The sequence below is a fragment of the Adiantum capillus-veneris genome, chromosome 19 (genome assembly GCF_014529385.1).
Source record: "Adiantum capillus-veneris isolate H3 chromosome 19, ASM1452938v2, whole genome shotgun sequence".
Classification (NCBI taxonomy): domain Eukaryota; kingdom Viridiplantae; phylum Streptophyta; class Polypodiopsida; order Polypodiales; family Pteridaceae; genus Adiantum; species Adiantum capillus-veneris.
This window is the reverse complement of record NC_140949.1, coordinates 24,268,968-24,399,895: the sequence shown is the minus strand read 5'-3', so window position 1 is coordinate 24,399,895 and position 130,928 is coordinate 24,268,968. Positions and strand designations below refer to the sequence as shown.

The window sequence follows — 130,928 nt, the reverse complement described above, 5'->3', positions numbered from 1 at the left end:
TTTTGGGTGCATGTATGCAAGTGATAAAGAGAGAAAGAGAACCCTGAAAGCATGTCATCGCACACATCTTACTTTCTCTGCGAGAATCATCTTCTTGATCCTCCACAAGGAAGACAAGTGCTTTGGGAGTATCCTGAGCAAGTAACTTGGAGTTTTATGCCCCTTCCAAAATCAATAGAGCTGACATAATCTCCATTAGAACCAAGTTACTTTTGTCCACTTTTATGCTAATTTTCTTTCTTAATCATGGCATAGACTCTCTTGATTATGTAGCTCATGCTCTCTTATCTTTCATATATTTATTTTATTGTGATTCATGCTCCACTAGATGAATAAAGAGGTACTCAACCATTTTGATTGAGAGGGATGGTTGGTACCCAATATGGTGTCTTGTGTTTTGATTCTTGTTTATGTTCTCTTTCTATGTCGTGATTATCCAATCAATTGTTTTGCTGAACTTATTTTGATTTAATGAATTGAAGTTGTGTTAAAAGTTCTGGGAAGTTATCAGGAAGACAGTATGACCAAGCTTTCTGAGGGGTTCAAGGAGTAGAGGTATAGGTGTTGTGAAAAGCAACAACAAGATTGCCCTTGTTGTGGAATTTCTTTAAACCTTGCACCTTGGAAATGTGCAAGAATGCTTGGAATCCTACCAAGCCATGGATGTGTTTTGCAAAGTATCGATGAAATTGCACCCTCCATGCAATGCAAAATGATTGTGGCCTTACCTCAAATACCTTTACTCTAGCCTCTCAATTTCAATCTCTCTCTCTCTCTCTCTCTCTCTCTCTCTCTCTCTCTCTCTCTCTCTCTCTCTAGGTGGGCAAGACAAATCTGCCATTTGATGCCACTTAACCTCACCACTTGGATATCAATATTTTCCCCTTGGATAGTTGTCAGTATGAGATTTGCATTTTCTTTCTCTGAAGGTTGTGTATGTTTATTACACTCCTTTGCAAGATATAAAACTTTAGGTTTTACTTTTTCATTTGTATCCCCATTCTCTCCATTCCCACATCTAATCTTTTAAAGCCTTGTGTGTATCCTGGTCATGTGTGGCAAATGGTTGTGCATGATCTTTGCCATAAAATCTCTTGATGGTGAATGTTTGTAGAATTTGATGGCATTATCATCATCATCTGCTCATAGGAACATTAATGATGTCATGGATGGATTAGAGTGGTTTTGTCAATCCTAATTTTTGGTAAATTGCTAAGTACGCATTTATAGGGACTTTCTTGCAACAATGATGCCAATGGTCATTAACCATGTCTCAATAGGGGAAGGTAGAGATGAGTTCCTAATGATTGGAAAAATGACTCTCTTTGAATTTGATTGTCTTAAAGCTGGGAAGAAAATCCTATTACATTGTTTAGCATGTGCTTAAAAATTTGAACAAAAAGAATACTATCTACACTAACGTTATTAATATCTCCCTTTGGACTGGATACTCTTTTTGAGAGAGAGAGAGAGAGAGAGAGAGAGAGAGAGAGAGAGAGAGAGAGAGAGAGAGAGAGAGAGAATCAATAAAGAAATCAAGCAAGGATCAAAGTATGCTTTGAATTGTCTTTGCAGGGCAATGAAAATTGAGACAAGGACAATTGTAGTTGCAATTGAATGAGTTTATTGTAGATTGATTGGTGGGGTGGACAATGGGGACTCTTAAACACAACTATTCGACATCTATTCCTTTTAAAGGATGGTTTTGTGCTTTCCAAGACTGTGCATGTGTGCCCATGTGCATGTTGTCACTCAAATATCTAACTATAAACCATCGTTTATGATAGAGAAGTCAGTCAGACCGATCAATCGATCTAGACCACTATAATCATACTATAAATCCAAGGCTGACAACTATAGGCCCAAGTCCCCCATGTTGTTTTGGGAATACAAATATATGACCTCTTTCCATCACCTTGAAAAACATCTAGGAAAACTATTTTACAAGCTTCTATTTAGAATGTCTCTTGCAATCCTTGAAAAGCGTAGGAATAACAAATTTCTTGCACTATAATAGTGCATGCAACTAGGTAGAAATAGGTTTAATGAGTTATCTTTTGGAATGATTGAACTCTTTCACGTTTTGTAGAGAATGCGATAGATTTTTTGCATGTTTTGGTCGACTTGCATGAGATATCTCTTTACCACAATAGGTGGACTATGCCTACACTCGGATGTTACCATATTTTCTTTGCTCGCCATGAAGATTCCAATCAAATTCTTGCCACCATCTTTGGTTTAGAGCAGCCTCTAAATGAAATGCCTAGTTTAATGGTTGTCACAAACAATATCAAGTGAGAATGTTTACCCAAGTTGAAACACCTCAATGACTGTACCAAGATTTGAAGAATCTTGGGCCTTACAAGCTTCTATTCAAAATGTCTCTCTCAATACTTAGTGTAGGCGAAACAAATTTCTTGCACTATAATAATGTATGCAACTAGGTAGAATTGGTTAGTTGAGCTGTCTTTTGAAATTGAAATCTCTTTCATGTTCCGTAGACAATGTGGTAGACTTTCACATGTGTTGGTTGGCTTGTATGAGATATATTTGTACCATAATATGTGGTCTATGTATAGCTTGGATGTTACCCTATTTCCTTTGCTCACCATGAAGATTCTAGTCAAATTCTTGCCACCATCTCTAGCTTTCAGCGGTCTCTAAATGCAGTGGTGAGTATTATAGGTCGTCGCAAACAATATCGAGTAAGAGTGTTTACTCAAGTTAAAACACCTTAATGAGTGTACCAAGGTTTGAAGACGTTTGGGCCTTGGACATTCACTACACGCGTGAACCAATGTTGTATCAAGAAGACTTTGATTATTAATTATAAATTATTTGAGTGGAGTGTTTTCGAAGAAAAAGTGAGTATCGATGGTCTCTCTCGTACTAGTTTTGAGAGAGAGAGAGAGAGAGAGAGAGAGTGACAGAGATGTTTTACAAGGTGAAAGTTCACTTTGGAACTTTAAAACAATCAATTGAAAGGGAAGTCAAGCCATGCAATGCTCTTAAATGAAAGGAGTGACAAGGAATCCATTGACAAATAAAAAGAAAAGAAAAATTCAATTGTTAGCATGAGAAGGCAAGCCAAAAAAGAACCCACCAATTTGTGCTCAATCTTACAATGTCTTGGATGTAACACCTCTCTCCATGTCCTTCCTCTTTATGGCTCTGTGTCTCTCCCTCCTCCCTCCCTCTCGCTCTCGCTCCCTCTCTCTCTCTCTCTCTCTCTCTCTCTCTCTCAAACTCCATATGTTTGCTTTTTGGCTAAGAGAAGGCCATAGGGGTTTGGTGGAGCAAAAGGTGTAAAATTTCTTCTATTGTGAACACAGGTCCTCTTTGGTTTAAAATAAAGGTTTTGTAAAGATTAAGTTCCTTTTATATTGTGAATGTGTCTTTACATCATTTTGCCTTTGGTCTGGCTTTTAAAGCTAACTTGACTTTTTTTTATTGTCTTTGTATCGTTTGTAAATGGGTCCCTTCTTCAAGGACAAGGATTTCCTTTTAATATCTATTCGCTCCACTTTCAGACTTTACTAGATGGAATCTTCACAAATGCGCCCCGTTCAAGCTTAAGCTTCAATAAAATCCTCATATTGTTTTGTTATTGTATTGATCGACCTCGCCCCTATGCAATGAGATAGAATGCATTGGCCTTAGCTGGTTCGATGCATGTAGCTTAGGCAACATGCATCTTAGGCAACACCGTCTCTATTTATCCATCTCCATCTCTCTCCTTAGTAATATCTCTCTCTCTCTCTATATATATATATATATTAATTTATTTATTCATTTATCTTTACATGTACCTATCATAGGTAGCATCATGTCTATCAATCCATCTCCATCTCTCTCCTCTTTCTTAGGTAACATCTCTCTCTCTCTCTCTCTCTCTCTCTCTCTCTCTCTCTCCCCCTTTCTCTTTTTCTCCTTTCTAACCCCCTTTGTTTATGCCCCTCTCTCTCTCTCTCTCTCTCTCTCTCTCTCTCTCTCTCTCTCTCCCCCCGCCCCGACCCCCCTTCTCTATCTATATATATATTTGTGCATGTAGATATGTTTATCCCTTCTCTCTCTTTTGCTTTCCCTCCCTCTATCTTTGCATGTATTTATCTTAGATAGCATCGTCTCCATTTATCCATCTCCATCCCTCTCCCTAATTCTTTCAAGTTACGTCTCTCTCTCTCTCTCTCTCTCACCTTTGTGCATTAAATCTCTCTCTCTCTCTCTCTCTCTCTCTCTCTCTCTCTCCTCTACACCCTAGATCTCTCATCTTTGTGCATTAAAGGGGGGTGAATATGAGCACATGACACATTGCATCCCTTTAAAGATGTTCATATTCTATCATGTAATGCATTTTGAACTAAACTAGTACATTTTGTTCAAGAGGTCACACACGACATTATGTTTGATAGATTTTTGTACAATCTCAATGTAATAATTAGCTAAGAAGTATTGCCAACAACCCTGCTTGGTCCATGGCTTTGGATGCATATTTGGAACTATTTCAAGGATGAGAGAGAGAGAGAATTTGTAGGTGCAAAAGACTCGAGATCGTACTCAAGACGTCGCTCAAACCAGAGAATAGATTGCACCAATCCAAGGCACCACGGGTAGCTTGATGCCATACATGCGAAGGCGTTCATATAAAAAAAACAAAGTTTCTACTCACTCCTTCTCTGCATGCCACTTGTCTCCTCTTTTTGACTCGCGCACCCTCTGTTTGGACTGCCTTGTGGTCGCTTGGTCAAATGCCACTTGCCATATTCTACCCTTAAGCTTCCCCCTTTCCCATTCACTCACATTTGTTTTGATGGGCATCTCTTGAGATTCTCATTAAAAGAAACCGCGTCCATACCTTTCTTTTTAACTTTTTGGTTTAAAATGTACTTCTTTAGTTGTAAATTATTCTTTCATTTCAAATGAAATTCATAAAGCATCTTTTTAGATACCCTTAAATAGAACCGATGCATAGTAGCACTTCACGTTTTGTTAGCATTCACCTTATTACTTTAGTCCAACTCACTTTAAGGTGATATTGAGATCCCTCATTTTTGGATCCACGGTTGTGAGGCGGCCTCCTCTCTTTGAGAGGGACACATTCTCCTGTCTTCAATAGAGGCAATTGTGGATGCTCGCCAATGTTGGGGTGAGACCACTTTGGTGGTGTATGCACAATCAATTCGGTTGATGGGCTCTTCTCAATCTATCCCTACCACAAGTCCATGAGCTACAACACTTTCTTGATGCAATGCATGCCAAAGGATGATGAAGGGCTTGGGGTTGCATGGGTTGCGCATTCCATTGAGGTCTCCGGCGGTTGGTGACTATGTCTCCAATTGTGTCTTTTGGTAATTTCCATTTCTTGGTACAAGTTGTTTGCTTTTGCCTATTGTGGGTTGTGGCTAGGACCCATGCTTCAATGTCTTTTTTTGGTGCCGAAGCCGTCTGTATGGTGGGTAATGTCAACTAATATCTAATTCTCCTAAATGATTTTCTCATGTTAAACTGATCATTTAATATGGGGAAGTGCCAGGGGAAAGAAAGCTAGAATATTAGTTAAGATGGCAGACTAGCCACAATAGGGATCCAAAGGAAGGAAAATAGGGATCCAAAGGGGGGGCCATCTACAAAAGAGCAACGTGCAACAATGGGCTTTAAATACCCTAAGGTTTAGCCCTTTAAGACTTCCAAAATGCTAAGGTTCCAAAATTCAATGGTTGTGTCCAATGGTCAAGTTTAGTGGAATTGGATACGGGTGTGTACAAAAAAGTCTTCATGACTCCTACATAGGAGGGGGCGAGCCGTGTAAGTAGGGGATGGGAGAGAAAAAACACACACACACACACACACACACACACACACACACACACACTCTCACAGGCTCTCTTTACACAAAGGCAATGAGGGACACATGTTAGCTCCCTAGCCTAGATGCCCACAAGGTGCACTCAAATCCTATTGGATGGCCATGGAGGTGGACTAATGAGAATTAGGCTAGAGTAAATTTAGTTTAATTCATTTAAAAACACTTAATAAAAGAACCAATAAGAATTAAGCTCTCTAGAAGACTATTGGACAATCTCCCAAGGGGTCCAATGAGCATTCAACAGCCCAATGGCTTGCCTGATTCCTATTGACCAGAAGACAAAGGGATTCAATGAGAGTTTAGTTGCATTAATTAATTACCTAAAGCTCTCACAAAAGGGGAAAGGGGGACACATGTCACAAGACTATCACTTACGCTTCTTCAATTCTATTGGCTAAGCCAGGAGGGTCCAATGGGAAGACAACAAGAGGAATTAGCAAGAGGGGTCGACCAAGAGAGAGAGGGGACTGATTTTCAAAGGCATTATTGCACACACACTCACACTAGCTCATGTGTGAAGCAAGAAGAATATCTCTCTCTCTCTCTCCTTCTCAAGCTTTAATGGAAAGCTTATCATCTACTCCAAGCTTGGAGAAGGGAGGCCTACACCAACAACTCTTGGATTTGTGATGAAAATCCAACCAAGAGCCAAGCTTCAATGCATGCTCACCTCCTCTACCATGGTAGTTACTAAGCTATGCTATGCTAATATGAGTGACTATGTGAGGAGATATACATCTTTCGCGTAAGACTACTCCTTCTTCCTCTCAATCTACTCTCATACCCCGCTAGCTCTCACCATCTTCGAAGGTGTGTGAGGTCTTGGGTCTGAGACCGTGAGGGAATTGATGTTGTGTTTTATAAGTGTTTTGCTTAGTGCTTGAAGCTTCCATCTTCATTGCACTAGCTAGTTATTGAAGGAACACAAAGAATTGTATTGTAAAATGTCTCTCTTGACGGGGGAAACCTATAATACAAATCCTTTTGGAGGGGGGACCGGCTCCATGTAAATCCGGTCCTCAAGTGTTGTCAATAGCTTAGTTTCTCTCTCTTTTGAAGTATTGTTTATGCCTATCTAACTAGGTGTTATGCTTTTTGTTGCTCTCTTCACCCAAGCACTCTTGTTATGCTCATTAGGAATCTATTCTAATGAAATGCTCACTATGTTCATGTTATTTTCCTCTACACACAAGTTACTAGGCCATTAAATGTTACAGGTAATATGAGAGGTGGCCCGCCATGGCGTCTTCCCCATGCAAGGGCTCTACTTCTGTTGGTCCTCTCCTTGGGTGGCTTGTGTCCTATGATCTTCTCTTGCTTTTCCCGATGTCTCAGGCATTCACGGATGGGGTGGCAAACCATCCTATATGGTGGTAGATGTAGTCTCCCTAATCTATCTATGTCCGTCTTGATTGGGTGCCTCCTATGTTCGCCATGCTTCATTGGGTTTGGATAGGGTGGCTCCCTTTGCATCCGATTTTAGTTGATCCGTGGATAGGGTGGCTCCCTTTGTAGCCGAGATATAGGTGACTGTGGTGCCATGGCTTGACCTTTGTAATTCTTTTTGATGGTTAATATGTATAACTCGCTTATTGTGAGTATTCTATAAAAAAAAGGTGATATTGAGATGATCTTAAGTTTCACCAAGAGCATTTTTTCCCTTTTGAGGAAGAGAGTGCTTCTAAATAGCATGAAAAACATTCATTTCTTGTTGCATCTATCCCCAATGAGAATTATACTTGCTAGGATGGATAATAAAATGAAGGACTATCGGCAGTTAAAGAGGCCCTAGCGAAGCATGAAGAAAGTTCATAAGTCATTTTGATAATCTAAGCTTAATATTTTGACCCTTTTATCTATGTGGAAAATGATGAGTTTTTTTACTTTTGGCTCTAAATTTGTCTATATGGACTAGCAAAATAAATATATCCTATTGAGAACACTTAGTTCTTAGTAGGCCTACATGAATCTTCACCATGTTGTGATTAACTCTTAGATTGGAAATTTGTCTATATGGACTAGCAAAATAAATATCCTATTTAGAACACTTTGTTCTTAGTAGGCCTACATGAATCTTCACCATGTTGTGATTAACTCTTAGATTGGAAATTTCATCAAAGTTAAAATGTGGACTTAATCTTTGTGTTTCTATGTCAGCGTGTATGCGTGTTTCTTGCATCTCCCTACTTGTCCACAAAATGTCATCCGACGTGATGGAGTGGGAAAGAACAGTCGATCTGAATCACTAGTTACTAAATTTAAAGTGCAATGCATTTAAATTTAGTAGATTGAGACTTGGACTACGCCTAAGACCTATACATTGCTCGTTCTCTAGAGTGACAAGGGCCTTATTCCAAAGAGTGACGAGGGCTATATTACAAAGAGTCCTAAAGAAGTAAAGTGAAAGTGAAAATTCTTTCAATGAAAGGAGAGAGAAAGCTAGTGTAGAAGCTGAGATAGAGATAGAGATGAATCACAAAGTTAAGAAAAGAAAGATGGAACCTATCTCACACACACCTCTCACACACTTTTTCCATGGTGCTACACCTTTAAAGAAAATGTAGTATTGAGAAAACTTAGAGAATTTGCATGAGAAAAGAAGTAATGTGAAGACAAGCCCTTCTAGGCCTAAATGGCCAATTTCAAAACTCATGACCCACTTAATAGGGTATGTGGACCACTAATGGGGTGCAGTTCATCGCTCGGTCGGAACATAAGTTACACTAGGACTAGTTTGAGTCCAACGAAAAGTGGGTGGTTTCGTGGTCAATGTAGCTGAGATAAAATCATGTCCGTAGGATGCAAGTTTGAATCGTGTTGTCAATATTGTTTAAAACTGGACCGTGACACTTGTGCTACAGGCACCAACTTTTGATACATGCGATTGGGAAGAATCCCGACGATCTCAATGTGCGATTGGTTATGTGCACCAAGGGTTTTGCTGTGGGTCGAGCTTGTTGATAGCTACAAATTGCGCCAAGGTTTTTGTTGCAGGAAAATTGCACCAGTCAACAGCTTAAAGGTTTTAAAATTGGGGGTTTTACCCTATTACTAGAATATTTGGCAAATATTTAAAATTCACACATTTGGGTGTAGAAACTATACTAGGTTCATAGGGACATACTGGTTCATCTTTTATTATATTCATTACCTCCTGCGATTCCTTCCTTTAAGTCTCGAGGCAAAGCTAGGACTGATCTGAGATTCTGAGATCTGTATAATCTCTAGTAAAAGGTGGGTGACGGATTTGAGCTCGCTACATCTGAACAAACGCCTCTTCTGCAGCTCTAGTAGCCAACTCTACATCTAGTCAATGTCGCCAACTCTATGTTGCCTCAAGCGACCCACAAATTAAACAAAAAGAATTGCTTATTTCCTCTGCGCCCCAACAGTCGCACTCACATCTCCCAATGGTCGCCTCGCATCTCCACCCTTTCCTGTTTCCACTCTCTCTCTCCCCCCTCCTAACGCTGCAGTTGGGACCTCCATGCTCCAATCTCGCTTTTTTGCGCCCTCATTTGCCAAGATTCCCCACAATTTTCTTTTCCAAAAACCTTGGGCACATACTACTAGTTGGTAGATGCCCTTGGGTTATCGACTAGAGTTCAAAACCTCTCTCCCTCCCTCCACAAGCTGCGAAATGAGGCATAGCCTACAAGGCTTTCCTCTGTTGCGTGTTTGAGTTGGTGTATGGCAGTGCTCATCAGCGTTCGCCAAACAGAATATGGAAGTTAGTGTAGGGTTCAAGGTGACATGATAGCTTGCCTTCTGTTGAGAGAGACAATGCGCGAGCTATGATGTGGGCGAGATTATAATAGCAGAGAACTTTATAAGCAATGTGTGCGCACACTGCGTGCGTGCGTGTGTGTGTGTGTGAGAGTGAGAGAGAGAGAAGAAGAAGAAGAAAAGAGCGAGCCGGCCCGTAAGCTGTAGTACGTGTGTGAGAGGGAGAAATGGAGGAGAGAGAAGAACGTGTCTTCTTTTGACGCTTTCCCTCTCGTAACGTCCTAATGTCTCTTTCCGTCTCTCTCTTAATAAACAGCAGCAATTCATGACACGCTAACACTTGTTTCACAAAGATCGATCGAACAAGAACCAGAAAAGAGGCAAGCAAGGCATCGTGGATTTCTGGTCGGTCTTGTTCTTCTTGCTGCTGACACGGCTCGTTTCTCCGCATTTCTTTGCTCGTTGGCGATGGCGATGAAGCAGACAATTGACATTAACTGCTAACGCTTGCTGTCGCGCTTACTACTTTTAGTAGAGAAAAGGCTGCTGTTCCCTGAGCTGCTCCCGCGTTTATGTGGCTCACGGGTGCGTGGCAGCGTGTCTCGGCCAGTGGGCCACACACACACACACACGAAGCTGGCTCTGGCGTTCCTCCAAATGCCCTTCCGAAATTGAACACCTTTGCTTGCCCTTCACTTCGACACATACTAGAACACATAATACTAGCTGCATAGGCTGCCAGCTCTCTCTCTCTCTCTCTCTCTCTCTCTCTCTCTTTATCTATCTTTCTCTCTCTCTCACACACACACGCACGCACGGGATTTGTACTCGTGCTCTCTCTGTCGCTTTCTCCTGGAGAAATCTTCCTGTATAGTGCTCTTACGTTCCTCTCTCTCTCTCCCCCCAGTCGCGCCTCTTACGTTCTGCTCTCTCTCTCTCTCTCTCTCTCTCTCTCTCTCATTACACTCACACAGTGCCTTTCGACCAACTCAACGACAGTTTAGAAGCTAGCTGAAGCTCAGGTCAGGATCACCTATCTTCAACGATTGCCCGTGGGGGTTCCAATGACCGTCGATCACGTGCAAGCTGAAGATGATTTCTTGTCCAAGGTCAGTCCCCTTCTGATTTATCCTTTGCATATCTCGTTTTTTGTTTAAAATGAACCATTTCTGCACAATCAGTCTCAGGCTTTGCTTACACATCAAGATAAGGGTTCTCACCTCAGCTCTAGACATTGAGTGCGAGTATATAAACCATTGCCCTGCAAACAGTGTGTGTGCATGTAGCTTCAGAAGCTTCACAGGACAACGTTTACTATTGACAGGGTGCAGATCTTAGACCTATGCAATTTGATCCTAGGCAATTATGTAAATATGGACTTTTAGGCATTTCATCGAGTCGGCCTTTGAACAGAGTGCAAGTGCGAAGACATTGCTCCTCCAGCCAAGCGTCAAGGCATCAAGCTGGTGCTAAAACTCAGTATTTTTACGCTTTCTATGAGGGCAGCTAAAATCTGAGAATGCCTTTGATTGTGGATAAACTTCTATAGTGGTTGACACACAACATTAACAGTTTTTTGTCAACCTAGCTCGTAGCAGTTTACATGCAGACATTGTCAGATCTTAGGCAACTCTACTGGATTAGGGATGTGCATCTCATTTCTGTTGTTCTCTGGCAAGCTCAAGAGTGCGGTGCCTCAGGTTGTTCAAAGGATGATGCCATTTCTGTAAATAGTTGCTAAGGGCTGCTTTGATTCAGTGAACTCTTTGATTGGATTCTGCATTGCTCATTTGGCAGCTTGTGGAAATTAACAAATGCTTCATTTCTTTGCTTGGTGGTCACTCGGGAAGTCTGTTGCTCATGTAGAGCAACATGTGGCCCTCCTTTCCTGGAGCGTGTGGGATTGACAAATGCTTGATCAATTGACTTTGCGTCTAATCACTCAGAGATTGGGTGGATCAGGGAATCAAGGGGCCCTATCAATGGCTTATCTACAACAATGTGTGCCATCCTTTCCATGCACCAGGTTGGGCATATGGCAACTGGGTTCTAGAGTACGTTTGTGTTTTGCTGCCATTTCCTCTCTCTCTAGTGAAGAGTTACTATGGATGGCGTTTAGTATGGGGGAAGGAGGCATGTGGTAGACATTTTCTTAACTGTTCTGATTGTATGACCGTATCCATTTGTGCACCCTTTGTGCACTTGGAAATCAACCTAGATTGTATTTATGAGAAATGATCCATCCTTCTCCCAATGGAGCTTGAATGACTGCGAATAGTGTGCCCCGTTTGTGGCAGTCGAGGGCTGGTTTGAGGGCAAAATCGCAAGGGAGGCTAGGGAGGTGAGGCCCATGTGCATGCAACAAAGAAGTATAGTGGATTATATTTTAGCTCTAAGATTACGCAGATTGGTGACCTTGAGACATCACCTTAACTGATGCAGTGGCTATTGATCTTTCATATTTGTCCTTTACAGTGGACTATTCTTACACTTTGGAGAATACACACAATACACAAATTTTCCCGATAACCACCCGAGAGACAGATTGGGTGTACATGGCGGAGGTTGGAGTAGATGTAATACTGTTAACATAGTCACAATCGTGACATTCCCTCCCATTTAAAATGAGAGCCCGTGTCAAAGAAATGACTTCTGATCTCGATAGAACTTTGGAAAAGCATTGAATCTTCGAAAATCTTCAATCTTTGAGTTATCAGAAGTCTCTGTGTTGAACTTTCGCTTCTTGTGAATTTTTTTTGCTTTTACTGCTAAATCCCATGTCATTGCATTGTTCAAATTCTTTTGAGAAGAATCTGGTTTAATCAGGTTGACTGCAACAAGAGATTGATCTTCAAAATCCTTCATGCGACGTAAGTTTTATAATTTAAGATCTTCCCATAACTGTGAAATATTTGGTGAAGAGAAAATCTTCTCAAAGAACTCTATAGATTGGGTAACTTCAACTTTAGTAATCACTGGAGAGGATTTTGGCTTTAGAGTGTAATCATGTCCAATAACAAATGCCAAAATTCTTCAGAATCATCTTTAGAAACTGCCACTTCATGACTTGCAATTGGCATATCATCATCTAGCAAAGAATCAAAGAAAGCATAGTCATCTTCAGACTTGGAATTTGCAACTATGTCCTTATCTCTGTTTGGTAACGAAGTGTCACTTGGAAAACTTCTTGCTTGAAATCGTCTTTGTCTTCGTTAATTGATTCAACAGAAGTTAATGAATTCAAAAATTCATCAATTAGAATCTCTCCATGTGCATCGAAGATCATATTTGCTTCATTTCCTCTGTATCATGTCGTTTGACTAGTAAACGCGAGGCTTGAATCACTCGTTCCGCACGATAAAGCCCGTGTAAAATTAGTTCAGGTCCATCTTTGAACAAATTGATAGTATGTCCTCAAAAGCTATTTGCTGGATCATATTGGAATAACCAATGTTGACTAACAATCATGTCGTAGTAAGATAAAGGCATGACCTCAAAATCCAATTGATCTGCATAATTTTGAATATCGAACTGTAACTGTTGAATTGTCTGATCACAAGTCAAAATTGATCCATCTGCTAATTCCACATCATATAAGTGAGATGTCTTCTGAGTTGGTAAGCCAAGCTGTGAGTGCTGACAAAATTATTCGAGCATTCGTTGTCCACCAAAATATTGATGGAGCAACCATTGATAGTTCCAAGAAGACTCAAAACCTGATTTGAGAGAGGCTCCTAAATTGAAGAACCACAGTGAGCGTGCTTCATAAGGATAGTCGTATCCTTTGAGACACGAATCGTATTGACCACTGATTTTCCTTTATTCTTAGCAGAATCTGGTTGTTTAGAATTTAATGGTGTTTCCGCGTTGGAATTTCTTTTCAAATTAGATGGATTTGGTCTCTTTGGACATTGATACCATCTATGGTCACCATCACAAATTGTACATAAGTCATCCTTCTTTGAAGTCGAAGATGCATTTGAGAAAGAGCCTTGCTGACTATTGGAATGCAGATCTTGAGAAAGATCACGTCCTTTACCACGATCAAGTGGAGGAACATTTAAAGAAGATCTGCTTTGAGATTGTCCATCTTGAGAATAGAACCTTGAAGTCGAATAAGGTGTTGTGGCTTGCTGTCTGAACTGAGACTGATGTTGTTGACTTTGGCTATAGCTGTCTTTGCGATCGCATTCTGAAAAGCGAGCGCTATTTGAAGATCTGTCACCAAAAGAGAAAATTCCGTGTAGGGCACCGTTTATCGCCTAGACGCTCCACATAGGCAATTGCAGCATCCAAGGTGGTAGGGTTGTATTTGTGCACATCGTCCTTCAGGTTGGGTTCGAGTCCGTCAATAAATGTGTGAAGTTTATCGGAGGGACTAAGGGTCTCTATCTCCAGAGTTAGCCTTTGGAACTCTGAGATGTATGCGACCAAGGAACCTGTCTGGCTCAGGCGGCGAAGAGAGGACCGAGCATGAAAATCCGCATTAGCAGGTTCGAACGCCTTGTGAATAGCACGGCGGAATTTATCCCAAGAAGGTGTGTTTATCATCAGCAACCCGTCATTGCCACCAAAGCAGAGAACTAGCAAGTGCAACTTTTTTACTCTCGACTAAGTCCGTGTTGGACAAGTAAACCTCCATTTTGAATAGCCATTGGTCCAGCACGTGCTTGTCGCGGCGACAGTGTACGGTTCCGGAAGTTTAATATCAAGCTGCTTCTTCTGTGCAACATTAAAAATTTTGTAAAGTGATTGAAGTTCGCGATTGTCTACCTCTTTAGTTGGATCTGGTTCGTTTGGCTCGTTTACTGAAGCTTCGGAAGAAGGTGAGGAAGATGCTGCATATGTAATCCGAGAAGCAGCAGGACGACTTTGAGAAGTGTTTTGCGTCTGCATCTGATCCAAACGAGTGTGAAGTGATGCGAGACTTGTGGAGAGTGTGGCCATCTGCTCCTTGATAAGAGTAAGGGCATCGTTAGATTGACCACCTCCGTCTTGAGAATTCGGCATGTTTACTTCGCAAAGTGAACTCGAATAGGTGAAGGTTCTGGGTCGGGAACAGGTTCTGGGATGTGTGTTCCGAGAGCGGAAACTACGTTCGGAATGGGTTCCGGCTCTGATAAATTGCTCTGGTAAATCGTGTGTAGGGGAATTCTCCGGCAAGAACTGGAACAGGTATTGCTCTGGAACTGGAATGCCCTTGGAAACTAAAGCGCCCTCTGGAATGTTAGATTTACACAACTCTGCTGCTTCACAGGTCTAGGGCATACTTGTACGGTTAGTATGTCTCTGTGCTGGCCACCCATAGTCTAGGTTGCTCCTGGTCTGGTTGCCCGAGTCTGGGGTCGGCCGCCCACATATATTTCCATATATGATTTTTCTGTTGGGTCGTGGGGATTTTTATTAGGCCTTGCCCTACCTCCCTTGGGCACCTATTTATAGGGGCAGGGGGGTACCCTCTTCCACATCTCATCTCACTGAGATCACATCTGTTGTACTGAGGTTCACTTGCTCTGGTAGTCAGTGGGGGGACCGATCGCCCCTCTTCACCATACCTGCGTTTATGTCTACTCTCTCTCTCCTCTCCTCTCTCACGCTTCCGCACACGCACACTCACATGGTATCAGTCAGCCAGTTCACATGGTATCAGCAGCTTCAGGCTCTACCTATTCTGAGGTGCTACATCGCATCAGGTTCATCTCCCAAGGGCGGTATCAGCCAGCATTTTTGCAACTGGAGCCAAATTTACCAGCGCTTTTACATCAGCCAGGCAAGCGCAAAAACAAGAGCCATTTCTGTCGCGGAGGACCTCACCTTAACCTGCGTTTTTTGCAAGAAACATCAGATTTGCTGATTTCCCTGAATGCGCTACACTTTTGGGACAGTTTCGTCGCCGGAAATGTCCCTCCTACATTTGCGTTTTTGACCTTTATCTGCGTTTTTGGGTTTTCAGCCCATTTTTGGCGGTTTTATTGGTCACTTTGTGTCGTTGACACCTTCCACAAGTTGCTGGGCACCTAGGGTACCCATCAAGCCTTTGTGTTTTCAGCAAACAAAAGGTTTTTGGTGCCAACAAGTGTAGCAAAAGTGGACTGCAAATTGACCTACGTTTTTGCAGCACGAGGGCAGCGCTCAGCTTCTGAACACCGGATCTCGCCACCACCTACCCAGCTTGGCATCCGATGCCTTGCTGGCGAAGTTCCTCTTCAAATCTACAGATTTCAGCCATTACCCCTTGCTGTTTTCTCTGTTTTCAGCCCATCTGGGGTAGTGACAGTGACGCACCACCCTTCCCATACTCCTCTGCACCGCTTTGGACCATGCCGGGAGCGTATGAGCACGCTGAAAATCGCTGGACCAGCGTTTTCATCACCTCGCAGTTGCGTTTTTGGGTGGACAGCAAACACGTGGTTGGAGTTTTTTTACAGAGGATTAAGTTACCTCCTGCCAGGACAACAGTCGGTGGTGGCCTGTGCGGTCTCTCAGTGAGTGCTGCAGTACACGGTATCTTCGACATCGGCTTGATCATCTACGGGCGTACGATCCTTGGGAGATCCATTCATTCCAGCCATCATTCGGGGGTTGCGCACTCCAAAGGCAGTTGTGTCTTGTGGTTTGCTATGGACACACCTATGCACTCATCAGAGGAGTTCACATGAGACACTTACCACTTGACCTCGACACGTCAGATCACTTGCTTACACAAGAGCATCTACATGGACTTAGGGAGAGGATCGTGAATCTCTTCTTGGATAAGTTCATTGCTTGGATCTACAGACTGGAGTAGGACTTCAGTGCTTTGGACTCTCTTGGAGAGTTTACCCGCGAGATGCGGGAGATCAGGCATTATGCGACTACATTCGGAGTCACCTGGAGCTTGGCTTGGATGGTAGTGTAGTTGCTCTTCTACACTCCTGATCATTTGGATTGCTACCTTTAGAGTTGCTTACACTCACCCTCAGTAACCTTACACCAGACTTATCCTTACAACAGACTTATCCCCCGACCTGGGCAGTAGGCCACTCCAAAATCATTCACCATTGAGAGCCACACCGAGATGCGGTTTGGTGGCGTTGTTGGCCCGGTTTCTATTTTGGTTGACATCGGAGGATTGGAGGCAAGAGATATAGGCAAGATGGCGCAGACTAGTTGGTCTGGCCTTTCCTCTTCTCAGAGGATCTTCATAGCACTGACTATGTTGGCCCGGATTCTGTTTTGGTTGACACCGGAGGATTGGAGGCAAGAGATACAGGCAAGATGGCGCAGACAAATTGGTCTGGCCTTTCCTCTTCTCAGAGGATCTTCATAGCGTTGTTGGCCCGGATTCTGTTTTGGTTGACACCGGAGGATTGGAGGCAAGAGATACAGGCAAGATGGAGCAAACAAATTGGTCTTGCCTTTCCTCGTCTCAGAGGATCTTCATAGCGCTGACTGCTCAATCTAGCTTCCCTGATTCTACAGGATGATTACAGTGCAAACATCTTGGTCTGACCACACCTCTTCTTAGAGGCCCTTCAGAGCGAAGACTGTTGAGTCTGGCTTTCCCCTCATCTTGGATTACCCTACCTACTGATAGGACACCATCCGATGGTGGTCCGTGCGGTCTATCGGTGACTGTTGCAGCTTACGATAGCTTCTACAGTGTAGACTGCTTAGTCTTGCTTTCCTTGATCCGGAGGAGTTTACAGCGCAGATTACTACATCTGGCCTTCATGAAGCTTTACATAGCTTAGCCACCTGGCCACATTGGGTTGTAGGTTCATGCATTGACAGGCTTCCGGTTATTCTCATGACGATTCCTGGGCTTCTCCATTTTCTCCGGACGGTTTGACTACAGACACCACAGATCCTATTGGGCAGGACACTTGCAGGTCTATTGGCACTTCTTTCACGGCAAGGAGTTGTTTTCACACTCAGTTCGGGACCTTCATGCAATACCTTCACACTGCATCGGCGGAGTACAGCAGTATGCTACACTGCTTGTGACTGCACTTTATTACGAAGATTTCTTGGCGGTTGGGACACCCCAGACTCATGGAGTATTGTCCTTCAATGGACATTTCTGCAGACATCTTGATCATTTGCCTATCCTTCAGTGGACATTGCAGCAGACATCTTGATCCGATGTTGAGAGGGGGTGTTAGATTTACACCACTCTGTTGCTTCTCAGGTCTAGGGCATACTTCTACGGCTAGTATGTCTCCCGGCTGGCCACCCTTAGTCTAGGTTGCTCCTGGTCCGGCTGCCCGAGTTTGGGGCCGGCCGCCCATTTTTGTCGAGTGCCCACATATATTTCCATATATCATTTTTCTGTTGGGTGGTGGGGATTTTTATCAGGCCTTGCCCTACCTCCCCTTGGGCACCTATTTATAGGGCCAAGGGGGTACCCACTTCCACATCTCATCTCACAGAGATCACATCTGTTGTACTAAGGTTCTCTTGCTCTGGTAGTCAGTGGGGGGTTGATCGCCCCCTCTTCACCATATCTTGCATTTGTGTCTCTCTCTCTCTCTCTCTCTCTCTCTCTCTCTCTCTCTCTCTCTCTCTCTCTCTCTCTCTCTCGTCTCCTCTCTCATGCTTCCGCACACGCGCACTCTCACATGGAACTGGTTCTCGCTCCGGTGAAAAAATGATAATTTCGGGTTCGGGAGTGTTCGGAATCAGGGGTACACAATAGGGGCCTGCCAGCGCTCAAAGCAAAGGAGAGAGAGAGAGACAACGTTTGAATTCTAAAATCGTTGGCTGTCCATCTTGTTTTGGTTTTTAACGTAAGTTGAATGAGAAAGGGTGCTTTCACATGGCCCTTTAATTAATCTGAGTGGCCGGCCAAGTTGGGCACCCACTTTGGGGTGTTAATAAAAAAAAGGCTTGCGCTGCTGGCTAAAGTTAATAGCGTGAAAAATGCTTACGAAGAGCAGCCAGCGCACGCATGAAGGCAACGTTTGGTGAAAAAGCGCAAGGCTGAAGGCTTGTCGAAGAGGCACGTATGCCCGCATGTCATGTGCCAAGGGGTGCGAGATTGCATCGCGAAGAGGCCAAGGGGTGCGAGCATTGGGAAGAGGTGGCAGCTTGCCGGTGTGGTACCCTTTCACATGAAGGGGTGCGACCATGGGTTCGAAGGGGGTACTACCCGAGGAAAGGGCACTCGGAGAGGCTCCAGCAGAAGTTGTCTCGAAAGTCACCGGGTACGCCACACACCCCCCTGTGGTGTTGTCCGTTATTTATGTAATTGAAACAAAAAGATTCATGTTACCTTATGCGCGCATATGCGTGTGTGTACCACCTTTCTTCTGCTGCAATACAACTTTGGGAGAGGGTAGAGTGTAGCGGCAAAGGTGATAGGCCCACAACCTTGGGGTCCCCGGAAAAAGTTTGCTCTGATACCACTGTAAGGATTCTAGGTACTAATCCCATAGTCACAAGGGGACGCATTCCGGGACGGGGAACGGGGAACGGGGGACGGGTCTCAAATGGATTTTTAGTGTAAAAAAGAGGGCGGGACGGCAAAAGGGGACGGAAAAGTGGGGACGGGAAGCTCGAAAAAGGGAGTCCCCTGTGACTATGACTAATCCTCAATTAAGTACTTCAAACTCATGATTAAGACTTAAGAAACTTGAACTGTACTAAAAAACAAGACTTAGAAGACTCTCTGTTGATTGATTGATTGAATGTGTGATATAAGGGCTCCTTATATAGGACGAAGAGACATAAATGAAAAGACATGTCTCCTGGTGAAGAGACATGACTTTAGACGTAAAGACGCATCCTTTCGGCGAAGAGCTACAACCATTGGGTGAAGAGTCGCACCCGTAGAGCAAATGGGTGCAACCAGTCGTCGAAGGAGTGTGGCTTTTGGCGAAGAGACACGTCTCTTGAGCGAAGGATCGTGACCATCCAAGCGTAGGGGTTCTCCTTGGCATGGCACTTTGCGTATCTGCAACTAGGAGTAGATGTAATACTGTTAACATGGTCACAATCGTGACATAACCACACGTGTAGGAGCTCACGGTGGAGAGGAAAGGAAGCGCTAGCAGAGAGAGGAGAGATTCAGGGCAAAACGTCGAGAGGGAGAGAGATTGATGGTGCCAAAAAACGCTAGAGAGAGGACACGCAGACAACACTTCAGAATGAAAACTCTAGAGAGAGAGAGTGATGCCCAAAGTGCTGGCTACTGCCATACTCAACATATGCCAAAAGTACAAGGGGGGAAATGCCTATATAGGGCAGCTGTGGAAGATAAGGCAACTGTAGGCTGTTTCTTGCTGCTTCATGAAACTGCTCTTGAGCCAAAAGAAAAGCTATAACCTGTAGTTGACCGTCGTTCATCTGGATCTCCACCCCAATCTGAATCCATCTTTCCTCGTAGAATGATTTGGGAGTCTGTACCTCCAGCCGCATAGTGAATGCCGAATGACTTGGTCGCCTTTTCGATGGTCGAGACTTTCACCCACATAAGTGAAGACCAGGCAGCCATGAGATGGTTGGGCCGATCGTCTTTGAAATCTGACTAGTAACAGGGTGGCTAGGCTCAGTTAAAGTCATTTAGGCCCCTCGACGAGACTTCATAAGTTGATGGGTACTACGAATTCTAACCAAATGGGCAAAGTGGACACTTGGCAGTCTGTGAACACTCTGCATGACACCTAAGTAAGAGGACACCCAAATCGAGTAGAAGCAAGGGAGGGCTGTTCTTGAGCTTCATTAAGTGACTATAGTGTGTGTGTGAGTAGTGGTTGCACGTTTACAACTTTAATGGAAAGCTTGCCTTCTCCTCTGTCTTATGTAGCACGATGATTCCGCTCTCGTGCACCTCTCCCCCCTTTTGAATATAGAATCATATTGCCCAGCTCAAGGGCTTTTCATCTGTGTGTACAGTAGTGGGGAAATCATGCTCGATTGCTGAGGCAAGAGCTTCTTGCACAGGTACTAGATTAGCTACGTGCTAATCCCAAGCAAGTACACGTTGATTTAGAGAGATTTCTCTCGAGAAATCTCGGCTAAATCAAAGGGCAAGTAGCCCTATAGGTGTAGGAACTCAAGGGCTATCTCTTCTCTGGCGGGAGCAATTGTAGAGGGAGGACCTTCGGACCTTGTACCTTGTGAAGCATTTATAAGAAAGTACTGAAAGGGATGCCAATCTTTGGGGCCAATGGAAGTGGAATTCCGCCGTTTCGTGTCGACTCCTCTCTCTCTCTCTCTCTATTCAAATTTAGTTCAATTGTTTGCAGTTTTCTCATGTTTTCTATTGTAGATCTCTCGCTTGGAGTGTCCAAGCCTATCACATTACATGTGGAAGGACAATGTGTCATATTCGAGGAAGATATTGTTGCTTGTTTCACGAGGGTTTTGGGCCACTACTACGAGTTATGGTGTTTAGGGACCGGTGTAACCGGCTAGCCACTGGCAAGGCGGTAAAAATCACTAATTAGAAACGAAATAGCAAACACTCGAACTTGAAAGAGAGAAAATTGAACATAGAGTGGCAGAGTTTGGTGCTTGGGGACCAGTGTAACCAGTGTAAACGACTCGTCATGGTGTTTGGGGAACCGACGGTAAATCCACTGTAACAATCATTGAATAGAAACGAAATAGCAAACACCCCACACAGAGCTACATAGTTTTATCCTAGAAGTATTGGCCCTAGAGTCTTGCATTCCTCTTGGTACTTCTTTTACATTACAGTCTGGGAGTCACTCTGTAGATGTGCAACCATGCACTCATAAAAAGAACTGACCCCCAAGGCTTACATTGATAGGCATCTGTAAGGGGATGGGCACCACATGCCAATTGAAAAGAAACTAAGACAAACGCTCAGCACTTAAACAACTAAACAAAAAGATAGAGAGAATCCACACGAGACACGGAGTGCCGGAGTTCAACTCTTAGACTGCAATGGCCCCAAATGATGGTGCCCCTTTGGGTATTGCTTTAAAATACTTCAACAGGGTACAACTTTGTTGCTTTGCTTTGCTTCTCCACACTGTAGAATGCGAGAGAGTGAGCCCACAACACATACTCAAAGGCCCTTGGCCTAGACCAAAGTGAAAAGCAACAGTTTTAAAAGCATATGGTCCAAAAGCAAGCACCCATTCGACTGTCCATACAATGCTGCCATGTCATCACGCGGAACGTCTGTACAGTTGCCACGTCATTAGTTTTTACGCAAGTTGGGTAGTGTGCGCTTGCTTTATTTTGAAGGGTTTAGGCCCCTTGGCAGGTTCCATAAATTGTTGGGAGTTAGGATTTTTAATCCCAACCCAATTTATTATTTGAGCCACTCAACGATGATCTGCAAGTTGGTAAATCCTTCTTCTTCTGCTTCTGCTACTGAAATCTGCAGGTCGGCTAGATTAGGCTGAAGGAGGCCTGACATATCAGTTGTTTGTGACATCCCCCCTTCTTGAAAGGAGAGTAATCGTTCGCGATTATATCTGCAAAACAACTCAAGTTAGATGAAAAATATCCGAGTGTCAATCCCGAGGGGCACTCTAATTTCTCATTCCATGTCGGAGCTTTTGATATTTTGGTTTAGAAAAATGAGTCATCACACCCAATCTGTGTTGATCTTTAGGTGGGTGTTTAAATGCATTGAAGTAACATACCGAGGCAATCTCACCCAATTAGGAATATCGACACATCATGATGCAACACAGATGCTTACATATGCATGTTACAAGACATGAAACAAATAGCGCCGCTCCTTCCAAACAGACTGTCTTAGCCTAAAAAGGTCCAGGCCATTAGCTTAGAGGAGTGATACAATCAAATGCTCCCCAGAGCGCATCCTGCGTTGCTTGGAGGCTTTATATACAACTAAACGCTCTCTAGACCATCGATTTGCGTCGTCGCGAGGTTTTTCGTCTTACAATTAAACGCTCCCTAGAGCATCGGTCTGCGTTGTTCAGAGGTTCCACATTAACCATGAACACTCTCCCTAGGAAAGCCCTAGACGAAGATATTCAAAAGGTAGTATAAAAATCAAAGCATTCTCAAATTGGCACCAAAACAAGTTCAAAACACATCAATTCTATTTTCAAACTAATTCTAGATAGTATCTTCAAACAAAATTTCTCAAGCAACATTTCAAGCAAAGGCTTCTTCTCGTTGTTGCAAAAGAGTAGATGACTAGCTCTGTGCTCCCAAATGCTTCCAAATGCATGTTCCTCGCTCCTATCACCACTTATTTGCACACAAAGAACAAGAGCTTCCAAAGACTAATTTTACACATGCTCAATTTTTTGCTGAAAACCAAAATTGCTGCAAAAACCCTAATTTCTCAAAATTGGCGGAATCAAAATCCGCTTGCGTTAAGGTGTAGGGCTCATCGAGAGGATCAACTTTGACTTCTGCAGCATATCCAATTTCTCAATTGTTGAAGAGAATTTTAGAGGCCTTTGCAACACAGAAAAGCATCAAAAAGCGAGTTATCTAGGGTAAAAACGAACTTTTGTTTCTTCGTCTTCTCCTCCTCTTGTCGTTTCTTCTTCATCCCACTCCATAGCTTCCATATGTAGGTTTGCACATGACCGGTTTCCCTCTTGAAAAATATTTTTTTTTTTGTAGAATGATGAAGCAACATATTGCTTTGTTTGGTCTTGAGGGACCTGTATGCTTTCTGAAAGCACATGCCTGAAGCTCTAATACCACTGTAACAGGACGGACACCATGTGCCAGCTGTAAAGAACAGATTGACACAAACATTTAGCACTTGAAACATTTGAATAGAAAGGCAAAGAGAATCCACACGAGACACGGAGTGGCGGATTTCCACTCCCAGACTGCTATGGCCCAAACGATGGTGCCCCTTTCAGTGTTTCTTTATATTGCTTCAACAGGCTACAAGTCTGGCTCTGCTATGCTTCTCTTCGCTGTAGAATGCCAAAGAGTGAGCCCAAAACACATATTTAAAGGCCCTTGGCCTGCACAAAAGCTGTTTACATGAATAGTAGCAATTCTAAAAGCATTTGGTCCAAAAGCAAGCGCCTAGTGGGATGTCCGTATAGGGCTGCCACATCATCAACAGCTAACGCAATTCGCGGAACGTCCGTATAGTTGCCACATCATTAGTTTTTACTCAAGTTGGGTAGTGTGTGCGTGTTTGCTTTATTTTTAAGGGTTTAGGCTCCTCGGTTGGCTCCATAAGTTATTGGGATCCTAACCCAATTTATTATTTGGGCCACTCGACGATGATTTGCAAGTTGGTAAATCCTGCTTCTTCTTCCACTTCTACTAGGGTTTAGGCCCCTCGGCCTGGATGTGCAAGTTGTCTAGGGTTAGGCTCAGAGAGTCCTAACCCTCTCCTTTGGGTCTTCAGTGGCCCGACATGGCAACACGTTGTGACACAGAATCCCCAAAAGCAACTCATACAAAAGCAAGCACCCAAAAGCTCTCCTAAAAAGAAGTCCTCCAAAAGCATATCTGCTAAAAACATGATGCTCCAAAAGCTGCAAAGTCATCTGCTTTAGTTATTGCACACAAATCTACCTGTCAGCCATGTTACGACTTGCCCGTCAATTGCAGCTCGATTCCCAGGTCCTTAAGAGTTGGCCCCCTCTCTCTCTCTCTCTCTCTCTCTCTCTCTCTCTCTCTCTCTCTGTGTTTGTTCCAACTTCCCTGTAGGTTGATGGTCATGCCACGCCATCATTCTGTGACTTAACTCCCACCTTAAAAGAAGAGTAATCTTCCTTGATTATGCCTTCAAAACGGATTGTGGATAATACACCAGCTTAGTAGACATTGATTGTGTGCATACATACATTTGACAACTCAAACTATGCACTAGCTCAAAGACACTGGTCATTGAACAATCACAATCAGATTCACATTATTATTTCATGGAGAGCTCATATAACCGGCCTATACAACGTAGAGGGCAGTACTATTTCAATTACCTGTTAACTTTACACAGAGCACTGAGAAGGGAAGAGAACACAATTGCGTCCAGCGACTAGAATGTCACTGCGCACACGAGACCGACACCCTGTAGGCCCCAAAGACTGGCGCCCCTTTCGGTATTTCTTTATTCAAATTAAGGTAGACGATCCGACCACTTAGCACAAGCTTTCACAAAGCTGTCCAAACCTGGCGAGGGCTGAAAACGCAGGTTTTCGACCGGATTTCGACAACATAATGGCGCAAAAACCCCTGTAGGTCAAAAACACCTTTCTAGGACGGATTCCCTCGATATCTCGAAGCTTTCTGGTGAGCTGTCACAGAAATTCAGCGGGCTGTAATTCTCTGTTTTTCATTGCCGGGAGCCCGAAAGCCTGTACACGCATCCCAAGGCTCTCACGAGGCTCCCCCGATGTTCCCTTGCAGTTTAGGTGCGAAACCCTAAACCTGCAGAAAAACACAGCAGGCTGTAATTCCCTGTTTCGGATCGTTTTTAGCAGAGCGAACACGCCTACGCATGTCCCGAGGGCTCCCGCACGCAATGGGACAGTTCCCCTGTGAATTGGACGAGTTTTCACGCGAGAAAACTCTCCAAACTCGCAATCTTTCGTGATGGAACTGTGCGTACCTGTGGGGGATTAGCAATTAGCTAATCCGGTTCCTGTTCAGAAGGCTCTTGCCTTGGCAAACGCCCATAAACCCCCAGAACTGTACATAGGTCAAATGAGAAGCCCACTAGTGGGGCATAACATAGTGTACGTAGGGGAGAAAGAGAGCAGTATGTAGCGTGCGGGGCATCACTCCCGTCACCATACTGTGCATAGAGGGCAAGGTAAGCATTCCATAGCTTCTGTACCTGCTACAATCCACCTGAGGCTGAAAATGGCGCCCCCTTTGTTGATATGCAGCTCGTTTTTGCCTCCCAGAGTGGCAGAATCGCTCACAGGCTGACACGTGGCCCAGTTTCCGAGTTTGGGCTTTCCCTGCTAAAAATATCTCAACTGGTGCGTCAGTTGACTTGGCAGCAGAGCAATAAAATGTTCCCCTTGTCATTCCAGAGCTAATGACGCGAACACATTTTCCGGTCAAAAATAGCAGTTTCCTAAATTTTAGGAGATGCTTCCATGGCGTCCCTATCGGTCTCCTGACCATCATTGAAGACTACCATTTGAACAACATCTACAATGTGGGTTAATTTACTGGCCCCTTTCAACTTATAAAGTTGTAGTGACTTGACGAGTGGCCCAAATTCCAGTTTGGCGCACACGAGCTTCCATACTCATCAGAATTCAGTGCTATCTGGCCCGAGTAGTCCCTGTCTGACGGACCTAGATCCCCGATGTGAGAAACCCATTTGGCTGCAGCCGTTTCACACTGGCCATGCAATGTCCACTTGCACCTTTTCAAGGGTTTTGGGACAAACAAGTAAAAATAAAATAAATATATCTAATACTTATTTACGGAAGGCGACAGGAAAAATACACCTCCTGGTGACACACCCCACCCTTGAAATACTGCAAGCGACCTCGCTTGCATGCCAATAATACATGCAGATATCTCCTGATATCACATATATTCTATGATGGGAAATCCAAGATATACATGCTTCCGGAAATGTAGCGTTGGACGATTAAACAATCCCACCAACTTGGCTACGACATATATATGAAGCATAGAAGCCTTCTAGTGTATTCTGAAGCACAAACTTCTTTAGCTAAATTCTGTATGGAAAGAGTAGATACAATTGCTTAACTACTCTCTTGAGCATCATGAACCATGCTCTTGCGTTGCTCCAAAAAGTCTGCATCAAGTCACTGTGGGTTCCATCTGAAAGGCCTCAAGATACAATTGCAATAGCTGAGGTGAATCAACCAATTCAGAGTCTTCCATCCATTTGGCATCTAACGATGGATAGTTTTTGAACTTCACCAAATAGCGTCTTGCAACTTTTCCTCTAACCTTTCTTTCTTTATGTGCCAATATCTGTTCAGGAACAAGGATTTCATCCAATTCTTCCACTTCGGGTTGTTCCTCATCAAGCATATTCTCTGGCACATCACCAACAAAGGGCCTTAGAAGGCCGACATGAAAAGCATTATGTATTTTCCAGCCTTCTGGTAGCTTTAACCTGTAAGCTACATCGCTGATCTTTTTTGAAATCTGAAAAGAACCATAATATCGCATACTGAGCTTAGGAAACAAGCGTTCCTTGCCTTTCCTTTTCCTTAACCTGGCCTTTTCAAAGCGCAAAAGTACCCAATCACCAAGTGAAAATACAAGTTCACGACGGTGACGATCAGCAGCTTTCTTTTGCTTAGCCCGAGTCTTCTCAAGAGCAATCTTTATCTTCCTGTATGTTTCATCCATATCTTGCACATACTTGTCTGCTTCAAATATCTTGTCCTTAGTCTGCAAAATGGGTGGGACTTTCTTTCCTCCTTCCACTATCTCAAATGGTGGCTTACCTGTTGATGTATGCACAGTGTTATTGTAAGCATATTCAACCAATGGGAGATGGTGTTCCCAAGTTGCCTTGTGCTCTGAGACATAACATTTGAGTAGGTCCAAGACAGTAGAATTTGCCTCTTCTGACTGTCCATCCGCTTGCGGATGAAACGAAGAAGAGAACTTGAGCGTAGTGCCCATGTTCTCAAACAATGCCTTCCAGAAAAGACTCGTGATACGTGGATCCCTGTCACTGACAATTGACTGAGGCATCCCATGATATTTAAAGATATTGCTCATGAATATCTTGACCATGTGTTCTGGCTTTATCTTCTTCCTAACAGGAATGAAATGGGCTTGCTTACTGAACCTACAAATGATAGTCCAAATCCCATCATTTCCTGTTTGCGTCCTTGGAAGATCAAAGATAAAGTCCATTGCTATACTTTCCCATGGCCTATCAGGGATCGGCAATGGCTGCAACAATCCCGGTTGCTTTTGTCTGTCAAATTTGACTTTTTGGCATACTAAGCATGATCTTACAAATGTGTCAACATCTTGACGCAAAGCTGGCCAATAGAAGAATGCCTCAACCCCTTTCATTGTCGCATCAATTCCACGATGCCCTGCATAAGGTGGAGCATGACTTTCCATCAAAATCTTTGGCCGTAACTGTTTAGTAACGCATAACTTTCCATGCATCATGAGAAAGTCATTCTTAAGCATATAGTGCTCATGATGTTGCCCATCAACAAGCTGGTCATAGATCCTTGCAAAATCTGATTCTTCAGCATATTGTGTCTTCATTTCGTCTAGTTCACAATGGTACGGACTTGACATTGCTGAAATTTGGGGCTTTCGGGACAACGCATCAGCCACCACGTTCTTTTTCCCTTGCACATGCACAATCTGAAAATGGAACATTGACAAGATGTTTGCCCATCGCATGTGCTTCTCAGACAACTACGTCTGTGTAAGAAAATATCGCAAGGTTTGATGATCCGTTTGGACAACAAAATCAGCCCCTAGCAAATAGTGTTTCCAACTAGTGAGAGCATGAATTACTGCCAGCAATTCTTTCTCATAGACTTGCAAGTTCCTTTCAGTCTTCAAAAGAATTCTGCTCTCATATGCGACTACTCGGCCATTCTGCATTAAAACTGCACCAAGACTATGGCCACACGCATCACATTGAACCACAAAAGGTTTAGAAAGATCTGGCAAAATAATTACCGGATCTGAAGTCAGCTTCTCTTTCAAGTGTTTGAACGCTAAAATTTCCTTGGCTGTCCGATTGAAAGTAACTCCTTTTCCTTGCAGTGCATGGAGTGGAGAAGCAATCTCAGCAAAATTTCGGATGAACCTCCTGTAATAGGAACATAAGCCTAGAAAGCTTCGAATGTCATGTACGGACTTCAAGTCTGGCCATGACCTAATTGCTTCCACTTTAGCGGGATCCATGCGTACCCCATCCTTTGAAACAATGTGCCCAAGGAAGTGAATCTCTTGCAAAAAGAACCCACTTTTCTTCGCATTAATGAGTAGCCTATTCTTGCGTAGCTCATTGAAAACTGCGGTCAAGTGATCCCTATGCTCCTCTTCAGACTTTGAGTAGATAATCATGTCATCAAAGAAGGTACCCACGAAGTTTCTATGTGGTCTAAAAATTCTGTCCATCATTCTATTAAATGTGGCAGGAGCATTTGTGAGACCAAATGGCATGACAAGAAACTCATAGAGACCAAATGTTGTCCTGAACGCAGTCTTATGGACATCTTCTGGTCTAATGCGTATCTGATGATACCCGCTCTTTAGGTCTATTCTTGTAAACAATGACGCTCCCTCAAGCCGATCAAGAATGTCATCTATCCTCGGTATGGGGAACCTGTTCTTGATGGTATTCTTATTCAAGGCGCAATAGTCAATGCACATGCGCCATGAACCATCCTTCTTCTGCACTAAGAGTACAGGCGAACAAAAAGGGGATGAACTGGGCTGAATCAGCCCCTTCTCTAAAAGCTCGTTGACCTGACCCATAATCTCTTTCTGCTGGGCTGCACTAACCCTGTATGGTGGTCTATTCGGTGGACTAGAACCTGACACAAGATCTATAGTATGATCCTCAGGTCTCTCAGGAGGTAACTCCCCTGGCAAAGAGTCCGAAAAACAATCACTGAAACCACTCAAAAAAGTTGACCTGTCTTTATCTAAGGTAGACAAATTAGATACAACTTGAGGTACTTCTTTTGCAAAGATCAAGTACGCAGAAAGATGATTCTTTATTGCAGATGAAATAGCAGAAGCAGAAACAACTGGAACAGACTCGCCTTTAAGCTTTACATCAAGGACATGAGTCTTTCCTCTATGTACAAGGGTAATCTTTTTGTTGTAAGTATCCACCATAGCATGCAACCTGTAACACCATGGGATACCCAGTAACACATCACAGCCCTCAAACGGCATAATATGAAATTCTTCCGCATCCACATAGCTCTGAATGTGCAGACGAAGCTTTCCCAGAATGGGAGTAACAGGCTCTGAATGTCATGGGCATGCCAAACCTGCTTCGCCTGTCATACCCATCTCCTCTGCACGAATGCCCAACTTTGATGCCAATTCTGGTGATATGAAATTTGCATGGGCTCCTGGATCAAAGAAAACCAGCACTGTCTGGTCTCTAACTTTGCCCCAAGCTCTGCACAGCTCCGTGGCATCTGTGTTTGGCTGATCTCCAACCAAATCTGGAACAAGTCCTGCACTCGGCTTTGGCTTCTTCCCTTTATGGTCTGACTTGTCATCCTTATCCTGTGACTTCTTCTGTGGGCACTCATTTGCAAAGTGTCCTTCCTGTTCACAAATGTAGCATTTCTTGGCCTCCCTAAGAGCTTTCCGTTCTTCAAAAGTTTTGCTAGAAAAATGCCTCTTTTGTCCTTGTCCTCGTCCCGAAGAAGACTTAGACTGCTTCTTGGACGTATCAGCTTCTTGAGTGGAGGGCTTCTTTGTAGGAGACTCAGAAGGCTTTGCTGCAACATTGCCCTTGGCTAAAAATTGTTTGCCCTGGGCCCCTTTCTTGTGGCTATTAAATCCATCGGAATCTCCCTTAGACAGATTGCTGGCCACTCTTGCATTCTCTATCTACTGAAACATATTCATGACAGTAGTCTTTGTGCAGTAGTCCCTGATTTTCTTGGGCAATCCGCAACAGTACTTCTCAATTTGTTCTGACAAAGGCACAAACCTGTAAGAGGTGACTGGCAACAGTGCGGCCCAAAACCATTTATTGTACTCTTCCAGATCCGCACACTGTTTAGCATTCAACTCGTGCCATTCCGTCATTACATCCACTTCAAAAGTGTTTTTCAACCATGCAGGCGCAAAAAGTTGTTTGAATTGGACCCACGTTGTTGGGGCTTGACCCTCGTTCAACAATGCGGTCCACCATTGGAGCGCATTCCCTTTCAAGAAAGTGGCAGCCTTGCGTATCTTTGAAGATTCCGTGAAGTTTCCTCCAGCATAAGCTGCATCGAAATGCTGTATGAAGGTCAAAGCCTTTAATTGGTCCTCAGTTCCTCTGAAAGTTTCAAACTTCACTCCCTGCCCACCTTCCTTGTAATCCTTAGGCTGACTCAAAGGGGCCACATTATCATAAACAGGTGCTTGTAGCAGTGGTGTTCCATGAGTGTTCATTCCAGCACTCGCATCAACTGTCTTCCCTGTCATATCTGCATTTTGTACGTATGGTTGCGAAAAACCAGCCATACCAAATTCTGTTCCAAGCACTCGAAACTGGCCATAGGCACCCTGAAAACCTGGTTGGACACCCATGTTCGCGTACATAGGGTTACCCATGCCTGTTTGCATTGTCCCGAACACATTCCCTGGCATATAACCTGTGGAAGGTCCAGCCATAGCTTGAAACACTGAACCACCTCCAAAATAACCAGGATAAGTATTAGGTAATGGAAGGGTCTGACGCATAGCTTGTTCATTGCTCCCTTGACCATTCACAAACGGTTCCTGTCCAGCTAAAGCAAGTTGCTTTGGATCATTGGACACCGTTAGTTGCTCAACCACATGGGCTTTCCCTCGAGCATCATGAGTCCTCTGCGCATTGGAAATCTCCTTTTCTTGCAACGGCTCAATCATGCCCTGTGTAGGAGGCTCAAAACCCTGTGTCGGAGCTTGTAAGAATTCCTGCATCCTTGGGTTGTTAGCCAACTGCTAAAACATGTCCATGCAACAACGCAGTTGAGTTATAAACAACCTGTCCTCTTCTTGAAGAGTTGAAGGAATTTTCTCTGTGCCATGTGAGGAAGATCCCTCTTCAGGTACTTGGTCTCTCTTCTCTGCCATATCGACAAGCTCTGTGTTGCTTTCACCCACAACAATCCACGCTGCACTTTTTGAAGAAAAAGTGACTATCCCGTCGATGGAACCATATAACCGGCCCGTACAACGTAGAGGGCGGTACTATTTCAATTACCTGTTAACTTTACATAGAGCACTGAGAAGGGAAGAGAACACAGTTGCGTCCAGCGACTAGAATGTCACTGCGCACACGAGACCGACACCTTGTAGGCCCCAAAGACTGGCGCCCCTTTCGGTATTTCTTTATTCAAATTAAGGTAGACGATCCGACCACTTAGCACAAGCTTTCACAAAGCTGTCCAAACCTGGCGAGGGCTGAAAACGTAGGTTTTCGACCGGATTTCGACAGCACAACGGCACAAAAACCCCTGTAGGTCAAAAACACCTGTCTAGGACGGATTCCCTCGATATCTGGAAGCTTTCTGGTGAGCTGTCACAGAAATTCAGCGGGCTGTATTTCTCTGTTTTTCATTGCCGGGAGCCCAAAAGCCTCTACACGCATCCCAAGGCTCTCACGAGGCTCCCCCGATGTTCCCTTGCAGTTTAGGTGCGAAACCCTAAACCTGCAGAAAAACACAGCAGGCTGTAATTCCCTGTTTCGGATCGTTTTTAGCGGAGCGAACACGCCTACGCGTGTCCCAAGGGCTCCCGCACGCAATGGGACAGTTCCCCTGTGAATTGGACGAGTTTTCACGCGAGAAAACTCTCCAAACTCGCAATCTTTCGTGATGGAACTGTGCGTACCTGTGGGGGATTAGCAATTAGCTAATCCGGTTCCTGTTCAGAAGGCTCTTGCCTTGGCAAACGCCCATAAACCCCCAGAACTGTACATAGGTCAAATGAGAAGCCCACTAGTGGGGCATAACATAGTGTACGTAGGGGAGAAAGAGAGCAGTATGTAGCGTGCGGGGCATCACTCCCGTCACCATACTGTGCATAGAGGGCAAGGTAAGCATTCCATAGCTTCTGTACCTGCTACAATCCACCTGAGGCTGAAAATGGCGCCCCCTTTGTTGATATGCAGCTCGTTTTTGCCTCCCAGAGTGGCAAAATCGCTCACAGGCTGACACGTGGCCCAGTTTCCGAGTTTGGGCTTTCCCTGCTAAAAATATCTCAACTGGTGCGTCAGTTGACTTGGCAGCAGAGCAATAAAATGTTCCCCTTGTCATTCCAGAGCTAATGACGCGAACACATTTTCCGGTCAAAAATAGCAGTTTCCTAAATTTTAGGAGATGCTTCCATGGCGTCCCTTTTGGTCTCCTGACCATCATTGAAGACTACCATTTGACCAACATCTACAATGTGGGTTAATTTACTGGCCCCTTTCAACTTATAAAGTTATAGTGACTTGACGAGTGGCCCAAATTCCAGTTTGGCGCACACGAGCTTCCATACTCATCAGAATTCAGTGCTATCTGGCCCGAGTAGTCCCTGTCTGACGGACCTAGATCCCCGATGTGAGAAACCCATTTGGCTGCAGCTGTTTCACACTGGCCATGCAATGTCCACTTGCACCTTTTCAAGGGTTTTGGGACAAACAAGTAAAAATAAAATAAATATATCTAATACTTATTTACGGAAGGCAACAGGAAAAATACACCTCCTGGTGACAGCTCAGACACAGATGATCACTATGAGGTATTTAGCCATCACATCCTGATCGCACAGATCTCTAACAGATGTCTTGATGCACTAATCTTTCATACAACTGCACTAATGTCATGCAGACATGCTAATGACCATCCTCACAAAATAGTACATTGACTGTAACAAACTTGGCACCCCTAGTCTAGGTTTTGTCGCGACACAAGAGAGATTCACTTAAAAACACTTCACAAAAAATTGAGTTGACACGGCCCGGCGTAGTCCTGTGCCAAGAGAGATTGGCCCCAAAGACTGGTGTCCCTTGTGGTATTTCTTTTTGTATTAATCTTTGAGCAAAGTACAACTCCCCGGGGTCCTCAGCTCTCAGACTCCCGTCCAGATGCTCTGAGAAGTGAGGCCGTTGGTCCCTTTTTATTCTTACAAAGGGATGCTAAAAGCAGAGCCCCCAAGAGTAGTGAAACTTAAAAACAACTACCCTAAAAGCAACTGGCTTAAAATCTGTCAGTAAAAACAGCCAGTGCAAAAAGCGGAATTCCGTACAACAAGCCACGTTAGCATGTCAGCGCAAAAAGTGGAAAATCCGTACGTTGTGCCATGTCAGCATGTCAGTGTGACTTACGGGATCTATATGGCTTGCCACGTCAACGTCTGTACAGTCTGCCTGCCACGTCAACAGTCTGTCCGTGTGTGTCTGGGCAAAACTGCCACGTCATCAATTTGTGACTTACCCCCCTCTTGTGTGTGTGTCTGGGCAAAACTGCCACGTCATCAATTTGTGACTTACCCCCCTCTTGAAAGATTTGTAATCGCCCTCGATTACGCTTGCAAAATAGACAGAATCATAATCCATTTCAGCAGACATTGACTCTTAAGTATCGACGCACTAGACACGACACATCTAGCACCTGTACAAAGACGACAGTCACATCACTGCACATGACATCACATGACAAATCAATCTTAGAAAAATTGATTCCAAATCTCAGACCATGATTGCCAGCAACGTATTTAGTAACCACATCTAAATCCATCCCGGACCTCACTGATGTCGGATAGCTAATTATTATTGCGATCATGTCTATAGAGATTTTTAAGACCGAAATGTTGCAGTCATTTTGTCTTTCAGTTCCTGCACTCAAACAAGTCACATGAGAGAGCACAAATCATTCATGTTAAACTTCGGGAATTCCATTCCATAAAGTCATACAACAAAAATACTATGAGCACAACAGTATCTGTGAAACCCAAAGGGATATCAGTGACTCTATTCAATCAAGGTAATCTGTGACAAAGGAGCGGAGCGACTCCCCTCTTGTGCAATCCCTCTGCACCATATTCAACCCTGTTGATCTGTGGGATCTCTCGGAGTAGACGCAGCTAAACCGAAAGCTTCAAGGTAAAGTTCCAAAATCTGAGGAGTATCTGTTAGGTCCTCCTCCTCCATCCACTTCGCATCCAATGCCGGATAGTTCTTGAATTTAACTAAGAACCGCCGAATCATTTTACCTTTCACTTTTCTTTCCTTGTGTGCCAAAATCTGTTCAGGAACGAGTATCTCCTCACTCTCTTCCACCTCTAATTGCTCATTAGGCTCCCCATCAACTGGCACCTCACCTTTAAAAGGTTTCAAGAGACTCACATGGAATGCATTGTGAATCTTCCAAGTATCTGGCATCTTGAGTCGGAAGGAGACGTTATTTATCTTTCCTTTAATTTGGAAAGGGCCATAATACCTCATGCTAAGCTTTGGAAAAGGCCGCTCCTTTCCCTTTTGTTTCCTTAGGCGTGCCTTTTCAAAACGTAAGAGCACCCAATCGTCTTCCTTTAATTTCAAGTCGCGTCGATGTCAATCTGTTGTCTTCTTGTGTCTTACCTGAGACTTCTCGAGAGCCTTGCGGACCTTGGCAAAAGCAGTGTCCTAGTCCCTCGTGTACTGGTCGGCTTCAAAAATCTTGTCTTTAGTGTTGAGAAACGGAGGAACCTTCTGAGCACCTTCAATTATCTCAAATGGCGCTTTTCCGTCGAAGAGTGAACCGTGTTGTAGGCAAATTCCACCGAAGGCAAATTTTTTTCCCATTGAGTCTTTTGATCAGAGATGTAAGAGTTCAACAAATTCAAAACAACTGAATTTGTGATCTCAGATTGCCGATTTGTTTGTGGGTGGAAGGATGACGAGATTGCAACTGTGTGCCAAGGTTCTCTCAAATAGCCCTCCAAAACAAACTCGTGAATCGGGGATCTTTGCGGAGACTATTGTCTCAGGCATGCCCATTGCCATGTGACCAAAATATCTGTGCAATGAACAATCTCGCTAAATGGTCTGGCTTGACTCTTTTCTTCACTGGAATGAAGCGAGCTTGCTTGCTAAATCTGTCAATGACAGTCCAAATGCCATCGTGCCCACTATGTGTCTTTGGAAGATCAAAGATGAATCCATTGCAATACTTTCCCAGGGGCGGGTGGGAATCAAGGCTCATTTTTGAAGGGTGACCCTAATCATTCATTTGAAGGGTAAATTTTTACCTATCCTTCATTAAGCTATATTTTGGCAAAAAATAGAAGGGCTACTCAAAAGATTTTTCAATATTCTATCCTTCTTTCAAAGGGTAAAAATATTTTTGCCCTTCACTGAAGGATAAAAGTGCCTTCGAAGGGCGTCGAAGCCTTCAAAAATTAGGCCTGGTGGGAATGGGTAAAGGCTGTAGTAATCCTTGTGCCTTATGCATGCCAAACTTGACCTTTTGGCATACTAAACAATTGCGAACAAAGTCGTCCACATCCTTCTTGGGTCTCGACCAAAAGAAATAACGCTCTACCTCCTTGAAGGTGGTATCGATGCGGCGGTCCACTGTAAATGGTGGACAATGGCACTTTGTCTGTGTGACACAGAACATCGTTTTCTTCATCAAGTAGCCATCCCGTATGGAATATCCTAGAACTGTCTCTCCCATTCTGTATCCGAGTAAAAACATCGGTGAAGTCCAGATCTGTGGCGTACTGGTCAACCATATCCTCGAAGCTTCTATGATGGATCGTGGAAATAGGCAAGACGAGGGGCTTCCGAGACAATGCATTTGCCACTAAATTTTTCTGTCCCTGAACATGGACAATTTGGAAGTGAAACTGTGACAAGATGTTAGCCCATTGCATCTGCTTTTCTGAAAGCTGCTTCTGTGACAAGAAGTAGCGCAGACTCTGATGATCTGTAAAAATTGTGAAATCGGATCCGAGCAGATAATGTCGCCACTTTGTAAGAGCATGGATCATTGCCAATATCTCTTTCTCATAAATCTGGGCTACCAATTCTGGCCTTGAAACATTTTGCTTTCATAAGCAATCACATGGCCTTCTTGCATCAAGACCGCTCCCAGACTACGACCACAAGCGTCACTGTAAACTTTGAATGGCTTTTGCAAATATGGCAAAGCCAACATTGGTCCAGTAGTCAATTTTTCCTTAAGTGTCTGAAAAGCAGTCACCTCTGTCGGCCCCTACGAGAAAGGGACTCCTTTTTGAGTCAATAAGTGCAAAGGCGAAGCTATCTTTGCAAACTTTCGAATGAACCGCCGGTAGTAAGAGCTCAAGCCCAAAAAGCTTCGAACTTCATGAACATTCTTCAAGTCAGGCCAATTGCGGATAGTCTTAATTTTGGCCGGGTCCATCTGTACTCCTGCTGCTAAGACGATGTGTCCCAAGAAATGTATCTCTGGCAAGAAAAACTTGCTCTTTTTTGCATTAATAACCAATCTATGATCGCGCAATGCCTGAAAGACCTGTAGCAGATGGTGTCGGTGCCTACTTCATTCTTGGAGAAAACTATAATGTCATCAAAGAAAGTGCCCACAAAAGATCCATGCTCTCGAAAAATCCTATCCATCATTCGATTGAAAGTTGTTGGAGCATTTGTAAGTCCAAAGGGCATCAACAAAATTTCGTATAAACCAAAGCTTGTCCAAAAGGCTGTCTTGTAGACATCTCTTGGAGCGATTAATATAATGATATCTACTTTTCAAATCAATCTTGCTAAAACAAGAGGATCCCTGAAGTCCGTGAAGAATATCATCGATCCTTAGAATAGGGAATGTGTTCTTGATGGTTATTTTATTGAGAGCTCTATAGTCAACGCACATTCTCCAAGATCCGTCTTTCTTTAGTACTAGTAAAACCGGAGAACAAGAAGGTGAAGTACTACGTTGGATGAGACCCTTTTAAGGTCTTTCACTTGGTTCATGATTGCTTCATTCTGGGCTCGGCTAACACGGTAAGGTGGCCGGCTCGATGGTGTGGTTCCATGGATCAGATCAATAGTGTGGTCCTCAGGACGAGATGGAGGTAACTCGCCTGGTAGGCCTTCTGAGAAACAGTAAGCATGTGTGTGCATAAATTCTTGTCGTTCTTTGTCTAATTCAGACATGGTCGTTCGTTGTTTATCATTCAATTCTTTTAAATAGATCAAGTAAACAAATTGACTCGATTTTATTAGTTTTGAAATGGCCGAAGCCGATACAATAGGGACGGAATCGTTCTTCATTTTACATTGTTCTTGCCCTTCTCATTGGTCAAAGTCGCTTTCTTGTCTCGATAGTCGACCATGGTGTTGTTCTTGTGGTACCAAGGGATTCCTAGGAGGACGTCACACCCTTCCAAAGGCATGATGTAAAAGTCCTTGTGCCCTAAATACCCATGACAATGCAAACGAAGTTTGCCAATGACAGGTGTAATGGTTACATCCTGTCCGGGCGCCGCCAGAATTGCCTCCGCCGGTGGCCCCATCGTGTCTGGCGTAATCTCGAGTCAAGCTGCTAGTTGGCCTTGGCTCCTCCATCAAAGAAAATGAGAGCTTCTTGATCTTTTACTTTGCCCCATGCGCGACAAAGTTCCGTACTTTCATCCATTTCACTTGGGTCGGTTCCCATGCAATCTGGTACTAGTCTTGCTTTCATCTTGCCTTTTTTGCCACGTTCTTCTGCTGCTTTAGAACTCTCAGGCCTTTCTTTAGTTTGTCCTCGTTGTGCCTTTTTGGGGCACTTTGCGGAAATGTGCCCTTGTTCTCCGCAACCAAAACACTTTCCCTCTTTGAGATAGTCGACTCTGTGTTCCACAGTCAAACGGGGTTGTGCATCCTTCTTTTTTTGGTAGTTCTTCTTCTTTCTATTGTCGTTTGTCGAGGTTTGTTTGGTCCTCTGAGTCAAAACTTCATCAGTGGGGTAGGTCAAGTTACCTGAATGTATCGAGAATCCCCGCTTAAAAGTGACCTTCTAAAAGGAAGAGGTCAGTAGAAAAGAAGATTAAAACCTTTCACAATATGCGTCCAAAGTGTCACCCTTGGTCATCGGAAGATGGTTCCAAGCGGTTCTCACATCTCGTTCGTACTCTGGGTCAACCAAGAAGAAATAAAGAGCCGTTTGAACGTCAACCACTTGGTCGAGGCTTCTTTCCTCAGAAGAAGAGTGGACCACCGTGTTCGTGCATTTCCCTTCAAAAACGATGCTGCCCTCTTGATCTTGGAGTGCTCTGAGTAGTGTCCTCCAGAGAAGGCTATATCTAATTTCTGAATGAAAGCCAAAGCCTTCGGAGCATCTCGGAATCCGGAAAAGGATTCAAATTTCACTGAGTGTCCACCCTCTTTAAATTCCTTTGTCTTTTTGTTCTTGTCTTTGAGGAAATCATATTGGTTGGCTTTGTAAAAGTGTTTCTTCTTTGCATAAAACGTGCGATTGTCCGAGTCCGAACTGTCAGAGGATGACTCCTCCTTAAAACTGTCAGAAACTGGTCGGAATTTGATCTTCTTTGCCTTTTTGTTGTTCTTTCTAGAACTTTGTTTCTTGCTTCGCTTCTTGTCCTTTCTGTCCTCCTCGCTCGAGTCGGAAGAGGAAGAGCTAGAAGAACTGTTGGAAGAGAAGGAAGAAGAACTTGGTAGTCCTTCAAAATGCACACGCTTCTTCAGTTTTCGTGCAGTTGCAAAAGAAGATCGACGACCCAAGTAACCGGGGTAGTCAGTCCCCTTGTTGTGTTTCTTCAATTGCCTCTTCAATGGATTCTTTGATGGCTTCTTCGTGTCTAGAAGTTGATCGCTTCAGGTCTCAACAACATTATGGAGTTCTTCTTCAGTGAACATCCTCGGAGTAGGAGGTTTCTTGATTGCCAGTTTGATTGGTGTCTCAATGGCTTTTTGCCACTGAGTATGCACTTCATCCATCGAGTGCTGGGTAAAAAATTTTGCGGGATCCTTGGAAAAGTGAAGCATCTGCTTTGCACACTGGTCAACCTGCTGTTGACGTTGCATCTCCATGAGTTCATACTGCAAGGGCCGAGGTGGCCCTTACTCATTCTCAGCTAATTCGCTTGAATTTCCCGTACTGTCTCTTGCTTCATGGGTGGTAGATGGAGTTGTTTGATTCTTTTTGGAATCCGTAGGTGCCGCAAGAAGAAGGATCGGATTTCCCGGCAGAAGAGAAATCGGCCGTGCTCTGATACCTTTGTAACAAACTTGGACTCCCCAAGTCTAGGTTCTGTCGCCACACAAGAGAGATTTACTTAAAACACTTCACAAAAAATTGAGTCGACACGCCCGGTGTAGTTCCATGCCAAGAGAGATTGGCCCTTAAGACTGGCGCTACGTTAGCAGTTTGTCCGTGTGTGTGTCCGGGCAAAATTGCCACGTCATCAATTTGTGACATTCACAAAGCATGCAAGTGCACAAATCCTTGTCCACATTGGATTTTGGATGAACATTCACATATTTTACATCGAACACTTAGATGCAAACAATGAAACTACACATCTTATCTAATCTAGAACTGTTGATGTATGAAGATCACTATCTTGCCATATCATTCTCTTGGAACTATTGACACACTAAGATCGGTATCCAATCATCTCATTTAGATAGAACTGTTGGTGCTGGAAGATCACTATCTGGCCATATCATCCTTTTGGAACTATTGACGCTTTAAGATCAATATCCAATCATCTCATTTGGATAGAATTATTGATGCCCTAGGATCACATTCACAAGTCACATTCACATCTTTGCCCTCAACAAGGTCTACAAGACCAAGTACATATTTGTCGGTATACTCAACAAGCATAAAAATGGCTTGTTGCTCGAGACTTTGTGTAGCGTCCATGTTCAATGAATCATTTAGCCATCATATCTAGATCTCACCATTCTTCAAGAGAGGGCTAGATGCACTAAATTCATCATGTCAATCAACAGTATCATCCCTATCGGTGAACAGAGACAATGTTGTAGAAATTTCACCTCTCGCACTCAAACAAACACAAATACATCAATAGATCAGTCGCCCAAGAGCTGTGTCTGCTAAAAACAGGTATTCCAAAAGCATATCTGCTAAAAATATAGCGCCTCAAAAGTTGTGCGAAGTGTTTTATTGCACCAAAATCTACCACGTCAACCATCTTACCACCTCCTCGTGGATTGTAGCGAGAAATATGGCGTGATTGCCGGGTTGGTACATTCGGGCCCCCTCCCCCCCCCCCCCCCCCCCCCCCGCCTCTCTCTCTCTCTCGTCCCCTGCTGGTTAATGGTCATGCCATCATTTTGTGGCAGACCAGAGATGTTTGGGGTTCTTTTTGGTGGAACTCTAGAGACATTAGAGGAGACCTTAGATTACAGAGTAAGACGATGGAATAAGAAGAAAATACCACTGTAGTAACGAAGGGTGGGACCCTTGTTTGTTGGGACCACTCTTGTGTTTTTCTCTCTCTCTCCTACTCTACCAATACACCTTCACCTCTTTGGGCCCTCTCTACCTACTCTGACAGAAACTCCATAAGGGCAAAGGAAGATTGATACAGGGAAAAGAAAGGAAACAAAGAAAACCATTTCTACCACTTTATTTTCCATTCCATCTATTTCCATGCAGAAATGGCGAGCTATGTTTTGTCCAATTAAGTCCTAGTATTCTGTGTGTAGGAAGTTGCCACGGTTTTCTTACTTGTCTCCTTGTATTTAAGAGTGTTCCTATTTTTATCTGTGCATGTTAGCCACTGGTAAATCTACGGGCACTGAACTTTTTAGGAGCTGATTCCTACACAACTAATTTCTCATCATTGCTGAAATTTTGTGAGGAATACGACTATGCATTAGCTAAGCTGCTGATGGTCTACTGATTGTTATTTTTACAGATGTCTCTTCACAAGCCAAACATTGTGATTGTGAACTTGTGTTTCACTACAAATAAGGTATGCTGTTGTTAATGCAGGATCCTTTTGCATTTCCCACCTATATAAATAAAAAAACATATGTAAATATAATTATCGATATAATTTGACAAACATGTGTGCTTGCTTGTGTGTATATATGTCGATGTATACAATTATACAGATGCTGATGCCTAGCTCATAGCTCTACAGCCCACTATTGGGCTCTGATTATACTAATGTTCCGGAATGTAGCAGTATCTAGTCAATAGTTTTTGTTGGTGAATTTTAAGCTTTCCAAGATATATACTTGATTGCATATTTTCCTTCCAAACTTACATTTTTGTTGAGCCTGGTAGTAATGTATAGTTGATCAATTCAATATCTGCTTAAACTTCCTATTTGTTTCTCAGTCTCTATTTGAGCTTTCCAGGATGTATATATTTGAGTGTATGCTTGCTCGAAAAAATTCACATCTTTGTTGAACGTGATAGGAAAGTACATGCTGATCAAGCCAACACCTGTTTAAACTTTGGGTGGTTGTGCTGCACTCTTTGTCTGTAAACCATACATATCTAACTCAAATTTCATGTGAGTGGTTCCTTTAAAAAAAAAGTTTTGATAGATTATTTTCCTCTTTGTGTGCCTTGTTTTGTTTTCTGTGCAAGGCAAGTTAAGCCTTTTCTGACGGCATAAAGGCACATGCCTAAGATTGCAAAAGTTTTTTTAAGCTAGTGTAAGAAGCTTCTTGTGAATAGCATTCTTGCTTTCACATTCTTACCAACACTGAAGACAATATTATATAGGTTTAACTTCTTTCCTTGTGATGGCTGCAGTATTTGCCTGCTGGCAAGTCTCATAAGAAAGACAGTTTCGCTTGGAAATTGCTGATGGTGGTCCTCGTTGGCTTGTGTGGCCTCTCAATATGCTTTGTGCGGGTGGGCCAAAAAAGTGTGTTTACACAAGCAGGGTTTCTTGGCAAGCATGCTGCTTTAAATTTTCGCTGTCCTCATCTTTCACAAAATTCAACTAATGGAATCAAGTTGCATTATGTGAAGCCCAACAGTTTTCAAAGGTAATTAAATTCACATATGTAAGCAAATAAATAAAGAAATAAGCTATTAGCTATATAGACTTCCATTGTTTCAAAAGATCATGTGTGAAGGCTATGAAACTCATGCTTTCTTTTCAATCGATATAACAGAGGGGAATGCTCTTGCACACCTGTACACTTCTTTGTCATTTTGTCCATGCAAAGATCAGGAAGTGGATGGTTTGAAACACTTCTAAATGACCACCCCAACATAAGCTCACATGGGGAGATCTTTGGAGGGAGAAAGCGGCACCAAAACTTGAAACTTGTAACAAGGAGGCTGGATGAAGTCTATAATCTGGACTACATGAGCAGTGCTGTAAAAAATGAATGTACATCTGCTGTGGGTTTCAAGTGGATGCTCAACCAGGTAGGCCATTGTTCTCAGACAGTTCAGGTTTAATTTTAAATGCTGCTTCTCTCTCTTTTTCTCTCTCTCTCTCTCTCTCTCTCTCACACACACACACACACACACACACACACACACACACACACACACACATTTAAAAAAAAAAAAATCTGCTTTGATTAATTTACAAGTGGGAAACCTCAAAACGAGGAAAACCCATGAAAAGAAAGGGATACAAAACACGGAGCACTATGAGGCTCCGAAGGCTAGAAACAATCAAAATAAATCCTATAGGTATCAAGAGTGATGCCTCCAGCGTCATAGGCAAAATACAGTGCTTGACCAAGAGAGAATTTGAAATAGGGAAAGGGGTCAACAAGAGTGCCCTGGAACATTAAGGAGTTCCTATGATGCCAGATGGCCCACATAGTCCAAAATCTGACCCAGGTGAAGAACACCGCAAACTGAGATTGTGTGACCGAAGCACCCCAAAAAGCCAAAATCGTCTGTGAAAAGAGCCGGAAGGAAAACGCAGCCGAGGGCAGTCGACACTTGCCGAATGAAGGCTTTGGAGTGACGACAACACCACAGTAGTGTGGCACGGTCTTCAGCTTCAAGGCATCCGGGGCAGCGGGAAGGCGCAATATGCCGAGCATGCAACACACTGCCAACAGGTAGAGCTCCCACCAAGCACCGCCACAAAAAAACACGTTCCTTCAAAGGCAGATGACTCTGCCAAATACGAGACAATGTGTGTTGCCACCACAAGGATGACTCGAAGAGCGACCACAGCTGATTACCCCGATGCACAATCCATACATCAGACTGAAGGATGGCATAGACACTGGCAGCTGAGATGCAGTCCAATCTAGTAGTAGCCAGATTCCATCAGAGAAGCGAGAGTTTTCATCCAGCAGAGGAATGGGCGAATGAGCAGCAAGCATGTTTTGAATCTCCCGCCAGAGAGGAGAATAGTGAAGACCCAACCGAAAGCGGGAGACGGCATCAGCGAAAGAAAGAGCATAACCCGAGTCATCAACCACCTGATGCACCTGACAGATGCCTTTTTGGGAAAGAAAATACGCTTGGCGAGGAGACTGTTGAACCAAAGTCGAAGCAAAAATCTTGCTCCAATGCAGACTCTCCAAGCGAAGAGAGTTACCCGCAGAGGATTGTCGACCATCCCAAGCCAAATGTGAAGTGACAACCTTCCAATCAACAATTAGAGAAGAAGTAAAGGGACATCCAGGAATGTGTCATTCAAGCTTCCCAAAAACAACATCCCAATAAGTCAGTTTCCAATGACCAAAGAAGGGGTGACAATGTGCGCACATAAATGTGTGACCATGAGAGCCCAAGGTTGCTGTTGCTCCACCAAAACTGGCAACAACATAGCTTTCCGAGCCAGAAGATGACGTCCAAAATATTCAACCCTCCAAGCCGCTTGGGAGAACACAGCTTGTCCATAGATAGAAGCCGAAGGCCCCTCTTGGTAGACGAGGTCTGCCAAAAATGTTCTAAAATATTGGACATGAGAGATTGCAAGCGCAACCGAGACTGGGATAACAAAGGCAAGTAAAACTGCACATAAGCCACAAGAATGCATTGGACAATCCTGAGACGCACATGAAGTGGCCACGTGGACAATTTCCAATAATTCAACTTGGAATGTAGACGTTGGAGCACCCAATCCATTTTCTTCATAGCCGATACATTCCAACCGAGCGGATAACTCAAATGGCAAACCAGAACATGGGGAGGAACAATCTCCCCAGGCGACAATATCTTATACCAGTCACACTCTTTCAGAGGCAATAGCTTGGATTTGCAAAAGTTAACTTTGAGACTTGCTGCTGCCAATCCAAACAAGTGAAGAGTATGCATAATTTGTTGTACATCATCATAGTTATTACAAGGCATGAACAAAGAGTCATCACACACACACACACACACACTCTCTCTCTCTCTCTCTCTCTCTCTCTCTCTCTCTCACACACACACACACACACACACACACACACACACACTCACTCTTTTTTTTTTTGTAATATCAGATTGAGTTACCAATGGGAAACCTCAAGACGAGGAAAACCCATGAGAAATACTACAAACAGGAAATCATAAGAAATCAAAATAGAGCTAATCATGGCTGACGGGAAGCTCATCCAAGTCATAGGCAACTCGGAGAGACTGTAAAAGAGATGTCTTGAAGAAGGAAAAATAGTCCACTCGAATATGTTGAAACATGAGGAAATTACGTGCTCTCCACACCGTCCAAAGCGTGACCCAGCCAAAAAAGTATGCATACGGCTGAAGCAATGGCGGAAGTACTCCAAAGATCCAGAAAGATCTACCGAAATGCATGGTAGGAAAACCCGAGCGAAGAGCTGTAGAGATGCAATCCATAAACTGTAGCGTATGAGAACAAGACCATAGTATATGTTCTCAACTGTTGCACCACATCGGCCACATCTCGAAGAGGCCAATCTTCTAGATCGCAAAAATTTGCCAATCGGGAGAACCCCAACGACGCATCTCCACATAAACAGTCGCTCCTTCAGAGGCAATTTCTCATGCCACACTTTCATGACTTTACTCTGCCACCATGTAACACTCTTGTTCATATTCCATACCTTATTATAGAGTTCATGGATTTAGGAGGACGACTGCAAATGACAGTACACTTTCTTTGCAGAAATCAAAGAAATCGAAGAACTAGCGTAGCGCCAATCACAAATTTGGTTTTCCATCACCAACGATGAAACAGGAGATATGGAGTCAACCAGATTTTTGATGTTGTCCCACATGCGCCTATAGTGTGTTCCAAGCCCAAAGGTAATAGGAGCTTGTCTAAACGAGAGTACCTGTTCATTAGCGTCCGTCACATCAATTATGCTATTAATACCTTTCTGGGAGAGAAAATAAGCGTGTCTGGGAAAGCATTGAACAAGAGTTTGATAAAAAACCCGACTCCAATGCAAACTTTTCATTTGAAGTGAGTTTCCACAGGCATCATCTCTACCATGCCACAACAAATCCCGTGTGACCAATTTCCAATCCGCTACAAGACTGGAAGCAAAAGGGCATCCAGGTATTGTGGCCTCAAACTTACCAAAAACCTCATCCCAATACAACGGTTGCCAATGGCCAAAAGCCGGTGTAGAAACCGCATGAGACCATAGAAACGCAAACATTTGCGTCCAAGACTGCTTTTGCTCAACCAACACCAACAACAAAGTGGCCTTTCTTGCTATAACATGAGAGCCCAAATGCAGAATATTCAAACCACCACAACGCTTTGGAGTACATAACTTATCCATTGCAAGCAAACGCAGACCCTTTTTCTGAGAGGAGGTAGACCGGTAGTGCTCCAGTATCCGAGACATCAAGGTCCGAAGACGACGGGGTGACCAATGCAACATAGGCAGGAAGAATTGCACGTAAGCCACCAATATGGACTGTACTATTCTGAGTCTTACATGTAGTGGCCAAGTGGATAATTTCCAATAGTGCAATTTAGACCTCAATTTGTTCTCAACCCAATCCAATAATTTCGCATTGTTAACTGACCAAGCCAGCGGATATCCAAGATGTCTGACAATTTGATCAGGCTGCTTCACTATCTCACTTGGCCATAATACTGAGTGCCAATCCATTTGACGCAACGGTAACAATTTAGATTTTCAGAAATCCACTTGCAAACCTGTAGCCAGCCCATAAAGATGTAAAGCGTCCATGATGCATTGAACATGCTCAGGTCTATTTTTAGGCCAAAACATGGAGTCATCCGCATACGACGCCTGCGCCACAAAATGATCACAAGACGGTAATTCTAATCCATGCAAATGCCCATACGCGGTTAAGGAGTCCAGATACAACAACAGAGGATACTTAGCAATAGCATACAATATTGCACTCAAAGGGCAACCTTGCCTAACCGATCTACCAAGGTCCCATAACCGAGTCAGTTCACCATCAAGAATTCCTGCAGATTGACTATTCTCATATAGAAAATAGACCACCCGACACATTCTGGAACCGAAGCCCAAAGCCGTCATGATATGAGCAATGAAGTCCCACTGAATAGTGTCAAAAGCTTTCTCTATATCGACCTGCATGATGAGTACATCCTGTCCAGTATATTTTGCATACTCAATCCCAACGAAAGAATTAGCAATATTATCCATAATTTGTCGGCGAGGGATGAATCTATATTGAGCAAGATATATGCGAGAGAACAGATAATTGTTGATACGAGAAGTTATAATTTTTGACAACAATTTGTAAACCATCGGCATAAGCGTGATTGGACGCCAATGCGACATAATGTTTGCTTGGGCAACAATTTCACCAATCCTTCTTTCCACGATTGCAGCAATGATTGTGTAGTCTATGCATAATTGATCATGAAAAGTAGAGGTTGTTTAAGGGACTCCCAAAAGCGAAGGAAAAATTCAACTGTAAGACCGTCCCATCCAGGAGATTTCCAACGGCCAAGATGCAGCAAGTTGTCATGCAGCTTAGCCTCAAGGGTAGCTGCATCATTCATTGTCAATATAGGATGCACATATGACAACAATAGCTGTCTGGCTTGCAAAACCTCACTTGAAGGCGCTTCAGGCTTGGCAAAAACCTATTGAAAACGATCCACCATGAAATCCGCCAATTGACTTTTACTAGCCGTCCATTGCCCACTATTGACCTTAACCCTTTTGATAGATACGGATTGCCTTGAATGATGCAAATGCTTAAAAAACTGCTTCGATGAACAACCTTTATCCATTAAAGCATTCTGTCTTGATCTAACTTTCCATTTTTCAAGTTTCCTCCTGTTATTAAGCGTCAAGCGGCTTTAGCTGCACATAATTCATCTTGCTCCGACTGAGTAAGTTGTCTAGTGTCTGCAAGACTTTCTAAAGCTTGACTAGTCACCTTATCTTTTTGTACTTTTGTCACCAGGAGGTGTATTTTTCCTGTTGCCTTCCGTAAATAAGTATTAGATATATTTATTTTATTTTTACTTGTTTGTCCCAAAACCCTTGAAAAGGTGCAAGTGGACATTGCATGGCCAGTGTGAAACGGCTGCAGCCAAATGGGTTTCTCACATCGGGGATCTAGGTCGGTCAGACAGGGACTGCCCGGGCCAGTTAGCACTGAATTCTGATGAGTATGGAAGCTCGTGTGCGCCAAACTGGAATTTGGGCCACTCTTCAAGTCACTACAACTTTATAAGTTGAAAGGGGCCAGTAAATTAACCCACATTGTAGATGTTGGTCAAATGGTAGTCTTCAATGATGGTCAGGAGACCGATAGGGACGCCATGGAAGCATCTCCTAAAATTTAGGGAACTGCTATTTTTGACCGGAAAATGTGTTCGCGTCATCAGCTCTGGAATGACAAGGGGAACATTTTATTGCTCTGCTGCCAAGTCAACTGACGCACCAGTTGAGATATTTTTAGCAGGGAAAGCCCAAACTCGGAAACTGGGCCACCTGTCAGCTTGTGAGCGATTCTGCCACTCTGGGAGGCAAAAACGAGCCGCATATCAACAAAGGGGGCGCCATTTTCAGCCTCAGGTGGATTGTAGCAGGTACAGAAGCTATGGAATGCTTACCTTGCCCTCTATGCACAGTATGGTGACGGGAGTGATGCCCCGCACGCTACATACTGCTCTCTTTCTCCCCTACGTACAGTATGTTATGCCCCACTAGTGGGCTTCCCATTTGACCTATGTACAATTCTGGGGGTTTATGCGCGTTTGCCAAGGCAAGAGCCTTCTGAACAGGAACCGGATTAGCTAATTGCTAATCTCCCACAGGTACGCACAGTTCCATCACGAAAGATTGCGAGTTTGGAGAGTTTTCTCGCGTGAAAACTCGTCCAATTCACAGGGGAACTGTCCCATTGCGTGCGGGAGCCCTTGGGACACGCGTAGGCGTGTTCGCTCCGCTAAAAACGATCCGAAACAGGGAATTACAGCCTGCTGTGTTTTTCTGCAGGTTTAGGGTTTCGCACCTAAACTGCAAGGGAACATCGGGGGAGCCTCGTGAGAGCCTTGGGATGCGTGTAGAGGCTTTTGGGCTCCCGGCAGTGAAAAACAGAGAAATACAGCCCGCTGAATTTCTGTGACAGCTCACCAGAAAGCTTCCAGATATCGAGGGAATCCGTCCTAGACAAGTGTTTTTGACCTACAGGGGTTTTTGTGCCGTTGTGCTGTCGAAATCCGGTCGAAAACCTACGTTTTCAGCCCTCGCCAGGTTTGGACAGCTTTGTGAAAGCTTGTGCTAAGTGGTCGGATCGTCTACCTTAATTTGAATAAAGAAATACCGAAAGGGGCGCCAGTCCTTGGGGCCTACAAGGTGTCGGTCTCGTGTGCGCAGTGACATTCTAGTCGCTGGACGCAACTGTGTTCTCTTCCCTTCTCAGTGCTCTATGTAAAGTTAACAGGTAATTGAAATAGTACCGCCCTCTACGTTGTACGGGCCGGTTATATGGTTCCATCGACGGGATAGTCAGTTTTTCTTCAAAAAGTGCAGCGTGGATTGTTGTGGGTGAAAGCAACACAGAGCTTGTCGATATGGCAGAGAAGAGAGACCAAGTACCTGAAGAGGGATCTTCCTCACATGGCACAGAGAAAATTCCTTCAACTCTTCAAGAAGAGGACAGGTTGTTCATAACTCAACTGCGTTGTTGCATGGACATGTTTTAGCAGTTGGCTAAGAACCCAAGGATGCACGAATTCTTACAGGCTCGGACACAGGGTTTTCAGCCTCCTACACAGGGCATGACTGAGCCGTTGCAAGAAAAGGAGATTTCCAATGCGCAGAGGACTCATGATGCTCGAGGGAAAGCCCATGTGGTTGAGCGACTAACGGTGTCCAATGATCCAAAGCAACTTGCTTTAGTTGGACAGGAACTGTTTGTGAATGCTCAAGGGAGCAATGAACAGGCTATGCGTCAGACCCTTCCATTACCTAATACTTATCCTGGTTATTTTGGAGGTGGTTCAGTGTTTCAAGCTATGGCTGGACCTTCCACAGGTTATATGCCAGGGAATGTGTTCGGGACAATGCAAACAGGCATGGGTAACCCTATGTACGCGAACATGGGTGTCCAACCAGGTTTTCAGGGTGCCTATGGCCAGTTTCGAGTGCCTGGAACAGAATTTGGTATGGCTGGTTTTTCGCAACCATACGTACAAAATGCAGATATGACAGGGAAAACAGTTGATGCGAGTGTTGGAATGAGCACTCATGGAACACCACTGCTACAAGCACCTGTTTATGATAATGTGGCCCCTTTGAGTCAGCCTAAGGATTACAAGGAAGGTGGGCAGGGAGTGAAGTTTGAAACTTTCAGAGGAACTGAGGACCAATTAAAGGCTTTGACCTTCATACAGCATTCGATGCAGCTTATGCTGGAGGAAACTTCACGGAATCTTCAAAGATACGCAAGGCTGCCACTTTCTTGAAAGGGAATGCGCTCCAATGGTGGACCGCATTGTTGAACGAGGGTCAAGCCCCAACAACGTGGGTCCAATTCAAACAACTTTTTGCGCCTGCATGGTTGAAAAACACTTTTGAAGTGGATGTAATGACGGAATGGCACGAGTTGAATGCTAAACAGTGTGCGGATCTGGAAGAGTACAATAAATGGTTTTGGGCCGCACTGTTGCCAGTCACCTCTTACAGGTTTGTGCCTTTGTCAGAACAAATTGAGAAGTACTGTTGCGGATTGCCCAAGAAAATCAGGGACTACTGCACAAAGACTACTGTCATGAATATGTTTCAGTAGATAGAGAATGCAAGAGTGGCCAGCAATCTGTCGAAGGGAGATTCCGATGGATTTAATAGCCACAAGAAAGGGGCCCAGGGCAAACAGTTTTTAGCCAAGGGCAATGTTGCAGCAAAGCCTTCTGAGTCTCCTGCAAAGAAGCCCTCCACTCAAGAAGCTGATACGTCCAAGAAGCAGTCTAAGTCTTCTTCGGGACGAGGACAAGGACAAAAGAGGCATTTTTCTGGCAAAACTTTTGAAGAACGGAAAGCTCCTAGGGAGGCCAAGAAATGCTACATTTGTGAACAGGAAGGACACTTTGCAAATGAGTGCCCACAGAAGAAGTCACACGATAAGGATGACAAGTCAGACCATAAAGGGAAGAAGCCAAAGCCGAGTGCAGGACTTGTTCCAGATTTGGTTGGAGATCAGCCAATTACAGATGCCACGGAGCTGTGCAGAGCTTGGGGCAAAGTTAGAGACCAGACAGTGCTGGTTTTCTTTGATCCAGGAGCCCGTGCAAATTTTATATCACCAGAATTGGCATCAAAGTTGGGCATTCGTGCAGAGGAGATGGGTATGACAGGCGAAGCAGGTTTGGCATGCCCAGGACATTCAGAGCCTGCTTCGTTTGCACATTCAGAGCTATGTGGATGCGGAAGAATTTCATATTATTCCGCTTGAGGGCTGTGATGTGTTATTGGGTATCCCATGGTGTTACAGGTTGCATGCTATGGTGGATACTTACAACAAAAAGATTACCCTTGTACATAGAGGAAAGACTCATGTCCTTGATGTAAAGCTTAAAGGCGAGTCTGTTCCAGTTGTTTCTGCTTCTGCTATTTCATCTGTAATAAAGAATCATCTTTCTGCGTACTTTATCTTTGCAAAAGAAGTACCTCAAGTTGTATCTAATTTGTCTACCTTAGATAAAGACAGGTCAACTTTTTTGAGTGGTTTTGGTGATTGTTTTTCGGACTCTTTGCGTGGGGAGTTACCTCCTAAGAGACCTGAGGATCATACTATAGATCTTGTGCCAGGTTCTAGTCCACCGAATAGACCACCATACAGGGTTAGTGCAGCCCAGCAGAAAGAGATTATGGGTCAGGTCAACGAGCTTTTAGAGAAGGGGCTGATTCAGCCCAGTTCATCCCGTTTTTGTTCTCCTGTACTCTTAGTGCAGAAGAAGGATGGTTCATGGCGCATGTGCATTGACTATCGCGCCTTGAATAAGAATACTATCAAGAACAGGTTCCCCGTACCGAGGATAGATGACATTCTTGATCGGCTTGAGGGAGCGTCATTGTTTACAAGAATAGACCTAAAGAGCGGGTATCATCAGATACGCATTAGACCAGAAGATGTCCATAAGACTGCGTTCAGGACAACATTTGGTCTCTATGAGTTTCTTGTCATGCCATTTGGTCTCACAAATGCTCCTGCCACATTTAATAGAATGATGGACAGAATTTTTAGACCACATAGAAACTTCGTGGGTACCTTCTATGATGACATGATTGTCTAGTCAAAGTCTGAAGGAGCATAGCGATCACTTGACTGCAGTTTTCAATGAGTTACGTAAGAACAAGCTACTCATTAATGCGAAGAAGAGTGAATTCTTTTTGCAAGAGATTCACTTCCTTGGGCACATTGTTTCAAAGGATGGGGTACACATGGATCCCGCTAAAGTGGAAGCAATTAGGTCTTGGCCAGACTTGAAGTCCGTACATGACATTCGAAGCTTTCTAGGCTTATGTTCCTATTATAGGAGGTTCATCCGAAATTTTGCTGAGATTGCTTCTCCACTCCATGCACTGCAAGGAAAAGGAGTTACTTTCAAGTGGACAGCCAAGGAAATTTTAGCGTTCAAACACTTGAAAGAGAAGCCGACTTCAGATCCGGTAATTATTTTGCCAGATCTTTCTAAACCTTTTGTGGTTCAATGTGATGCGTGTGGCCATAGTCTTGGTGCAGTTCTAATGCAGAATGGCCGAGTAGTCGCATATGAGAGCAGAATTCTTTTGAAGACTGAAAGGAACTTGCAAGTCTATGAGAAAGAATTGCTGGCAGTAATTCATGCTCTCACTAGTTGGAAACACTATTTGCTAGGGGCTGATTTTGTTGTCCAAACGGATCATCAAACCTTGCGATATTTTCTCACACAGACGAAGTTGTCTGAGAAGCACATGCGATGGGCAAATATCTTCAATGTTCCATTTTGAGATTGTGCATGTGCAAGGGAAAAAGAACGTGGTGGCTTATGCGTTGTCACGAGGGCCCCAAATTTCAGCAGTTTCAATTCCGTACCATTGTGAACTAGACGAAATGAAGACACAATATGGTGAAGAATCAGATTTTGCAAGGATCTATGACTAGCTTGTTGATGGGCAACATCATGAGCACTATATGCTTAAGAATGACTTTCTCATGATGCATGGAAAGTTATGCGTTACTAAATAGTTACGGCCAAAGATTTTGATGGAAAGTCATGCTCCACCTTATGCTGGGCATCGTGGAATTGATGCGACAGTGAAAGGGGTTGAGGCATTCTTCTATTGGCCAGCTTTGCGTCAAGATGTTGACACATTTGTAAGATCATGCTTAGTATGCCAAAAAGTCAAATTTGACAGACAAAAGCAACCGGGATTGTTGCAGCCATTGCCGATCCCTGATAGGCCATGGGAAAGTATAGCAATGGACTTTATCTTTGATCTTCCAAGGACGCAAACAGGAAATGATGGGATTTGGACTATCATTTGTAGGTTCAGTAAGCAGGCCCATTTCATTCCTGTTAGGAAGAAGATAAAGCCAGAACACATGGTCAAGATATTCATGAGCAATATCTTTAAATATCATGGGATGCCTCAGTCAATTGTCAGTGACAGGGATCCACGTATGACGAGTCTTTTCTGGAAGGCATTGTTTCAGAACATGGGCACTACGCTCAAGTTCTCTTCTTCGTTTCATCCGCAAACGGATGGACAGTCAGAAGAGGCAAATTCTACTGTCCTGGACCTGCTCAAATGTTATGTGTCAGAGCACAAGGCAACTTCGGAACACCATCTCCCATTGGTTGAATATGCTTACAATAACACTGTGCATACGTCAATAGGTAAGGCACAAGTTGAGATAGTGGAAGGAGGAAAGAAAGTCCCGCTCATTTTGTAGACTAAGGACAAGATATTTGAGGCAGACAAGTATGTGCAAGATATGGATGAAACATACAGGAAGATAAAGATTGCTCTTGAGAAGACTCAAGGTAAGCAAAAGAAAGCTGCTGATCGTCACCGTCGTGAACTTGTATTTTCACTTCGTGATTGGGTACTTTTGCGCTTTGAAAAGGGCAGGTTAAGGAAAAGGAATGGCAAGGAACGCTTGTTTCCTAAGCTCAGTATGCGATATTATGGTCCTTTTCAGATTTCAAAAAAGATCGGTGATGTAGCTTACAGGTTAAAGCTACCAGAAGGCTGGAAAATACATAATGCTTTTCATGTCAGCCTTCTAAGGCCCTTTGTTGGTGATGTGCCAGAGAATATGCTTGATGAGGAACAACCCAAAGTGGAAGAATTGGATGAAATCCTTGTTCCTGAACAGATATTGGCACATAAAGAAAGAAAGGTTAGAGGAAAGGTTGCAAGACGCTATTTGGTGAAGTTCAAGAACTATCCATCATTAGATGCACAAGAGAGTAGTTAAGCAATTGTATCTACTCTTTCCATATAGAATTTAGCTAGAGAAGTTTATGCTCAAGAGTACACTACAAGACTTCTATGCTTGATATATGTGTCGTAGCCAGGTTGGTGGGATTGTTTAATCGTCCAACGCTACATTTCCGGAAGCATGTATATCTTGGATTCCCATCATAGAATATATGTGATATCAGGAGATATCTGCATGTATTATTGGCATGCAAGCGAGGTCGCTTGCAGTATTTCAAGGGTGGGGTGTGTCACCAGGAGGTGTATTTTTCCTGTTGCCTTCCGTAAATAAGTATTAGATATATTTATTTTATTTTTACTTTTTTGTCCCAAAACCCTTGAAAAGGTGCAAGTGGACATTGCATGGCCAGTGTGAAACGGCTGCAGCCAAATGGGTTTCTCACATCGGGGATCTAGGTCGGTCAGACAGGGACTGCCCGGACCAGTTAGCACTGAATTCAGATGAGTATGGAAGCTCGTGTGCGCCAAACTGGAATTTGGGCCACTCGTCAAGTCACTGCAACTTTATAAGTTGAAAGGGGCTAGTAAATTAACCCACATTGTAGATGTTGGTCAAATGGTAGTCTTCAATGATGGTCAGGAGACCGATAGGGACGCCATGGAAGCATCTCCTAAAATTTAGGGAACTGCTATTTTTGACCGGAAAATGTGTTCGCGTCATTAGCTCTGGAATGACAAGGGGAACATTTTATTGCTCTGCTGCCAAGTAAACTGACGCACCAGTTGAGATATTTTTAGCAGGGAAAGCCCAAACTCGGAAATTGGGCCACGTGTCAGCTTGTGAGCGATTCTGCCACTCTGGGAGGCAAAAACGAGCCGCATATCAACAAAGGGGGCGCCATTTTCAGCCTCAGGTGGATTGTAGCAGGTACAGAAGCTATGGAATGCTTACCTTGCCCTCTATGCACAGTATGGTGACGGGAGTGATGCCCCGCACGCTACATACTGCTCTCTTTCTCCCCTACGTACAGTATGTTATGCCCCACTAGTGGGCTTCTCGTTTGACCTATGTACAGTTCTTGGGGTTTATGCGGCAAGAGCCTTCTGAACAGGAACCGGATTAGCTAATTGCTAATCTCCCACAGGTACGCACAGTTCCATCACGAAAGATTCCGAGTTTGGAGAGTTTTCTCGCGTGAAAACTCGTCCAATTCACAGGGGAACTGTCCCATTGCGTGCGGGAGCCCTTGGGACACGCGTAGGCGTGTTCGCTCCGCTAAAAACGATCCGAAACAGGGAATTACAGCCTGCTGTGTTTCTCTGCAGGTTTAGGGTTTCGCACCTAAACTGCAAGGGAACATCGGGGGAGCCTCGTGAGAGCCTTGGGATGCGTGTAGAGGCTTTTGGGCTCCCGGCAGTGAAAAACAGGGAATTACAGCCCGCTGAATTTCTGTGACAGCTCACCAGAAAGCTTCCAGATATCGAGGGAATCCGTCCTAGACAGGTGTTTTTGACCTACAGGGGTTTTTGTGCCGTTGTGCTGTCGAAATCCGGTCGAAAACCTACGTTTTCAGCCCTCGCCAGGTTTGGACAGCTTTGTGAAAGCTTGTGCTAAGTGGTCGGATCGTCTACCTTAATTTGAATAAAGAAATACCGAAAGGGGCGCCAGTCTTTGGGGCCTACAGGGTGTCGGTCTCGTATGCGCAGTGACATTCTAGTCGCTGGACGCAACTGTGTTCTCTTCCCTTCTCAGTGCTCTATGTAAAGTTAACAGGTAATTGAAATAGTACGGCCCTCTACGTTGTACGGGCCGGTTATAACTTTATCTCCCAACTGGTGCATGTACCACAAACCATAATCCTTTATGACTGCTTGGATCCGCATGACAAAACGATACCAAGCCACATACACATCGATAAACATATGAGTGATAAGTGGAGGAATCACCGCTTCAATCAAGTTTTGGAATGACTTATGCAAGCGATAACCATTATTAATATGCAGCAATCGCTTATTGGGAAGCTGGGAATCTGCATCCAATGCCTCATTATGGATCAAGAGCCAAAGAGGCAAACATATCATATTCCGGAGAGCCCAATACATACCACCGATCCAATCGTGGTCTATATTCCGAGCAAGCATTATGAGCAAAAGTGTAGCCTCGCTCCGAAGAGCGAGTACTCGCCCACAGATCCAAAACACCTCTGTCTCACTGACCATAGCATCCTAGGGAGAACATTTAGAGTTCAACATATGCGAATGGCTAGTTGTATTGTCCGTGTTTGCCGGCGCATTATTAAAATCCCTGCACCAAAAAGCATGTGAACGCCAGGGATGTTTGATCAAATCTTGCGAGAGATGAGACTTTTGTGCTGAGGCAGTATAAGCATAAATACGAGCAAATTCCAAAATATTGCCTTGCATGAGACATTGAACAACCATCCAACGCCTCCTTTGGTCATTCCCGGCCAAAACCGGCTACAATTCATGACGCACCATCATTAAAACTCCCGAAAAAGAGCGAGCACCAGCATAAGAAATCCAGAATCCCGCATAATACGATGACTAACCAACGAAGTCGTGTTGATTATGCTCCTATAACACCACTATACTGCTTTACTTGTATGTACATAGTGCCTGATTAGCTTCCACTTGTCATGGTTGCACAATCCGCGCACATTATACGTAAAACATCTAAGAGGAGAAGGGATCTGTACAATATTTACAAGAGAACCACAAGGCACAATCATCAAGTAGGATTGCCCATAGGCACATCCGTCTCCATTCTAACATTTAATAAAGCGGATTCCATATGCGTTGCTTGCTGGGGATTTTGATACATCGGCAATGACGCAGATGTCGTCCCAAGTAGAGCATCTTTGTATGAATGAACCACTCTATCCCACGCTTCAACTAGCGACTTATGATCATGAGATGCGGATGTAGAAGCTCCACCACCTCTCCCATCCAAAGTAGGTACATAATTCCTTGAGACAGGCGAAATAGAAGGTTTTGCAGTCTTCTTGAGAGTTTGCCAACCGTCAGGGGAATCTGCCAATTTGGCTTTTCCTTTGGTATTAGCCTTTGCAACAGGCTGCGCATTGGCCAACTCGGTTCTTAACCGAGTCTTTACCTTGTTTGGCCTGCATACTTTCATTAGAATCCCCCATCTTCGTCCTCACGGACGAAGAGGAGGGAGAGGCAAGACGAATTCCAGCCGTAGGAACAACAGATAATGGAAATTTAAACAAACACTCTTAGCATTCAGACTACATATGGCCAAATCTACCACAACTAAAACATGCACCTGCAAACTTTCCCCATTTGAGTTTAAACGGCCTTTTGCCTACCATTGGATCACCAGAGTCAACCGTAATTCCTGACGGCGTCAGCTTGTCTGTATCCCACAACACGCAAAATCTATTGGAATTAGTGTCCAATTTTGGGGGGCAAATCACTTTGCCCAAGTGCGCAATCAGAAGAGGCAAAAAATGCTTCCAAGCTCGCGGAAATCCGACTATTTCCACTCAAACCGGGCACCTGTGTCGTATCAAACTCTGATAATCTTTAGTAAGCGCCCATGGCAGTACATGTGTCATTTGCATGTTGAAAAACAAAGGCGACATTTCCAACAACCGCGAACGAGCATCCATGTCTGCCAGTAGCACCTCATAAAACCCACGGGCTCCAAAATACACCCCTCGGATTGCTCGTCTTTTCAACAGAAAATCAACCCATTGACCTACATCTTGTGTCGAGGGCATCTTGCCTGGGAAAAATAAAATATTTGCATTCCATACTGTGCAACCGGATCCATCAGCTGCTGAACCGGAATAATCACTTCAGTTTCAGGATGCTGGCCTTCCCAAGCATTTCTAGCATTTGCAAAATCCTGACAAGCACTCCGTTTGCAGCATCCATGGAGGAAAGATCTACCTGTTTCCTACACTTATATACAGCTTCCTCTGCCATGACCAAGCGAAACCTCACTTTCTATTGACAGATGGCTGTTTTAATTAGAGAGCAGTTCTTAAAATACCCTAGATTGTCACTCTCTTTTTTATTGTTTTTCTAATTTATCTCTGTACAAAACTACAAGACTGTACATGAAAATGTCTCTGTTCTACAGAAATCTGATCACAAGTACACTAGGAGGACTAACAGCACGGTAATCCAAATCACTGCAGAGTCAATCACTGAAGGACTGACCAAACACACTCTGCGTAGGTTGGATTCAACACGTTGTCTGTAGAACTGGTTGCCGTTTTCTGCAAATTTCACACAGAGCGCACTCCGAACAGGCAGCTCGTGCAAGACTGAGAGGCGCTCAAGAACTGAACTCTGTGCAGGGTTGAACTCCATGCAGGTCAGGGAGCGAGCAAGGCAGAAGGCGATTCGCGCTGACACACACATGCGCGCGCATTGAGGAGCTGAGTACTCTGCACAAGGACGCGCATATGACCCCCCCCCCCCCCCCCCCCCCCCCCCCCCCCCCCCCACACACACACACACACACACACACACATGTTGCTGTTATACAAGGATTAAACTCCTTTTGGATATAGGAGTGGCTTGTTGCCACGGCCTCGGTATAATTAACTGGGGATTAACCTCAATATCTTGTATTGAATTAGAAAATCTCTTGTAAAATAGGGGGGTTTGTATTTATCAGGTGAAATTCGTAATAGAAATTTGTGGGTGGTTACGTAATATATTGTACCTAACACCTAGAGAGTTCAGGAAGATACTGGGTTTTTACGAGCTGGCCTGACTCTGTACAATGTGTCCTCATATGCTTGATGACGCGGTGGCTCCCTCCTGCGGCATCGGCTCTACAGCGCATCTCTCTCTCTCTCTCTCTCTCTCTCTCTCTCTCTCTCTCTCTCTCTCTATACGAGGCAGCATTGTTGGTTCTTCCCCCTCTTGAAGACGGACCCGCCTTGCCCTCTTGAATACGGACCTGCCTTGCTGCTATGAATGGAATGTGGCTACTGGCAACAAAGCCTATAAAAGGTGAGCTTCCATGCTCACTTAGCATTGGAACAGGTGTGCGTCTGTGGTGTGTGTGTACTAGTGAAAGGTTGTCTGTACCTTAAGATTGTGAGGATTTAACTTGCAAGGGGTGTGTGTTGTTGGCTCTATGGGAAAAGGCAAAGACAAGCAAGCTATTGTGGAGCTAGCTGCTCCAACTCAATCTCAGGTGACTTTGTCTCCAATATGGACTAGTGTCCGAGCTGCTTGGTTGTGTTGTGATTCACCTTTGATATGGTAGTAGAACTCATGCATGTTCTTAACTATACTAAGTCGATGTATGACTGTTATGGGAATAGTTGGCTACTTCTTCTGACTGTTTGGTGAGGGTTACCTTCTCAACTATCGTTCTCAATGTTCCTTGACTTGAAGAGGGCGGACTTTTATATCTTGAGGTTGTTGATTATAATACTTGTGTATAAAGACTGATTTGTACTGTGAATGGGAATTATACCACTTTTTCATTGACATAGTTTCTAGTGTCTTTTGTAATTTGAAAGGATTCTTTGGTGTATTAGTACCAATATACCAATATTAGTATACCAGTACTGCCAGTACCGGCGAGTATTGCCAGTTATACCAGTACTAGTACTAGCACTACAAATCTAAGACCAGTACCAGTATACTAGTATGCAAATATCAGTATTGCAGTATAGCAGTACAAGTACACCAGTACCGGTATAACAATATGGTATTATAGAACTTATGCATGCTCCTGACTATGACTGTTATGGGAATGGTTAGCTACTTCATGGGCAAAGCTGCTCATGTTGCCGAATATAGTTGTGAATGATTGGTTGAGAATATGGTTAAAAATGGTTGTGACTGAATATGGTTATGATTATGGTGGTGAAGGGTGTGAAATGTGACCGAATATGGTTGTGCATGGTACCTTAAGGCTGCCATGTCACGAGGACGTGGCAACTGCTAACCTTAGTTGTTGGTTTCTTTCCAATGGTTTTTGTTTAATTTTTGAGACCCTCTTTTTGAAGTTGCAAATGGTCGAACATTGTATCGCCAATGTGAACGGTAATTTCACCCGTAGATGGGAATTTGGTCGGCACTGGAATTCGTATAGTAAGAGGATGTCTAGGCTCAATGCAAGATCATGTAGGTCCCCCCGTCGCACTTAGCAAGTTGGTGGATACTAGGACGTGAACTCAATAAAGGCATAAAGTCAAGGTGGGGATCACCAATTAGAAAGTATCCGACAGTTGGGCCACATTGCATTTTTGATGCGGACCTAATGAGGATAGATGGTCAGATGACCAGTGGGAGCCCAACGGAAGCATCTCCTAAAATTTAGGAAACTGCTATTTTGGGCCATGTGATCTGTTCGCATCATTATCTTGAGAATGACAAGGGGAACATTTTATTACTCTGCTGCAAAGTCAACTGATGTACTAGTTGAGAGATTTTTAAGTAGGAAGTCCAATGCGGGAAAATTGCATGTATGAGTGCCAAGTGGCACTTTTTGGCCAATTTACCAAGTTTGGGAGAACAGAACTCGTAACTGACTTTTTGGAGCAGTTTTGGAGACTGATAATTCTGATTTTCAGCCATTTCTCTGCATTTTTGAGCTTCCCATGACTTTATCTAGGACCAAGGAGCTCATTTTCAACATTTGAAGTCATCAGATGCGTGTTTACAGGGCTGTTTTGCTGCGTTTTCAGCGATACGTAGGTTTTGGCAACCATGGAAATCTTCCCCTTTTGCATCCATTTATTCACAGATGCATTACAGGTCAAGCGTAGAAGAGGGGCGCTCGATTTATACTGGGAGGCAGTGTGACATAAAAACGCGTTTCATGCAGATGAAACCCCGAAACTCCGAAACCTATGAAACGTTTTGCTGAAACGCATGAAACGGACAAGCATTTTTTATGAAACGTTTAAAATTGGGGTTTTTTTTTTCCATTTTTTTGAGGTCTAGCTGCAGTTAACAGATGATTGTGGTCCCTAAAACTTATGGTTTGTGACATTGAATTAAGTTTGAACTTTGTTCAATAGAAGTACTTTGCTAAATGAATCAATGATGCATCAGTTATGTTTCAAGAAACTAGTGGCTGTGTTTTAACTTTCATCAATACTGAACATCTCTTTGATCGTGCTCGCTTGAAGTCGCTTCTAAGCAGTGAGCACTGAGCACTGAGCAGTGAGCACGTCTCTCTCTCTCTCTCTCTTGTGGACATTAAAGTCTAGAGTCATGTGTGCTACATTGTATACATATTTATCATATTTTATTAATATATAATTTAATGTCGTTTATGAAACCTGTTTCATGTTTTTGACGCTATGAAACGAAACGTTTCAAAACCTCGAAACCCCGAAACGACCGAAACCACGAAACGTTTCATGTCACACTGCTGGGGGGATGCTTCATTTTGAGAGTTTTGTCACAGGTTTAAGAGCTATGGAGTGCTTTTTTCCCTCTCATGTACAGTGTGGTGCTAGGAGTGATGCCCTGCACACTACACACTGCTCTCTCTCTCTCTCTCTCTCTCTATCTCTCTCTCTCTCTCTCTCTCTCCTACGTGCAGTTATGTGATGCCCCACAAGAGGGCTCTTCATTTGACTGATGTACAGCTGTGTGGTGTTTCATGCTTTTGTGCTGAGGCAAGAGCCTCCTTGAGCAGGAACAGGGGTAGCTAATTGCTTCTCCAAAGCAGGCACCGATGAGGGTCATAACCTCACCGTACAGGTGCGTTTTCAACACTGTGTATGCGCTGTAAATTGATTGTTTTTCAGCCATAAGGACGCCATAACCATTGGGAATCGTGCCCGACTGGCAGAGGACAGTTAGGGGACTGTTTGGGGTTGAAAACAGGGCAAAAACCAGTAAATACAGCGAGCTGTATTTACTGTTTTTGGACAGAAATCAGAGGGTTTATGCCAGTGGAAGTGAGTTCCAGTAGGGGAATTGGTTTCGTGCAAGTTTCAGGGCTGTTATGCTACCGAAATTTGGCCAAAACAGGTGGTATCTAGTGGGATACAGGTAAAGGATTCCCAGGACTCTACTTTGTAATTTACCCTCTCAAAGTATAAAGAAATATTGAAAGGGGCGCCAGTTTTGGGGCCTACAGGTTGTCGGTGTCTGCTCGGGGCATTTTAGCTTCCGAGCCGTGTGTGTACTTAAGTGTTAATTCCCATTGCAGGTTTCCATTGCACGTTCTCTCTGTGTGTCTAAAGTAAAGAATTTCGGGTAAAAGCCAAAGCCTACCGCCTCACGGTCCGGTTTCAAGTTTCCATTGCCGGGATATCAATCACTTTTTCCTCAAGAAGTGATCCTCGGTTGTTTTGCGTAAAGACAGAGAGTACAGGAATACGGGATTATACTATGGCCGACAAAGGGAAGGGCATTATGGAAGAAGGGTTCCTCTTCACAGGACAGATAGGAAATTTCGCATGTTCGCCTTGCCAAAAAGTGGTCAAATTAGGGTTGATTTTCTGCTGCGTTTTTAGGGTTTTCAAGTATGAACCAAAATGAGATAGAGAGAGGTCTCACGGTGGTAGATTGGCCACTAGATCTCCTGCGGGAGTGATGTGGGTTTGCCAGGTGACATGCTACTCGCCGATTCTCTGAGGCGATTGCTTGGATTCTTTGACGCATTGGTAAATCATCTTGAAATTTGAGCTTACTTGGTCGTGGGTAGTACGCTACAGTGTTGCGGAATTATGCTCGTTTGTAGAGGCAAAAGCCTCTTGCACAGGTAAAAAGTTAAGGGACAGGTTGCAAGATGCTATGTGGTAAGTTCAAGAACTATCCACCTATGGATGGAAAGTGGATGGAAGAGCATGAACTGTTAGAGTCACCAAATGTATTGCAGCTTTACCTTGAGGTCTTTGGGTTACAGCCTACTTATGCCCCAACCCAACGTGTGCAAAGGAGGGATAATGATAGAGCTAGCACATCATATGTGCATAGGAATTCAATGTAATAGATGGAAATGACAAAAGTATGAAGGTCTCATTAAGTCATTTGTATCTATGTGTTACGATCTTTCTTGCGGGTACATGCGATGATAAAAGAGTGCTAACAACACAAGATCATCAGTGGCATGTATTTATGGTATGCAATTGAGGACAGGTCAACCTCTGTAGGGACGACAACTCTCCATCACGAGTTTAACATACCACCCGTACCTGCCTTTTGTGGGGGACAACAAGCAAGGGTTTTTGACAAGTACCGCTCGGTTTCATCTACCTGGATAGGCTCCTTGGTAAACAAGAAGCCTAAGAACCAACCGTTCAAGAAGTGGACTTGGACGACAAGAACCCATAATTGGATGAATAAGTATATCCCGTCGGCTGACTTTAGCTCAATTCGCTACCACGCATGGGAGAAGTGGGACGAGAGGCATTCGTGCTTGGCGTTGGAGCCCTATAAGGAGACGGGCTTTGAACAAACACGTGGATGTCTATTGCAACTCAATAGAAGCACTATAGTGAATAGGAAGGAGGAGAGAATGCTGGCTCTCGCGAGAGTAGGTGGGCTCAAACTGGCGGATAGTTACATGCGTGGACACAGCATTTGCACGCTGTGCTCCCAGTTAGAGGTCGTTCGCTTTCGCATTTGCTGATGAACTTGTTCGGCGGTTTACGAATCTAGGGAGAGATGGCTGGACCGATTCAAATCCACCTTCAACGCAATCGACCCTTCGTTGGACCCTGAAGAAAGGACCGTTATCCTCCTTGGTGGGGAGGCTCGCGGGAAGCAGATGCCCTTTTGGCTACGCCGTAACCCGCACTCGAGGGACGGGACCGCAGGGCACGTGCCTGTGGCGAAGTTCCTCGGTGAAGTTGTACCCCGGTACGTGGGTGCTCTGCATAGGCGGATGGGGAGATAATGGTCCTCTTCTTATGTTGTTATTTTGAATCCGATCCCTTATGGGGGAAATGACATAATTCTCCCCAAGCGAAGCCAGATGAGCTACAAGAGTGCCCAAGTGCCATTCCCCCCCGGGGGGGTCAACTTCACCTAAAAGGGGTTGGGAGGTGCAAAAGGGAGACACCACCAACCTCAGCGGACGTCACCTGTGAGCCGACGCCCTTCCAAGGGGGTATGGCATTTCCTAGGGGAAAACTGTCAGGTTTCAAAGGTAGTTTAGTGAGGTGAGCGACAAGTTACCTGGAGGATGCAACTCCAAAGGGAAGACCGAAGCAAGTCCCGCAGTACCTGGGCCTCTGAACAGAGGTACTTGGTCACTGTCACGCCCAAATCAAGTTGGCGAAATGGGTCTCTCAAGGGATTAGTCATGGCCCTAAGAGTGTAGATAATTCTGGCCTCTCGTAGTCTAGAGGATACTAGTGACAAAAGCATCTGCCTTTGGTTTCTGAGTGCATAGTCCTGGTCGTTCTTCTTGTATACTTTTTTGGTGTATGAGTGGAGCGATCGGGCGTGCCCCACCCGACTCCGAAAATAAAACAAAAATTGTTTGCGATTTTAAGAGGGAGGTATGTCACGAGGACGTGGCAACTGCTAATCTTAGTTATTGGTTTCTTTCCAATGATTTTTGTTTAATTTTTGAGACCCTCTTTTTGAAGTTGCAAATGGTCGGACATTGTATGGCCAATGTGAACGGTAATTTTACTCGCAGACGGGAAGTTGGTCGGCACTGGAATTCGTATAGTAAGAGGATGTCTAGGCTCAGTGCAAGATCATGTAGGTTGCCTCGTTGCACTTAGCAAGTTGGTGGATACTAGGACGTGAACTCAATAAAGGCATAAAGTCAAGGTGGGGATCACCAATAGAAAGTATCTGACAGTTGGGCCACATTTCACTTTTGGATGCGGACCCAATGAGGATAGATGGTCAGATGACCAGTGGGAGCCCAACGGAAGCATCTCCTAAAATTTAGGGAACTGCTATTTTGGGCCATGAAATCTGTACGCGTCATTAGCTTCAGAATGACAAGGGGAACTTTTATTACTCTGTTGCAAAGTCAACTGATGCACTAGTTGAGAGATTTTTAAGCAGGAAGCCCAATGCGGGAAAATTGCATGTATGAGTGCCAAGTGGCACTTTTTGGCCAATTTACCAAGTTTGGGAGAACAGAACTCGTAACTAACTTTTTGGAGCAGTTTTGGAGGCTGATAATCCTGATTTTCAGCCATTTTTCTGACTCTGTAAAGTCAAGAAAGAGGTATATGTGGCCCACTTCGAGGCTAAATTGCCTCATAAAACTTGTCTCTGGCCTTATCTCATGAGAGCTGACACACACGCGCGCGCGCTGAGGGGCTGAGTACTCTGCAGAAGGACGCGTAGGCGTGTCAGATTCTCCCTCCCCCCCCCCCCCCCCCACACACACACACACACACACAACTTTGTTGGTAAATCAGCTGTGCATTAGTAGTGGGAAATCTCAAAATGAGGAAAACCGACGATATATAATATACAAGAAATGGCCAAGCTCACAATGAACAAAGGCATAGGCAACACACGAGCAAAGGGCATGCAATGATGGGTAGGGATAGACAACTTGCCACAAGTTGGTGATGTGGCATGCCCAAATGGAAAGACTGGCCGACCCAAAAGAACCGAATTCAGAAGAACTATGAAGATTTGGTGGTAGGGCCTAAGGGGTTAGAGTTTAAACATCTAACCCCTACCAACTTGAAGAACACGGCCGAGGGGCCTAAAGCCATAAAAATACAAAAGCTTGAACTCTAGTTGGATTTGTGTAAATCGCGTCGATTGATGATGTGGCAGGGTGTATGGATTTCTGCAATTTGTGTTGGGTGTTTTGGGCAGTTTCTGGGATTTGTGTTGGTTGTTTTGGACAATTTTTAGCGCAGGATTTTGGAAGCAGATGCTTTTAGAAAAAATGCTTTTGGGCATCCCTTGTACTATTTATAAGGGACCTTGGGGCCTCTCGCTACTCTCTAGACGTATAGTCTTGGAGAGAGTTGGACCCTTGGGAGTTGTACCCTTGTGAAGCAATAATCAAGAAATACCGGAAGGGGTGCTAGTCTTTGGGGCCAATGCGTTAGGGACGGAACTCTGCCGTCTCGTGTCCAGTCTCCTTTTCTCTCTCTCTATTCAAGTTTAGTTATTTGGAGATTTTGTTCATGTATTGCTATTGATTTCTTGCTTGGAGTGTCCAAGCTTGTAACAATGGTATTGAAGCTCTATGAAGGATCGGATCCTTTCTACAACACACACGGGTTCTTGCGGAGAATCCGATAGAGACGACACCCCTCTGACTGTTGGTCTGTGGGGAGATGAAGAAAAGCAGAGTTTCAACGTGGAATAGAGGAAACCAACGAAGATTTTGGAAAATTTCTAGCAGGGAATCGCGAGAGAGCGGAGTACAAACTTCAACTACAGGTTTACACGTGTATGAAAAGATCGATCAAGTACTCCAAGGACCCGAAATATGTGAATTACTTGAAGAATTACCCACCTGACGAGATTCATTCTAGACGGTGAGAGGCCATCAATTTAACTCTCAAGTCGGTAATGAAGCAAGAAGAGAAGCCGAGTCTAAAAAAGTAGAAACCGTACTCACAGAAAGTTTGACAAAACTCTTCAAAGGAAGACAAACCCGTTGATTAGAATTTAGAAGCTTAAGGCACTCTCGGAAGAAAAGGAATTCAAGGGATTTCCTCGGTTGGGCCGGAAATCGACTTTTGAGGTGGTAAGTAGATCCAAGAAGCATGCTCATTTTGAGAATGACCTAGATTTTTCTTCGCCTTAAGAGAGTTCCGACAGTTTGTCATCCTCTTGCTCCAGTGACGATGAGAAAATGCGGAAGAAATGAAGGAAAAGCAAGAAAAGCAGATCTAAGAAAAAGTCTAGAAAGCACAAAAAGCAATCTAGCAGCTCAGAGGAGGAGATCTCATTCTCTTTTGATAGTTCTAACAATGAGAAAAAGAACAAGAAGACCAAGGAGTTCAAGGACGGGGGTCAAGAAGACCAAGGAGTTCAAGGACAGGGGTCAAGTAGTCAACTTTGACACGTTTTTAGGCTACTAGGATACTCATCGAGCCCTTGAATTCATACTGCAGTTTGACATTGCCTTCTTGGGAGGTTGTTTCTCGGAACGTCCCAAGGTACGAAGAGCGACGTCCTACTTGAAAGAAAACGCAGAGATGTGGTGGTCTACTCTGTTGTTGCACATAGAAACACCTAAAAAGTGGTTAAAGTTCAAGAGAGTTTTCATTTTTACGTGGATACGAAAGAATATGAAGAAGATATCATCACGATTTGACATCATCTGAGAATGAATAAGGAAGGCACTTTGGATGATTATTGCCAGAGGTTTGGGGATACCAATTTGCCAGTGACCTTGTTTCGTAGGATCACTTTGAAGGATGAGATTGAGTTGTTTTGTTGTGGATTGCCAAAAGAGATTCGACTATATTGTTTGCAAAAGAAGTCTGACTCCATTCAGAGACTTATGGGACATGCCAAGCAAGGTTTTGGTTTGGATGCTGACTCATTGACCTATCCAACCAACAAGCCAATGTCCACCTCAACGGGGTAGGAGTCTTCCAAGGAAAAGAAAGAACCAAGGGAAGTGGATGGTAGTCCATGAGAGAATTCCAAAGAAGGAAGGGAATTAGCTGATTGTTCATCAAAGAGTTTCGAAGAAACAAGGGAATCAACTTATGGTTCATTAGAGAATTATGACAATTGAGATTGAGATGTCAGAGGACAGAGAGGCCAACAGGGCTACCAACAGGTCCCAGGGCACAGGAAAATAACAAAAAAGGTAAAGCTAGGTCCACCGGATAATTTGGTCAAGGGCACTTTTTGGCTCTCGATGCAAAGTGGATGGGGAAGAGAACCTTGTAGATTCTCTTCGGTTTTAAGCTGTACCTTGAAGCTTTTGGATTATTAGTAGTGTCTATTCCGAAAGCTACCGATGAATCAGTAGGTCGAATATGGTGCGGTGCGGACTGCCCAAGAGGGAAGCCACTCCTCTCCTTTGTCACAGATTACCTAGATTGAATAAAGTCACTAATTTCTCTTTTAGATTTAAGGGATTTTAGTATTTTGCGGAATGACTTATGAAAATATGTACTTTGAATTGAAAATTTCCTAGAATTAAACATGCTCTTTTGTGTGTATTGTTAGAGTATTTGTTGGAAAGATGAAATGTTTACAACATTTTATTTGATGAATGATTTGAACTTAGTGCATCTAGACATCTGTTAGAGATCAACAAATCTGGATGTGATGGCTAAGTGAATGTAAAATGAATGTGATTGTAGTGCATCAAATTTCTATCTCAATAAGATGATTGGATATTGTTGTGAGTGCATTAAGAGTTCCGGAAGGATGAGATGGTTGCAGAAGGATCTAAGTGCATTAAGAGTTCTAGACGGGATGAGATGGCTAGATTGAATGATTGAATTGTGATTTGCGAAATGCATGCCCTACGAATGTACTGTCTTGTGGGGATGATCATGGGCATGGTTTTCTTGACTTGTGAAAGAATGTGATAGTAACAAGATTTAGTAGATCAAGACATCCGTGAAAAGATCAACGCGGTGTGTATATGATTGCTAAATGGTTATGATGATCATGATTTGAACCTGAGACCCTCAACGGAAATGTGATTTGATCAGTGACTGATGTCTTTGTAGGAGTGCTGGATTTGTGGAAGTCTAGTACAAGAGCATGGGCTATACTTGCTTAGTAGCATACTTCTCTTCAGGCTGCAGCTCCCAGATGGATGGGGGCCTTCACGCGCCTGGAGGTCCTCATTGCTGTTAGGGCTTGCTCGGAGTCGGTACCCCACACGTTTTTCGAGGTTTAGGGAGAGGGTCTTCTTCACAGAGTCTCAGTAGAGGCACCACAGCTTGCAGAGGGTTGCTTTCAGAGGATCCGAGTTGTGGGTATATGTGGGAGGACTTGTGTCATTGATCCCGACCCAACAGATCTAGAGTCAGGACACTGGCGGCTTTGCGCTTGAGAGAGCTGCCCTTTGGTACGAGTGCAATGAGACCCGAGAGAGTGGTTCTAGCAGGAGCCTTTCTCTTACCTAGGGACTCCGTTTTTCCAGTACACAGCTCGCTTGGGGCGACAGATATTGGCAGCACGGAGCGAGGCTTGCCCAATTGCAGCATTCCACTGGCAGGAGGAGGGTCTCACAGCCGAGTTCTTGTCAAGCTTTTGGGAGCGGTTGTTGGACAGCAGGCAGCCGAGGTGGGTTATTATGTTTCAGTGGCTAGTTGCACACTGGGCTACAACAGTTGGGAGTTGGTTGGTACACAACGGCTTCTTTCGGCTGATGCCAACCCTCTCCACAACTCGACAATACACTTGGGGTGCTGCAGCCTGGTCCACTCTTGTGGGCCCTGCACCCCCTTTTTTTTTGTGGGGGAGAGAACCCTACAACTTGAAATTACAACTCACATTCCCGACTTCGTGAGGTGGAGCATCCCAGTCGGATAAGGTTGGCCAACCCATCATATAGACTTGGAGAACAACCCCTATGGGCTACATGTCATTTTGGGGAACCCATCATATAGACTTGGGGAACAGACATTTTGAGTTGGCTTCCACCAACCGGATGATAGTGATTCAGGGGGGTCGACCTACACCCCAGCCTGCCACAGAGCTCATCCCCCAGGAATGGTTCAATGATAGAGAATGGTGTTGGGAGCTTGTTTGTGGCCTTACACTCTGGTTCATATGGCGGGCCCGCTGCTTCTGCATCTTTGAGGTTCTCCCTGTCCCACCAGCAGAGACTGTTTGTGACGTTTGTCTGGAGCTGATGCATACACTCAGGGGTCAGTCTGAGAGACTTCAGGGCAGCTCCGACCACGTGTGGGAGCACCGAGAGGCCTTCTTACGACTTTGGCGCCCAGGGATTTTCTTTACCCTGGTTCAAGGCGTGCCTAGATGGCACTACTGGCCACCAGTGTGGCTCTTTCCTCCTCCCATCGGAGTTGGATCTCCATTGCTAAAACATATAAATTCTGCATGCTCTAATGAAATTGATGTAAGTAACTTTGAGAACTACTTTTAGTTATTGGATTGCATGAGAATGCTGTGGTCAAGAGGAGTTAGGTGCCTTAGCCAGCATGATATGGCAAAGGCTTAGCCTAGGGGGACTGAAAATTGTTTTCACAGCCAAGGAAGCAAATGAAGGTAGGGACTTACAGGGACGTGCCATGATGAAGTGTGACTCGAAACGGGACACCTCGTTTGGAATGGCACCGTTCATCCTGTCTTAACGTTTCAGTAACCTTAAAAAAAGTAGTGGTGTTTTGGAACCCCACGCGCGGGGGGCGGGGGGGGGGGGGGGGGAGAGGATGGGTGCTTCATATCTATATGATGGAAGACAGAAAATAATTCTCTTTTCTGTGTAGTATTTGAGTTAAACCATTTCAACATCGAAGTCTGTATGGTTGCAGGGTGCTATGCAGTATCACAGGGAAATAAATTTGTATTTCAAGAATAGAGGTGTCTCCGTCATCTTTCTGTTGAGACGTAACCTTTTAAAAAGGCTTGTCTCAATTCTGGCGAATGCCTATGACAGGGAGATGAAGTTATTGAACGGAACTCACAAGTCTCATGTACACTCCAAGGAAGAGGTATGTCCCACTTGCTGCTACATACGGCTTGGAGCTGTTGGTGGGTTTTGTCTGCTTCTAATGTTTTTTCCTTTGTGGCTCCAGGCTTTTACTTTAGCTAATTTCAGACCGACTATCAACCATAAGGTCTTACCGGCCAACTTCCGGCGTATTTTGGAAGTGACCCAAAATGCTTTGGAGGCTTTTAATGATACTCGGCATACCATTGTGTATTACGAGGACCTTGTAAAAAATAAAGAGGTGGGTCTCATAAAGTGAATAAACAGTGCATTGATGATTTTTTACATGCTCGAGCATTGATTAGAGGAGGTTTATCCATATGCATGTGTATGAGTGGTCTTTGGTAGTAGCCTAAGTCAGCTATTTTTGCCTCTCTAGAAAAGGAGAAATGTGAATGCTATGCCCCTTGCCTTAACGTTGGACTGACTATTCAAGAGCTTTAGGGACAAGAACAATTATTAGGGAAGTGTTGAGGGGGATTTGGTAAAGGTTTGTGAGCATAGGGAGGTTGGTTATTGACATGATTTTGGAATTCTGCAGAGGCTGGAACAAACACAGGAGTTTTTGGGTGTTCCTGTATTATCTCTGACAAGTCAGCAAGTAAAGATACACACACAGTCTCTATCTGACCAGATTCAAAATTGGGATATGGTCTACAAGGTACTCAGGGGAACAGAATTTGAAGACTTCTTAAACCACACAGAGTATATATAGTGCAAATTTCAAGGGTTCTTTATCATCGCGTGAGGTGGATCAAGAGTTCTTGATAAGCTGGTATTTGTGTGGGCTCCGAAAGGAGGGAGTAGTTTTGCCCCTTCAGCAGAATCCATTAATTAGCCGCTCAAATTAGCGAAGATTATAACATGTGACATTGCAGATAGCAGCATGTGAGTGTGCTCTTACAAAGCTTGTACATTGATTACTGCAATTCGGCAACAAGATTCTGAAGTCCGAAGGCGAGCTGGAAGAATTCCAGCACTCCGGAATTGTATGATACTCAATACACATTTTGTATTGTTGTTCCTCCTAGGCATTCGCCACTGAATACACATTTTTCAGTTGTAAAATGGAGAGTTGTGTGATGTTGAAGCGGTCGTTTAGTCGAGTGTCGTGCAAATCAGTAACCGGGAGGATTCTGCACAGATAAGGTCAATTGTTTTCAGTAACTTAATAAATGGTAAGTCTGTCAAATGTGCCCACCGCATTCATACAACCATCGTCTCTTTCTTGCAATTGCTGCATTGTGTCTTTGTTATCCTTTATTATTAAATGGAATTGCTGCCCTCGGAATTCCAGTATCGTTTACTACAATCTTGGGTGGGCATGCTTCCAGAAGTTTTTGTATGATTTTCCTCGCACGCAGCCCTGCTCCTCTGGTGTGTGCTTGGTGCTGAATATAAGTGGAGGGACTGTATATCGACATAAAGCAGCATTACAGCTAGATTTTAAGCCCGCCTTTAAAGATCAAAATGTCCTTGTAGCTCTACATTATACCTGTAGAGTATGGAAAAATCTCAACCCTTAGTTCTAGCTAACAATCACTGAATGTATGCATGTCAGTTCTTAGAATATCTTTCTTCAGTTTATGACTGATTCCGCCACGCCTACCATCTGCTCTTACAAAGCAGGAAACAGAGTCCTCGAGAATGAGTGAAATCTGAGCTGGCTTATTGGAGGATTTCGAGGATGCGTGGAATGCTTGGGAGGGTGAAGAACCCACCACTGAGGTGCCCATTCCAATTCAAGCTCTCATGGATCGTGTGGTGCAATATGCTCTCAGTGCGGTTCTTTTGTTCTTTTCGGGCAAGATGCCCATTGCACAAAATGTGGACCAGCGGGTAGATTTCCTTCTTAAACGCCAGGCAGTCAGAGGTGTCTACTTTGGCGCCAGTCTATGAAGTCTTGTTGGCAGACACTTAACACCTACATTATGATGCTTGAATTATCCCCATTGTTTTTTGGTACTCAGATGACACATGTATTGCCCTAGGATCTTAGTAAAGACTCAGCCTCGTCTGAATCTTAGCATGCAGATCTTTGTATTGTTTTATGCTTGCATATGTGGGGTGTGGGGGTATGGGAGCATATATCGGTACCTAGTTCTATAAACCACTTTTGGGCACTGACAACATTTGTGGGGATGTCATGGTAATTAGTCATGATGGAGCTGATGGTGATCTCTTGTGGATGACTAGCATGACTCTAGCTTGCGCACTTTAAAAGTGAATCTGGGCTTATCTTGGATCCATCTAGGCACATGAAAAAATGTTTCAAACCCCTTGTATTAGTGTCCATGATGGTTGTAGTGAAGAGGGAGGTTGTGGCTCTTTTTTTTTTTTGGGGGGGGGGGGAGGGGGGTTTATTCCGTGATGACTTTTAGATGAGTGGCAAAGGTTTTTCCTCTTATTGGTTCTTCTTGTCATCGTTGAGTGTAGGTGCATGGGTGTATTGTGAGCAAATCAATGGGTTCTTATGTGACATTATTCTCCTGGTTATGATGGATTCTCGAGTTCTTGAACGCACTTTGTACTACTCTTTTATGTCCGCTGGTTGATCAGAATGAACAGAAATTCGTGATTGTTTTGGTATTCCATTCAGTAGGCATTACTTTCTGTACATACTTGAAAATCATGGGTTTTTGCTGTGTCTACAAAGGTATGCAGTGTGTGGATCTATGATGTGCACCTTTTCCCCCCCAATAAATACCATAAAACCTTACAAAAGTATATTTAAGATGGGAGCTTTTACATGAAAAAGCTAAAGAGCCTTGGATACAAAAAGACTGAACGGGGGCAAGGAACCAACAAAACCTACTGCTTAGGCTTATGTTTAAGGACTTTCTTTGATTTGTTCTCTCCACCATCTGGTTGAGAGTGCTCTAGGGCTCTTTTGTTGTTGATTTTCACCTCCATTGGGGTGGGCTAGAAGGGGCTTGGATGTCGTAATTTTGGAGGAGAGTTTTATCCAAGGCATTGACTTGTTCCACCAATGTGAGAGAAAGAGCTCTTTCCTCTTCCATACTTCCTTCCTCCAAGGAGGCGAGGAAGGAAAAAGAATTACCTTCCTTTTCTTTAATAGAGAAAGTAGATCTAGGGGGTGGCCACCTCATTGGTGGAGCTTGGTTTACTTAAGGAGCTTGAGTGTTGGGCGCAAGATGTAGTACATTGGGTGGATTTTTGGCTCAAATGAAAAGCAATGTGGTGCATTTTTTGGTGCAAAAGGTCCTTACGAGGTATTTTTGGTCAATACAGAACCTCAAAGTTGGCTATTGGAAATGTCCCCTTTATTTTTGAATACACAGAGGACACATGCTCTCTTGTGGGCTCTATTTGAAGGATTATTAGAGTTTGATTAAACATAAGTATCCACGTTGGATGGAGGTTGAAGATTTTGCTTTTGTTGGCTACAAAATTGGGAAAGGTAGTTTGTCTTCCTACAAAAAGGATAATATCACGGAGAGACTATCTGCAAGAGAGATCAACCTAGCTTATGTGCCTACACAGGAAAATCCTATTACTCTTTTCACAAAGGTTTTGCCTCACAAGAAGTTTGAAGCTTTCCGCAAATCTTTGGCTTGCTTCCCTTCGTAAACTAGTCACATATGGTATAGCACTTCCCTATACATGAGTGCCAACTCATGTTCACCGCATCACTCCCAAAGGGGCATTGCTACCATAATTTCTTCCCACCTTGCACATACTCCACTCACTCTAAGACAAACCTTATCTTTGTATTAGCACACTCAGTAATACACCTTCTGTAGTTGTGTGCTCTTGATCTTCTCCTTCATCTTCTCCATCTTTGCGTGCATTCTTGGAGCTGTATTTTCAACAATTCAAAGAGCTCTTGACATGAGGATTTTGCAATTTTCACATGTTTACGATTATAACCCATATACCATTTGTCATAATCATGAATGGGGGTTTGTATTCTAATTATAGATTTGTACGAATGAAAAATTTCTATCATGTTTACCCTTCCCTATCTTGCAGCTTTTAATGAGCGTTAAGGAGGACACATTTACTTACCCTTAAATTTACCACACAAAAACAAGCACAAAAAAAAAAACAATTTTAACGTAACTGGTCGTTTACCAATGATAGGATCCCCAATATTTAACACATGTACCAAATAAAGTGGGCATGCTTGTATCCCACAATACACAAAATCCTTTATATGCTTTGTGCGAGCATGGTTGGGTTTCTCGCAACTTCCAAAAGATTCTTTGTAAAGATGGTGGTATTAGGCTTCTGTCCAATACCAATTCACCCAAAAGGCATTTAAGTCAAACACAATAGTAGTTGTGAAAGCTGCTCTGTACTCAGATTCACAACTAGTTGTTGCCACTACAGGCTGCTTCTTGCTCAACAAAGATTTGCATGGGTTGCTGAGCATGAAACAAAAACAACTAATGGATAGGATACTCACATGTTAGAGGAACTAGCCATATCCAAGTCTTTAAAAGCATGTAAATCTCACAACAATGACCTCCCCTTGGAATAAAACAACCCAAGATATATAGTGCCACTCAAGTAGCAAAATATCTGCTTAACTGTTGTGGGCTATGCATAAATTTGATGGGAAATTGCGTATTGAACATTTGGCCTCATAATGAATGTCTAAATAAAACAACCAATAAGCTGCTAATATAGTGTGATATTAAAGTAATCTCGAGCATTATGAAGTAGTACTAAGCTTCAAACTTGTCTTCTTAGGAGTACCAATAGGCTTGCAATCCTCAAGGCCGAATTTAGGCAAAAATGTCTCAATACATTTTTTCTGACACAAAGAAACACCTCCATCAACCTGCGTAAATTGTATACCCAAATAATGATGCAAAAGCCCCAAATTTGACATCTCAAAAGAGACTTGAATCAGCTTTAAAATCAGCAATATGTCCCTCATTTGGTCCAATGAGCAACACATCATCCGCATAGAGTACAAAAAAGAATACATAATCCAGATGCTTGACATACAAAGTGCTTTTAGTTGGACTATTCTAAAAACCATGTGTAGCCAAATTTCTTCTCATACCATGCAAGTGGATCTTGCTTTAAACCATATAATGCCTTCTTAAGCATGCACGCCTTGTTTTCTTGCCCCTTTTAAAGAAAATTGCGAGGTTGTGAAAAATAAATTTCCTTATGCAAATGACCATTCTAATACATAGTCTTTATGTTCAACTCATGTACGTTCCGTCCATTATGATTAACTAATGCATTAATTTTGGTAGTTAAGCGCCAAGTGGGAAAAAAGTCTCATCAAAATCAATGCCCTTTTTTCGAGCATACCCTTTTGCCACAACTTTAGCCTTATATAGATGAACAGTGTCATCAGGCTTACGTTTCAGTTGAAAAACCTTAGTACAAATGGCATTCTTTCTAAGACGCAAGTCACATGAAGACCATGCGCCATTCTTCACAGTAGCATTATACTCACATTGTATTGTGACCAACCTTAATTTTGAATATTGTACTTAATCCAATTAAAGATGCTCTTCCTCATTGTACATACTAAACATATCCAAAACATAACAATGTGATGCATAAGAGGTATTGGTGAAAACTTGAATGAATAGGACTAAACAAAGGTGCACCTAATTTACATTCACAAAAGGTTTGCACTAGCCATCTTGACACACCTCTAGCCTACTCATTTAAGCCCTATCCTTATCGATTACATCCTTGAAATTTGTATCATAAAATGACCAATCTATAATAGCATTTGAAACCTACATAGGCCGTATATGTGCCTCATTAGGAGTTACATTCCACCACTGAATAGATGCAACAAAGTTTCAATATACATTTTTTGAGCTTATATCAGGGGTATATCTGTCACCTTGGTAAATCTAACAAGAGCTGAACTACATCTTGTACAAAAACAATATCTTGACTTAGTCTAAATATGATTTGTTTAAGGATGATATACTTTTGCTTTTTAGAATGTAGCAAAAAAAAGACATCATTTTTAAGCCTCATCATCCATTTTTTTGCATTGTTTCTTAGACATTAAAGCATAATCCACCGAGCAACCAAATATATGCAAATGACTAATGGATGGGTTCTTACCATGGCAAGCCTCATAAGGAGTGATAGATTGCAACAATTTAACAGGACATTAGTTCAATACAAAGAACATAGAATAGCCTTATGGGATAGCTTTCAAGGCTCATAAGGAGTGATAGATTGCAACAATTTCACAGGACATTAGTTTAATACATACAAAGTACATAGAATAGCCTTATAGAATAGTTTTCAAGCCAAAACGCATGTGGCAAAGCTTAGGATTGTTTAATACATACAAAGTACATAGGACAACCTTCAAGCTAAAACATATGTGGAAAAGCTTGGGTTTGACCATACATCCTTTCATCTCCATAAGTGACTTGTTTCTCCTCTTTGCAATTCCATTTTGTGGAGGGGTATACAACATTGTACATTGGTGTTTTATCCAATGCATTTAACTCTTTAAACATATACTCTCCCCCTCGATCCGACTGGATAGTGCCCACACCATGACCATATAATTTTGAATCATAAATAGAAACTTCTTGAAACAAATAAATACTTTAAAATTTTCCTTAAGCACATACATTTTTGCATGCCTGGAGAAAGCATAAATAAAAGTCATGAACTATAATTTACAAGTAGGCTTCATAGAACCATTTTTTGGAAACTTAGATTGTTGCATTTTGCTCAAAATAGAGCCTTCACATGTACGTTTCTATGGTTCCTCAAGATTGGGCAATAAAGCAACTGTATAGATTTTTGCAAGTGCAACAAACTGGGAAATTCCGGCAAGAATGAGCATGCCAAATTTTTGCATATGAAATAGCCTTCAAATTAGAAAGTATGCATGCTAAATGTTCCACACATTTCTTGTACACATTGAGCTTATACATCCCATGAAACAAAGTACTAGATGCCATAATAGTATCAGGAAAACTAAGATTATGGACAATATATCTGTCATCACAAACTTGACTGCAAAACCAAGTTTTGCAAGTGCAAATAAAAATAGAAGTTTCTTCTGATCCTAGGTACATATAAAGTATCCAAAAGTATGAAAGAGATGCCACCTGCAATAGTAAGCATAATTTTCCTAATTCTCTTAACTAAATATGAGGCATTGTTGGCACACGTGATAGTAGTTCCACTAGGGAAAGTCTCAAGAGAAGTGAGAAAATCACGATGAGACATAATGTGATTAGTTGCACCATTGTTCGGTACCACACATGATCCACATATTCAGAAATATATGCATCATAACAAGTGGGAAATAATAAAATTGCATACTAAAGCCCATTTTGTATCTTGTATAATATTTGAAGAATATGCATACAAAGAAGCTTCTGCAATGGCTGCATTTGCCTCTTTCTTTCGAGCCTCTTTGGCCTTGACCTTAGGGCATTGCTTAACAATAATTACATTTCAATTTCATTTTATCGTTATTACCGCATTTCTCAAAGCTATTGCTGTTTGAAGAAGCAACATATAAAGAGTCCTGCCTACTACTTGTAGAAGCATTGGAAGTGGCAACATGGACATTCTCCTTATGTTGCACAACCACGAATTCTTCTTTAATAGCATGATGCTTAGTCCTATTTTTCTAGGTTGGGACTCTTGACAAACCATCAAACTTCACATAATGTTTACCCTCTTATCACAAGCCCAAAGGTGGAGGCAAAAAATTGAGAAGAATATAGCAAAGCATAAAACCCTATATGCACAAGACTTCTATCAAGAATAACCTCACCAATGGAAATTAATTGTTCATTGAGATCTTTTATTACCATAAAAAATACATCTGTATCATGCCCCTCTCGCAAAACCTTGAGATGTAGTTCCTTACAGAGCTTAGCAACTACTACCAAATTCGTACCCGCATACAAGAAACCTAGCCTATTCCCCATGCCTCTTTTTTTGTTCGTGCTGAGCAAATGTGTGGAGTAATGGAACACTTAGTAAAAGGTCCAAGCAAGGCACGAGCTTGCATATCCTTAGCATCTCAACGTGCCTGCTCAATAATAGGCAAAATATATCTAGCAACAACAAAATTGCTAGAGCCCTCATCATCATGGGCATAGCCTATATTTGCGAATTGTAGAAATCTATGCAAAGTTGGAGAAGATGAATGAGAAGCTCAAGAGTACACACCACATGAAGTAGTATTACTGATTCTACCAATTAAAAAGGCTTGCCCTAGAGTGTTGGGCATATATACAAGCCGAGAAAACAACCTCTTAAAGAAGGAAAAAATAGAATTCTTTTTGTCAAACTAAAACTACTTTGATGGTAAATGACCGCTGTAAGTTATGCATGAAAATAAGAGCTAGGAAAATTGTTTTCATGGATAAAGGTTGTTCATCCAATTTTTTTTCCAGAGGACTAAATCATTCTCAACATTTGAATCTATCAAACGGGCTAAGTTGTTGAATGGGGAATAGACCTCCTCCAAAGGTGAATTATTAGTTGCTTTCCTCGCTCTTTGCAAAAAAGTTTTAGCCTCCGGATGATAGTTGAGCTCCTTGTACATGTATGTTCTATTCTTAAAGAGCTTGGTGCATCTTCTTTAGAACTGCCTTTTATATTTGAAGAGTGTGAATAAAATTTAATATATAAATGGATGTTCTTTGACCTTATAGCCGATATTAGATTCATATGGCATTCTTAAAGCATCTTTATGCACCATTACATGTAGGTTCATTTTCTAATTTTGAGCTTTTGGAATGTAATGAGTTGCCTAACCTTTTGCTTTACTTCTTGACTCGGAAGAAGGTTTCTTCTTACATTGATTGGTGAATCTTTTGCAATGAAAATACTAAAAAGGCTTTTGAGTGTAGTCTCATTTCTTGCTTGTATAAATCTTGCTTCAGTTAAGAATTTGAATCTTTCTAGTAGGGTTTATATACATGGGGAGTGTTGGCTCGTTTACCTATGAAATGCTATTGTTGTTGTGCTCTTTGATCGTTTGAAAAACCTGGTTCCTTATTGGTTCTTACTAATCATGTTTAAATTTCCATACTAAGATATTTTTTGAGAGAAGAAAGCACTTGTTGGACTTAAAATGCTTCTTTCTTGAGTCTTTTACCTATTAATGGATGCTAACGTTTTCTCTTCATGGACTGTTGATATATCTAATGTTTATGATGGCTGAGTTTTTGACAAAACAAACTGATGACACTGGACTTACTATGCTCTAAAACATAAGGACTTAAAACAATGTATAACATAGGGATGGATGTTGTGCTCTATGATGATTATAAATTACTAAGAGGTCTCTTATGTTTAAATTGATACTGCTCTTAGAGTATGGGAGCTTGCTTGGTCACTTGAATCATGATTCTAAAACAAAGTAAGCAAAGTGAATTGAAACTTGTTTAAGAAAGAGATTTTGTCTCCTGAATATTCCTCAATGTTATTGTTTTTTGAACTAGACGAGTCGAGTTTAAAAAAAAAAACATTAGGAGAAATTTTGACTCACTTTCGGGCCTTTTAGTTCTAGAGAGAGAGAGAGTGGTGCTCGCGACCAATGAGGAAGAGGATTACACTAGGTAGAAAACCGGCATTTTAGAGGCAAACTCGTTGAGAGAGGCATCAACAGGATCACCAACATCATGTAGACTCAACTTGAAACCTGTTTCCATGGGTTTGGCAATACGTTTGCAATCCTTAAGTCCAAACTTACATAGCAATGTCTCTATGTAACTTTTCTGACACAATACAATACCACCATCACACTGCTTAAACTGTATACCCAAGTAATGATGCAACAGTCCCAAATATTTCATCTTGAAAGTAGCATTCAAATCAGCCTTAAATTCAGCAATATGTGCCTCATTGGGACCAATGATCAATAAATCATCTACATAAAGAATAACAATGAGAAGTACACCGCCCTCACACTTGACATACAATGTGCTTTTTGTTGGAATGTTACAAAAGCCTCGTTTGAAAAAATGAGTGTCAGCCTTTTCATACCAAGCATGGAGATTGATTCAACCTTTTCATACCAAGCACGAGGAGATTGCTTCAAACCATACAAAGCTTTGTTACATTTGCACACCTTATCCTCTTGTCCTTTCTTCACAAAACCGCAAGGTCGCGTTACATAAACTTCCTCAAATATATCACCATTCAAGAAACCAGTAACAATGTCTGATTGATGTACATCCCAACCAATATGAGCCTGCCAATGCACATAGAAAACACACAGTAGTCATAGGACAAGTGGGAGAAAAATTCTCTCTAAAATCTATGTCTTTTTGCTCTGCATAACCCTTTGCAACAAGTCGAGCCTTATAGCGTTCAATCTCACCATTCGGCTTGCGTTTCAACTTGTAAACCCACTTTGTACCAATAGCCTTTTTTCCAAGAGGCAAATCACATAAAGTCCATGTGTCATTTTCTATAAGTGCATTATATTCGTATTGCACGGCAGCCATCCAATTTTCTACATTCTGTGCTTCATCAAAAGATAGAGGTTCCTCAGCATCATGTAAGCTAGACACAGCCAAAGCATAACAATCCGATGCATAAGTTGCATGGCAAGAGCCTGAACGAGTATGACTAGAGAAAGGTGCATCCAATTTATTGTCATGCAATGTATGCACCAGCCATTTTGGCATACCTCTAGCTTGCTCATTGTCAGCCCTTTCCTCATCAAGTACATCATGTACATCTACATCAGTAATAGACTGATGGCCTCAAGCCAAAACGAATGTGGCAAAGCTTGACTTTTGACCATATATCATGCCATTTTCGTAAGTGACGTGTTTTTCCTCTAAGCAACACCATTTTGTTGAGGCATATAAGGCATTGTACATTGGTGTTTTATCCCATGACTAGCCATAAATGCATTAAATTCATGAGACACTCCCCCCCTCGATCGAAACGGAGGGTGCCCATAGCACATTCTGAGACATTTTCAGCCATAGCCAAAAATTGTTTGAAGCACGTAAAAATTTTGGACTTTGCTTTAAGTGGAAATACCCATGCATGCCTGGAGTAATCATCAATGAAAGTCATGAAGTAAAGGTAATTTCCCAAGGATGGAGTTTGCATGGGCCCACAAACATCACTATGCACAAGTTGCAACCTACATGTGGCCTTAACTGAACCATCCTTTGGAAAATTAGAACGTTGCATCTTACCCAGAATACAACCTTCACAAACATGTTTGATAGGTGCTTTTAGGGGCGGCAAAGAAGCAACCATATCAGATTTCTGCAAACACAGCAAACTGGTAAAATTCAGATGCCCAAAATGTGCATGCCAAAGTTTTGCATTTGAAATAGCCTTAAAATCCACAACTGCATCTGCAAAATTCTGCCCACATTTGTTATACGAAGTGAGCTTATATAGCCCACAATATAATATGCTAGATGCAACAATTTCATCACCAAAACTGAGATCATGTTATGTACATCTATCATCCACAAACTTGACTGCAAGTCCAAGTCTAACAAGTGCAGATGCAAACAAAGGATTCTTCTTGATCTCAGGTACATAAAGTGCATCAACAAGTGTGAAACAACTGCCATGTGCAGCAATAAGCACCTTCTTTTCAATTCCCTGAACCGAATTAGAGGCATTGTTGGCACAAGTGACTGAATTCCCATGAGGGATAGACTTGAGAGAGGTGAACAATTCACGATGTGAGGTAATGTGCTTTGTAGCACCACTATCAAAATTCCACATATGTGAATCTGCAGCAACTCACATGCATGTATCATGGATAACATGATTATAGGTACACTCTGCACTAAAAGCTCATTCTGCATCAACATCAACATCAGAGTCTCCTTTCATAGAAGACTCTACAATAGCTGCATTTGTAGTGAAACCAACATTTGCAGTGGAACCACCCTCTTTCTTCTTAGCCTCTTTGGCCTTCAACTCAGGACACTGCTTGATCAAGTGATCATTAGCTTTACAATAATGGCAACGCATATTCTTTTATTCCTTATCACCAAAATTTCCAGATGAATTGTTGCCAACAAAAGCATTAGAAACAGGTGATTTTCCACTCGCAAAAGAACCATAAGAAGTGGTTGCATTGCTGTTACCACCCTTTCTTTGAGCAACAATAAAAGCCTGTTCAACTGCATGCTGTCTAGTCCTGTTTTTTCTGGAAAGTGCCTCTTGCAACAACAATGTGCACAATGCATCAAACTTGTCAACTTCAGGATTTCCTTGGGTCATAAGTCTCCAAGTACTAGCAAAAGTCTGGTAAGAATCTGGCAAGGCATTAAGAACAGACTGCACAAGTGAACTGTATGACTTCACCTGCAGAAATAAGTTTCTCATTGATATCCTTGACACCAGCAAGGAAAGTGTCCATATCATCTTCCTCATGCATAATCTTTGATTCTAGATCTTTACACAACAATGCAATTTTAGCCTCATTGCGACTTGCATAAAGACCAGCCAAAATATCCCAAGCCTGTTTTGCAAATTTCACTAAACAAATGTGAGGAGTAATGGTGCGCTTCACAGACAACACAATCAACGCATGAGCCTGTGCATCCTTGACATCCCCAACGAGCTTGTTCTACCGCAGGCAAAACAACTCTAACAACAACAGTCATTGCAGTAAGATCTGCAACATCCTCATGCCTACATCCTCAGAACCAGGACGTACATCAATGTCCTCCACAATATTCCAGACGCCCTTTGATACAAGAACATGTTGCATCATGTAAGCCCACATAAGGTAATTGTCCCCATCCAATCTGTCCTCAGCATAGAAAACATCTTGAACACATTTGTGTTGTTGTCAGCCATGGTAAATGCTGCACCTAATGTGAAAACTACCCAAAAAGAGGAGAAACAAAGTGGGAACAACACGTGCTATATAGCACAAACCGTAGAAGATTGTAAGGGACCTGTTATGTAGAAAATGGCATCGTATTTTTTTTGCACAAATAGACAAAATAGCCTGCATGTAGTGGAAACGGAGGCCGAAATGAGCGCTTGGCAAAGCTCACTCCTTGTCTCCATCCCTTGAGTTCATCAACATCAAAATTACAAAACTCTTGGCAAACATCTCATCTGCTGAATGAGACTGCTTATCTCAGTTAAAATGTGCCTCATATTTGCAAGTAAAATGTGCCTCATATTTGCAAGTAATCTTGACTCAATCTGACTTGATACATCCTGTAGACTAGTGATACAAGGGTGAAGCATGAGTTGTTGGAGCACTTTCCTTTGGCTTTTTGGCTGAAAGCATGTTAATGTGACACACTTTTTGTGCTAGTCACCACAATCAAATTAGCGCATCTTTAAGAAACGGGGCGCACGGTAAATTTTTTACAAATAATATCAAAATTTATCAAAGTTTGTACACTTGGATTCCTTGTTTCAAGAGCTTTCTACTAATATATCATGCATCATATATCTTGAAGATTTAGCTCGTGTTATTGTATTATTTAGCATACTTCAAAATTGTGCTAATTAGCACTATCCGTGATAGTTTTTTTTGTGCAGGTTAACATGCTTTCACCATGCTATATCCACACCTCTTGTCTGCCTCTGAAAGTAGTGGCAATAGTCTTGCATATCTTTAGCACTTTGGTCTCATCTACTTCAACAATCTTGCCATTGACCTGTAATTTTTGTGCTGTTGCTCTTACATGCTTATTTATTTTCTTGAAAGCCCAATATAATCCTAAATGTTCTCTAGCTTCCATGCTAGCAATTTGTATGCTCAAATTGGAACTTTTTGCATGGGGAAATTTTGACAGGGTTGCCAAAGCATATCCATTACCTCTTGTTGAATTCATTGGGGTCCATTGAAACTTGCAACCAACAATCATCCCTGTAGATTTAAATACGGAGCAGCACAGAGAGAGAGAGAGAGAGAGAGAGAGAGAGAGAGAGAGAGAGAGAGAGAGAGAGAGAGAGAGAGAGAGAGAGAGAGAGAGAGAGAGAGAGAGAGAGAGAGAGAGATTGTATTATTGTCCACGAAGGTCAAATATGACCTATGGGACTAAAATAGAACATTACATTGGGCTTCTACTAAGAGGCTCTGACATACATCTCAGTTAAGGACTGAGGGTCCGACAAAAAAAGGAAAGGAAAGGAAAGAATCCTACGGAGGATCAGAGGACGGAGGCACCAATCTAGGAGTTCAAAATTCCTGGATGATGTCTTTACCGCCTTGATGGACCGCCCATTTGCCTTGTTTACGAGCTTCATGCATCTTCTTGAGCTCGCTTGCCTTAAGCTTAAGTTGATTTGGAGTCAACTCCTCGACGATCCAAAGCATTCTTCCTTTGAGGAGACGAGATTTCCGTAGTAGCTTCATCCGCTCCTCTTTACCCTTGAATGTAAGGATGCATTGCTTAGGTGGCAACGGCTTGTTCATATGATTGATCCAAGAGATGGTGTCGTGCTGGATGTGGATTGGGTGGAGAATATCATTGAGCTTGATGATGGCTTCTTCAAGTGTATCCTCGTCGGTGCACCATGGGGGGTTGAGCCCCCTGATCCCGACCTTAAGACCAAGAGACTCTTGTAGTCTGCTTTCTTGCAATACCATCTGTATCTTGGTGTCAAGCTTCTTGTGTGTTACCTCATGCATTTCCTTCTTTACCGCCATAACTGTCTCTGTGAGAGAGGTCTCGACTTCATGAGCTTTTGCAAATAGAGTTAGGCTCTCCATTTCCTTTGTTTCTTCAAGCAAGCTCAAGCATTGTTTAAGCATTTTGTTCACCTTGACGCGTTCTTGAATCTGAGTCTCTAGGATTGTGATTTGTGCATCTTGGTGAGTGAGAAGGTCCTTCCTTGGTGTGGCTGCCACTACAAGAAAGCTCTTGCGGCTATGGATTGGGGTGCTGGGGGAAGACATGGTGTGACTCCACCCTTAAGTAGTTGTCAGTGGAATAGTGAACCCTTGGTAGATCAAAAAGGCAATGCTTGCTTGCCAATGGTGCCCCTACTCACTACCTTAGCAGGCGACCTGTTTTGATTGTAAATAGGTTGAAGAGCAAGTTTGGCAGTTCGCGACTCTGACAAACGTTGACAAATGGGCCGACTTTGCACAGGCGATGGGTGATGGGCTAGCGATCGTGGGCAGCGCTAGGAGTAACCCCCCCTAACCAGGCGCTGCCTTGCGACCTGGTGGGGTGCAGCAAAAGGAGGGAGGGAGCGCGAACCCTAGGCCAGAGAGAGAGAGAGAGAGAGAGAGAGAGAGAGAGAGAGAGAGAGAGAGAGAGAGAGAGAGAGAGAGAGAGAGAGAGAGAGAGAGAGACCTATTACACCTGCTTGTTCATAAGTACTCCAAGATGAGAACACTATGCTTCTGGTAAGAACAAGCTTCTGCGTATTGTAAAAGGGTCCTTTGTGCAGCTCTCATGCCATGGAAACCTCGTGTGTATGTTGTTGATGGTGAAAGGCCCTTGCAACTCTCGAGCCATGCAACTACAAACAAAAGGGAAAAAAATGCTCACAATCTGAAGTCGTTAGAATGAATCATGTTTGTGATCACATGACGGGGTGACGGTTCTGGGACCCTCTATGGAGGCTACACAAAAGATACTTTAACAGCACCTCTCCCAATTTTCTAAACTACACTATGTTATTTAAAATACACTTTGCTATTAGACCTTCCAACTCCGCCACAACTTATGCCAAGCACCATAGCTTTTTGTACATGTATTGTTGCTCACGCCCTACGTTTGAATCCCTTGGCAACCAATCTAGCTTTGTACTTAGGCTTGGATCATTAGATGTAAACGTCTTCTTGTAAAACCCTTTGCAACGAAGGCTTGCTTGTCTTTTGGTGGCGATTCAACCTAGTTCCATGTCTCACTGATTAAAATTGAGTTGCACTATGATTGCATGGCTTGCTTCCACTTGGCCTTGTCATCCATTTGCATGGATTCCTTGTAGCAAGATGACTCACCGTGCCATGGTGTAAGTGATTCGACAAGCTGCAAAGGGTTGTGTGCTTTGTTGCTAGGACCATATGGACAATGCAAACAGCAATCGCTTCAATAGGTAATTGATAGAGTCATTGCCTACTAGCGAGGGTCAAAGGTCAAGACCTCCATGAGCAAAGCCACGCAACCTTCCAAGAAACTGCCCTTTCAAATTTTACCTGTCAACTCCACTAATGTGGACAAAACCAAGAGTGATCGAGCCTTGTTCTCGGCTACAGACTTATTTATATTATCATCAAGTGGTTATAAGGGAGTTCACACCAAGGCTTGTCTGGCTTGCACATCACTATATCTATACATGTATCTATGTATGTATGTATATGTAGGGATGTGTGTGTCTGTACACACACACACACACACACACACACACACACACATACACACACATGTGTGTGTGATTGTGTATATGTATACATATATACAACACACATACATATACACATACATGCATGTATACACACATACACTTATGTATATATATACGTGTGTGTGTGTGTACATGTACACACACACACGCACACACCCATACATACATATGCCTAGGCCCCACATGCACGTGCGCACACACACACACACACACACCTGTGTATGTGTTAGGCCCCTGTCAGACAAGGGCGGACGCCTTTCTCTGATGTGTCGTTGGACCAATCGGAGAACCTGTCATAGCTTTCAACTGTCACACACCTCCAGAGGCCATCTCCCTCAGTGTTGTGCTGGCGTGCCAGTTCATGGATAGCAACCCCTCATAGTTGGGCGACCCCCCCCACTTCGCCTACGCGCGGCCAAGAACAACTCTGATTCGCCAATTTCCTGCAGTGTCAATTCTTTTTATATAAATTCTGTCTGCCTTGTTTGACTGGGTACTCGGACATCCTTTTTTCACTGAAAATGGGTGCCCGCCTCAAACGTGCCATGTCATGGATGGGCGCCGTCCGTGTGTGACGCAGGCCTTGGAGAGAGAGAGAGAGAGAGAGAGTTTACATGGCCATTTGACGTAAGGAAAACAATCAATACCTGCTCGGTATGAAACTCTCTCCTGCAGAGAGAGAGAGAGAGAGAGAGAGAGAGAGAGAGAGAGAAGGGGTGGCAAATTTCTAAACGCAAAAGTACAAGAAGAACATAGGAAGAACCGCCCCCACGCTCTCAAATGCGGCTCCCTCTAGGGCCTATCATCTATGTGAGTGGCTGGCAATCCATCGTTTGCTCGATTTTAACGTAGTACAGGGGGGCCGGGGCACTGAGTTTTGTGCAGCCGAAACCATAATGCAAGGACCTTCACGACCGGGTTAGTATCAAGGCTCAAACATTAGTATTATTAAGGTTGCAATTAGCTTTTTCTTAATCCAAGCATGTACAATTAGTAAGGCACTTAATTATATCTTGCCATGCAGGGACTCATTCTATTTCTATGCTTCATCATACCAATGGCTCGGCTCCTCTTCATATTATCAAGCAAGCATGAGCCTTGGGCAAGGAGCACTTCCACTATTAATTAAGCCTATCTAATCAAGCATTTATACTTCCTAAATCAAGCTTGGGCTCACTACTAGTTAAGCTTAATTACCTAATCAAGCTTTTAAACATCCTAGCTATGTGATTTAATCAAGCTTGACCAATCCACTTTGACACTAATTACTATGTTCTAAGGTCTCCTCGACGCTCTTCAGTGTTCACCCATGGGTCACCTTATTAAAAGTATGGCATTCCTTGTCTTAGCTTTCACTTGTTACATCCTCGTCGTTTTGCCCAATATCGTCAAGGCGGATGATGGCTCTGTTCTTTTGGATTTCATGAGATTAGCCGACCCTTCTAATGCATTCAAAGCCTGGGATGCCAAAAAAACCGTTGTGGACGACTATTGCCATTGGACTGGAGTTGAGAAGTGTGATGACCAAGGAAGGGTTGTCAGTGTATACTTAGAGAACATTGGCTTGAATGGTACGTTGCTACAAGACCTATTTGCAAGATTGGACCACCTTCAAGTGTTTAGCTTGAGGCAAAACAAGCTTCATGGTACCATCCCCTCTTTGTCACTAGCCAAGAACTTGACAAGCCTTCTCCTTGATGAGAATGAGCTTAGTGGCCCCATACCCATATCATTAGCTAGCTTGACTAACTTGCAAGAAATTAATCTAAGGCAAAACAAGCTTTTCGGTGGTCTTCCCGATTCCTTATCCTATAGCACTCTAACTAGCTTTGATGTCTCTTACAACAACCTTAGTGGTCCCATTCCTTCGTCCCTCTCTCGATTCGACGAGTCCTCGTTTCAGGGAAATGAGTTCCTCTGTGGGCCACCTCTTGACATAACTTGCCTTGTCCAAAGGGATTCGGCCGCTCCAAGTCCACCTAAAGATGATAAATCTAATGGGATGATGCTTGTATACATCATAGTGGGAGTTGGGGCAGGCGTTGGCGTGATTGTGGCGGCTATTGTAATGTACAAAATAAAGAGAAGCAAAGCAAACAAAAATGCCAAGCTTTCTCCTTACAGTGATCAAGGAAGTAGAAAATCGAATTTCTCTGCAAGTGACAAGATGTCAAGGAAAAGTGTAGATGGAGCAAGGAAGTCCACCAATGTTTCCCCAGTGGACAAGGCTACTTCAACGGGGAGCTTTGATGGCATAAAGGGCAAGGATATAAGCCCGGGAAAAATTAGTGACTTTGATGCAACGAGTGTTGAAAGCTTGGATGAAAAAGGTGATCTTGAATTTATCGATGTGAACAACAGACGGTTCGAGCTAGACGACCTTTTGAAGGCCTCGGCGGAGATCTTGGGAAGGGGACTTTTGGGGAGTTCTTACAAAGCTACATTGGAAGGAGGGTTGGAGGTGGTGGTGAAACGACTGAGTCTCATTAACCATTGTAAGTATACCAAAGAGTTTAGCAAATTCTTTGATCCCTAATTTTCGATCATACGGCTATAGAACCCCATGAAACAATATTAGAGTGGTAATGGGTACAAAAAATGTGTTTCAAATTTTAAAAAATCAAAATTTTGTCCACTTCTTTTCTTATTTTAGGTGAAAAGAATTCATTCTCAGAAACCATGAAAGCTTTGGGGAAAATGGATCATCCAAATATATTGCCATTACAAGCACATTTGTATGCAAAAGAGGAGAAGCTGTTGATATATGACTATTTGCCAGACGGAAGCTTGTTTAATGCTCTACACACAGCTGGTATGAGGATGTTGCTTTTTGTCCCTTATTTGCATCCATTGTTAGGTTTCTGGTTTGAAAGGGCCAGACATTGAAATAAATGACATGGCATGAAAAGACTTTTTACTCTCCCGAGCGGGAAACTTGCTTCTTGCCCGTGTCAGCTGCAACCTATGCTACACACTTTCAAAGAAGACCTTGCCAAATGAGTGTGTCCTAATCTATGCTAGTTGATTAGGACACAAAAGCATAAATCTATAAGTGCATATATTTCTATATTGTTGTGTAAGCATACATACACATGTTTACAAAAGCATAGATCTATAAGTGCATTTTGTATGTGCATGCTTGTGCTTGTACATTGCATTCACAAGAAGAATTAGAAATTTTCTCATGTAGGAAAATGGAGTCTTTTTCAGTGTTTTTCATACAATGCATAACATCATGAGCTTCTGCTCGGGAGGCCACGGGGGGCGGTGGTCCCCTGCCCCCAATCGTACCTAGCTAGGTATGTGGTGCCTCCCTCACAAAAGCTCATGATGTTGAGGTAAGTCACAATGTGAGAATTATTGTGAGAATACGCCCAAAACTTCTTGTGACTATATATACATACACTCATACTCTCGGAGATGTGAGTGCACAGGCACATGCACACACGAACACACATGCACATAAGGATAGTACATTTGTGGAGATGTACATATGAGAAGTATGTCAAATGTATATGAATGTGTGTCACAAGAAGTTTTGGACAAATTCTCACAATATTTCCCACATTGTGACTTACCTCAACATCATGAGCTTCTGTGAGGGAGGCACCGCACGCCTAGGTAGGTGCGATTTGGGGCAGGGAACCACCGGCCCCTCCAAACCTACCTAACTTAGGTATGCGGTGCCTCTCGAGTAGAAGCTTATGATGTTAATGCATTGTATGAAGAACACTGAAAAAGCCTCCGTTTTCCTACATGAGAAAATTTCTAAAATTCCATGTGTGTGTGCATAGCATTTGACAAGCTCATCTTGTGCAGAGGGAAGGCGCAAAACAAGGCTAGATTGGCTGGCGCGAATCAAGATTGCAAAAGGAGTGGCAAGTGCAATGGACTACATCCACACCATCTATGGCTCCGCGCTCACACCCAGCAGGTCGCCCATGTGCAACAAGCGCAGGTTGATGGTCCTACATGGTAACCTGAAGTCCTCCAACATACTGCTGGGGCCGGGCATGGAGGCACAGGTGACGGACTTCGGCATGGCGGCGATGCTGGCGGGGACAGGGGCGCAGGCGTATCTGGCTGGGAACAGAGCGCCGGAATGCAGGGGAGGGGGAGGGGCGAGGAAGCTGAGCGCGGCGGCTGATGTGTACTGCTATGGGGTGCTGCTGCTGGAGCTACTGACGGGGAAGATGCCGGTGCAGGGCTTCGTCGGGGCCGCGGGCGGGGGCCCGGCCGGATCCGGTGGCGTCGACCTGCCACACTGGGTTGATTCTGTCATTCGCGAAGAGTGGACGGGCGAAGTCTTCGACCGCGAGCTGGCCTACAGCAAAGTCGAGGAAGACGAGCTGGTCTCCCTCCTGAAGCTCGCCATGGCCTGCGTCTCCCCTCTCATCGACCAACGCCCCTCCACGACCCTCATCGTGCAAACCATCTCGCAAGACATCAAATCCTTCACAGAGCTCGCCACCCCGGCCGCGTCCCCCTCCCTCTCCCCCCCTTATAACAACCACCTCCCCAATGGAAATCACCCTGCCCCCCATAGCGCCCTACCACCCCCCTTCCTCCCTCACAATGGCCAGCCTCGCCCCTTGCCCCCTGCTGTCGCCGCCGCCCTCGACATGCCTTCTTCCGACCGCTTCTCTTTCTCCTTTGAAGGTCAAGTGTCCTCCTCTGCAGGCATCAGTATCGATTCCTTGCAGCGATGAGCAGTCTCTTTATTATTGTAACTTATACCCACCAAAGATATGCTTATCAACTTTGTTTTTCAAGATTCTTTTCTACCTAAATAGACCTTGATCATTGTTATGCTGAGAATGCTTGAGGTTCTGCAATGTCTTTCCTCGTAATCAATTTGCAAGAAAGCCACACGTTATTAGGCCTAGGGTAGAGGAGCCGGTTAAAAGATCGCCTCCTCCTTTTTAGAGGCGTGTCTACCCCGAGATTATTTTACCAGTAAGTGTGAGTTTAGAAATAGCAAGCCGTGAGTGTTTCCATGGAAAGCGTAGCCTGGCAGAACTTTCGATCGTCCGATGTGCGTTCGATTTGCGTTGGCAGCACAACCTCTAAACAGGCCCCCATTAGTTTTGCATTTGGCCCTGTTTTTTGTTACACGCAAATCACAAAATGGTGTCGTTCGACCGCCGTTGAAGATGGCGTTTTTGTTGGAGGTTGCTGTTGCGTAGAGCTTTCGGATGCACATCTTGGGTCCAGAAATGGTGGAGCAAAGCCGCCACAATTGCTCGCCCAAGTTGGGCGCCTCTAAAGTGGCTCCTCTACCCTAGAACAAGCTAAACAAGTGATGAAACCCCGAGGCCTGCCCATTGAAATGTACTTGCAACCAAGAAGAGGAAAATAAAAGTATTTGAAATTGAAATACTATTAAAAAGAAAGTACATTATAAATTGTCATTGTATTCAAAAGAGAGATACAAGAGATGTAAAGAAAGGGAGTTTGAATCTTTAAAAATGTTTTTTGGCACATCGGAAGATGGTCTTGGAAATGGTCCCTTGCTGACCATTCCTTGGAATCCAAGCGATTGCATGGCGATCGATGGAGGCTGAGAGCCGTGCGGTACTCCTTGAACTTGCTGTATCACTTATGGTTTACTTTATTTCTTGGTATTTTTCAGTTTGTCTATTCGTATTTGATACGACCACCTTGAGCAATGTCTAGAACTACGTTGATAACATGAAAGGCGATCTATGGAGGCTGAGAGCCGTGCGGGAGCATGAATTCTGGGCTATTGATATGCAAGGGACTATTCCCGACCGTCAAGTGTTGGGGGAAAGGGGACCAAGTACTCAGAGAGAAGAGGACAACCTGAGGTTGGACAGTACCGTTGCAAGAGATCAATGAACGCATGATCAACACTGTTGCAGGAGTTATCATTGACGATGATTAGCGACAACGTGATCAATGAACATATGATCAAGGGCCTTTACAAGATATTTCGCCTGCTCACTTGTAGGTAGCACAATATAACTTTGATTCCAACAGCTGAGGGGGCGAAGCTTGATTGATTATGTTGTTGCTGTACGTCTCCATGCTTATGATGGCAGCTGAGGTGCCAGGAATCCAATAGCTAAGCAGGTGAATTTGAGTGGATAATGGAGGCCGAACGAAGGGAGTAGATCCTCTGTCCCCTGGGGCCCGATCTTGATGGATTGGATTATGATGGTTGGGATGGAGGATGAGGATATTGTGGATCAATTTTTGGGGGCGGGAGGGGATAGAGGGAATGGGGGCTGAGGTCCCATTTGGGTGGTTGCTTATTTTGGGAGAACTATGTATGTTGATGAGTGGTTAGGCCAAAAGCAAAATCTTTTGGAGCTCATGAAATGGGATTTTGAATTTCTTACCCAATTATGCTCAATGGTTGAATTGTACACAATTGTGGTTTGTTGAATTGTATGGGTGTAGTTTTCTTGTGGAAGGAACCATGCAAAATTTTGTATTGGCTATTTATGCGATCGCTGTGAATGTTCAAGTCTCTAATAAAAATGCTGAGGATGTCACTACCAATGGACTCTATCAGTTTTTGCAATTGCAAGATGAGAAAGTGTATGGATGCCTTTGATGATTTGTACACATTCACGATGTGGATGTTGCTATCGTTGGATAAGGAGAGAAAGGCCTCTATTTTCTCGATTCCTGGCGATGAAAAAATAGTCTTTTTGTGTAACGTGATGTTGTTCTTGTAGTACATTGATAGACCATAGCCATTGTGATGATGGGTGTGATGAAAGTTTGATGCAAGCAAGTGTCTTTCATTTTGTTGTTTTGTTTCTTGCAGGCAAAGGATTGTTGATGAGGTGAATTTGAGATCATTTTTTATGTGCTCGATGTGTTTCCAAATTCAAACCATGTTCAATGATTGAATAATATGATGGCTATGCTCACGTATTGAATGGCTCAATTACCTACTTCCATCGTGCAATTGATTGAAGGCACTCAAGCTCTTTGACCATTGCAGGATCAATTTGAATGTGGGGAGTGAGTATTGGGCTTAGAATGTGCAAATTGTAAGGGTCCTTAATACGAGATAGTGTAGTGTAGATGAAATTGTGGCTTTGTATGCCAACATGATCAAATGCTACAGAAGCGCCCATTGTTAGGCCTTGCGATCTATGGATTGTGCATGCATTGGGAAGCTGTATTGGTAGTTGTGTTCTAGAAACCGTATTGAGTTGATTTCTTTCAACCTCGCACTCTTTTGTTACTTTTAATACGGGTGTCCAATTTGGTTTGATTTGGCTATTGATTAGATGTTGATTTTGAGTTCTTTGTTTCTCTCCTATTGTTTTGTGAAAGAAGGCTATCCATGCCAGATGGGAATGCCCACTGTTGTCTATTGTTTTGAGAATTCCATCTGCTCCATTCACTAGTCCATCCAAAATGTTGATATTCCCTGAGCAGATCTTGACTATCATACTTGGCTTCAACACAAGGATTGTGGCCAATTTAGCAATTAGTTGAGGGTTGTTTGGAATGAGAAGGTGCCTTGAGCATACCCTATGTGTCATGTGCCTTGATGGAAAATGCACTTGTATGGAGCTTCTCAAAAACCATTTGGTTATGATGGTTCTTTATTGTGTTAGTGAAAAAAAGGTGGGAGTTGTTAGAATCTCATAGTTCTTGTTTGTGTACATGGTGTTGATAAACAACAAGTCATGCTCGATTTGCCTGCTGGAAAATCAGGATTGAGTTCATGATTGAATGACGGTTGATGATTGTCACTTGAGGAAGAAGTAGATATGGATTGTTGGATAGTACTTGTCAAAATATCAAGTTTTTTGAACTTTGTGTTATTTTCTATAATTGCATCAATGTTGTGGACTCAAACTTATCTCTCCATGTTGTCATGCATCGAACTCATTCTCATTACAAGTAAAAGGGAGAAAGAGCAAGAAAAGTTCATGGTAATGTCTCTCAGTGTTGATTTCTCCATTGAAATTTGCATACCTAATCACCTGAGGACTTTTTCAGTTGCGTTGTGCACCATGCAAGTTGTTAAATTGACTTGCAGATTCAGCCAAATATAGGTATTATCATGAAAAATATGAACCCCACGAGGGCCTTGTAAGCACAACCAATCCGATTTCAGTTAACAATAGGTAAAAGGGCGGGGGGGTATGGATAGCCCATATCTACATACCTCAAAACTATCTTATATAACATATCTATGGAAAGAGCTCGGCAATGCAATCCAAATGCACTATTGTCCAGCAAATTTGAAGTTAGGTTGCTCAAGTTATGGCCATTCAAAAAAATGCAAAAACTAGTGGGGACCATGGCCACATGCCCATTCTCAATGGTGTAGGGAGTATATTCCAAAAGCATCTTTGACCCTAAAGGGACCTTTTGGGGTTCATATTTCCCCTAATGTGCTAGATGTGTTGGTGTCTTAGTGTACTTAGTCACAAAATCATTTAAAGAAAATTTGTGTATCATGGAGATGAAGTGTCTCCAAAGTGGCTCGTCATTTTAGCAATAATGTCCTTTGATATTGGATGTTCACGTTTATGAAAACAAACTCTCTACTAGCAATGTTCAATGGTAAGGATAGTGCAATATATGTGGCTTGTTGGGCTGAGATTTCTTGGTTGTTGATAAAGGCGCTTCTAATTTTTTTCAGTCTCTCCAAAATTGGGAGGCTTTGTTTTTTGCCGTAGTCTAGAACTTTTTTGATTGCATTGACTGTTGCTAAGTCACGTTTTGTGATGTAGGATGTACAATAGGCTACAACTCCATGAGAATTGAAAATAAATTGGATATCAATATTGCCATCAGATAAGGTACACAATGATTTATTGAAATTGGGTTAGAACATAGAATGGTGTTTAGATACTTGGTGTCCATGGACACCAAGTGTGATATTATGCATGGCACCATAGCTGAGCCTTAATTCAATTCTTTCAAAAAGTGTATTTGAAAATAACTACCTTCATGACTCCACTACTTTGAACTTTTGAGCATTAGCAATTGATCTCTCTCTCTCTCTCTCTCTCTCTCTCTCTCTCTCTCTCTCTCTCTCTCTCTCTCTCTGACTCTTAATGAAATAATTTTAGTGCCCATCCCCATCTTTGCACTTGATGCGAGCCATCTCCATCTCTCTTTGTGTGTCCCATGCAGAGATGTTACTCTAAATCAAGTGGAAAAACTATTGAATGTGCATCCAAGGAACTTTTACTTAGCTTTGGGTAGAGTTGAAAGTGATCCTAACAATCAACCACATTGAAGTTAGACTTATGCAAAAGGAAGTCTTGATATGCTGGGTCCTTATCCAACAAATTGAAGCAGATAGTTGTTACATTTTGGATAGAGCACACTAGGCTGTCTCCAAACAAGAAAGATATTTGTCGAAAATGATTGGAAAGAAACTGTTATAAAGAGCATACTATTCATTTACTTGATGAATCTCAGGTAAACAGGTCTCCAATAATGAATAAATCTTAGGTAAAACATCTCCTTCTTATGAATAGCTAGCCATTGCTTCTATGGAGTTATATAAATGCTATCATATGCTATATGTAGGAAATTTATGTGTCACAATACTCCACTATCTCTATCCAGGTTATTATGTGCAATATAATCTATAAGTGTGTGTAGTAAAAGCCCAATGAATGAATGGATGCAATTATGTGTGCCATGTAAAAGGAATTTATTATAGTATGAGAGAAATATGTTCGCTTTGTAGTACAAGTGTGTATGATAATAGCACAATATCCCTGTCTATGCTAGTATTTTTCCCATGTAAAAGAACTATATTACAGGATGAGAACATTATGTGTGCTATATAGAAAACTCCAATAGGATCAAAAATGGAATTTTTTCCAGATAATGTACCCTTTTTAAATTTAGTAGGCTCAACATCTGTGTGCACACCATCATTCACAACCTGCACATCAATTGCATTCCATTGGAACATGTGAGGCAATACTACATGGTGTGCGGTGATCAACTGTATTTGTGCCCTCATCTACAAGCCCTGAAGAGTGAGTGCTTCTTGTGCAAGTTCCTCTTTTTTCTACATCTTGATTATCTATGACAAGACAAAGTAGAAACAGTACACAATACGCTCACTCACAGACTTCAAACTCGTTTAAAATGACAAAAGGTTTTTTCATTAAGGTCAAAAAGTGGCATATATACCTTACAATTTTTCAAACCCTAAAGTTCCAAAATCGACCACCTACTCAATCCAACTATCAAAACTGGGATACAATCTGGAAACTTTTGTAAGTCCCAATAATTACAAGGTGAAAAATCAGGTTTTCCTCAATGAATGAAATTACAAAAAATAATAATCCTTCGAGTAGTTACTGTCGTGGGGTGTGTCCAGCTTCTAACACTCCCCCCCTCCTTGCTCATGTCTTCCACGACATGGCCTTGATCTGCTGCTTCATCTTATCGTTTCCTGCATCTTTAGCAGTGATTCGTACCTGGCATGTAGGTTCAGCATTGTTGGGCCAAAAATGTCCGTATTCATGGTGAAGAACCCTGTATAGAATGCTTCTTCAAAATCCTGGAGGTGATAGGATGGTAGAAACATGATCCTTTGATACAGCGCATGTATCACCTCCTTGGAAGGCTGACCTGATAGATCATAGGCGCATTTGTATGTATCCTGGAAGAAGAAGATACTGTCAGTCACCTGGCCTGGCTTGAAGGTCTCGAACACTACTAAGATGGTTCTGCAGATTTTCCTCATCATAAGGCATGTAAGGTCAGGTGAGCCAGTGAACAATTTTATGGCGCCCGTTAGGGTTTTCACCATGTATTGGACACTAATTCTCTCACCTGCCTTCACGCCCGGCAGCTTTGGGTAGTTCTGCAGCCAAGTGGGTTGGCTTCTTTGCAAAATTTCCTGTGCCTTCCACGTCCTAACCCTTGGTAGAGGACATAAGCTGAGGTTGTCTCTGATACTTTTAGGTGCCTCTACCAAGTGGATTAGGTATTGTGGGTACTTTGTAAGCCAAGCCTTCCTCCACTTTGGCTGAGAATCTACAATAAGCTTAACTCCTTCTGGCTTTGAGGTGTCTACATTGTAGAGAGGTACAGCTGGCTCTTCTTTGATCCGCTTGTTTATTGTAGCTACCTCATATTTCAACAATGGATATGGGAGAGAGGGTTGAAGCCACTCGCGCCTGAGATTGCTGGCGTCGATCTTCTAAATGGTCATAGATTTGAAGACCCTCTACTCCCACTCCAAGGCTTCCTTCGTGGTTTCTTTGAGCTCTTCCTCTATTGCCTTACACAAATTTCCCTCCTCTTCTTGTGTTAGATCCTGTGGCTCTTGAGAGGATCCTGCTATGATTTCCTCTTGCATAGGTGTGTCCACAGGATCTGCCACATTTTCGAGGTCAATGCCCTCATTGGTGGCTGGCCCTGAGCTTTCTGCCTCTCCTCCTTGCTGGCCTTTCAACTCCGTAATTTGCCTGAGGAGTGTTTGCTTTTCCGCTTTAGCTTGTCCGCCCATATTCACGAGGAGGTCATTAAGTTCGGCGTTTATTCTTTCCGCCTCCTCGATCTTTATCTTCATGCTTTCCACTTCTTCTTGCAGGGATTTTTGGCCCTCTTCCATTCTAGTTTGTATGACTATAGAACCTTCAGCCATCATCAATCTCTGCTTTTTCTTGAGAGTCAGCTCTTTCTGAAGTTCCTGCATTTGCTATTCATAGAGTTGGCTCTCAGACATGATTTGAGTCGAGCTCGTAGCTCTGACTCTAGCAGGTGATGCTCGCAGCCTCTGGATGGTTTGATCTTTGACTTTTAGTTGGTCCTTGAGCTCAAGGACTTCATCCAGGCTTTCTTCTTGTTCTATCTCTACTCTTTCCTTGGCATTCCTCGTGGCCTCTACTTCTTTCGTTTCTTCTGCCAACTGTAGTGTCAGATTATCTCTTTCTTTCTCGGCATCTTGCAATGACTTGCTGAGCTGCTGACACTCTTCTTCAGCTGCTTGTATTCTTTTTGCTGCTTCCTGATTTGCTTCTTCCATTGCTTGGAAGTTTTGTAGAGCCCTTGCCAAGCTGGCCTGTAGGTCGGCTTCTCGCTCCTTTTGCCCTTGGCTTTGTGCTTGCAGAGAATGTACTTCCATTTTGATCTTTTCTTCAGTGGCTTTGAGAGTTGTCATTTCTTTCTCAGAAGCCATGGATTGTGCCCTCAATCCGGCTAGCTTTGTCATCACCACGTCCCAGTCATTGGAGGGCGAGTGCAGGTCTACCGTGTCTGTAGCAATTTCTTTTAGCTCCACTAGCCTGATGCCTTGCATCTGTTCTTTAGGCCCTGTCCTCGCCAAGTCGAATGCGACTATGGCGGCTTCTTCCTTCGTATAGCCTGCAACTAGCAGGTCCAAAAATACATAGTAAGCCTCATCTAATCCTTTTTGCTCAGTTTCAGGATTGGCCTCTTCTTTTGGCTTAGGTTCTTGTCTTTTCTCTTGATCTTCCGCTTGCCTTTCTTCTTGTCTGTCCTCAGCCTCCTTATCTTCCGGTGGAGGGTTGCTAGGAGGTGGTGAGGGTGGTGGTGATGGCTGTGGGCCGGGTTTAGGGCTATCTGGTAAAGATGCAGGTTTGCCCTTTAAGTCCCTGTCTGCTTTGGTTTTTCTTTCTCTTCCCTGGCTCTCTTGCTCATCCAGCAGTTTCTGCCTTATCTACTGTACTTCCTCCTCTGTGAAAGGGACATGAGGGATGTTTTCTGCTGCAGCATCAAGAATCTTGAAATTCTTGATATAATCTTCAAATCGGTCCCTTTGCACTCTTCTGGACGATCCGGACATAGACTCTAGAGATGGCTTCCAGAGTTCACTTAAATCACCCTTGAGGGCTCTCTCCACTCGAAAACTCTCCATCAACCTCTCTAGTCTTGCCGCTTTCTGAGATCTTGTTTCTTTGGCCGGCACTTGAGCAAACTCCTTCTTTCCTTTCTTCTGCTTGGGTTGCTCCTCTTCAACTGGCTCTAGCCGTCTTTCAATCTCGTAGCCACCCTTGGTGCCCTTTGCGGCTCATCTTCCTTGTCTTCTTTTACTCTCAACCAATCATTCTGAGATGGGGGGTCAGGCCACCTTCCTTTAGCGTGTAGTGCCCCATAAACCACCTTGGTGATCAGTTCTCCTGGCACTATATAGGTTGGCCTTTTGTTGCCCATCTTTACTAAGCTGTCATGTATATATGCCGCATAATTGATTATCTTTGGGGTGCCTTTTGTCATTGCCCAAGTGAACGTTGTGGCAATTGCACCTGGCGGCATCCTATACTTCTGTGGCCTCTTCGTGCACATGTGGAAGTACTGGTTGTATAAGTGGCTCATAATTTCCACTTTTGGGTTGGCAATGTCTTCAAAGGTGTAATTTGCCTTTTTCTCTTTGTACACCTTGACTTCATCCCTTCTTTTTGTTACACTGTCTCCCTCATTGGAGAGGTCTAGTGCATGGGCTACAACCCGCTCAGTGATTATTATCTCTATTTCTGGTCTGCCTTGTAAATTTGTTACCTTGGCCACTCCATCCTCTTTGATGCTTGTTACAAACTCCCAGACTCTTTTGATGTCCACCCCCTCCAGTATTGCTTCGAAGTAGTTGTGGAGATCAATTTTCTCCAAGTAGCCGGCCATCTTGCTTCGTACAAACTCATTGAGTTCTCTTGGCAGCATTGGTAGCTCTATAACATTGCCTTCAGTGTCTTTTAACACTCCTTGGTAGATCTTTAGGTCATTGGACTCTAATAGATCCTCTTGTATCCAGGTGCTGGTGGGCTTTAGTGTTCCTTCTGGAATGACAAAGGGTTCCACTTCGTCCAGATAATCCTTGATGGTCATTCTTTTCCTCTTTGCCGGTGACTTCGAGGCTGCCATAGATCCTGTTGCACTCAGTAGTCCGAAGTTAACGTTTTTTCCATATTAGCTGCGAAACTGAGTTTTACTTATCCAAATGACTTGAAAATTGAAAATAAAGCTTAAAAGGAACTTGTGAAGCTGTGCATGTGCTCACAGTGCAAATCTGGCCAAAAATTTCCATCTAGACATCCTAGGCGTAGGATGTCTTTTTCATCAGAATTGGTTCATACTTGACATGCAGGTAGTGTAAGGCTCATGGAACATGGATATATGCTTGATTTGAATTTGGATATCAAAAAGTGGATTTTTGGGTTGATTCAGACTTTAGGTCACAATTTGGGTAGGATGTCCATCATAGGTAGCAATTGATATCCAAATGGGTTGAAAATTGGTACATGGGCTCATTGCACCATGGTATTGGCTCCCATGATGTCATTCTTTGCACAGAAGGCTAAATTTATGCTGGAGACATCCTACACGTAGGATGTCTTTTTCATCAAAATGACATGAAACTTGTTCTGTGGGTTGTCCTTGGCCTATGGAACATGACCATGATCTTGGATTTGAATTTGGACAAGATTTGATGCTTCTAAGGCTCTATGAGGTGTTTTTGGGCTCAAAAAGTGTATCTTGAGCGTGTTGGGGATCAAAAGTGATTAAAATGGCTTCAAACTTGATATATGGGCTCCTGATGATGAGGTGATTGGATCTGGAATGACAAATCATCCCTTGCATGTCAAAAAGGTCAAATAGACATCCTACGCGTAGGATGTCTATTTCATCATTTTTTCTCCCTGACCACACAGATTGTTTGTTGATGTGTTGGTGAATGTGCTGTGCAAGTTTCATGGGATTTGGACAAGATTTGGTAGGTCCATTGCCCATTATTGCCTCTATGCCCTAACTTTGCGTTTTTCCATGCATATGAGGTCAAATTTGGTCCAAATGTGATGAAACTTGGTGTATAGCTTGTAAATGTCATTCAGAACATGTGCATGATGAAAAATGTTGGAGTTTGTGCCAAAAATTTTCCTTGAGACATCCTACGCGTAGGATGTCTCCTGGTGATTTTTTCAGTGCTGGTGCTCCCAGTGCTTGCCCTTGGCCCCCCTAAGTCCCTTTTGAGCCTACTTTCAACAAAAAAGTCAAATGGATAGAGAATAACTCCCTGTGTAGACTTCAGAGCCTCCGAGCCGTTTTCTGACTATTGGAGTGCTTTTTGGTGATGAAATTTCTTGATGTTGGTCTCCATAGCTTCCCGATCCCTTGGGGATCCTTGCCGTATGGTTTTTGTCGACTTTGGCTTCACCGCAGCTCCATTTGGCAATTTGTCGCTGTAGAAGCACCCGTGGTTACATTTACATACCTTTGATGATTTGTGGTGGTCTACCACCATAGGACTTGGTTGTTGATGGTCTAGGAAAGCCGCTCGTGAAGTTTGGTGGCAAACGGACTTGCGGTTTGGCCGCAAGTGCAATTTGACGCTTTGTGTGTTTGATGCCGTTTCTAAAGTTTAGTGCCACTTCAGGTCACTTTTTGGTCATGCGGGTCATATAGACTTGTTGAGCATGTCGAGATGCTCCTACCCATGAATTTTGGTAGCATTTGGTCGCCGTTTCGCCGATTTCCCATTTGGTGGCCTCTTGCGGGTTTCTGGGAATTAGGTTTTTTCTCGATGGTTTCCTACTACCTTTGGCCATCCAGGACTGGTCTCCTAAACTAGGGTAAGCTGCCGATGAAGTCTTGTTGCTTTCGGGTCAGCCGTTAGGCCGCCGTCTCTACTTGTAGGTCTCTACCGCCCGCTTTGTGTGTGACTCCTACGCTAGTTTTCGCGACATAATGACTATAATGCGCGAAAAGCTCAAGGTGGTGAGCCTACCTCTCATGTCTGGAGCTCGTCGGGTAGTCGTGTGCGTCGTAGAAGCTGCTGGAAGGTCGATCCGCTCTAGGTGGCAGAAGCTCTCTCCACAAAGTCAATAGTGAGAATGAGCTAAAAATGGGGTGAAAATTTCTTATAATGGAGGTCCCCGAACCACTTTTCATGAAATTTGACATGTGCTCCTATCTTCTTGCGAGATGCGGTTTAAGCTCAAAAATTTCTTGATTTGGACTTCATTTGCTCTGTTTACCAGAAATTTGGCATTTCGGTCAAAACCTGGCCAAAACACGCTTTCCGCTCTAGTCTCATAATTGCACCCCCATTGTACCATAGATTGTCCTATAGTCACTGATCATCCCCATATTTTTTTTTTCATTACGACTATTTTTCACCTGCTTGTTGTATTTTTAAAGTTTTTCTGCCGAAAATTAGCAAAATTAAAAGGAAAATAGCAAATCAAACCTAGAAAATCCCCAAAAATCATAATAAATCACAAACATCATCGTAACACATTATATACACTCACATGTAATTTTTATGGCCGGATTTCTCCGTTTTACTAATATTTTGCCTGAAAAATGGCTATTTCTACTTATATACACACACCTAGGGGCTTGCTTTGGCGTTTGGCCCCATATACCTATAGCTTCATGCTGTATAAGGGCATATGTACTTGGGTTACTCTAGAAAATTTTGCAATCAAACAACAACCCTTAAAATAGTCGAAAATCATGCCCTTTTTTGCTGTTTCTGTCATTGGTTCCGCATTTGAGAGTGCCTCTAGAATGCCTCCCCCCCTCCTAGCCGGAGTCCTACCGAACGACAAGGTTTCACCTGGGAGTATGTGCCGTGCATAGGTTGAAAAAGTTGTGCTAATGCCTGGCCGATTAATGTGGCCCTACTTTATGCATACTCGGTCAATGCATGGAAAAATTAATGCTGTACAAGAGAAGGGAATAAGAAAATGTTTATTGGCATTTGCCGTCGAGGTTTTCTACTTTCTTTGCAAGTAAGAGCTGTAACTCTACTGCTCTCTGTTTAATTGTCTTTTTTGCAAAAGGCAATTGCTTTGCCGACACTATTGATGGAGTCGTAGCTGTTTCTAAGGATAGAATTGGCTGGGCCGTAATGGCTATGGGCCGTATTGCCTTTGCTTTCCATTGGTATGTTGTTGCTTCCGATTTTTGTAGATGGTTTGGCACTTTCTTGTTTGCCACTGGTTTGTCTTTTATTGGCATCCACATATGTCGGTTTTCCTTTTTGAAATGCAGCTGTCTGCTTTCCGTTGTTGCTTGTACTGAAGGGAGTTCCTTTTGCTTTTGCTTTGGTATCCAAATGTGAGTTACATTTGGGTTATGGATAAGCATTTTCTTTGGGATCCATATCTGTTTTATGACCTTTGTTTGTGGTTGAACCTCCTGCTTCGGTGGAATCTTTTTGTTGCATTGTTGCTTGTCCGCCATGGAATTTCTATCCTTCTGCATCCATACTTGTTTTCCTTGTGTTCGTAACCTAGATCTTTGCATTGCGGTCGGTGACTTTATCTGTCTGTAATTAGCATGGTTGGCTTTTACCTGATTGTTTGTCTCGGGTATCATATTGTTCTTTAATGGCATTTGATCTTTTGGCTTTGTTTCTAGTGATTGCATGGCTTGCAGTTGATCATGCTTGTATTGCTGAGCTAAAGCTATCACCTATTGTTCATATGCATGCTGAATTTTGACTACCTTTGCTTTCCAATCTATCTGCACATTGTACTCTTTTTGCCAAGGTTGCCCTAGCATCATTTGGTGTTGTGTGCTTTCATCTGTCACCACATAGAATTTGTGTGGGCAAATATATTGATGTATCTGTACATGCAATATAGTCCATCCCAATGTTTTCAACGGGTGTGATGTGCTACTTTCCAGCACTTGAGGAGTAGGATGAAGTTGACCTATGACTTTGAGTTGTTGGTATAATCCGTAAGAGATCAAATTTGCTTGAGCACCCGAATCAAGCAAGGCTGTTGATTCAACTTTATTGCTACCCACTTTGACCGCAATTATTGGCTCCAGTGTTTCCTCCTCCAACTTCGTCAGTCGAATGGCATTGATTCGCAATGGTGGTCCACTTTGTTGTTGTTGTCGCAGAAGCCGTCTTTTTGCAATGCGTTCTTGTGCTTCGGCTTGAGCTTCCTCCCGTACTCTCTGTTTTTCCTTCATTCTTTGTTTTCCTTGATGAATTTGTTGGAGCATCTCCTGTGTGAGTGGTAGATGATACCTCCTCAGTCGACATCCACTAATCTAGTTTGGCATTTCTTCACCTGCTAATGTAGCAAGCTTGACAACTCCACTTTGTGATAGATCACTAATCACAAATAGTCCCATCCCTCGCTTTTTAAGTTTCTTGGCATGTTGCTTCAAGGTATAAACAAGTACGTAATCGCCTGTTTTAAATTCTTTGGTACGCACATGTTTATCAAAAACTTCTTTTTGTCTTCTTTTTTTAGCATAGATTGAAGCGACAACTCGTAAGCGTAGTTCATCTAGCTTTTCAAGATCATCAATTCTTGAAGAGAGCTCATGCCCTGTCCATTCTAAGCTTTTTGCTACTCGTAGAGTTGGAATTAAAAACGCTATGGGTAGTATAGCATTTAGGCCAAACACCATGTTGTATGGTGTTGTTCCGATTGAAGTTTTTTAAGCTACCCTGTATGCACATAGTGTTGAGTGTAGTTGCTGATCCCAATCTGTTCTTGATTCTGACACTTTTTTAGTGAGAACTGTGCATAGTGTTTTATTAGTGGCCTCAGCTTGCCCTTTGGCCTGTGGATGGTATGGTGCGCATTTCCTATATATGACCATGAATTCCTCTAGCAGATATTCAATGACTTCATTGAGAAAATGTGTTCCTCGGTCACTGACAATTTCTATTGCTAACCCGTAACGTACAAAAACATTCTCATACAAAAATTGTGTCGTGGTGCGTGCATCAGATTTTTGTGTTGCTTTGGCTTCGACCCATTTTGTGAGATAGTCCGTAGCCACAATGATATATTGGGTATGGGTGCGATTTGCAGGGGGTGATATAGGTCCGACAAAATCAATGCCCCATTTTGCAAATGCTCTTGCTCCCATCATTGGCCGTAATGGCATCTCATCTCTTTTTATTGGCACCTTGGTGTGTTGACATGCGTCACAACGCTTTACAAACTCTTCAGCATCCATGTGCAATGTAGGCCACCAAATTCCTGCGGTTAAGACAATTTTTGCCGTCTTATCGCTCGAAAAATGGTCTCTACTTATTCCGCTATGTGCATGTTCTAGAATCAACAGGTATTCGCTTTCACTTGCACAGATTCTAAGTTGATTGTCCTTACCTCGCTTATAGAGTTGGTTCCCAATTAATTGAAAGTCACGAGCTTCCAGCTCTATAGCTTTTTTCCGTGCTCTTGTGATGTTCTCAGGGAACATCCTGGTGGTTAAAAAGTCAATGATATATTGACTCCATGCATTTGCTATGTTTACCTGGAACAAAGTTGCGTGATCCACTGGTCGTTTGGCACTACATATAGTACAATTGGTAACATAAGAATGTGTGTCCGCATACATAGTTGGCCAATAAACCCCTAACTGTTTCAGTCTCTGGTGTGTCTTCACTGTTGAACAATGAAATGCACAAATCTGGACATGTGCCTCTTCAAGGTAGCACTCAAATTCTTCCGGATTTATACATAATCGTAGGAGTAGGTCTAAGCCAAGATGATACAGCCGTCCTGCTATCAACTGGAAGTTTTTTGTTTGTCGAATTGTTTGTTGTTTGGATCTGCATTCCGTATTATCAAACCTACTTCCAAACAAAAGAATGCTAACAATTTCCTGAGACCATTTGGGTACCATTCAATATTGAAAAGATAAGCATCTGGTATGTCATCATCTACTCCTTGAGGAGATTCCCCGTTGTGTATCCTTGAAAGATGATCCGCTCGTAGATGGGTTTTACCCTTTTTGACCACCATTGTGAAGTCAAATTCTAGCAATATAATAAACCAACGTACGATTCTCCCTCTATTGTAAGGTTTATTTACTAGGTACCAAAGAGCTTGATGATCTGTGAAGAACACAAATTTGTTTCCAAGAAAATAATGCCAAAATTTCTTTACAACATAAATCATTCCTAACCCTTCCCGCTCGGTGGTTGTGTAGTTCTTTTCTGCACTGTTTAACTGTCGGCTTGCATAGTAAACCGGAAAATCCATTGTTCCATCTCCAGGTTGAGCTAGAATACTTCCAATGGCATATGCTGAAGCATCAATGTGCACATGGATCATAAATCATTCCTAACCCTTCCCGCTCGGTGGTTGTGTAGTTCTTTTCTGCACTGTTTAACTGTCGGCTTGCATAGCAAACCGAAAAATCCATTGTTCCATCTCCAGGTTGAGCTAGAATACTTCCAATGGCATATGCTGAAGCATCAATGTGCACATGGAATATCTTTTCCCAATCTGGTGCCTTTAGTACAGGTGTTGATATGAGGTTTTCCTTCAGCTTTTGGAATGAAGTTTCACACTCCTCGGTCCACTCTAAATTGACTAGCAAACGATACAGAGGTTGTGCAATAACCACATACATGTATATGAATCTTCGATAATATCCGCAGTGTCCCATGAAGGATTGCACTTGTTTCGCATTAGTAGGCCTGGGTAGGTCTACAATGACTTTGACTTTGTCTAGGTCTGTGGTTATGCCATTTCTTGAGACAATGTGTCCTAAGATTCGGCCTTGCTTAACCATAAATACACACTTTTCCGGGTTAAGACAGATTCGATATGTCCTGCACTTTTCAAAGACCTTTTGTAAATGGTCAGTATGTTTCTCTCGTAGAAGAGAGTGTACACATAGGTCATCCATGTAAATTTCTAAGAATATTCTTAGGTATTCCTTGAATGCGTGAGTCATTAACCTTTGGAAAGTGGTTGGTGCATTAGTTAGGCCAAATGGCATAACTCGATACGCATAAATCCCCCATTCTGTGGCAAACGGTGTTTTGTGTTGATCCTCCCTTGCTATTGTCAGTTGGTTGTATCCTGAAAACCCATCCAGAAAGGAATAAGCCCGTTTTCCGGCCACTCGCTCAAGTACATGTTCTGTGATTCGCAAGGGATAATTATCCCTTATGGTTGCTGCATTCACCTTCTTGAGGTTTACACACACTCACAGTTTTCCATTCTTTTTGGGAACTACCACAATGGGTGACACCCAATATGTATGTTCAATCTCATAGATGAATTCAACTTCCATTAGTTTATCAATCTCTTCTTTGATTCGTTTAGCAAATGTGTCATTATATGTATAAGGACGTTGTTTGCTAGGTATTTCAAAGGAATTGTATGTTGGCCTATCAATGGATCAACTCCTTTGAGGTCTTTATAGGACCAAGCGAACACATCTTTATACTTCTTGAGAAGTTGTGTTAGCTGTTCTTCCTCCCCAGGATCTAAATCGTTAGCTATATAGACCGGCTGAGGCTTTTCACCTGGTTGTGCGAGGTCTATCTTTTTTGAATTTTCAGGCCCATCATAAGATTCTTGGTTGGTTCTTTGCCTGACTGGTGGTGTCATGATGATTTTTCTGTCCTGGATAGTAAATTTCCGATAGTGTGATGGTATATTCATGTTCCCCTTTTCTGACTCCCCTTTACCATCACTATCTTCTTCAGTAGTCCATATCTCTCTCGAAGACCATTTCAGTTCTTGGTATTTCTGTTTACGCTCCAGTTTGGTCCACTCTTGGTCTGTTGTTGTTTCTTTTTTTGATTTTTTTGATTTTTGTGATTTTGTTTCGGTTTTAGATTTTCGTACCTGTTTTATTTCCTCTCGCGTTCTTTCTTTTCGATTTTTTGAGAATCTTCCTGATATTTGATCTTTTACACAATCCTCTGCTTTTACAAGCATCAAATAGTGAGTTTTACCTTTTATCCTGGACATCATGTTCTCTCTAGCTTTGTTTTTTGCTCGTTTCCTCCTATAGCGTTCTTGGCGTCTAGGGTGTTGATTAGCAAAATCATAAAACTTGATATTCTCGGTTTCATTTCCACGCTCACTTGAGGTATTTGAACACTCATTATATGCATCATCATTTACTTCCAAATGTTCAGAGGAGTTGTAAAACTCTTCTTGTTCTGGTGGTTCTATCGTCTCTTTTTCTGGTATAACGCTTACCATGTAATAGGGTAACACATCATAGCCATCCTTATCGCAAAATTTTGTTGTTGGACTGTCGATAATGGTACAGACATCCAATGTTGCTAGTATGTGTTCCCATTTTAGAGGTTCCAAGGCATCTTCAGGGAAAGGTTCCGGAATATACTTCTGGTCCCCAATTGCTCTTTCTAAGATGCATTCCTCTCTTCTTAAGCTTCCACAATGTGAAGCTCCGCACATCCATAGCTCTTTTGGTTGCCCTAACCATGCTGGTAGTTCTGATCCAGCTACTGTAGCGGAATCAAACTCTTCCACAGGTGTTTGGTTCACATCTTTGTAACTATGGTCTTTCAGGTGTATTTTAGTTGTTGTCTCGCCATGTCTGAGGTATATGTGGTCATAACCCCAATCTTGGACCATCTTCAATTGTCGCATAAATGGTCGTCCCAGGATGATCTTATAATTGTTCTTTTTGTCGAAATCGACTATTGCAAATGTATGCTCATACTCGATTCCGCACGAAGTGACAATCACTTTTTCTAAGAGTCCTAGAGGCTTCTCCATGAACCCATCTGCCAATTGCAGTTTCATTCTGGTAGTCCTCAAAGCTGGTTTTTCCCATTTTTTCCAGATTTCCTTGGTGGCGATAGCAACTCCCTCTCCACTGTCAAGAATAGCTTTGGAAACTACTCCTTGGAATTCTACCGGTGTCGTGGTGATTCTCCCTCGCAATATTCTCCAACCTTATTCAATGGTATTGGCCTAGTGTTTAGTTGAGGCCTGTCCAACTCTCTGATCCCTTCTTGTAGCTTCAAGGTGGGGTCTTTCACTCCAAATGTTTCTAGGCATTTTCCTATTGTGGTCCACATGTTTGGCCTTAACTTAGGAGTTCTGCTAACGTGATTGTGCATGCCACCGGAGTGGATAAAAACTCAATCAATCCTTGCGAATCCATCACCTTGTTAGAAGAAAGTCTTTGAGATGGGATTGCTCTCACTTACGACTTTGCTTCGTACTCTCCCAGGTAAGAGGGTAAAGTTCTCAACGAGTCTGGTTGGCTGTGCCCCGAACTAATTGATCCTTGGTCTCCCCCTTGTGAATGTATCTCAAAGTTCATTTGCGACCTTATCTCAAACTCTTCAATAGGAGGTAAGATCACATTCTTTTCTTTTCTCATGCTATTCAGGTGGTTACTCATCCTATTAGCCTCGTTGGCCTCACGGATTTGCTTCCACAGATCGTCTAGACCGTTACAGTCCTTATCCATTTCTACCAATATTTTAGGCTAGAACCCATCACTTGCCCCATCGGTGGTATTTGGCACTATGACAGGCTCTCCTCTGGACTCATAGGCATTAGCGAGTCGTTCCTTTGTTTCCACATGTTTCTCTAAAGTTGGTTTGATAGGGGTTGGAGCCGGTGCCTCATGCCAATTTGCAGGTTTACCCAGCGGTTCTTCCATCAATGATTGAGCCATCTCGATCATCTTTTTACACATATCCAACCTTTGTTTTTCCATTTTTGCATATGGATAAGTCATCCATCTTTGCTCCTGGGTTTGGTTCTTTTTAAGTCGAGCTTCATAAGCTTTTAGAAGCGCATCCAACTGCTCATTTATCTTGTTTGCCAGTACAGATCCTCCTGATCCTGCACTTTTGGGCTCTGCTATTTCCTTGGGTGCTATGGTTGTTGTGGTGTGTGAGTTTAAGCTAGCTAGATCCTCTAACCGCTCCAATCTGTCTTTTGTATGTTTCAACTCCTCGGATAGGGCTGTTTGCTCTTGTTCTTTCCTGGCTTTCCTACGCGCCTTTTTAGCTTTCCAAGTGCTTCTCTGATTTTTTGATCTGAACTTTGGGCATCGGTTTTTGGTTCTTCAACTATGGGTTCATTCATCCTTCTTTGAGCTTGGGCTCGTGTTACCGCCTGAATAGGTATGATTGTTTCGTTTTCCGATCCTCCGCTGGAAGGTACTGTTTCTAACATATTCAAGGTGGTTTTTAATCCTTTGCTTGGGTTTTTAGGGAAATCGGGAATCAAATGAGTAATTGCACATTCTGGGCAATACGCATTGACTCTAATGATTTCATCATGAGGACAGTCTCTCAGCCAATGGTCTCCACCACACTTGTAACAGGGTCCCTTGGGTTGTTGAGGTGCTCCTTGAGCTCCTCTTTGTTGGTAAGCATGCCTCTGTCCGCCCATGCCTCCATTGGCTATGAACATCAGTGTTCGTTCATCTAGGCTATATCTTCCTTCTCCTGCTGCCTGTGTAGAAGTTGGTGGTCCTTGATTTCCTATCATGCTCCATGGTTCTGGTGTCGAGGATTCTTCCGGTGGATAATAGACAGGGTTTGCCACATATCCATTGGGATCTTCATAATATGCATGCATATGCACCAAAGCCTTATCCTCTGATTCAGTTATTGTTGGTGTGTATCTTATACCAACTGGTCGTAATCCTGGTAGGGGTGGTTGTTGCCCCAACACCGGTTGTGGTCTTTCTACTCCTACAGGTCCTGGTAAATTATCTTCTTGATATCTAGGCATCGGTGGAACTTGAGGGGAAGCTACTGGATCTTGGGGAGCGTAAGGTCTCTCTCTCACATATCCCTTGTTATAATAACATTCCTCGGTCCCATGGTTTGTCCATTTTTGTTCAATAGCACACCACTTGGGCTGTTTAGCCTGGGGTTTGGCGTACAAGTTGATCTTTTTTAGCACTTCATCTACAAGCTGCTTCTGGTTTACCGCTACTTCTCCTTTCGGTGCTGTCTTAGAAGACTTGCTTCCACTTTGCTGTGAAGACAAATCGTCATCAAGGTCCATGAACTCCCCCTCTTTGTAGACCGCACAATTGTCCACAAGGTAAAGAGCCTCCTTGGTTAATTCATTCAACGTCGTGCTCCTCTTCATATGTAAGTCTTTCTGGAGATCTGCATTCCTTAGTCCTTGGATGAATATCAGCATAAGACTGGACTGAGTGGGCAGTTCTTCAATAGGACAGAACTTAACATATCTTTTTAGTCTTAGGGTTGCCTTTCGTACAGATTCTCCATCTTTTTGTTTGAATTTATGGATCTGTGAGACGGTATTATGAGCTATTCCCCTTTGTGAGAATTCCTCGATAAACTCGTCAAACACTTCCTCCATCGACTCAAAGTCTCTACGCTCTACAGAGTCAAACCAAGTGGCAGCATCATCCTCTAGGGTTAGTCCAAACCCTGTTTGCTTAGGGTAATTGAATCAAAGCATTTATCTGCTAGAGGTTATCTTAGTAATGATTGGTATAACTGGAGAGTTAATCTCAACCACTATTGTATTTTATACATTGCTGATGTTCTGGATTAGGTTTGCTAATCTGAAACAGTACTACCCTCAGATGTTGGTCAATTTATGCGAAAAAGTCTGAATTCAGTCTTTGCTTCGTCAATTGGGAAAACAAGGTCCAAATTCACTTCTGAAAGAAGTTCTGGAACCCCTAAGCCAAATAGAATCTCACTGTCTATGCCAGGTCAAATTTGTTTTGCAGTATGCCCCAATAGACATCCTACGCGTAGGATGTCTCCTTCTGTGTTTTTCCTGGATTTTTACACTGTTGTTTCTTCTTGTTGTGCTGAGCTTACAGCTGCTTTTACTTTTTGATTTGGACTCCTATTAGCAGGTCAATGAGTCAAAAATTTGTTCCGACAGCCTGTTGCTGATATTGATCAATCTAATCAACTCCAATTTGGACCAAAATTGACTAGGAGGCTTGCCTTAGGCTATATAACACCTTACTATGCTCAAAGTCAAAGTCTGGCTTCATTTTCTTGCATTAGACATCCTACGCGTAGGATGTCTTTTTCATCAGAATGGCTTCAAACTCAAAGCCCAGGCTCCCCTTTAGTTGCTGATCACTTTGGTATACTCAAAATTCAGTTTGGAGTCCAAAATCACTCAAAAGACATCCTACGCGTAGGATGTCTATTTGGCCCGTTTGACCCCAGACTTGTCCCGCAGCTTTCTCTTGATGTCAGTAACCCAGTGGTATGCTTAGATTTTGGTTTGGATGTTAAAAGTCCCAAAGTTCAGCTGTTCTTGCCTTTTTTAGTCAAAAGTGCTAAAGTCCGCTTTGAATCCAATTTTCTCACCCTAATGAGGTGAAACCCCTTTCAGTCACTCAATATATCATGCAAGACATGCTCATGCAGCCTTCTTATGGTTTTGGTCTCAAAATAATGTTTTGGTGCTATTTGGGTAGGATGTCTGACAATTTCAGTCTATCTGGCCTTATCCTGTCAAGATATGGCCAAATTTCCACTTTCCAGTTAAAATTAGGGTAAACCCTACCTTCTGAACACACTGGTCAACTCAAAATCCCAAAATTCCTCCTAGATTAGCCTGTAGACATCCTACGCGTAGGATGTCTCTTGGCTTAAAATTAAAATTTTTTTCTGACAGGAATGCTTTTGATGCTCTGTGGATCTACCAGAAACACTCAGTAACTTTTGGACTTCAATTAGGCTTTCAAACACACTTTTGCATATTTTTGCGTCTTTTACAAACTTGTATTGACTTTACCAACCAAGTGTACATGCATGAAATGCTCTAGATCCTGAATCATGATGTCCTACTTACTCTACTCCTACCTATCATGTGAAATGGTGATAATGGTGTTTTTGGTTGCTTTTTGGCCTCTCCGGACTCTCAAGCTCTCCTCTCACTGCTTCTACCACTCCAACTCCTACTCTAGAACTGGACTACCACCTAAAACTACCTAAGTCTACCTCATCTACCTAAGTCGAAGGATCTAGGCCAGACACACGCTTCCTAGACTCCCTCTAAGACCTATGATTTTATTAGTGGACCCCAGTTTTCCCATGCTATGCAGCCACACTCTCTCTTCCACTTTATCATTTTCCTCTTTCACACACACTTCTCCACTCATCATCCCCACCTCTCTCACCACTCCTCTCTGCACCCTACTCACCTTCTCCTCAACCTTGAAGAATAAGAGAAACCATGGTGAACTCATACCTCCCACAGACAATTCCATTCCAAAATTGACCACCTAGTCTCATTTTTCCTCCTCCAAATTACCCATATCTATCAAAAAAACCACAAAATTCAGCCTCTTCTCTTAAAAGACAGCATCATGGTGGTTGATTACTCAGCTTCAATTACCTTGTCTCTCAAGGAAGGTCAAGAGTGGAGAAAAAATGTACCGTCAAAGCTAGTGGACCGTCAACAAGCGTCAAAATTGGCCCTACTCAAGACACTTGGAGCATCAACCTTGTAAGAAATCCACCTTTTCTTACCTCTTAAGAGTTTTTCTTCCTTATTTGTATCCTACATGGATACTCCCATTGTAAATATCCAATTCCATTTGTAAATTAATACTAACTCTACTAACACTAACCCACTATGAAAAGTCCTATCACCTCCATTTCTCTCCTCTCTCTTTCCCCACCAACTTCTTGATAATTCCAAGCAAAAGAAATTAGATAAATTGCTGAAAATCTAACCCAACCATGGTTAGAGGAGTAACCCTAGCCTTCAAAATTGCTATAAAAGGAGGGTGTAGCTAGCACAAAAAGGGGGGAGAAGAAAGAGCACTATGCTATAGCTTGAGAAGCCAAGCTCAACCTCTTGAGAAGGAGCTCTTGAGTGGAATCTCATTGGCATTAGGCATATGTATGTGTTGTATTAGGGGTGATTAGCAAGGGAACTCTATGCCATTGTAAGAGAGAGTGATCATTAAATTGAGAGTAGGAAATCTATCATTTCTCCTACTAGAGTAAGCCCAACATTTGCTGAATCAAGGAGGGTGAATTTGGACTAAGCATGGATACCTTGTCTCCCTTCCAACGTGAAGTCATGGACAATAATGATGTGTAAGTGTCTTGGTGTTTTATTTAAGTTCTTGATAGCTTGTCTCCGGGTATTGCTATCAATTTATCCATAAATCCCACATGTTGTAAGAGGGCGACAGGGTGGAGAGGACTCCCCTGGCCTTAAGACAGTGATTGGGGTGGCTTTTTTCTTGTGATGTGTTGTGGTGTAATTTACTCAGGCTATGTTGAACAAATACTAATCTCACTTTGATTGGTCATGACAGATTTGTAAGAAGGCATTAGTGCAACAATCGCCCCCTTCCCCCTTCTCTCTCTTCTTACATATATATATTTATGTTTGCTTGATCATTAACGATACACTTCAAGGCAGCCCGAGCACCATCTCTCTCTCTCTCTCTCTCTCTCTCTCTCTCGTGTTTTAGTGTGTGAGAGTGTTCCATTGGTGTTAGGGTTAGTGTAAATTCCTTGCTTGTTTGTGGGTTGCTCTAACGATTCTCCTCTTTTGCGTCCTAGTTCGCTCTTAAACTAGGTGGTGCCCCTTGTGTAGTTGGGATTTGGCTGGGGGTTTGTTGTTTTGGTTTGTGTTGTGTTGTGCCCCAGCCCCATTGAGCAGCACGGGAGCCTTGAAGGGTGTCTAGAGGTTGCTCTTCTTCTTGCCCGCCCCGGACCACTTCAAATTGGTGCCCCCACTGAGGACAACAACTCGTGTATGTTTTTGTGTAGGATCAACTTTTAGCATTGTCAAGTAGTTTGCATGAATCACGAGAGTTTGTATGATCCTTTCATTCCCATTGCAGGGCAAAAGATACACATAATTGTTAGTACTAAGTTGCAATTTCAACGGGTAATTCGTAGGATTTTAGGTCCTCTTAGGTTAGCCGAGATAAACACTTCGGTAAATCCTTTTATTTTGCCTCTCATTAGGTACGATATTATCTTGGACGTCTATATTTTTGTGTTATTTTAAGCATTAGGACATGCATAGGCCATGGATAATGGCCCAGGAATAGAGGTTTTTCACTTTCATTTTACTCCACACATTAGAATAAACGTTGCAATTAGTAGAAAGATCCATTTTCAACAACAAATGGTGTTCATGTTTGGTGCCCAAAGAGTAGGAGAAATTCTTGCATCACCAAACCCTGTCATTCTACCTCTCATCAACTACCACACTTCTTTTGATGTACATGTGTTCATTTTATTTTAAAATGAAGTGCAACCCGGCAAAATAGTGTGTATGTTTGTTTTTTCTTTGTCCAAGTTGTTACAAGAAACAAAAAAAGATCATTTGTTCTAAACAGGGAATGTGTGTGCAGTGAAAGTTCAATCCTTAGAGATCTAGCTCTATTACCAATTGAGTTGCAGGAGCAAGTAGTAAGGCGTCTCCCTCATAAAAAGAGGGTGGTGAAGTTAAGACGAAAGGTCATACGCGTGGATTCCATTTTCCTCTTGTTGTTGGGCACTAAGGAAGACCGCGCATTCATCCAACGAGTGTGTGCCCTAAGATTGGTAAATAGAGTGAAATTTGGCATTTGGCGAGTGCATTTCACCATTGAGGAAGACTCTTCAAGAAACTTGCGGCCAGAGTTCATGCTTCATAGACTCACATTTGGTGAATTTTTCCCTCATTTACGTCTTATTAATAGTCTTCCTTTCGCTTTCAACAAAGGAGATAGGGAGCTATTCAGAGCTTGTCTTAATAAAGAGAGCATAGAGAAGATTGCAAATTTGTATAAATTCTCATCCTTCTCTACTTTCTATGACACTTTGTTCATAGAGACATTGTAAATCTCTTTATGCTTTTGAATGATTTAACCATAATCCTAAGGAGTTTTTGTCCAGAAATTTTGTAGCACAAGTGGAGTCTTTAAATCTTGCAAACTTGATTGGACTTGATGAGGATGTTCTTTATGAAATTGTGAGAAGGTTGCCTCACTCCGACTGTGTGGAACTCGAAGGAAAGAAGCTCCTAGTCAATTGCTACTTTCTCATGGCCGTCGACGAGCATGAAGATCTAGTTTTTATACAAACCGCTTATGCGTTGGGAATTGTAGAGGAAGTGCAATTTATCACTTGGGACGTGGTTGCTCTTTTGGATCCAGAAAATGAAGTTCTAGAGATTTCTGTTTATCGCCTTAGCTTTGAAGAATTTCAACCCTTCTTAGAGCTTATCAATAGTCTACCTTTTTGTTTTGATCAAACAAATCGAGACCTCATTGAAGCTTGGATAGCTGAAGAAGAAAACCTAGAGTGGTATTTTCTTAATTCTTCATTTGCAGGCGAGTGGTTCTAAATCTCTATTGTATCCCTTACTGTAACTCGTGTTGTAATCTTTCATAATAATGGAGAGCCAACGCCAAATGTCTGGATATCCTCTTTTCTTTGGAGAGCCTGGAGAGGATACAGAATTATTTTTAGCAAATTTCAAGATGTCTTGCCGTATCAAGAGGATAGTAACCGATCAAGAACGTGTAGAAATGTTTGAGGTGGTCCTTAGGAAAGATGCTAGTACTTGGTTTGACTCTTTGCCTGAGGAAGTTAAGGGGAATTACACAGAAGTTTTGAATCGTTTTAAGAGATACTTCTTTGATCCCCAAAACACTCAAAAACTATGGCAAGACATTTTTTCTCATAAGCAAAAAGACTTAGATGACTACTACTTGTACAAGCAAGAGTTTCTACGTCTTTGGGCTCTATGGATACGAAATGTTGCTAACCCTGGTGATGGTGCATAATTTTTAAAGGAGGAGAGGTTCATAGCCGGACTCTTTCCTGACCTTAAGTAAAAGTTGAAGCGGGTGCACCTGCTACTTTTGATACAGCTGAAACTAGGGTTGCTGAGAAGTATAGGAAACTCAAGTGCTTAAGGGGAGAGGTTCCAATAGAAGGTCTTAGACCCAAAGGTAAGTCACAAGCATCAACATCTAGGGAGCTTCCTGAGGTAACGGCTGAAGTGATTGAGAGTTAAATGAATCTTTAAGCAGCCTGTCAATTCACCTTGCACAAGCTGTAGCTCCAAAGGGACAAGCAAAGAAGTCAGAAGAGAGAGAGCCACGAACTAGGAGAGTCTTGCAATGTTGGAATTGCGGAGAGTCTGGACATGGGATGTATAATTGTCCTTGGCCCCGTGGAGAGCCAGGGAAACCTAACTTGAATTACCCAGTGATGAATGCAGGAGAAGGAGCTGGTCAACAACCAAGGCTTCTACAAAGGCCAAATGGACCAAGACCACCTCCACAAGGAGTGGAAGGAGTTCCACCTTTGCCAGACCCAAACGTGCATGTGGTAGAGGTGACAAATTCAAGAGAGGTTGACATGGAAGCAAATGGCATTAAGCGTGGCCGAGGGAAAGGTAAGGAGAAAGAAGGAGTTACATCACAAAGTGACCATGGACGAGAAAAGAAGGCAAAGGAGACCAAGGAAGCTAAGAGGACTCGACGTCGTATCAACCTCCAAGACTTTCCTCTTGGACATGGAATAGCTCCATACAACCTGTTGGAAGACATGAGAGGTAAGGGTCCTGATATCTCATGGCCTCAATTTCTTGCATTATGTCCACAAGTTAGGAGGGATTTAACAAGGGCAGTTAGCACTAGGAGAAAGGTAAAAGAGAGTGTGCCTGTTGTAAAAATTGCACAAGCTGAAATGAATGAGGACATTACACCGGTGCTAGACTGTTACATCAAAGGAAGATTGGTTAGGAAAGGTCTAGTGGATGGGGGTGCACAAATTTGCATCATGACAGAGGGACTCATGCAAAAACTAGGCATGCACATCCATGAGACACCTGAAATTAAGGTCAAGATGGCAAACAATAGCTAGGCTAGGTGCGTAGACATTTGTAAAAATGTTTTTGTGGAGGCCTTTGGCATTAAGAAGGTAGTGGATTTCTATGTCATGTCTACCAAAGGAAATGGTTACCCATTTATCCTAGGGAGACCATGGCTAATGAAAATGCGAGCTTTACATGATTGGGCGAGTGGAAAGCTAATTTGCAGGAACGACAATCATAAGAAGGTTGTCTTTGACATGAAGGAGAAACGCCAAGAGGAGCTCCATGAAGAATCATCTCAAAGTGAGACGGAAGAAGGTTGGACCGATAGCACTTCAGAAGAAGAAAGTAGCGGCAGCATTACTGAAGAGGAGTCTTCCATCGAAGTCATGGGGGTAAGGTTTAAGCCAAGCAACCAAGAGACCTCTTGTCAAGGCTTGGAGGAGGTAGGTCCTCAAGAGAACGGAGGTGTTCAAGATGAAGGGATGCTGGAAGGTATGCTATCAACAACACTTACAAAGGATGAAAGAGAGGAGTTCAAATGTGTGCTAAGGAAGTTTCCTAGGCTTTTTGCTAAAGACTACACCGACGTGCGTGGGGTAGATGTTGTTCAACACAAGATTGAGTTAAAGCCTGAGGCCACACCTAAAGCTCAGAAGCTACGAAGGCTAGGAGTTATAAAGGAACACGCTCTACTCAAGGAGGTAAGAAAGCTTCTAGCAGCAGGTTTCATTTATCCAGTGGAGAATTCAGAGTGGGTCTCTCCTGTTGTTGTCACTCCTAAGAAAAATGGCAAGTGGAGGGTGTGTGTGGATTACCGTCCCCTCAATGAGGCAACAAAAAGAGATCACTTTCCCCTCCCATTCCAGGATGAGATACTAAATGAGGTAGCTCGTCATGAGAAGTACACTGTGTGTGATGGTTACTCAGGTTACTTTCAAATAGGGATTGCATTGGAGGATCAATTGAAAACAACCTTTATCACTCCTTGGGGTTGTTATGCTTTTAGAGTCATGCCATTTGGTCTGACAAATGCTCCTGCAACATTCCAACGTTTCATGAATATGGTGTTTCAAGCATTCTTTGGAAAGTCAATTAGGGTGTTCATTGATGATTACTGTATTTATAGCTCAAAATCATTGCATCTACAAAGGGTAGAAGAAGGTTTAAAGAAGCTCTACGGCATGGGAGGTCAACTCAACCCCGACAAGTGCCATATAGGTGAGGATGAAGTAATCTTGCTTGGTCATAAAGTTTCTTACAAAGGCATTGAAGTGGATCCTTCAAAGGCAAAGGCTCTTATTGAGCTACCATCACCCAAGAGTCTTAAGGAGGTCATCTCATTCATTCAAAAGGTGAAGTATATGTCACGCTTCATTCACTTAGCCTCGGAGTTACTTCACCCTTTGCAAAAGTTGACACAACAAGTAGAATTTGCATGGTGTGATGAGCTTGAAGAGTACTTTTGTAACATTAAAGCCATTTTGTGAGAGCTACCAACACTCATGCCTCCTTGTTGGGAGTACACATTCTTTGTTAGCTCTAGTGCTAGGAAAGAAACAATTGGTGCAGTTTTGCTACAACAAGATCCCTATAGTACCAGGATGCGGCCCATCTACTTTGCTAGTAGGGTCATGAATGCTTTAGAGAGAGGCTATACAGAGGAAGAACTCATGATGCTTTCTCTCATGTTTTCGATAAGGAAGTTGAGATCCTACTTGCTCCCAAAACCTTTTGTAATCCTTACCGCAGAGAATTTGTTCCCTTGGGTGTCATCTCAAATGAATCTTAGTACTAGGATCTCAAAGTGGATTATGGAGTTGCAAGAGTTTCAATACTCTTTCAAGGTAGAAGATAGTGTGCGTGCACAATTGGCAGGGATTCTCACTTATAGGGTGCATGAAAAGGAGATTAAGGTGCCTGAAGTAAAGACCCTACCATTGCCACCACCAAAAAGTATTCCTAATGCTTTTACCTTGTTCTTTGATGGAGCTTTTCATCAAGCCAAAGGAAAAGCAGGGGGAGGGCTAGTGTTGCTCAATCCAAGTGGAGAGGTGGTCATGAAAGAGAAGTTCAATCTACCAAGTTCAGCTAGCAACAATGAAGCAGAATATGACACACTACTTCATGGTTTAAAAATATGCATTGGCCATGGTATACAACGTCTCATGGTAAAAGGGGATGCACTTCTCATTGTGAAGCAGATTTTAGGCATTTGGGCATGCAAAAATGAAAGACTAAGGGCCAAAGTTCATACCATCCGTAGGCTATTTAATCAATTTGAGGAGGTGCAATTATATCACATTCCTAGGAAACAAAATGAAGATGCTGATTTACTTGCACAACAAGCCGTTGCATGTGTAAAGAAAGAAGTGCAGGTCATCATGGTGGCGGCTGCTGTGAAGCAACCGAGATACCAGGGATTGGAATCATTGGCTCCCATCATTGGCTACATTTTGGAAGGTGAGTTTCCACCAGACTTCACAAAAGCTCAGAAGAGGAGACTCATGAAGAAGGCAAGCATGTATCTCTTCCTAGAAGGCTCCCTCTATCAAAGTGGGAAGGATAAAGTGTGCAGAAGAGTACCAACTATCGTGGAAATTCCAGCCATTCTGAAAGGTTTGCATGAAGAGGCATGTGGTGGTCATTTTTCCCAAGAATTAACTGTGAAGAAGATTTTGCTTGCGGGGTATGTTTGGCCAAGTCTGCATGTGGATGTCCAACATTGGTGTAAAAGTTGTCACAATTGTCAGGTAAATGGGAATAGAAGATTGATTTATGGTCCAAGGCAAATTGTGCTTGCAAATGGACCCTTTGAAAAGTGGGGCATTGATGCTATGGGTCCTCTGCCTAGGACAAAAAATGGTATACTCTACATTCTAGTGGCTGTAGACTATATGACTAGGTGGGTGGAAGCACAAAGTGTGGCAAAGGTAAATGAGAGGACAGTGAGCAAATTCGTCTACACTCACATTTGTTGTAGATTTGGCACACCTTTGGAGATTGTTCACAGAAGTCTATGAAGAACTTCGCATTCTACATCGTCACAGTACACCCTACTATCCCCAATCAAATGGTTTGGTAGAAAAAGCTAATGGTGTCATTGCAGGCATCATTAGAAAGATGGTGAAAAACAAGACAAAGTTGTGGGATGACTTCTTGGATGGTGCCTTGTGGGCGTATCGAACCACATATAGGGAAGCCACGGAGTTCACACCATTTCACTTGGTCTATGGTCAAGAGGCTTTACAGCCAATTGAACTAAACATTCCAACAATGCGACTTCATGGCAAATCAGCACAAGATGATCAAGAAGCATGGATGGATCGACTTCTTACCTTAGCTGAGCTTGAGTGGAAAAGAGAAGCAGCATACGAGTGCTATAAGAGGAAAGCCACACAGACAAAGGAGAAGCTTGACAAGAAACTGAAGGACAAAGGCATCAATGAAGGAGATCTTGTGCTAAGGTATGACAATCGACTCGATAATCGTTTTGATGCCAAATTTGAAACAAGATGGCAGGGGCCATACATAGTCAAGAAGGCTTTCAATTCAAGTTACTATCAACTTATGGACTTGAATGGGAAAGAGCACTCCAGGAAGGTAAACGGCTATCGCTTGAAGCCTTACTTGAGTCGCCTTCTACCAAAGGATCTACCAGAGAAAAAGGCAACTATCCCATGTAAGTATTGTTCCATGAAGCATGAGTGTAACACAAACCAAAATTCCAAGGGGCCAAACAATGAAGATCTTGTCAAGGACTCTGAAGCACTCTCTTTGGAAAAGATTCTTTATGATGGTACATGAATATACCATCATCTTGGGGGAGGGCTAATGATAGCCGTTTTCCGGCTCTCTGTGATTGCCATAGTGAGTTATCCCCCCCTATCAAATCACTCAAACACTGTGGTTACCCTCACCCTTTCACTGTATATAGGTGCGTGTGAGTTAGGGGACTTTTCCCATATCTCCTTACTGAAATAAAAAACCCTCAATTAGCTAGGCATTGGGCTAGTTGAGCCAAAAAAATAAAAAATATAAAAAATATAAGTATATTATGGCCCATGCGTATGTAAATATTTCTTTGTATATAGAGCCTAAATAAAATATTTTTTCATAATTATTTTGGTATTTATTTAAATATTTCTACTTAGGTGTGTGTTATTTATGCTCTGTACATTGCCTCACCATTACCACAATTTTTCTTACCATTTTTCATACTCTTTATTCTATATAGAAATATTTTCATGTAAGCTTCTCTTATATTTGGTGTAACTCCACCCCAACAAAAATCCAAAAAAACTAGTTTTATTTATGTGTATATTTTTTCAATATTGTGATTTTTCCCTTCCTACATCTATTTTGTTTGAACACCAAAAATATTTATCTTTTTATGGTAGCCTCATAATGAGAGAGATTTCTTTTGACCCCTTTATATTTTTTCCACTTATATTATTTATATTTGACATGTACATATTTTTTAGACCCCTCAATATTTGATTTTCTTAGTTGTACTATTCACTTATATCATGATCTCAACAATATCTTCAATTATAGACCTACCAAATAAGGTCAAGGGTAGGTGGCATGCATACATGCACTATGGAGGGCTCACTCTTGGAGGTATTCAAAAGAATCATCCAAAGAAGGACCCCACAAGGACCTTGTGCAGTGGAAAAAAACGGTCGGTTTTGCTGAATTTTTAAAGTTCACTTGCTCTCCGAATTTGAAAAGGTGATACAAACAAAAGTTGTAGCTCGTGGGCTGAACTTTTGCCTCAAATTTTTTCATATTTTTTTGAGCTACGAGCTGTGAGCTATGATTTTATTAGTGGACCCCAGTTTTCCCATGCTATGCAGCCACACTCTCTCTTCCACTTTATCATTTTCCTCTTTCACACACACTTCTCCACTCATCATCCCCACCTCTCTCACCACTCCTCTCTGCACCCTACGCACCTTCTCCTCAACCTTGAAGAATAAGAGAAACCATGGTGAACTCATACCTCCCACAGACAATTCCATTCCAAAATTGACCACCTACACTACAAGAGGCTATTCATATTAGCGATGCTCACACAGCGATGCTCAAAAAAAATTTCCCGGCGTCGCTATGAGCGTTGCAAATTTACAAAGAAATTTCCAACGCTCATAGCGACGCCGGCTGGGCTAAAAAATTAACCGAGCGCGCCCAAAAACTCAGATCTCAGATCTGAGTTTTTCGGCGCCCTCAAGCAAGGAGCAGGTAACGCTCTTCCTCTCTCTCTCTCTCTCTCTCTCTCTCTCTCTCTTTTTCTTCTCCACACACACACACACACACACACACGAGGAGAGGAAGGAAAGCCAGGTATGCTCCTTCCCTCTCCTCATTCTCATGTTCCCTTCCCCTCTTTCTCTCTCCCTCTCTCTCTCTCTCTCACACACACATACACACACACATAGTGTTTTTGAGAGAGAGAGAGAGAGAGAGAGAGAGTACAAACATAAACAAAAACGCACACACACATACATAAACAAAGAATGCACACACACATTGAGAGAGGAAAAGAGAGAGAGCATGCATAAACAAAAAACGCACGCATTGAGAGAGGAAAAGAGAGAGAGAACATGCATAAACAAAAAACGCACACATTGAGAGAGGAAAAGAGAGAGAAAACATGCATACGATCCAAAAAAACGCACACACATTGAGAAAGAAAGAGAGAGAAACTAATTTAACGTCGTAGGAAACTAATTAAAATTAAAAGACCTAAAGATCTAGCCGACGAGGAGTTAAACTCAAGACCTATTATTCAAGAGGGAAATGGCATAATCAATCTATCATACTTGGCATGGGTGATAGAAAGGTTATACCATTTATCTCTTTTTATTGGCACACACATCCACACACGCGCACACACACAAGAAGAAGAGAGTTATAACGTCGTAGGAAACTATCCTAAAAGACGTTAAAGATTAGGTTAGATGTAGACTTACGTTAAATTAGATTTAGGTTTATTTAAGTTAAATTAGATTAGATTTAGGTTTATTTTTAACTAGATTTACGTTTATTTACGCTAGATTTAGATTTACGTTATATTAGATTAGATTTAGGTCTCCATAGACTGCGATGCCTGCATGAAGCGGGTGAAGAAAGCCCTCAATGGAATATAGGGTATTGCTGCCTTCACTCATGGTGGGCTCCGTCGATCCAAAAGTACTGGTGAAATGTCTTCAGAAGATAGGGAAGAAGATGGATCTTCAGGGCGGCAAGAGTCACTACATCCCCGACACAATGACCATCTAGACAACCTCTAGTCATTCAACAACAACTTCAAAGTTAGTAACAAGAGCAAGAACGGTCTAAAGGGCCAATTGCTGTCGTCAGATGTGGATGGAGATGAGGCAGCGTCACCGCCGGAAGTTAACTCTCACATCTTTAGTGATGAGAATGCCAACTCTTGCCGAGTTATGTGAAAAATTATGTGTTAAATTAGTTTTAAGGTTCTTATAATCCTGTTAGTTTAGTTCTTTGTTTTTAATATAACATAATTTACGTTAGATTTAGATTTATGTTATATTAGATTAGACTTAGGTTTATTTAGGTTTACCCCCCCCCCCACACACACACACACACACACACACACACACACACACACACACAAGAAGAAGAGAGTTTTAACGTCGTAGGAAACTATCCCAAAAGACGTTAAAGATTAGGCTAGATGTAGACGTACGTTAAATTAGATTTAGGTTTATTTTTAGTTAGATTTACGTTTATTTAGATTTACGCTTATTTACGTTAGATCGAGTCCACGCAAGAATTACTTACGGTTTAGGGTTTAGAGTTAGACGAACAGTGAAAAGATCTACTGTGAAAAGATGTTAAGATGCTGTGAAGTGCTACAGCTAGAGAAGAGGCAAAGGGGTTTTTTCCACTACATGCAGTATCATGTAGACGTGGGTGTGTAGATTTCTTGTACCCACAAATATAGGTATTGACCAATAAAGACGAGATTATAACGCGGTGGTTCTGATCTCCGTGCACCTCTAGACCGAGGTGTGCGGGGATTGGACATGACTAGAGAATGTGAGGTAAAGAGAGAGAGAGAGAGAGAGAGAGAGAGATAAGACGAAGAATGCCAATAGAATATTAATTTTTTTGTCCAGGTTATAAGATTTTTACCCTCATTATGAGTAATGACGAGGATGTGGGGCCGTCCAACCGAAACACCTATCTCTCAACGAGAGTCTTATGTCCTTGTAATCAATGCAAGCATGCTGTGCGACGGACAAGACGTGTTTCTTTGCAGCACGTTCGCGAATTTGGCGAGTTCGATCCATCTATTATAGATCGAGTTGTTGCCAATTATAACTCGTCGGACTCTGACGCTGGCCAACAAGCAGCAATCTTGCAACCCAATAGACGTGTTCGCAGGCGCTTTGGTCAAGCAGCATATGTGAGGCCACAAGATGTAGCCTCTGACAGCTCGGGGGATGATCATGCAGAGCACATTCCCAACGAGGCAATGTTTGAGCCCGAGATTGATGAAATGATCGAGACGATCATGGATTCAGAAAGGCTTATCTATGATGATATGAAAAGTGAAGCTGATACGCCATTGTATAATGGAGCATGTATGTCTAGATTGAAAGCACTCCTGGTTCTTCTCAACATGCAGACAAAGTTTGGATGGAGTGACACTAGCATCACAGCGCTTTTCAGGTGATCTATTACAATTAGTTTACTTTAATAAAACTCTAAATGTATAATGATCTGATAGATTTTTACATGACTGTATCGTATTTTTATGTTGTGTAGATTGCTTAAAGAGCACATACTACCAGCTGACAATGTGATGCCAGATTCCCGAGATGAAGCAAGAAAGATTTTGCGAAACTTGGGGATGGATTACAATTCTATCCACGCTTGTCCTAATGACTGCATTCTTTTCAGAGGGGAATACATAGACATGGAGAAGTGTCCGAAATGTGATTCCGAAAGATATCGAGTAGATCTCCACGGGACAAAAATTCCACAAAAGGTTTTGCGACATTTTCCTCTGCTTCCTCGCATCAAGCATTTCTTCAAATGTAAGTCGATGGCCGCCCTAGCATCATGGCATGAGGAGAATAAATCTTCGGATGGTGTGCTACGAATTCCTGCAGATTGCGCAGCCCGGAAACATATAAATGGAACATGGTCGGATTTTGCTAGGGAAGCTCGAAATTTGCGCTTAGGCCTGGCTATGGATGGCGTAAATCCATTTGGTCAAAGATCAACATCTTACAGTGTATGGCCCGTTGTCATCGTCAACTACAACATTCCCCCGTGGTTGACTACGAAGAAGGGGCACCTATGGCTAAGCTTGATTGTGCCAGGGCGATATAAAGTGGGGAATATGGATGTGTATCTTCGTCCACTATTGGAAGAGCTACAACAATTGTGGATTGGCATAGAGGTGGTGGATATGAGCCGACACACAAGACGACGAAATGCTTTGATCAGAGGCATTCTAATGTGGACCATGCATGACTATCCCAGGCTAACAGAATGCTCAGGTGATCTATTGACACTCCTCACTCAGACACTGTAAATCTTGTTTTTTCCCATAGTTGATCTATTATCATGTGTATACATGCAGGGCTTCAAACAAGCGGATACAGAGCATGTGTCACATGTGGACCTAGACTGAATGCACGTAGGGCACCCTCACTGAAGAAGCAAATCTACGAAGGTCATCAAGCGTATCTTCTAGAGAATCATGTGTTACGCGATGGCTTTTTGGGAAGAGAGCCACCAAGGATGTCTGCACAAGCATGGTTAGAGCAGAAGGAGATGTGCGATGACGGATTGCCTCCAGGGATGAAGAGACTATCTCTATGGTACGAGTTACCATACTGGCCCCGACTCATGATCAATCACTTGCTCGATCCAATGCACATATTCAAGAATGTGGGTAATCTACTATGGGACCATCTGACCGGCAAGAAAGATACTTTGGGAGCCAGAGTTGACCTTAGAAATGTGGATCGTATGGAGCAATATTGGCCGCAAATAGCATTTGATGGATCGATAAAACTCCCTAAAGCACCATGGATTTTCACAGGAGCCCAAGAACGCAAAGTAAAAGAGACCATTCGATCTTTGCGGACCCCCACTGGTGTTATGCACTCGCTCCGAACGTGTTTTACTAAAGAAGGAAAGCTTACCGGTTTGAAGTCACACGATTGGCATAAAATGTGTCAGGTACGTTCATAGTGGACTTTAATATCATTGCATAAAATGTGGACTTTAATATCATTGCTGCACATACTTTACAGTTTATTTTACCGGTTGCCATTGAGGGATGTTTGTCTCTCGACATCCGTAACACAATCTACAAACTTGCAAAGCTGGTGCAATGGATCTCACAAAAGGAGATCAACGTAGACTCCATACCATTCGCCAAACTAAATGCTGCGGAGCTTGTGTGCATGTTTGAGAAACATTTTCCTACTACCATGCTAACCATTCAGGTGCATCTTCTTGTTCACATAGTTGATGAGGTGGAAATAGCTGGCACAGTTCATTCCAGATGGATGTTCTTCTTAGAACGTTTCATGAAAACGCTTAAGGGATATGTGCGTCAAAAGGCACGTCCGGAGGGTAGCATGGCAGAAGGTTGGTTGGTATCAGAGTCCCTAGTGTACATTGGAGAGTGGCGAGAAGGATTTGATAAAGCCCGGGACACGCTATGGCGAACCATAGATGATGAGCGCATATCTGGGATTGTCATGTGCAATCTCGGTGTTGAGAAGAAGATGACGGAAGATCTAGAGGTTAAAATCAACCGATTTTGCATGCTTCACAATCCAGTGATGCAAAAGTGGATTTCACAATATGAGGATGCAAAGCAAGAGCAACAAAGGGCACGAATCGAGTGGAGACGGGGAAGACGACCACCGATGCACTATCCAGCGGTTCTGGAGAGCCTACCAACCTTCATGAGCTTAAGATGGCTGCACAACCAATTGAAAAGCGCACAACAATGCGGTGACGAAGTGACTGAGGAAGAGTGGGAGTACTCTCGGGGTTGCGCGACCAAGGTAAGTTTGCAATGTATGACTAGCAAGTGACTTTATTTATAAACGTTTGAACGGCCACTCATAATCTTTGTTCGTTGTAGTATAAGTTATAGACATCAGCATGGTGTAAAGGTCGACATTTTAGGGTGGAACTAATCAACAAAAAGCGTTTTACTCAAGATTGTGGAATCATGGAAAAATTTGAACAGTCTAGTCGACGACGTTCCTCTGATGCAGATCCTGTGGTGGCGGAACTCACTTACTTCGGCACGCTGCAAGAGATTTTGAGGATCGATTACAGAGGATTTTTGGTCGACTTGTTCGACGTGCAATGGTTCAAGATAATCATGGAGGGTCGCAATGCTACTGTGCGTAGAGGAGAGTTTGGTTTTCTTGAGGTGGATTCTACTAAGAAATGGACTGACCTAAGAGACACTTTCGTACTACCCGAGCATTGTGATCAAGTAAGTATGTAAATAGTTAACATCCCCCTTTTACAAGTTATGTGCTTGAAAGCTCTCATGTAAGTTATGTGGCTCTGACAGGTAATATTTCATCCTACAAAGTCTACATCAAATTGGTGGTACGTCATAGAGGTAGCCCCTCGTAGTGCAAGGACGTATGAAGGCTACCATGTGCCAATCACAACGGCATCAATGGAGGAGATCAGAGAAGATGCTCAATCAGAAGCCGCTGCGGTGGTGCCAGACGAGCATCAAGATGCTACTACTCTATATGGGGTGCATGCAGAGGAGCTACAAAATGAAACAGAGGATATGTGTTTAAACGGAGAGCTCTATATAGATATAGGAAGTTATGCTGAGTTATGCGAGGATGAGAGAGAGATCTCTTAAAGCCACAAATATTGTATTTGAACAATTTTGCTCCGTGTTGTAAAAGCTCTGGCTCTCTAAGTACCTTCCATGGTGTATAACGCTCTTTTCTACTCGTGCTCACATCTTTTGATTGAAAATTTTGAGTTTTCGACTTGCCTCTTCTATCACTCATGTAACATTTAATGGCCTAAAATCTTATGTGTAGCGGAATTTAGCATGAACATAGTGGGCATTTCATTAGAATAGATTCCTAATGAGAATTACAAGAGTGCTTGGGTGGAGAGAGCAACAAAAAGCATAACACCTAGTTAGATAGCATCGACAATACTTTCAAAAGAGAGAGCAACAATTAAGCTATTGACAACAGTTGAGGACCGGATTTGCATGGAGCCGGTCCCCCCTCCAAAAGGCTTTGTATTATGGTTTCTCCCATCAAGAGAGACATTGTACAATACAATTCTTTGTGTTCCTTCAAGACTAGCTAGTGCAATGAAGATGGAAGCTTCATACACCAAGCAAAACACTTAATCAAACACAACTTGAATTATCCCCGTTCCCAGACCCAAGACCTCACACACCTTCGAAGATGGTGAGAGCTAGCAGGGTATGAGAGTAGATTGAGAGGAAAAAGAAGTATCTTACGAGAAAGAAGTACATCTCCTCACATAATCACTCATATTAGCATAGCTTAGCTTAGTAATTAGCTTGGTAGAGAAGATGAGCATGCATTGAAGCTTGGCTCTTGGTTGGATTTGCATCCACATGCCAAGAGAGTGTTGATGTAGGCTTCTATCTCACAAGCTTGGAGTAGGTGATGAGCTCTCCATTAAAGCTTGGGAGGAGATAGAGTATTTTCCCTTCACACATGGTCAAGTGTGAGAGTGTGTGTGTGAATGCCAAGCAAAAATCGGCCCCCCCTCTCTCTTGGGCGAGCCCTAGCTGCTAAATAAGTCTGGCTTTTGCCTCATTGGACCTCCCCAGGTCAAGCCAATAGGGATTAAGCAGCATAAGTGATAGCCTTTAGACATGTGTCCCCCTTTCCCCTTTTGTGAGAGCTTTAGGTAATTAAATAATTAAACTAAACTCTCATTGGACCCCTTTGCCTCCTGGCCAATAGGAATCAGGCAAGCCATGGGGCTCCTGAATGCTCATTGGACCCCTTGGGAGACTGCCCAATAGTCTTCTAGGAGACTTAATTCTCATTGGTTTCTTTTATTAAATGTTTTTAAATTAATTAAACTAGATTTACTCTAGCTTAATTCTCATTGGTCCACTTCAAGGGTCTTCCAATAGGAATTGGGCACACCTTGTGGGCATCTGGCCTAGGGAGCTGACATGTGTCCCTCATTCCCTTTGTGTAAAGGGAGCCTGTGTGTGTGTGTGTGTGGCTTTCTCTCTCATCCCCTAGCTTTGGGGCTCGCCCCCTCCCATGTAGGGATGTAGAAAGACTTTTTGGGCACACACTAAGCATCCAATTTTCCCTAGGGTTGACCTTTGGACACAACCTTTGAATTTTGGAACCTTAGCATTTTGGAAGTCTTAATGGGCTGAACCTTAGGGTCTTTTTGGCCCATTGTTTCACATGGCTCTTTTGCAGATGGCCCCCCCTTTGGATCCCTATTTTCCCTCCTTTGGATCCCTACTGTGGCCGGTCTGCTAACTTAACCAATATTCTAGCTTTTTCTCCCTTGGCACTTCCCCACATTAAA

The 130,928-nt window shown here is 42.9% G+C and overlaps 2 protein-coding genes across 3 annotated transcripts; both read left to right on the top strand.

The window, feature by feature from the left end:
• Positions 1 to 9,849: 9,849 nt before the first annotated feature.
• Positions 9,850 to 71,601, top strand: LOC147433711 (uncharacterized). Of its 2 annotated transcripts, XM_086490338.1 has the most exons (7): positions 9,850 to 10,701; positions 41,054 to 41,110; positions 41,905 to 42,143; positions 42,273 to 42,531; positions 70,340 to 70,519; positions 70,604 to 70,759; positions 71,060 to 71,601. In XM_086490338.1, the coding sequence occupies exons 1-7, from the start codon at positions 10,657 to 10,659 to the stop codon at positions 71,231 to 71,233; spliced, it is 1,110 nt and encodes a 369-aa protein (XP_086346464.1). In that variant the 5' UTR covers positions 9,850 to 10,656; the 3' UTR covers positions 71,234 to 71,601. The 2 variants fall into 2 exon arrangements, with proteins under 2 accessions (XP_086346464.1, XP_086346465.1); XM_086490339.1 differs by lacking the exon at positions 41,054 to 41,110 and having other exon boundaries at positions 9,851 to 10,701.
• A 16,050-nt stretch (positions 71,602 to 87,651) lies between these two features.
• LOC147433710 (putative inactive receptor kinase At3g08680) lies at positions 87,652 to 91,591 on the top strand. The gene is made up of 4 exons (XM_086489783.1): positions 87,652 to 87,750; positions 87,857 to 89,327; positions 89,486 to 89,644; positions 90,652 to 91,591. Exons 2-4 carry the CDS (start codon positions 88,142 to 88,144, stop codon positions 91,539 to 91,541), a joined length of 2,235 nt encoding a protein of 744 aa, XP_086345909.1. The 5' UTR covers positions 87,652 to 87,750; positions 87,857 to 88,141; the 3' UTR covers positions 91,542 to 91,591.
• The last annotated feature ends 39,337 nt before the right edge of the window (positions 91,592 to 130,928 follow it).

Bases quoted from the DNA above. Each gene is read 5' to 3' on its own strand.
- LOC147433711 (XM_086490338.1), top strand. From the start codon at position 10,657: ATGACCGTCGATCACGTGCAAGCTGAAGATGATTTCTTGTCCAAG. The intron at 10,702-41,053 runs GTCAGTCCCCTT...TTATTTTTACAG, and splicing joins AAGATGATTTCTTGTCCAAG to ATGTCTCTTCACAAGCCAAA. The intron at 41,111-41,904 runs GTATGCTGTTGT...TGATGGCTGCAG, and splicing joins TGTGTTTCACTACAAATAAG to TATTTGCCTGCTGGCAAGTC.
- LOC147433710 (XM_086489783.1), top strand. From the start codon at position 88,142: ATGGGTCACCTTATTAAAAGTATGGCATTCCTTGTCTTAGCTTTCACT. The intron at 89,328-89,485 runs GTAAGTATACCA...TTCTTATTTTAG, and splicing joins ACTGAGTCTCATTAACCATT to GTGAAAAGAATTCATTCTCA. The intron at 89,645-90,651 runs GTATGAGGATGT...CATCTTGTGCAG, and splicing joins TAATGCTCTACACACAGCTG to AGGGAAGGCGCAAAACAAGG.